Source organism: Orcinus orca, chromosome 8 (genome assembly GCF_937001465.1).
Source record: "Orcinus orca chromosome 8, mOrcOrc1.1, whole genome shotgun sequence".
Classification (NCBI taxonomy): Eukaryota; Metazoa; Chordata; class Mammalia; order Artiodactyla; family Delphinidae; genus Orcinus; species Orcinus orca.
In genome coordinates, this window is record NC_064566.1 from 27,156,254 (window position 1) to 27,300,432 (window position 144,179).

At 38.2% G+C, this 144,179-nt stretch overlaps 1 protein-coding gene across 1 annotated transcript; it reads left to right on the forward strand.

Moving 5' to 3' along the window:
- The first annotated feature begins 25,890 nt into the window (after nt 1–25,890).
- Nucleotides 25,891–103,693, forward strand: LOC101283879 (doublecortin domain-containing protein 1). The gene is made up of 18 exons (XM_033409848.2): nt 25,891–26,010; nt 36,706–36,887; nt 42,813–42,912; nt 45,726–45,861; nt 47,444–47,597; nt 50,990–51,148; nt 52,279–52,479; nt 58,439–58,532; nt 66,134–66,304; nt 71,664–71,849; nt 73,253–73,456; nt 74,639–74,840; nt 77,913–78,065; nt 78,787–78,888; nt 89,079–89,215; nt 90,490–90,669; nt 100,600–100,750; nt 103,256–103,693. The coding sequence occupies exons 1-18, from the start codon at nt 25,975–25,977 to the stop codon at nt 103,402–103,404; spliced, it is 2,697 nt and encodes an 898-aa protein (XP_033265739.2). The 5' UTR covers nt 25,891–25,974; the 3' UTR covers nt 103,405–103,693.
- Nucleotides 103,694–144,179: the final 40,486 nt, after the last annotated feature.

Consider the following 144,179-nt stretch of genomic DNA (forward strand, 5'->3'; position numbering starts at 1 on the left):
TATCATCATTCCCCCAGAAACTCCTTCTCTCAATGAATAGCGTCACCAGCCACCAGTTGTCCAAGCAGAAACCTACCCATCATCCATACTATCTCCTCATTCCCAACAGAGTTAATTTCTAAGATACTGTAAACCTCTCAACTTCTTGAAAATTTCTCTTGCCTTCAAATTGGTTACCTTCCTTTCAGTTTTAACACATTTTACACACTGCTGTTCTTTCTAAAATACAAATCTTATCCTGTCCTTCCTCTGTTTAACATCCTTGACTGGTATCACACTGCTTAGCCTAGGCTGTAAAAGTCCCATGATCCGTCCTCCTTGTCTTTCCAGATATACTTTTTTTCACTCTACACTTCACTTCTCTCATTGTCTGACACATTATGCTTGTTCATCCAGGCTTTGCCTATGACATTTCCTTACACTAGAATTTTTTCTCTTTGCCCCACTAACTCTTACTTATCCTTAAGGTCTTGGCTTAGATGTCAGCCATGGTATCATTTCCTCCTGCAAGGCTGTCCTGACAACCCCATTTCATATTAGAGGTCTCCTCTACATGCGTCTCTCTCTCTCTCTCTCTCTCTCACACACACACACACACACACAAAGTGGACACAGTGCATAAGAAAATTAAAGGAATAATTGAAAGATTATTTAAAGCAATAGAAATTGTGACATAATTTGAGAGCCAGTTTCTTCTACTTCCCCTAAAGTGAACTGTTGATCTTCTCTGCATAAAGCTTATTCTGGTTCTTTCTGGTACCCTGAATATCTGTTTGGTGCCCCTCCCTCTTCTCCTTTGGGAATAATCATTGTTGTTGGTCTTCCATCCAACAGTTGGGCTCACAGCAGGTTGTATTTGGGTTCTTTTTTGACTTCTGAAAACAGCAGTTGGTTAAAACTCACATATTTGTTTGATTTATTGTCTCTGTAACATAACATTTAAGCACCCTCAATGAACCAAATGAAAAACAAAAATGTTAAAAACAAGTATATTAAAATAATTTAGTTATGCTTTGACAAGAATCATTCAAATTCACATTCATTAACAACTAATGAGTAAAGCATTGGCATAACTATTGAATATTTCTGTATTGAATAAAATATCATTCCCTTCCAAATGATACTATTTGGGGAGAAATTTTTATTTGTATACCATTTCTGTATCCATTAATGACTAAGAATAAGTCATTAGGTGGCCTCGTAACTTCTGCCTGTATTCTAGCATGAACTTACATTTGGGAAAGTATTTTTCCTGCTAATCTTTGCTTAATAAATTTTGGGGAAGTCTAATTTATTCTATTTCTCCTTGTGAAATAAAGGCTGCTCATGACTTTAATTTTCTATTTTGACACAACATTCAGTGAACATAGAGTACTTAAGCTGTAGTATTTAGGAACCTGGAAATTCATTAGAATCAAGAGGAATACCTACAGTATCCAAATCGATGAACTGTTGCTGATTCTTTAATATCTCCAAAGGGAAACCAAGCTTATAAAATCTTGCTAACCACCTTGCATTGAGCTGTCACCTCCAATGTACTTTTGACATACTTGCTTTTTGTTAAAGGGGAGGATGGGAAACAGAAAGTGTATCATTTCATTCACACGGACTTTGTCTAGAAGTGCGGCTGTGATATGATTTCTGTCAGAAACAATCTGCTTGATATTTCTCTGTCTTTGCTTGGGAACACAGAGTGGCCTGTCTGTTTTCTATCCCTGGGTGCTGGGATATGCTGCCTTGTCAAACAGCATTTGTCTTCACTCACTACCTGCTTGTTGAGTGGAGCTCAGCCTCGCCGCGGTGGCAGAGAAAGCCTTAGGCTGCTCAGCATCTGTCTCTTCATGTAATTAACTGCAGCCCTGGATAGGGAGCAAAACAGAGATTTTGTGCTGTGAAAGAGTAATGTGTCTAGACAGGAGTTCCTAAGCAAGGAAAAGATTTGTTAGTGTTTCTGTTCAAACAAGAGGACACAATTTTTTTGCCTCAAAATGTTTTGAAGGCAAAGTGACCATTTGCTTCTAAAGCAAACTTTGGAAAACTTACCTAATGTGCCTTAAATGCTCTTTCAGGGGCCTTCACTTGACAATTTTACCATCAAAGTAAATAATGACAATGAATTACAAACCATTGAATGAAATAACTCATGAGTCACCACTGACATAAATAAATGAATAAATAAATAAAAGATGAAGATAGGCTCTTCCTCAGAGTAGAATGCCAACTAATAAATGTTGAAGGAGTGAGTTAGTTAGAAAAATTACCCTTTTACAACAGTCATATAATAATTGATTTGAGCAAGAATCATCAATGGATTCTAATACTAACGGATGAAAGTTTGATGAAGATCGGGATATATGTAGTCTCAAATTATCTCCTCACAAATTACATATATTATATATCTCTACGTAAAGGATATATGGCAGCTTTTTGTCTTCTTTTTGTAACTTTTCTGTAAGTTTGAAACTGTATCAAAATAAACAAGTACCAAAAAAATAGTATTCGCTTGTACTCTTTTGGTTTCTTTCCCAAGTAATTGGAACATGGCTCAGGCTTGGCTCTTTTTAACACAGTATTAGGGAAAATGCATTATGCTACCCAGAAGCTTCACTCACCAGCTGCCAACAAAGCTTCATTAATGTAACATGTTCCACAATCAAAAGCTGCTGTCTCTTGGGAAAAGAGTAACATTCTGAATACTTGCCTCTCACAGAGACCCACTTAGAGACTTGCAATCCAAAAGGATTTCTACGTGAAATGTGAATATCTGCATGTGTGGCTCCCTGACACATTTTATAGTACCCTTTGACCTTTACAGAAAAGGGCCCTGAAATTTAGAAAATGAGTGCTTGCTATTCTTCCTGTGTCATTCTTAATAAGCTTGCTTTCAGGAACCAGAAGGCAAAGAATCTTCCTCTTCTAAGACCTTATTGTGGAGCCATGGCAGCCCTGGTAATTGCTTAAATGAGAAAAAGAGACTAAATATTATAATAAAGGCTGCAAACAGTATTGAAGACAATTATACTAAACTCTTTCCTGGATATTTTTGGTATTCATTTAATATAGAGCGCTGTGATGCTTGAATGAATGGATTTATGATTTAACTTAAAAGTTAGAATTAAGCAATTCACTGTGTGTCTGAAGGAGTAGTCATTACTCTCAACCAGCTGATTAGGTGCCCTAACATGCTTCTTCATGCAACAATGTCCGTGGTGTTGCACTTGCAGTTGATGATGGGCGTGACCACTCCTTCACAGCCAGGACTGACAGTACCTCTTATTTGGAGCTACTGGCTTTGATGTATCTTTTCTTTCTGGTTGGTGACCAATAGAGGTAGGTTCATTTCCCTCCCATATCAGTGCTCTTTGCAATTTCATCTAGCTCACCAACACTGTCAGATGGTCTTTGCTATGCTCCTAACATCTCCAATAATTATTTAATTTATTGACATTTGTATTTTTGGTGTATATTTTACATTGAAAAAATATACTTTAACTTTTATATTTTCTTAGAACTATAAGTTCTCTCCCCTCCACCTTTTCTTTTTTTTTTTTTTTTTATGATAGAAGAGGTCTGTAAGGAGTCATATTGTCTAAAAATCCTTACTTTAAGGATTAGGAAACTCTTTATCTTAAGGATTAAGGATTGGGTGCTGGAGGTCCCCAGTTGCCTGGGGATCATGCTTGTTGGCGGGGCTGGAATTTGGACCAAAGGCTTCAGGTTCTCAGGCTAGTGTTACACTCACATGTTGCCACTCTCATAACAGCCAAGAACCTGTTCAACTTCTTGGAAATTCTCAGAAAACAAAAGCATGCTGACTTTTAAGCAGCACGTCTGATGAAATTAAATTAATACGTAATGCTTTTAAAACTTTTTTTTGAAATAATTTTAGATTTACAAAAGAATTATAAAGATAGTACAGAGTTTGTATATCCCTTTCACTCAGCTTCCCCTGGTGCTCACCATGGTACATTTATCAAAACTAAGAAGTCAGCACTGGTACAATAGTATTAACTAAACTAGACTTTATTCAGGTTTCCCTAGTTTTTCCATTAATATTCTTTTTCCTATTATTGAATCCAATACAGGATACCATATTGCCTGTAGCAGTCGTATCTCCTTAGTCTCTTAAATTTCTCAATGTTTTCTTGTCTTTCATAACCTTGACCTTTCTGAATAGTGGTCAAGTATCTTGTAGCATGTTTCTCAATTAGGGCTTGTCTGAGATTTTCTTTTGATTAGACTGAAGTTACACATTTTGGGGAAAAATATCACAGAAATGATTTGCCCTTTTCATTGCTTTATATCAGGGTGTGCATGATATCACTATTACGTATTACTGGTGATATTAACCTTGATAACTTAGTTAAGATGGTGTCTGCCATATTTCTCCACTGCAAAGTTACTCTTTTTCCCTTCTCCTACTCTATTTGTCAGAAGCAAATTGTTCAGCCCCCACTCAAGGGAAAGAGAATTAAGCTCTACCTCTGGGAGGGAAGAGTATTAAAAAATTGGTAGACACAGTTAAGACACCACAATAATTAACAACTAGTTGAGGGGCAGTATCTAGAGGCTATGCAAATATCAAGTTTCTCCTAAGTTTTGCTCACTAATTTAGTATTTATCAGTGGATCTTGCCTGTTGCAATTATTACTATCGTTGTCCTAATGGGGATTTTTTATTACCCTCATTTTTTCTACAATTATTAATTGGAATTCTTTTGTAAGAAGGTTAACCCATTCTCCCCCATTTACTTATTTATTCAGCCTCTTAATTATATTCATATGGGCCCATGGATATTTATTATATTCTTTGTATAATACAGTCCAACACTTTTATTTATTTATTTTTGCTCAAATTGTTCATTTTAGGCATTGTAAGCTCTTTCGGTTTGCCTCCTGTATCCTTTTGACATATACTATACTTTTTTCCCCTTCTTTTATACTTTTTCTTACTTTCTGACAGTATGAGATGCTCCAGAATCATCTTGTGTGTCCCCTGCCTCAACCATAGTATCAGCCATTTTCATTGGAGAAAGCTATTTAGAAACCAAGGTCTGGGCACTAAGTGTGCGTATCACTATTGGGTTGCTTTTCTCCTAAGCCCTCTTAGCAGACAGATCCAGGACATGTAGGTATATATACTATCTTTGTAAACATGTGAATTTATATTCTTCCTACGTCTTCTATCTATCTATCTATATATGGTAAAATAAACATGAGTTCACGTGGGTCTGCTTGACCCTGATCCAGCACTACAGGGTTCATTCTAACATTCCCATCTTGGTTATTTGTAAGGTTATTTGAAACTTCTTTCTTTGACAGTGAGAAACCTGGTTCCTATCATGTATAATTTTCTCATTCTTTCAACTTTAACATATATGTAAGAATGTCAGAATTGCTAAATCTTACTACCATGTGAAACAAATTTAATAAATGGAGTGCAATGTTTGTGTGCATTTCTTTTTGTCCTTAGCCTTCCAAGATATAGACAAACACTTGTTTTTCACAGTCTTTTAGGTCAATTTCTTTCTTCTCCACCCCGTCAGTGAGTTTGTGTTATACATCTGTAATACAGTTAGGTTGATTTACTACAGTCTGTATTCCACCCTGATTCCCCCCAAACCCCGGTTGGTTTTGTTTTGTAGATTCTGTTTTTTAATTTGCAAACAGTAAAAGTCACTCTTTCTGGTGTACAGTTTTTTTTGTAAAAAAAAAGGGTTTTTACAAATGCATAGAATCCTGTTCTCACCACCCCAGTACCATTAAGAAATATGATTTTCCTTATTTAGTTAATATGGCAAATTACGTTGACATTTTCAAATAATGAACAGATCCTGAATTCCTATAATGAATCTCACTTGCTTATGTGCTGTTTCATCCTTTTTTTTTTTTTAATTTGCTGGATCTGATTTGATCATAATCTGTTGAGGATTCTCTGCATCTCTGTCCATGGGAAATAAGGGTCTATAGTTTCTATTTTGGATAGATCTTCATCTGAGTTTGGTGTTGGGATAATGCTGGCCTCATAAAATGAGCTGGGAAATACTCTTTTCTGTTTCCTGGAAAAGATTTTATTGCATTCATGGTTTTATTTCTTCTTTAAATATTTGGTAGAATTCAGTATATTTGGGGAAAGTAATTTTATATAATTTCTTTACATGGAATTCCATTTCAATTTTTAAATAAATAAAGCTTGGTTAGTATTCAGAAAAGTTAAACCTACTCTGTGACTGAAAATCAAAATTAACTTAGTTGATTTAGAGTTTGTTACCAAATACGCAAACTGGTTTGAGTTCACCATGATTTTTGCATTACACTGTGGGTGAAATTCAGCACTTATTTTCTTAGAATATAATACATAAAAACAAATTTTATCTAATTTTATTTTAGATTCTTTATATCAAACTAATATTTAATATTGACAATCAGGAACTAGTAACTTTCCCTGATATATTACACACTGTCTTACAAAATACCTCGAACCAGATGTCTAACTTTCGGGCTTTTTGGTTTTGCAGGCTTCTTTGTGGTTAAAGTTTTCAGTCTTTTCTTCAGCTTTATGTCTCTCAGTACTATCATGGCCTCCCCATGTATCTAACAGTGTACCCTATAAGGCCTGCTGAAGGTGTGACTCAGCAAGTCACCGTGGTGATGGAAGCAAGAGCCAGGCTGTAGGGGCATCAGTTGTTACTGGGTAATATTTAGGAGCAGTTTCTTTCTCAGAGCATGCTGCAGCCTGCTTTGGAGTCCTGTCTTGAATAGCTTGAGTCTGAAAAGTCAGGTTGGTATCCATCTTTGGTAGGGCTGCCTCAATGAATCTGGGTTTAAAGGATTCTTTGGAGGTCAGATCTTCCACTCAGCTGCAGAGAGATTACACTGTGAGGAGCCTGTCTTGGTTTGTCTTCAGTCATTATTTGCTCATCATAAGGGTTTAACCATTAGCCAGACTGGTACCATTTCAGGGCCTTGTTCTCCTGAAAGTAACATTTAGGATTATAAGTTTAACATATGGATAAATTTTGAGTAAAAAAAAATAGAGCATTTCTTTTTAAATGACTTGATGTTCCTTATTTTATAGTTAACATATATTCAAATGATATCCTATAGAAATAAGCATAATTTGATTTGTCTTTCACATGGCAACCTTAAGAGAGAGCATTTAAATCTTTATTTGCGTAATATTTCTTTCTTAGAAAACTTGAGGCAGGGAGCAGATCCCTTTCATCTTTGTTTTCCCAACAAAGAAACAGTAGTAGGTGCCAGGTAATGCTGGTTGAATGAATAACAAGTATGTAGATGAAGTATATGGTTTTCCATCTTGTTTTATCCTTAATTTCCATTTTCAGTAAGTTTAGTTTTTCCCAAAAAGGTTTTAAGAACCTGTTCTCTTTATCTAACGCTATGTAGTACAATTTACCACCCACTTTATTTAGAAAAAAATTTACTTGTATATTTATTGGTAAAATCTTTCCTAAAGAAACCTCTTTTGGTGTCATGCATACTAGATACCTCCAGAGTATATATATATTTCAAGCCAGAGAAGACAAGGGAAATGAGAAGAAAGAAAGAAGAGATCGGGTGTGCAGGTTTGTACAACTTGTTTAGTTGGGTTTGAGTGACAGCAGATCCTAGTGATGTGGCAGGCCCTGAATGAGTATCTCATCTAAATCTTCCTAATCCAGGCATCTGACCCAGCAGCCACTAAATTTTCCTTCACATTACTTAAGAGCCTTGCTGGTTTTCACCAGTGATACTTTTCAGTCTTTAGAATTAGACGTCTAGAATTTGACATTTTGCTTATTGAGAGTGTCCACCAAGCCCAGTGGCCTTGCATGGGCTCACGTTGTCTCTGGGTTGGTTCCTTTCTGCAGCCACACTTACTCCCAGGTGTCATGCCACCCTCCTCCTTAAAGCTGCTCCCTCCTGTCTGCCCTGGAGGTCCTGGGCGCCCATTATAGCCGAGCACCTGCTGCTTCAGGCTGGCCTCCTCATGGTTTCCAGGGATGTCCCTTTGCCCTGTCTCCGCAAGCCCATCTGTCAACTGCCACACGCCCTGGCAGCACCTATTTTTATGCCAGCAATATTACAGCTTTCTCACATCAGCTTCTCTTCATAACTCTCACTTAAATGGGGCTGTATTATCCTAGGAAGCTTCCCACCCCAGAATTATTTTGAAATGGCATAATTTCAAGTCTGCTGGCCTGGAAAGTATCACAAGAATGGGAAGTTCTCACCCATGTTACTTTCTTGAACATAAGTTTGCTTCACCGCACTTGCGTGATTAGCATTAGTGAAACTATTTGTGGCATGTCTTTACTAAATAACTCTTTAAGTACAATTACACTGTGTAAATAGCTTAATACAGTTAATAAGAAGAAAGTAAACATAGAATTGTATTATAAAAACACATGTGCTTTATTATTGGTGGAGTCCAAATGTCCTCAGACCTCATTAGCCTAAGGTACAAATAAGGTCACACTGTAAATGGCTATGTTTCCTGGTAACAGCCCCACCTGCTAACTGGAGCATCTTAGCCCTTCTGGCTCTTCTTCCTTACCTCTCTCTGGTTATTCCTGAGCATCTCCACAGTGTTTCACGTATATTTATGGATAGTCCTCTTGTCTCTCATATTCTTTGGTTATAGCTTCCTTGTTAAGGACATACACCTTGCAAAGAAGGATGTTACGTGTACTACAGGTGCGTCCATGACCACATGGCTTCCACTGCATCTCAACACTACAAATAGCTCAAGATGCCAAAAAGTGCTGTGCCCCCTTTAGTCTGCACAGTGATAACACTAGGTTATGCTCCTTGGAGAGCATACATTTAAATGAGATCTCACAGGAATAAGAATGATTTTATTTTTTTCTCTATTAAAGTACCTAAGGCATCTTACACTGCGTATACATATTCGACTGCATACATAGGTTCTGCTGTAGTTGACACCCCAGCTCTAGCATGCCCTTTGTCACTAAGATTCTGAAGCAACCTTTATGGTGCCTTGTATTTTTACAACATCTCTTGAGAAAACATCTCCTCCACGTCAGCAGTTTTTTTCTTAGCAGACTTTGGGGCTGTCTGGAGTAGAGATACATCATTCTTCAGTTTTGCATTTCAAATTTCTTGGGCTCAGGCATGCATGCACACATGCACAAACACAACTGTTCACTCCCCAGCTCGCCAAACAAAGACCCAAGTCTTCCTCTGACCTCCTCTTCCCCCCATTCAAATCAACTTTTAGTAGCCTGAGAGGTTTCCAGCCCATCACTGCATAAGAGCAATCATGAATTGGTTTTATTTTGGGCGTCTCACAACACTTGCTTAAAAAATGGCTTCCTAGATAAGAACATGAGAAATATCTTGCATGTGTAATATTATATATTGTTTAAATAGGATGTTTTATCCAATACTCTATGAATACATTCTGGAATAGATTTGAGCAGAAATAATATATTTTGCCTGGTAGTGCTGTCTTAGACCCCAAAAGCACAAACATGCTTGTTTCTGATGTGTAAAGCACAGAAGAGAGCACAAACCCACTTAAATGAGCTTTAAATGCACTTATTTTGACAATTTTGATGTGAGGTTGGTGCATTTCTGTGTATTAGAGAGTGAGGATAAAGAGGACATAAGATTCTCAGGTTCATTTCCACCCCCTTTCAGGTTCATTTTTAATTTTCAAAATTCCCAAGGTCAGTGATAGGGTTCTCAGACTGAATTTGGGAGTAGAGAGAGCGGTCTGTGTTAATTTGGGTTGTCTTGGGGTTTTTTGGAATATGAGTGCTCTTGATGGAACAGTGTTTCACTCACATTAAAGTAAATATTGAAAAATAACTGCTTTCTCTGCAACACGTGACCTAGGTCTTGCCATGGTCATTTCTTTGTTCTTATATGATCTTTCAAAGCATTTGACACGTTTAACCTCATCCTTCCTACTTGTGAAACACTTTCTTGTCTTGGTCTCTCTTCCACCACACTGGACACTCCTTTTCAGTCTCTTTTGCTGCCTGCTTTTTTGTTTTTTTGTCCTAACTCTTGATATCGAGTACCCCAGGGCTTTGTCCTCTGACCTCTTCTCTTTTACCTCTATACTCCATGGATGATTTCATCTGCTCCCGAGGCTTGAAATGCCATCCGGACTCCAGTGATTCCCAAATCCATAGCTCTAGTCCCAACAACCTCTGCAGGCTCATAGATCCAATTTCATACCAGACATTTCCATTTGGCAGTGGAACCTCAAACTGAACATATCCCAATTAGAAAGGTTATTTTCCTTTCTCAAACTTGCTCCTGTTTTAGTCCTCTCCATTTATCCATGTCCTCAGGCTGAACACCTGGGCATTGCCTCACTTCTTTTTCCATCACCAGCCCCATCCCAGTACCTAATCCATCCTCAAGTTCAACTGATGAATCTGTTCCTTGATTTCCATGCCTAGATCTAGAATCTGTCCATTTATTTTGATTTCCACTAAACTCTAGTCCCGGTCACCATCATCTGTTCTATAGCAATTGACTCCTGCCTGCTGTTTCTGTTTCCATTTTTGCTCCCCTACCATCCATTCTCCATCAGCATCCAGTCTTTTATTTTTAACTGAATATTAGATAATGTTACTCTCATCCTTAACAGTCTCTATCATGTTTAGAATAAAATCCCAACTTTTTACCTTGGTTCCCCAAACCCTGCAAGTTCTGGCTCCTGCCCACCTCTATGACTGCTGTCTCCACCCCATTCTGCTCCAGCCTTCGAGCTCTCCTTCTGTTTATGGAACATACTAGGCTTTGTTCCATCTAGTGCAATCGCACCAGTTGTTCCTCTGGCCCCAATTACTCTTCCCATGAGTTTCATATGGCTCTTTCTTTGTTGTCATTCAAATCTTAGCTTTAATGTAGCCTCCTACCTTCCCTGATAACCCCACATAAATTAGTTACAGAGTCACTCCATCATGTTAACATATTTTAATTCTCTGCATAACACTTACCATTTTCACACCTTCTTTATTCGTTTGTTGGTTATAAGCTCCATGATAGCAGTAAACTTGTCTGTCCAGTTCATGGCTATATCCCAAGTGCCCAGAAGAGTTCCTGGCACTGTAGACACTCAAGAAATATTTATTTGAGTGACCCATTTTCAATTTTCTCTTCACAATTATATATATTGTTTAGAGAAATATGTATGTATATATTATATGCATTTTTTTTAATACAGTAGGAGTTATTTTCAGTAGTCACCTCATAAAGAATACCATTCTTTTTGGTAGTATTTTTCAGTACAATGAGTTCTGGTTATGAGCAGAGCTGTTTATATTCTTACAGATATTTGGAGTTTCTTAGATTTGTGTTACTCTAAATGCTTAAATGGGTCAATTTTTTTCTCTTCCTGGAAAAGAAACTACTGATTGTCTGCCAAAGTTTCTTCTTCCCTCTTCTTTAATTATTAAGGGTGGGAATGGGTCTAGACCAAATACTAAATTCACTAATCTCCACTGCAGATATAGGTGGCCCCTGATATGAAAAGTGGAAGTCATTAGGTAAAATCCTTGGAAAAACTATTTAAAAGGTTTTGGCTAAAGTATTAGACAGGTACCCTTTTACTCCAACCTTTCCTTTCTTGCTGCTTGGAAAATGGCCATGATGGCTGGAGCTGCAGCAACCATTTTGTGATCATGAGGCAACTACAAGGAAACGACATAAGAATAGTGGAGAGAAAAGAAGACAAAGTCTGGGTTTCTAATGACTGAATAACTGTCATACCAGTTGGACTTCTAATTTCTGGATTTATGCATAAGAGAAAAATAAATTTCTATCTAAAAGAAAACTTTATATATATGTGTGTGTGTGTGTGTGTGTGTGTGTGTGTATATATATATATATATATATTAGTCCACTATTATTTGAGTTTTCTGCCATATGTGGCTGACCCTAATAATAATTTATCTCCCTAAAGAAAAATATGGCATCTCTTTGAATGTTGAGTATATTGGAATATCAATTTTAGTAAATTATTTCATTAAATGATCTATTTATTAATTTTACATAAATTATTTAATTTGGGAATTTATTTCTATACATGTTGTTTTCCACGTTCTCATTTGATGGAGGCACTATGGCTTAATGAGGAGGATGTGTCTTCGGAGTCAGATGATCATGGGTTTGAAACTTAGCCTTGTCACTTACCTGACCTCTGGCAAGTTTCTTAATATTTGAGCTTCACCTTCCCCACCTCAGCTTATTAATACCTAATATAATTTTAATGAGAGTAAAGTGAAGTGAGGGAAATATTCTATCTCTTGTTTGGGGTTGTGCTTCTGCACAGGTATCTACATGTGTAAAAAGTCATTGGGCTATACATTTAAGATTTACCCATTATGTAAATTATATTTTAATTAAAAAACTGGCAGAAACAGGCATGCCATAAGTGGAAAAAAAAGAAACGCAAATACTCTAACATTTTAATATGATTATTTTATTTCTATAATAAAGAAGATAATCATTCTGGGGAGAATTTACAGGTATTTTAATTTTAAAATTCAGAAACTGAGGTGAATGCATTCTGCTGGAAGTGTTCACATATAATACAGCCTGCTGAAATTTTCACTACTAATTTCTGACTCTCCTTTTAGAGTTCTTTACCCTAATATCTATAAGATCCACAATTATTGCCAAGATGTATTGTGATTTTGTTTCCTGTGCTGAAGTTTTGAGGTTTGGGAAGCAGAATCCAGAAAAAATTGTGTTTTCATTTAAATTAGGGGGTCAGTATCCCCTTCCTTGGAATGATTACCAAGGAATGATTGTTCAGTTGGAAGGAGGGGTCATCTGATTTCTATAAAAAAGACTGTAGCCAAGGTTAAATGTGTGGGCTGTGAGACCCTTCGACCTTCACCAGGAGCTCTGGATTCCCGCTCCACTCCTTTTAGGACCAACTTTATTTCTTCCCTAAGTTTGTGAGTTGTCATCCCTAAAGATTTTCTCCTTCTCCAGTCCCTTGTCCCATTGTCCCCAAATGTACTCAAGCGACCCATGTGGAAGCGGCTCCCCCTGTCATTTGGGAGGTGCCAATTTACTTCTGTGAGAGACAGGCTGGTTTTCGCATTACACTGGCAGCCATCCTGGACTTTAAAAAAACAGCTGTGTGGTTGCCAGCTGACCTGCTTTCAACCAAGCAGCTGCTGCTTAAAGTCAGGGGTAGAGTTTGTAAATCCTTGGGGATTGAGAGCTGCTCTTCACCCACCTTTGTTTGAGAATACGAAATGTCCAGGTTACGAACTATGTGAATTTCTTCCACTTCTGATGGAACCACAGCAGAGGATGTTCTGTGCTGGTTAGTTTAAACCAAAGGTCAGACCAGACGAATGTGTGTGTGTATGAGGAGTTGTACGAATCTGGTTATTCTTCTATTTCTCATCAATTGCTCACCAGGCTAAAATTAGTGATTTTTTTGTGAGAGAAACACCTGTCTTTTCCAGGTTATTTTTGAACTAGGACACTGAGAGATAAACAGGAATCCTTTTTTTTGTGTGGAATTTGGTGTTGAGTGGCATATTTTTGTTGGTAAGGGAGAGAAGAGGCCAATGACACAGTTCCATACACACGTGGCCACACACATACACAGAGTGACTGTAACTATGGATTTAGATCTCTTTATTTCTGTCTTCGTGAAATAAACCCTAAAAACCATGGAATAAACTCCATTTATTTTTGCTCCTTTTACCTCCTCACCTGTACGCTGCACAGTAATTTAGCTCCCCAGGACAGCTTTTAAGATTCTAATCTTGTTCCTTTGTGGCACTTTTCTCACAGCAGTAAGGAAAGGACTGGCATTCCTCCACTATTGTATATAAAGGAGAATTCGTTCTTGGAAATAAGAGCATTGTTTATGTTGAAATTCCCTTAGCTTAGCTGAACCTTCGATTATATCGCCCATTCAGATAACCAGATTTTGACCCCCTGTGGTCTGTTTCCATTCTCGGAGAATTGTCAACAATTTATTTCTGCTCTGGAGATTATTTCTGTGAGTGAGAGAAAAAGAGACATCTGGGAAGATTTTGATTACTGAGTCATATATAAAAAACTCTAAGCACACTTTTAAAAGATACCATGTGAGAAAGTATAGCTTTTGCTACAAAATAGCAAATTGAACTTAGTTACTGCTGAGGTGGCATTTGTAAGCTGTGACTGTATTTATGAATCACACTGTTAACTTGATTCCAGGTAGCATGGAAAACATCTTTATTTGTAGTTCATAAATCTGGAGAATGTTATTATTTGAAAAAATCCAATACGATTTTTATAATTTTTAATGGGACCCAAATGCAAACTAAATAATTCTGTTATTTTAGTGGAAGTTTGGTGAATTTAGAAATAGATCGTATAGACCTGAAAGTGCTATGTCAATTTTATGCAACATAATACTGATGATATGAACCCCCATCACAAACTAAGATTTGTCTTTTAATTCTGTGACATTTTGTTTCCCCTTCACATTTAATCTATTTATTAGACACTTTCATCCAGAAGCAATAGAAAGTTGGCAAAGACATGTAATGGTCAGTATATTTTGCTTAATGGGAAATACTTCTGATTATGCATTCAGAAATTGGGAAAATATTGTTTCATATGCTGTCATTCCCATTGCTGAATATTACAAAGACCAGAGAATATTCAAAGCAAAGGCAATTTTTTATTTTGTTAAGTTCATGTTTATGGCATTGTGTACAAAATGCACATAAAAGACATTTTCTTATCTATTCCTATTATATTAGAGAAGTTCATGCCCTGCTCTTAGCATCTTTCAACACAGCTGTAGAGTATTTTAAAGCCTATTTTTTAAATAAGTGATGCTCAATTTGTCTTTGATGATCCGGATGATTCAGGTGAGATGGGAGCACGGTCGGGCCCTTATTTGCATAAAAATTAATCACAGAAAAATGTAAATTGATAAAATTTTGCCTGGCTTTTCCCCCCTATTTGAGAACCCGTGGATGGCTCCCAGAAGCAATCATCTCAGTATGGGGCCGCGTTGGATGCTGTACAAATGATCACATTTGTGTTGAATACTCACTCATTTAAATGTCAGCACTGATGGGGCAGTAGAAAAAATCAGTAGAAAAAATGAAAAATAAATACACAGCAGCTGAAGACTATCAAATCCATGGGCACTCTTTAGAGATATATGATCTAATGTGAAAAAATTGCAGATTAATTATCCTTTTTGCAAAATGGTAATTGTTTTAGTATCACACGCAGAAAAAAATCTGCAATTTATTTGGAATCAAACAAAAAACAGTAATATTAAATACGTCATTACATCATTGTGTTTATTAGAAGCCTGCAATTAATTCCTAAGTCTCCTTAGGTCTTTAAAGCTACATAAAATGAAACAAAAGAGTGTTGCTATTAATTTTCAAACAAATGCTTATCTATCAAATCAGTCTGATTTGTGTGAAAAAGGAGGTAATATTATAAAGTTTGGTGGGTATTGTGTGTTAATTTCATGGTGCTGCTGACGCTTCTGATAATATCTTCCCAGATCCTGTTAAAGTTGTAATGTTAAAATTTGAAGGTTTTCGTTCAGTGGCAACATTGAAGAAGTCATGAAGTGTATTCTTAAAAAAAGATGCTTTAAGAAAAACAACAGCAATACTAATAATGGGGGAAATAGAAACTATTTGTGAGATTCCCCCAAACAGAAATTCTTTGGACTACCTCTAGTGCACCATTAACATGCATGACTTTTCACGCATGTAATTTATGTGCATATTTGAATTTATATTTAGCTATTCTAAGGAAAATAATAAAACCTTAAAATTTTCTTAAATAAAAAGAGGTGTAAGTGGTGTCATTTTCACTCCAAAAGATGGGTAGAAGGCACCATAATTATTATTATTAATAGTTTTACAGTTTATACAATCCATTTATCTTTGTTTCTGGGTAGCTCTCCTTGGTGCTGCTTTGGTGGTCTCAGTGTACAGTTTACCTACAGCTTTCTAGCACAGGTGGATATGAGGTTCTTTCTTATTATTCTATAACTTTAGCATAGATTTAAGTGATTGAAACGTTGAACACATCTTCATTAGCCAGGGAAGACAAAGTTAAAACATAGCCTTTCCACCTGCTGATTTAAAAACTCCCATTGAATTAATGTTACATTAACCAAAGTCGATTGTGGCAACACACAAAAAATATTTTGAGATGGTTGAAATCTACTGTTATTACCAGAGTTGCTTTGTAGTTAGCTTAGAGAATAGCCTTTAAAATTTAAATTGACCAACATTTAGAGACCATGCCTGTTTTAGAGTTTAAATATAATTTGTCATATAGTGAGAATAGCTAACACTGTGGGTCACGTACCATTTATGTCATTTAACAGTAACATAGCATTTAACTCTGGAAGCCAGCCTTTCCAGAGTGCTGACCATGGGCCGGACACTGTTCTGTTCCTTTATAGATAATGATGTGTTTAATCTTTATAACAGCTCTCTGAAGTAGGTATCTTGTTATCCCAAGAGTGACAGGTCCGAGGTCACCCAGCTAGTCAGAGGTGAAGCCAAGATTTAATCCCAGGGGTCTGGCATCAGACTGCTTGCTCTCAATGACATTGCTCTGCTGACAAATGCCTGGTGAGCACATCTAGGTGCCAGACCTGCTGCCAGGTGGAGTCTTGGCAAGAGAAAGTGCTTTATTTTTGTGACTTTAGAACTTTCTTTTTATAATTGAAGCTTGAATCTATTTTGATATCAAAATATGTCAAGTAACACATTTAAAAATTTTATCTGGTTGAAAACTTTATCTTAAAAAGTGACAATTTATGTCATCATTCGACTAAAATTGGAGAACCTTTTTGGTCACTTTAAGATCATGAGACATGAACAGTCACTGTTTTTCTGAACAATATTGTTACTGTTGAGATGAATCCTTAAAGGCAGTAAAAGAGATCCTTGTCCAATTTGACAGACTTGAGTCTCTGGGAAAGTTCACGTGCCCCCATTCATTTCTCTGTCCCTGGTATAGTTCATTTGTTCATGTTGAGGTATTATTTTCATTCATTTACCCATCCATGCAATTATTGATGCATCTACCCATCCATCCATCTGTCCATCCATCCATCCATTTATTCAATCAAGCCTCCTCTTAAATTTTCAGGTTTGGGATAAAAGCAATCCTTTTATCCCATGATAAAATAGAGACTCCCTGCCCACAGCCTACTCATCGTCTCTTCACAGCCCCAGCTATATGTAACACTAAATGGCATCCAAAATGTATAGGTAGCCACAGCAGCTCCCATGTCCAATATCTGTTCCACCCCAAGCAGTGCAGTCCCTTGGCCACCTTTCAATACTAGGACCTGCATGCCAGCAGGAGGTTTACAATCAGGATAGAGCTTGGGTGGAGGCTGCTCCAGTCCCTGAAAGCAAGTTTGGGGCTGTTTGGTCAGGGAATCCTGAGGTCTCAGAAAACTGTCTGGAAGCGGAGAAGAGACACGTGAACTCCAGCTGGACACCTCGCCTTGGTGCTATGCACTCCTCGCCCACTGAGTGAAACAGGGGAGGGAAAAAACTGTGGTCCAGGATAGGACCACTTGTTGCCCAGGTCTACGGTTGGTACTACATTCTACAACTGTTTATTCAGTGCAAACTCTGTGCTAGATGCTGATCTAGGCACTGGGGATGCACCATTAACAAAACAGACAAAATCCCCATGAAATTGACAGTCTAGTAGAAATAGACACCATTTCTCATACACTGAATTTTATGCTGCTCGCAGTATCATACTGTGACAAACGTAGAATTGTTCCCATGTGTCTTTATTAAAAGTTTCTTCTATATAATGCACTGCATTAGAAGAAAAATATAGAAAACCATTTTTCGAAAGGTTCAGAGACTATGGGAAGTCACTGTTGCTTCTTGTCTCTCAGAGAAAACTAACTTTTTCTGTGAAAGAACAGAAGGAGGGCCATCTTACATCCTGATTTTAACAGTTCACTCAACAAAAAACACTTACTGTGTACCTCCTTTATGACAGTAATACTTGAACTGAATTGTTAGAATTACTGCATAGGCTAGGTTACTTTCTGAACAGTCAAGGTTCTTTATGTCTAAAGGTACGCTTTCCCATAGGGACTGTGATTCACTGAGACGTAGGGATCTAAGTTTACTACAAGCCCTTCCTATAACCAGCCGAGTAAGTCTTACTGGACCTCATTTCCCTCACTGAGAAATGATAGGTTAAATAAAGTAGCCCACAAATTCTTTTCAGATCCAAGAAAAGAATCATCTGGTGGCTGCTGTCATTACTTGGTTTGTAGCCTCATCACTCCAGTCTCTGCTTCCCTGGTCACGTCGTCTTCTCTTCTGTAGGGTCAGATTTCCCCCTGCCTCTCTTTTATAATGACACATGCTTACACCTACTCAGGTAATTCAGGATAATCTCCTTGTGTCAAGATCCTTCACTTAATCACATCTGCAAAGACTGTTTTTGCCTTATAGAGTAACATTCATATGTTCCAGGGATGAAGACATGGATATCTTTTTTTTTTTTTTTTTTTGTGGTACGCGGGCCTCACACTGTTGTGGCCTCTCCCGTTGCGGAGCACAGGTTCCGGATGCGCAGGCTCCGCGGCCATGGCTCACGGGCCCAGCCGCTCCGTGGCATGTGGGATCTTCCCGGACCGGGGCACGAACCCGTGTCCCCTGCATCAGCAGGCGGACTCTCAACCACTGCGCCACCAGGGAAGCCCAACATGGGTATCTTTTGAAGGGCCATTTTACAGCCTACCACAGATCGTAATGTACTGACACTTTGTTTTGCAAATCTTGCAATGGTCTTGGCCAAACAACGAAATACTTATTTGGTCATAAAGAAATTAATTGGTAATGATGGAATTTCAGGACCTAGTTTTGAGACATAATTTTGAGTAGAGGGCCATTCTATTATCTACCAAATCATATTATGCAAACGATCTCTTACTTTACTTACACGTAAGAGGAGTCTTGCGTGTTACTTATCTTCTCTCACTTCAGAGTTAAGAATTCAAGAATTTTGGTATCAATTGGTGGGGAATTGAGAACCCAGATTCACTAAGTAGATTTTAAATATAGTCCAGATTAGCTCATTCATTCATTCCTTTATTAAGTGGACAGAGCATGTCCTAAGGACCAGACTCTTGCCTGAGTTTTGGGAAATCAACTTCCCATCTCTTCCATGTTGACCCCCCTTGCCCCCACAAGAAGAATCAGTGACTCTCTGTTCAGTTCTCTGCAGTACCTTGTATAATCCCCATGAGCCCCCGTCACCTATGTCACTGGTATTTGTTTCACTGGTCCATTTTCTCACCAAACTGGGACTCCTCATGGGTAGAAACTGTCTCAGTTCCTTGGATCCCTGGCACCCAACAGCATAAATGTTGAAAATGTGTTGGATGGACCTTCCAAGGACCAACTTTAGGCAAAAGATCCTTACTGTTACTTGATGAACTTTGTGGACTTCCTATTAATATTTATTATTTTTCCAGTGCTCTTATACCTCATCACTTCTTTTCTTTAGATGACTGCTCTTGTCCTTTTCTTTTGGAGCCTCTCCTTTGTTCTTTCCCTCTCAGTTGCTTGTTCGTCTTTTTTCTCATCTGTTTTCTGGGATCTTTGTTTGATGCAGAACTAAAATGTGACTCACAGTTGGCACTCCAAAGACCTTAAAATCTGTTTGGGAAAATACTCCTGAAGAGGAAATACTTATAAAAAGTTACCACTCACTTTCTCATGACTGCCAATATCTTTGGACCATTCCTGAATAGTGATACAGTGATAACTAAAGTCCATCCCATGATTCCCTGGGAACCCACACAGCACCACCTTAGATCAGGCAAGTGGGGTCTATCTTTTTAATGCCAATATTTCTGAAGAGCTATCAGTCACTGTCTCTAAGAGCATTTCTTAAAGGAGTCAGAGAAAGTGACCATTGGACAGACCAGTGGGTGAACATCAAAGAAAGGAAAAGACAGGACAGGAATTGATGAAAGCAGCAATGAGAATTAGGAAAGAGATGAGCCATCAATGGTGGCAGCAACCCATGAAAAGTTCCTCAGAGGTAAATAGCAGAGAAAGCAGTAAAAGGTTCAGAGGAAGCACAGGAAAAAGTAAAAGACTGGAGCCATGGAAATGACCAGGATTATACTAGAAAGCATGTAGGCTAAGCTGCTCTGACAGATACTCCAAAACTTTTAGGCTTATACAGAAGCTCATTTCTCTCTGCATGATGGTTTATAGATAGGAGGTGCTAGGAGCTGGTAGGCGGCTCTTATTCTTATCATGGGGTTTCTACCTAAGGGTCTAAAGTGGCTGTTTCAGCTCTTGCCATCTCAGCCAGTGGGATGGAGAAAAGCGACCAGGGGCACACATGTCCAGTTGTTTGAAAGGTGAAGTCTGTGAGTGAAGCACACCATAACCACTCACAGCTCTTTTGGCTGGAACTTTGATGCACGGCTAAACCTAAATGCAAGGAAGTCGTGTCTTTAGCTGGGTAGCATGTGCCCATATAAAAAAAATCTATTATTACTGAAAGAAGGGAGAATTGATCTGGGGGACAACTGCTCCCTCCTGATATGAATAAATAGAGGCAATCAAGAGCCTTAAATGGTGAAGCACTTCGCTTTAAGCAAAGGAGTTGGCTAGATATAACAGACTGGGAAGTGAAAAGCTATAGACATAAATCAACTCTCTTCTAGCTAGAACTCTGTGTCTTTAAAAATCATATACATTGGAGCTATTATGTAACACCAAAAGATTGTATCCTTTTTCCATATCTTGAAATGGCATCTTTCTTCTTCCCTCTCATTATCCCAAACTCTTTATTCTCCATGTATACAGAATTCATGCATCCTTTTCAAGGATTCTTCTCCCACCCCAACCGTTTCTTTCTGTAATATGGAGCTCATATTATTTTCTTTCCATTAGGTCTACCTACTATAAGTCTTATTGAAAGTGCTATTTTTTTTCCCATTACAAACTGTCTTGTATTGTTGTCAAAAACTTTCCAGGTATGTAATTTTTGCTTCTTCCTAAAATGCTATAATTTTCTTGAAGGCAAAAGCCCTCTCTAACTTCTTTTGCATTGTCTGTAGTGCCTAGCATAGTGCAGGGGAGAGAGAGCAGGCACTCAATAGACAGCTATTAATTTGTTTTATTTGCATAAAAATTGATACAGAAACTTCAGGTAGTGGATACCCCAAAGACCTCAGATACCAAAGCTAAGCTATCAGGCCCAGATAGGTGATTAATTAAACAGATTCAAGAACTCAAAGACCACATCGGATCCCACCATAAGCAAGTATTTGAAGGGAAAATGGTTTTTTTGTTTACAAACCGAAATTTTACTGTACTTGCAAAGAGAGCTTTGCTTTTACACAAGTATAAAACTCCCTGACTATGGGAGATAATGATAGGTTTTTAGTGCTGAATATAGATTACGTCTATGTATCCAGAATCTAAATAACCAGAAAGCTCAACCAACTAGAAAAACCAAACAAAATAGAGCAGGTCAAAGACTTTTTCAGGCTCCGGACGCGCAGGCTCAGCGGCCATGGCTCACGGGCCCAGCCGCTCCATGGCATGCGGGACCTTCCCGGACCGGGGCACGAACCCGCATCCCCTGCATCGGCAGGCGGACCCTCAACCACTGCGCCACCAGGGAAGCCCTCAAAGACTTTTTTTGAAAAAAAAAAAACCGGCAAGAGATGTCAGGTGTGACTTTAGATCCATCTGTATATCCCTTTATTTTTCTAGACTAAATACATACATACTCCTGGCAATTACCATTAATGTACTTATAGGTTTCCGCTGTATTTCATAATTGATGTTTTAAAAAATTGAATTGTGTTAAGTCTTAATTGATGATTTTCAATTGATAGAATATAATATACAATTATGGAAATTGTTATGAAATAAGTATTCTTTTCAGCATAATTGTTGGAACTATTTCTCATTCTTAAAAATTCCCAGTTATGCAAGATGGAAACATGATCACTGAGTTCCCCTCTTAGCCTTTAGCTGCCATTAAAATTCATTCTCTGTTTTAAGTACTTTCCTAGTTATCAAAATAATGTGAAGAGATGGAGCAAATGGGAATATATAAAACAGAAGAACAAATTCCCTGTGTATTTATTAGTTTCTACAAGATATTCTAGGAAAAAAGTAGAATAATGTTTAATATGCAGAAATTACTTGATCTTTGTAAATTTTGGCTTGTAAATTAAAAACACTGCAGTCTTCAGTGCCTTGTTTCTATTAAAGTTATTTAAAATTTAAATCTTAAAATAATTATTTTCTTAAACTATTAAATTTAGCTTTAATATTCAGTCTAAATTGAAAGATTAATGTAGCCTAAAATATTGATACAATGATACTAGTAAAAGCCTAGAGACTGATAACGGATGGATTCAGATTTCTAGTTATGTACCTAATCTTTTAACCCTTATACAATGTTTAAGATGAGCTTGTATATGTAGTTCCTGATTTCAAATAATTTCTTCTCTCTCTAGAGGACTAGACTCTTAGAAACTTCAAAATAGTTCAAATCTATGGAAATGTGTTGGGCTATTATTAAATCCCATCAAAATAGGTAGTTATTCTACTATTCTTACCATTTTTGCAATCTGCCCATTTCTTTCTCCTATCCTTTTCTTTTTTCAGAGATGGGGCACCCAATGTTAGTCTTATAAACTGATTTCTATCAAGATCCATGTATGCAACATATAACTGTTTTGTATGAATAATGTGTTTTCACTATTTCTGAGGAGCCGTGCAATTTTAAATTAATTATAGATGAATTCTAAGTGGTCTAATCTTGCAGCTTAGATAAACTTAAAAACTGAAAAATGACCAGTAAAATAAATAAACAGGTCCTGGTGTAAAGCAAAGAGTTAGAGTTTCTTTGACAGTTGTAGGATGTGCATCTGGTCATTTTTACATGCATGTTTATTAGAGACTGCTGCTTTAAGTTGGAATTTGCCATAGTATTTATAATTTACTGTATCAGATCCAAATTATATATTGTATCATATTTTATTGCTATGTTCATTACATTGTTGGAAACAATGTAATTGTGTCCTGATGGAATATGAAAAAAGACTATTTCTCTTCAACTGGGACACATTTAGGTTTCTTTTTATATTACTATTGATTTCCAAGAGTGCAAAATAATACTTTTCTGTCACAGTGCATACAGTCCTGCATGATGTCTCAGAGCCTGTCACAATGCTGAAGTTCCAGCAAAGGCACTAGACTCTGAAAACATTATCTAAAGTGTTTTTGTTTCCCATTCCTTTATAAGATTAATTGAATAGAGCATTCTGATTAATGACTCCATTAATCAGACTAAATTGATATGATCAATTCTGGACTTAGTTTTTGAGGGAAGAGATATCTGTCAACTGAAATGCTGAGGAATGATCCTCTAAGATTTTTGTCTTTTAGGTTTATGTAAATCCAGGAAGATATTTTAACTTTGGTCATACTTCTGTCCATGAAGGTAGATACTCATGAAATATCATAAATAGAATTTTACCTTTAATGGAAAGGCAGGGCTAATAAAGATACTGTTTTAAATAAACAAACTTGCCTTTGAAACTTATTTCGCTACCTTGTAGCATGTGTGTATATATGTGTGTGTTCAAGTAAGTCTTTTCAAAACATGAGATGTTTTGTTTTATATAGTGTTTCTATTATAAATGGCAATTATTTAAGAACGCCTTCTTTCATACTGAAGAAACGAATGGAAAATATTAAATAAAAATAAGTTCTCAGAGGGGCAAGAAAAAGGCTGCCTGAAAGCATTGCACGAATCATTGTCTCCACCTAGTGCTGACTTTCAGGAATTAAGACTCCAAAGTCCTTAATGATGCTGTAAAGTTCTAATTTATGTTATGCACGTGTACAGTCATTATAGCTGGGCCTGCTAGTGCCATTATAGTTAAGAGTCTGTCAGTTTTTCATTTATAAAACATCATATTAAGAGGTCTATTGCTTTTACATAAAAGCTCACACTGTGCTGGAACTCTGCAGTCCAATGGCCTTTGCTGTATGTGAATGTTTATTAACAGTGTTATGTTGAACTTGACCAGCTCCTTTTAAAGACACCTTGATGGGGTGAAGTTACATAGGCATCTCATTCAGAAGGATGACTCTTTTCATCAATAACCTGTCCTTTACCTTATGGTAATTGCCCTACACGCATCAGACCAGTGGACATCTAAAAACTCTATTGATGTGGCAGGCCCTGGATTTTTCATAGGCTATAGTTCCCACCCTATGGCACACAAGAGGAGACTAACAATTTTGGCTACTAATGGGAGGAAAGCAGGAGAAAGTAGTTTCATGGAAGTCAAATGAAGTCAGGTCAAATCAAGAAAGTGTTTTTAAAAGGAGGGAATGATCATGTTAGACCCTGATGTTAGTTCAGTTATGTCTTGAGAAATGACCTTTGGTTTCAGTGATGTTAAAACCCTGATTGGGCATTTTCACTGGAGTTTCTGAGATCTCTAAAAAATCTAGTTGGAATTGGTTTAAGAGAAAAAAGGGAGGAGAAGAAGAGGAGATGAGTCTTTTACGGAATTTGCTGTAAGGGAACACAAAGAAATAAAGCAACAGCTGGAGGTGGACAGTGGGGTATAGAGAAAGTTCTTTTTTTTTTTAAGATATCAAGCTTTCAGACATTATGCAGATGGAATGACCAGAAAGGCAGGAAAATTAATAGTTCAGGGTGGGAACAAAATCCTAGATGAGAGAGGATAAGGATCTAGCCAACAAGCAGAAGTGCTGGCCTTAGATCGGAGCTCATTTTTTCCCCCTTGTCTGGTATAATAGTATTTTGGGAGAGAGAATGTATTTTTAAAATTGTCTTGTGGTTGAAATTGTGAAATTTAAACTTTCATTTATATCTAATTTTGTGTCATTTGTCTCAAAGTGTAACTTGTTCAATTTTTATTTTAAAACTGTATTGAAGTTTAATTTGTTAGTGTTTGGAAATATTACAATGTTTCAAGAATTATTGAGAAAGACACATTTTCTGTTAACAGATTAAAATGTCTATAAGTAAATGGTCATACTTCCATTTACTAGTTTTAGCAGTCAAGTATTTTATGTCCTTACTTGTTACTTAAAAAAAGTTACCTACATCTGTGACTCTATTTCTGTTTTGTAAATAAGTTCATTTGTACCAGATTTTTAGACTCCTCATATAAGCGGTACAAGGGGGTAAGCGGGGAAGGGGGGGATTAATTGGGAGACTGGGACATTGACATATACACACTACTATATGTAAAAAAAATAACTAATAAGGACCTACAGTATAGCACAGGGAACTCTACTCAATACTCTGAAATGGTCTATATGGGAAAAGAATCTAAAAAAGAGTGGGTATATGTATATGTATAACCGATTCACTTTGCTGTACACCTGAAACTAACACAACATTGTAAATCAACTATACTCCAATAAAAAATTTTAAAAAATTTACCAAGTAGTTCATAATCTGTTGGTGATGTAATGACGTCTCCCACAGGGATTATATATATGTTGGTTTCTCTTTAAATGTCTAAAAAGTTTTGCTTGATTTTTTTTCTGTTAGTTTTGTTATTTATGTCATTGTTATTATAAATTGACTGTTATTCTACTTTGCCTTCTGCCTCAAATTCCACTGTCTATTATCCCAATTTTTAAAAATGTATTCTTTCATTAAAAATTACTTTTATTTATGTCTCTTGTACACAGTAAATTATCAGATTTGGGTTTTTAATTCAAACTGAGTTTTTGCCTACCTAATAAGAAGTACTCAATGAATATTTTAAAGTGATATTTAACCTTGCTAAATTCCTTTTTGTCTTTTATTTTGTTTTAGGTGGGCCATAAAACATGAAGGGACTGGTAAGCCAGGCCAGTGGAAACATTCCAGAGTTGAAAATCCTCTCTGGAATAAGCTTACCTACATGTGGCCAGTCCTTCCCAGTGGCCAACTTAATGAGGTTGTACTGCTTAGTATAAGACATCGTTGTTGAGCCTTATTTTAAGTCCCAGTATGTGGTCAATGTGTGTGAAAATTTCCATGAAGTTTTTGATTTGCAGTTGTTAGGTGCAAGTGATCAATTGATGCTGTTGTTCTATCAATTAATTAGAAAGATGCATTTAAGTCATCCAATATGGAATGGGTATGGAATTTATTTCTTCTTCTAGTCTGTCATATTTTGCTTTATATATTTTGAAATTTAGTTCTAGACACACACATGTTCAGAAATATTATATCACCCTGATGAATTGAAACTTTTATCATTATGTAGACTCTCTCTAGCTCTAGTAAAATTTTCAGTTATCCAATACAAATAGAAATATATCAGCTTTTTTTGTTGTTGTTATTTGCCTTATATATCTTCTTTCTATCCTTTTACGTTTTATATTTGTATACTCTTCTGTTTTAGGGGAACTCTCCAGTAATCAGCATATAGTTAATTTTTAAAAATGGTCAGACAATCTTCATTTCTAAACCAAGGGATTTAGTCTTTTCTATCTATTGTAATGACATATATATTTGGATTATTATCTGCTTTTTTCTCTGTTTCACTTTTCACCATTCTTATATTCTTTTAGGTTAATTTTTTTCTTGTATTTTTACCATTTGCTAGATTGGAAATTATATCCTCTATTTCCATTTTTTTTTTGTTATTACTTTGAACATTTTAGCTTGCATATGTAAATGATCAAAATCTAAAGTTAACAAATATACTTACTCTTATCTTAAATAATTGAGAACATTAGAATGCTTTAACATCAGTTGTCTGATTTGTAACTTATACACTATTAGTGTCATCTATTTTATTCTTATCTTAAAAAAATTTCCACAAGATATTAACATTGTTGTATGTGGTTAATATTAATTTAGATTTACTCCTAATTTTTTCTCTTTCTTCTTTTAAGTCCTTGTTATATCTCAGTCCTTCCAGCTGGGGTTACTTTCCTTTTGCCTAGTATACCCTTCTTTTAGTTTTTGGTAGCAAAGAGTTTTTACTTATCTTAGATTACTTAAAAATTTATTTTTACTTTTACTAAGTGAACTTAGTCTTTTATTTTGCCCTCATTCACATAGGGTATTTTCACTTAGCAAACTGAAGATAACATCACTGACTTTGCTGTTTTTGAGGAGTCAGCTATAATTCTGAATATTCTTCTTTTGAAGGTAATCTGTCTTTTCTCCCTGACTGCTTTTAAAATCTTCTCTTTTCTTTGGGTCTCTTCAGTTTTTTTATTTTTCCTGCTAAAGGTTCTTGAATCTGTGGATTGATATCTTGCATCATTTCTGAAAAATTATCACCCATTATCTCTTCAAGTATTATCTCTCTTATCCCCTCTGTTCTTTATAGAAAACTCTGATTAGGTGTATGCTAGACCTTCTCATTTTGACCTTCTTGTCTCTTAACCTCTCTTTTATATTTTCCATTTCCTTGCCTCTTTATAATGTATTTTTGGATCATATTTTGAAACATTTCTTTCAGATTATTAATTTTCTCTTCATCTTTATCTAATATGCTTTAAACTGCAAGTGAGGTCAGCCCATGGTATGAATTCTCAATGAAGATTATTTTTTCTTCCACACAGAGAAAATGTTTGAGTTGGTCTATTTTACTTGCAACCACTGAGAGTTATTGTCTCTGGCTTGCCTTTTCAATGAAATTTATCCTTTTGTGGTTCTTGTTTTATGAGAGGAGAGGGTCTCCTGTTAGAATTCCCACCTTGGCTGGGCCTTGAAATTCTGGGTGAAATTCTGCACCCTTCCCCTCAAGACCATGGAAACAGAAGTTTGCTGGGTTTGGAAAACTTCCTCAAGATAAGATCCAGCTTCAGCACTCTGTTTACCGCCCTGGGTCTCTAATATGTCTTGCTTTATTGCTAGGTCAGTGATATGTTCCAAAAGATTTTTAAAAAATATTTTATCCTGGGCTTCCCTGGTGGCGCAGTGGTTGAGAGTCTGCATGCTGATGCAGGGGACACAGGTTCATGCCCCGGTCTGGGAAGATCTCACATGCCGTGGAGCGGCTGGGCCCGTGAGCCATGGCCGCTGAGTCTGCACATCTGGAAAAAAATATATATATATATATTTTATCCTGATTTTTTTAGTTGTTTTGTCAAATTTTCTGGTCTCAATCAAGTTTTTTCTTTCCCCTTAAATCACAATTCTCTATGTGTCCTCAGTGATTGAATCAATGAGTCTCATCACTTTAGGGGAAGGACAGATGGAGTCATTCCAGCTGAAACCAAGAATTCATTGTTTAGAGCCTCAAATATGCCCTAATATTTAGACTGTAGTGAAGCAACAGTCTAGAAATCTGAGGCTTTTTTATTTAGAGAGAGAAATGAGATCTTCAAAATACCAGAGGCTGTGGTTTGGGTAGCCTGAGCCAGTGGCTAGATGAATTATATGCCTAAGACTCAGGGTTTGCAGCATAGTGAGAGCCAACATAGAGCCAGGGGTGAAGAGGTGGCACAGAGACAAATAGGCCCAGCATAGGCCAAGAAAAAAGGCTGTGAGTTGTGCTAATTGTAGGCTTTTCTTCAGAGGTTTAGGAAGGCTAAAACCTAGAGAGCAGAAAGGATAACTTACTTCTCAGCTGGAGGTGAACAGGTATCAGCAGGTTGCCCAGTATCCAAAGAGGAGAAGAGCACATCCTTAGAGATCTTTGAGGGTCAAGGACAAGTACCACATATAGACCATGAACCCTTTTTCCCAGTGGCATATGGTTTATTGAACTTTCATCTATGCCCAGAAACCACATTGAGGCAGGGGAAAGGAAGGGTATATCCTTGAAAAGAAATAACAGTTCTGGTAAGAAGTTTGAACATTTAATTTGATTCAATATGTATCCAAAAGTACAGAGCTAAAAACTAGACAAAAAGGCTTTTCCAAATTGGCAGAAATGGGGACACTTCCAATTGGAATATTAAGTTTCCCACCCGCCTGGAGGTGGACAGGGATGCCTCATAAGGAAGTGTACTTTCTTATACACGGAAAGAGAACAATTTATAATTATTGTAGACTTCACAGATATTGTGCTTACATTTTTTTCAACCTCAGTATACAGGTAAAGTAATTCAGTTAACTAATTAATTGACTTAAATGATGAATGGTAATTATATTAGGAAATCTAACTTAACCATATTCCTTTTAACATTTACCTTTTAAAACAATAACATTTTTGCTAATAGTTTAGAATTTGCCAACTAAATGATCTTAGGAATGAAAATGGATTGCCCCACAGTTCTCTAGCCATTCAAACAGAACAGTAGCTTTTAGTGAAATGGTTAAGAAGTCACTGTACTCCAACAAAACCCTGGCTTTGACCTGTAAACTAAACAGAAAGGACTAAGGCACTAAATAAACTAAAGTGAGGAAAATGGACCATGTATTTCAAAATGACTCAGCCTAAGGATCCTCTTATTTCTTGAAATGTTTGAGGAAGAGAAGGAAACACTTACCAAGCAGAGAACAGAGATAGTTCTCATTCCAATTCAATGCACTCTACTTGACTTCAAGACTGGATTCATCTTATGTGAAGGAACCGTATTTTCTTCCAGCCCCACTTCCACATAATTGACTTTTTAAGCAAAAAGATGATTTTATCTATGTGTAATTAAGCACAATTAACTTTTCCTTGGAAAGACTTTACATATAAATAATCTGTAATTAGGAAATGTGATATTCATATTGTGGGATTCAGAACCCTTTGATCACTATAAGCATACATGTTAATTTTATTCCAGATTTAATCTACCAACTTTATTACTTATCTAACCACTATTTATTATATATTTAGGCAATGCAGACAAAGCAAAAATGGAGACAGACATGGTCCCTACCTTCATGGAGCTTACAGTTTAAAAAGTATAGGCTGTGTGTCAAAAAGGAAGGAACCAGAAAAGGACAAAGGCAGACTCTGTGAATAAAGGACAAAGAAGGGAGAGAAAGAAGAACTCACAGAAAAAGTTTGGTGTCCCATTTCAAGGCTGTTTGCTGAGCCAGTTTATTCAGCCAGAGAGTTAGTATGAGGAAAGTTAGCTAGAAAGTTGTCTGAATGGGCTTGAAAATTAAGTCAAACTATTGAATCTAAGAAAACTATCTAAGAAACACTATCCTGAGTGAGATTCAAAATCTTCTGCAAATTCCTTGACTAGAACTTTTCAACAAAGAATGATGACCAAGGGAAGATTTCAGGAAATATGTATAATGAGAATTTTTTTTGTGGTGACTCAGAGTACATTAATACCAAACTATTTACCTCTCTCAGTGGTGGCAACTGATTTCACCTTTTTCTCCTTGTTAAATATTATTCTTTCTAAAAGGCAATTGATGTTATGTTTTATGAGCAAATAAGATTTCATGTATCTTGGTACATCAGTATTTTTAAAATATGTTAAAACCTCCTAAAACCACAAGATGAATGAATTATTTTGGTTAATTCTGTGACTAACTTCACTGGAATAATTTCTAGAGACTCAGGTTCTCACCCTTATGGGAAAAGTCATAAATTGAGAAGTTGTACTTCTTAACATTTAATGGTAAAATGCAATGGATTTTCATATTTGAGGATGAAATCATTGCAAAAAGTAAATCTAAAGAGACTTAAAATTTTAGAATGAGCCACTGGATAGTGATTTTAATCTCTCTAAATTACTGAAGTAAAATATATCTATTTGGAGGGGCCCATGTTAAACAAAGCATGTTAAAAGTACATATTAATCTGTTAAGAGATGATGATAGCTAGCTGTCAGTATAAAGGGAGGAAAAGGAGATGTAGAAAGGCCCAAAAGAAAAAATTGAAGAATCTATTAATTTATTAGTAATAAATAGATAAGGGAGGGCCAATTTGACTAAGAAATTTAGGTCACTGGTTAAGAGCTGGACTCCCAAAAGAAGCACAAGCTGCCTCTGGTTGTGAGAGAGAGATGAAAAAGAAAAAGCAGAATTATCAATGTAAGGGAGCACCACAGCTCATCAAAGGTCTGCTGACCACGCAGCTGTGCCATGGCGTAGTGTGAACACGTAGAAAACCAAAATGAAATGAATGGGAACATTAGAATTCCAATGGAGAAAATGGAAGGAAAGGAAACAGCACTCCAGTCAGTTTAATCCATGTTTTTGTTGTCCTTCATTATCCTGACACCATATTTCTCTATTTCTATGAAAGACAATGTAAAAGTGCCTTAAACATTAGAACAAGGTTTGAGGTAGCTTGAAAGAACTGCCAGTGATAGCTCATACATTTGGAAAGTTTTGAAACCCATGATAATTGTTCATCTCTTTGGATTGAGTTTCTGTGATGTCATGGAGAAGACTCTCGGCCTTCATTCATCTAACTGGAACGCAAAGGAAGCCATTTGAAATCAGCAGTGCTGCGGTGGTGTTAAAGCCACTGTCTGCGGTGGTTACCACCTGTTATGAGACATGTTTAGTGAGTGGAAGGATCTAAAAATAACTAGGGGCTAAGATAGCACATTTCAGATAAATTCATCAGCGTTATGGCATGTTTAGGATATTGAAAAACAACCTTAGTACTGTATCTTAACTCTATGAACTCAGACTGACTTCTCACAGACTAAGCTCAAGGGAGAATTGCCTTTCCCTTCCGTGGTTCCGAAAGAAAGAAAAGGGGGAAATATTAGCTATTTTACACAAGATGTCAATGTGACAGTCATTTTTTTTTAAATAAATTTATTTATTTATTTTTGGCTGAGTTGGGTCTTTGTTGCTGCGCTTGGGCTTTCTCTAGTTGCAGCGAGCAGGGACTACTCTTCATTGTGGTGCGAGGGCTTCTCATTGCTGTGGCTTTGTTGAGGAGCATGGGCTCTAGGTGTGTGGGCTTCAGTAGCTGTGGCTTGCAGGCTCTAGAGCACAGGCTCAGTAGTTGTGGTGCACAGGCCTAGTTACTCCGCGGCATATGGGATCTTCCCAGACCAGGTCTCGAACCCGTGTCCCCAGCATTGGCAGGCGGATTCTTAACCACTGCACCATCAGGGAAGCCCTTGACAGTCATTTTTTAACGAGAAGACTGTTCTTCTCTTTCTCCTCCACCAATTCAACCCTTGCTACATGATAGTTTGTCTAAAACTAGTACAAATTTTGATTTGCTCTGAATTGCTTAATATTTTTGTTGTGGAAGAATTACAGGTCCGTCTTGAACTTACTTCTTGAAGAATTATACAACTCCACTCCTCCACCACCTCTCATATTAAGTAAAACCCTTATACCCTTATAGGAAAGTTTCAAATGAAAATATACAATGTTTGTCATAACCTTTGGTATTTCTTCTCAGTAACAATAGTAAGGGAAAGTGACCCCATGTTTCTCCATTCATAATAATAGACACATATCTAAATAAATACTACCCTCTGCAATTTAAATTCTCAGGTTCTCAGTGAAGGTCAAGAATACAGTAAAACTTCATTAATTCAAATTTCGCTTATTTAGAAGTACAATAAGTTAGACTCATGGTATGCCACTATTATGAACACATTTACTAAGCAAAATATTATACAAAAATTATAAAGGAAAAAACATTAGACTGAAAAACACTCATGAGAGTTTTAAACATTTATTTATATTGCTTTTCTCCTAATTAAATGAAATTAATGTTATTTACTGACTCATCTTGCAAACAAATTAGAGCATTAGATGCCATTTCAGAAGATTTAATCTTCACAACTTTCAGATATTTTTTATATTTATTTAAAACGCATTTCCTTGAACTATATGATTGTTGAGTATAATTGCAAGATTCTAATAGCTCTTCAAGGGAGTATAAATTAGTAAATTATTACTTGCTGTACTAGCTTTAAAAAAATGTTCTCCCCTTCCATAAACTAAAGGCCATGTGTCTTGGTCTGTACTGGTCTAACGTGCCAGCACATCTCCCCAACCCCTGTGTATCTGTATCTTGGTCATGTCAGACGGACACTGACAGGACACCAGGACCACCTCTGCAGTGATTGCCTGAACTTTTTGCCTGCTCAATATGGCTCCCCCTTTTGGGGGGTATTGGTACCTATATCCCCTTTAGGAAATTTCCTCTATTTTTAGTTCATGTGGACTATGGCATCTTTGCTTAGGGTCCTCAGAAAGAGGAGCCTGAGGCAAATGGCTTACGTGCTACTACTTAGTTAGGGAGTACAGTCCCAGGGAGAAAGAGTAAGAGACAAGCAGAGAAGGAAGAAAAGCCAATATAAGAATGTGCTATCAAGCTGTCCTCCAAGGAGCCTTTTAAACAGTATTCTTAGGAGAGTTTCTCCTGGAGAAGAAAGAGGGAAGAATTTATCCATCAGCTTCTATCTCCCTTTGGTCAAAGGTTTGCCCAAGGTTACACAACTGGAGTGGTGGGTTAAAGATTCAAATACAGGAAGTCTGGCTCTAGAGCCCTTGGCCATTCATCACATGTTCTCATAAATGTTAGTCATTGATAAGAACTAAGGAGAAAGTAGAAGCAAGGATAGTGGGCAGGGCAGGATTTGGAAATTTTCAGTTGACAAGAGATGTGGCTTCACTGAGGTGATATTTGAGTACAGACCTGAAGATCAATAAGATCTCTACGGAAAGAGCATTCCAGGAAATGCATAGAACTGAGATGCTGTGTTTGATGGATAATGAAGTAAATGTGGCAGCAGCAGTGTGAGTGAGAGGAGAGCAGCAGGACATAAGGCCAGAGAGAAGAGAGGGCTACAGATCATGCAGGGCCTTGGGCCATTGTAAGACCTTTGGCTCTTACTCCAAGATGGGAAGCCATTGACAGGTTAGGAGCAGAGAAGTGATATGCTCTGACTGAGTATTAATAGAATCATTAGGATAATAGAGAAAAAAGGGGCCAAGGTAGAAGCAGGAATAAGCAGTTATAAGGCTTTTGCAATTTCTAGGTGAGAGAAACTAGTGTCTTTGTCCGGGGTGGTGGGAGTGGAGGTGATGAAGTGTAATTGGGCCCTTGATATATTTTGAAAGTGGAAGCAGGTTCTGCTGATGGATTAAGTTAGAAATAAGTAACAAAATAAATAATTAGAAAAGGCCTTATATTGAGAAATTTGAAAAGATATTTTGACTAACTCACGGGATAATGAAGAAATCCTAATGAAAATTTTAAAAGGAAATGTTTAGAACCAAAGAAAAATATGTGAGATGCAGCTAAAGCATACTTGAAGGAAATTTACAACTTTAAATGCTTATATTAAAAGAGAAGAGAGACTAAAATTTAATAATTAAGTATCCAACTCGAGAAGTTAGGAAAATAACAGCAGAATGCACTCAAAGAATTAGAAGGAATTATCAATAGTAAATTAGAGAAATCAATATAACATATGGTAAGTATAAAACAGAACCAACAGTCAAAAAACTGGTTCTTTTAAAATATTAATAAAATGTATATACTTGGCCAAACTGATTAATTTTAAAAAAGCAGGTAAATAATATTAGGAACAAAAGAAAGATATAAGTATAGATGCTGAGAAATTAAGAAAATAATTAAAGGATATTATAAGTAAATTTATGTTAATAAATATTATAACTTAAATAAAATGGCCAAATCCTGGACAAAAGTAATTTAACAGAATAGAATCAAGAAGAAATGGAAAGCTTGTATAGTCCAATAATCATAGAAAAAAATAGAATCAGTAGTTAAAAATCTCCCCACAAAGAGAACACCATTACCAAATAGTTTTATTGGCAAATTCTACCAAACATATAAGAAACAAAATTTCAGAATATTACAAAAGAAGTAACACTTCCCACCTCATTTCATGAGGCTAGGATAAACTTGATACCAAACCTTGATGAGGATAGTTTAAGAAAATTACATGTTAATATCATTTATGAACATACAAGCAAAAATCCTAAAGAAAATATTAGCAAATTAAATACAGCAATCTGTAAAAAAGGTAATACACTGTGACCAATTTGGATTGATCCAGGAATAAAAGATTAGCTTAAAATTTTTAAAAATTAATATAACTAATATATAACCAATGAAAGGATAAATAATAATATGAGCACATCTCAATAAATGTAGGAAAAAGAACTTTACATAACTCAACATACATTTAAGAAAAAAAATCTTAACAAAATGGGATTGATAGGAAATTACTTAACCTGCTACAGAGTATTACAGTCCTAAACAGACTTTAAAAAAACTAATTGAGCTGTTTCTTAAATGTATATGACATGGTAAAGGGAGAACAAGAGCCAATTTCCAAAGAAGAATAATAAGGTGAGGGTACTTGCCCTGCCAAATATCAAGATTTACCAGATATAATCAACACAGTATGGTACTGGACAGGGAGAGAGAAATTGGCAAATTGAAGAAAACAGAACACACAGAAACAGACCCACACTTAAATGGAGGTGTCATATTTTATAAAATGGTTACTGCAGGTTAATGGGAAAGTAATTGTTGCCAGGACAAAAGAAAGAGAGAGAGAGAGAGAGAGACAGACAGAGACAGAGAGAGAGAGAGAGAGAGATGAAAGAAAGAAAGAAAGAAAGAAAGAAAGAAAGAAAGAAAGAAAGAAAGAAAGAAAGAAAGAGAAAGGAAGGAAGGAAGAAAGAAAGGAAAGAAAAAGAAAGAAAGAGAAAAAAGAAGGAAAGGAAGGAAGGAAGGAAGAGAGGGAGGGAGGGAGGGAGGAAGGAAAGAAAGACCTTGGACCTTGCCTATCATCATCTCTGATCATCCCTTCCTTCATTTAGTCTCCTTCCACAAATGTCTGTTTCTGTGAATGGCAATACCATTTACCCAGTTGTCCAAGCTACAGACCTGGGAGCCATCCTTGCCTCTTTTTACTCCCTGAACATCATGTTCTATTAATTCTCAAATCTGATACATACACTGTCCCATCCTTTTACCCCTCCTTTACCGCATTAACTCCTACTAAGACTTCCGATCTCTTACATGGCATTTCTGAGTTAGGTTCTACTCAGTGGTCCCATCACACCTTGTACCCTGTTGTTATTACACTCACGTTATTGCAATTGCCAGTTTATTTCTAGGTAAGTTTCTGAGCATCCCCTAGAAATTCCTCGACGATGAGTATCCAGTCTTGTTCATAGTTTTATTTCCAGTGTCTAGCACTGTGCCTGGAATATAGGAAACAATTATTAAATATTTGGATAATGCATGAATTAATAAATAAATAAATATGTGAATGATGGCTACAAAGTAACCAAATTCTACAGCTGAAATATTTGAAATTTGTTTAAGCTTTATCATTCACTCATCTCACTCTGTTATTTGAAGTGTTCCCCAAATAGATTTAGTTTAAGACAATATTATTTCGGGTTGTAAAACCACTTTTCATACATTCTTCCTTTCTTCACATAGATTAGAGATATTTTATACAGGAGCAAAAAACATTCCAAACTAATTCAGTTCTGTATTTCCAGAATGATGTTTCTCTGAAAGGGAATAAATCTTCCATGTTGTAACACAGCACAGGTTGTACATACATTTTAAAAATTTCTATCTTTCCTCTTCATTAAAATAAAACGTTAATTAGAATTGTCTGGAACATCTTTAGGTGCCCAATACATGTTTGATGAACGAATAAAATATTAAAGGTATAAGCAAGTGTGCTTATTTTTTTATATATAGGAATGACTCTTCCTATTCACTTATTATCAATTTTCTTGTCATTTCTTTCTGAAGGAGTTTGATTGGCCAATAGAAGGGCTGCTTCTTCCAAACGGTCCTCCCATGAAGAAACCCATCTCTAAGACACTGGAGCAATATGTCCCTGTGAGACTCAGAGTTTTGCGGAATGGAGACAAGAACAAAACCAGAGCCCTTATTATAATCAGTCCAGACATCTCACCTAGGCAGAAGATGCAGTAAGAACAACTTGTTCATATTTCACATCAAGCATACTTTCTAATTTCTACAGATTTTTGTCTTCTTGATTACAGATGTTTTTCTGGGGAAATTTTGTGTTTATTCTTTAAAAAGGGCTCCCATATTGATATTTGGAGGTAAAAATAGATACTAAAATTCATTTAGTTTCTATGTTAAGAACTTAATTTGAACACTGGTGATTTAGGCTGGCCATGAGAGAACATGAGTTAGAAATAAGTAGTTCTGATAAAAAAAAGTTTTATGATCAATATCTATTTTGAATTAGCATTATTGTTTGGGTTTATTAATGTATTTTGAAATAAATGAGCTCATAAATTCCTTCTTAAATCTAATTTTGTAATTTCTTATTTAAGTTAGTATTTACTTTGTTATTATTTACATTATTTAAGTTATTACACACAATTATTTACATTTAGATATTTGGAATATTTAATGAACAAATACAGTTCTCAAAATATAACTTTACATAATCTATATCCTTGCCTTGGAATAACATTTTAAAAGTTTACCATCCTAGAAAAGCATCGATCTGCCCTTTAGCTTACGTTATGAGGTTGGAATAAAATCTTCCCAAACACCCAGTATTTCTGCAACATTGGAGAAAGTCACCTGCTGTATTTTCATTACATTTTATGACAAAAGGAATCATAGATCAGGGCAAAACTCTGATGTAAAGAATGAATTAAACACATTGTTTCTCATATTATTAGCTGTGATATTACCTCTTGACCTTTCTTTTGAGATGTTTAGAATATTTGAGGCTGCTGATAATAGTTTAATATTACTTTCTTCACATTGATTAAATATACTTCATACATCACTGAACAATGAGTAACATTCAGATCGGCTGTCCACTGAACTGCCTATAAAGATGATAAAGTAAAATTTTAATCTTCAAAGTAAAGTCAACCCTGAAATTGAAATCTTTGACGCATACATTTCATAATTAGCTCATTCTACTAGACATAAAATGTGAGGGTAATGCCCTTAAAGTAGTATATGACTTTTTTTTTAACATGCAAAATTAACAGGTAATTTCTATCCCTTCCTATCTTTATGTGTCTCAAAATTATATAGAGATTTAATCTGATCAATTTATGTTTTAAAATGCATGATTCAATCACGTAATCCAAACGTAATTTGAGAGATTTGTTAATTTGGACAGCTATTCTAGTAGAGAGTATGTGAAACTCTCTGCTAAGTTCATGGAACAGTGTGTCCTGGTTAATCAAATGTTCATTTTGTTCTCTACATGAATTAATTATTCCCAAATAATTAAAATACAGTGGCATACATTTGACATCAAAACTCTACTGAATATAGTTTAATTTTTCTTGGCTGATTCAGAAAATTTTCTACAGGATCATCAATAGCATTCCCCACACCTTCCCCCCAATCTTTCTGTAAGTACTGGTAACAGAAGATTTAAATAGGGAGTGTTTTGGTTAACATTACATTTGAACACTTTCATTTGAACATTTGAACATTACATTTGAACACTTTCATTTAATAAAATATAAAGATTCTAAAAATACACAATTCTTTCTTACTTGAAAATTTGAATGATGTATATTGCAATTCTTTTACTGTGATCATCATTAATTTTTTATTAAAAACATTTTTAGTTTTGGATTGATAACTGAAACAGTATCTGAGTAATATATGAATAAACATATAAATATGAACAGTATATGAATAAAACTTCAAAGGCAAAATGAATGTAATCTCTGCATTTTCTTCAAACTTGATAAATTCACATCTCAGAGTGTTCAACATTATTGGAAAAGGATTCAGATATTGAAAATTTATTTTCTTGTATAAATTTTTCATAGTATAAATGTGAAGTTTAATATTTAATTGTGGTAGTATTTGAAATCCTATTTTTTTAAGAAAGGCATTTTTTTTAGAGTAAATAATGATAAATTAAAACCTCACTATTTATTCACATACTTAAACAAGCTGAATGATAATTGACAATGTATACTGCCATATCAATCAAATCTTGGATCATTTTTTTCAGAAATGTTGACACTGAAAGGAAAGGGAATGGGAAAAATTATGTCACTAAATATTCTGAAACAGAAACAAACCAGACTGGATTTCACCAACTTTTGGAGAGGTAAATACTACCCTAAATGCAAAGATATATTCCATTCAAGTGCCTGAATGATTATAACACAAAATACCTATGTACCTATATAAGAAAACAATTGTTAATATAGTGATTCTGGAGTTTTTAATCTGTGAAATATGTAAGCTATAAGTACATGATACCAATGCTAATTAATATGTTTTTCCCCAAAATTTCTAGGTCTGGTGGTTTCCCCTAGCTTCTGAACTACAAACTCTGTAAATGTAAATTATCCCCATTAAAAAATATATATTTTACAGCACTTTGGTTTGAATTTGTTTGAACTGAGGGCAGGATATTTACCTACTTTAAATCAATTTTTAAATGTCACTAATCTATACCATATTTTTATTATACATTATAATAATAAAAATTTTATTATACATTATTATAATAAAAATTATTTATAATTTATAATTACATTATAATTTTTCTTTTCATCAATATTTTCCTACCCAAACAAGATTTATTCCCATAGAATTTGATAGCTGTTCAAAAGTAGAGCACCTGCTATAAACTTTTTCACAAAATATGTCTTGCTGAATATGAGAGTGTAGTTTTATAGAATTTAAGGAAAATTATGCTATCCTTTAGTAATTTAATAATTCACTTTAGACGGTTTCGAGGATCTTTTGTTGTTGTTGATTCTTCCATCTGCAAAGCTGAAGGGAGACCTAACAGCATAACAAGACCCATTTAAAAATAATAGATATAGACCGTTTTTGTTGATATTTAAATTTGCAGGAAACATGGAGCATTGGAAAAACCAGTCCTGAGAGAACAAAGTCAGAGATAAGACTCTGCTTTTCTGGATACTCTGTAAATCCAAGCCACATGGTTATCAGTCCTAACTCTTGGTGTGAGGGTCAAAGGACTTCATGTCTAGGACCCTTGCCCCCATGTATTGGGTTGGCCAAAAAGTTTGTCTGGATTTTTCTGTAACATCTTAAGGAAAGACCCGAATGAACTTTTTTGGCCAACTCAGTAACAGAGAAATCCTGAACTGCTCACTCAGTATCTCAGCCTCAGTTTCTTCCCTGTTATTCTATGATGATGCCCTCTCAGGAGGCCATATGATGTAGTAAAAGACCCAGAGAGTTTTAGGTTTGAATTTCAGCTTTTGTACTCACTAGCTTTGTGACCTTGGGCAAGGAACTTAATCTCCAGGCTCAGTTTCCTTATCTGTAAAATAGGCTTCTCAGAAAGGGTGTGAGAATTAAACGCGAGAGTAGACATGAAGTGCTTGCAGTGCGTGATCCATTTTAATAATGTGTTGCTGACTTATATGTGTCAGGTGCTTTACAGGTATTCACACATTTAATCTGTAAGATATCCCTATGAGATAAGTACTGTTACATCTCCCTTTTACTGATGGGGAAAATGAGGCTCAGAGAAGTTAAGTAACTTCTCCAAGGTTACACAGCCAATACATGAGAGGGCTAGAGTTTGAACCCAGGCAATTGGACCACAGAGTACACATTCCTTATTAGGCACTTAAGAGCCAGTTCTTTTCTTCTCTCTCCATTGATGTTGGCTGGCACATGAACTAGTTAGAGGAATTCAATACAGAGGAAACAGCTTATCCCGTTCTCTCCAACCCACCTACATGGGCCAGTTGAATTCAGCACTATTAAAATAGGGTTTCCACAGAACTTGTTGGAAAGTTCCTGATACGAGTCTACTATTTGTACCCTGAAAATACTGTGCAATATTAAGGGTCTGGGCTAGTAAAAGGTAACAACTTAGTAAACTACTTCCTATATATAAAATTTGAAGTTTTAAGAGTTACTGAAGACAGGGTGATTCTGTAGATGAAGTTAAGGAATATATGCCCGGTGGTAGCTACATCAAACTAAAGATGTGTTCTTCAGTGGTTGCTTATGTTTTGCCAGTGTAGCCAGTGCAAAGATAACTCTTCTAAAGCACAGTAGTGAATTTAGATCTGAATTTTAGCATCTACTGTTGGATTTGCATTTCAGAAAAGAAGTATAAAAAAATAAAATAAATAAAAAATAAAACAGGTTTCCAAAAAAAGAAAGAAAAATCCACCAGCTTCCCCTTCACTTTACTCTCCCACTTGTCCTAAAACTGGTTACTCCCACAGTCCAAAATTCTCCGAGGAAAATGTGAGTGGGATCAGATTATCATGATTGTAACTCTCCGTAGGTCATGCTTGGATTTGGGGTGAGTAGCAGGAATTGGGTTGGGTCTTTGGGCAGCATCCTGAGAGAATGAAGCCAATCTTCTGGTTGGGGCTCAGTTCTCTTACAGTTCTCCCTCCCACCCGCCCCGCAATACCTCCACCCGACAATTCCTATGCATGAGAAACCCAGTCCAGTTCTCACCAGCCCATCAGCTTCCAGAGTTGTGACAGGAGAGGGAGAGACTTAATTCCCACTGGCTTATTTCCTTCTAAGACCTCTCAGAAAAATGGAGGGCCTAATTACCTGCTCGATTGCTTTTGGCCAGCTAAGGTAATAAAATTGAGAAATATTTTTCATACAGCTGAGTCTTCTTGATGAGCATAAAGTCACTTCTAACTCATTTACTCTAGACAGTACATTCTAATATAAAACAGCATTCTTTAGGACACGACCCATCACTCTGTTTAGCTCTACTTCCTCTTCCCCAGAATTCCACCTCTTTACCTCTACCCTAAACTGACTATATAGATTCCAGCCTCGCCACCTCCAGCCCATCTTGCACTTTTCTGACAGTTAACTTTCTAAAAAGCAGATCTGCCAACACCATACCTCTACTATAATTCCTTCAATGACTTCCTGATACTTAACGGGATAAAGGCCACGTTCATTAGTCTGGCATCCTAAGTGCTTTCAGTTGGTTTCCATCTTTTTTACCAGCTTCATCTGGCTCTACCTCTTGTCCACAAACTCAGCTCCAGCCATATAAAACTTCTCTAAGTCCTGACCCTACTTGGTTAACTCTGGTTTATTCATCAAGGCCCACCCCGAATGTTACTTCCTTACCTGAGGCTTCCCTGGAAGAATTCATTGGTTTTCCCCTGTGTCCTCACCTCCCTGGCCAGGTGCCTGTGACAGCACCCACTAGTTCATATCACACTTCAGTTGCTGACTGGTCTCTCCCCACTACTAGAGAAGGAGCCCTTCAGGAAACAAGGAAACTGTATCGTTCATCTCAATATCCACAGGGCTGGCCCAGAGCTTGTTTGAGGGGAAAAAAATCACTGTTTAATGTTTAACCTGGCAAAAATTTCCTATTTGAAAGGGAGTTAAAGAGCTATATATAGGGATCACTTCTGGTGGAGAGAGATGAGGAACTGCTGGGTGATGGATGTAACTTTGGAGAGAGTAGAACTTCAACAGCAAAAGCTGAGGAAGGTGTTTAATGTAGAAGGGAGAACAAGAGAAAAGGCACACAAATAGGAAAGTAGGGGCATACTGAGGAGTGAAAAATAAATAATGATGTGGGGTTTTTTGTTTTTTTGATTTGTTGATCATGCTTGGTACTGTGCTAAGCATGTTTCATAATCAACCCTTAATCTTCACAGCAACCTTGAAAGGTAAGAAATTTAGGCTTAGAGAGCTTAAATAATTTGCCCAGTCTTAACTTGGAGAGGGAGAATGAGACTCAAAAGGGGGCTGCTGGTTTCCAGAGCCAAGCTCTTGACTATCCCACAGTCCTGCTGAGCTAGTTGTTGTTAATGATCCAGGCCCGTGATTTCTTTTATTTCCTCTCTTCTCTGCTGGAAACTTTGCATGTGCAAGGTCAATTTTTGTGTCTCTTATTACAGGTGCACTGAAATTTTAAATTTACCTTCTGCAGCTCGGAGATTGTTCAGTGAAAAGGGGAAGGAAATCTTTGCCCTAAAAGACCTTCAAAGAGATGAACTGGTAAAGACATGAGCGTGAAACTGGAAATATTAATATATTGATACTATTAAAAGGAAAGCGTTTTTAAATATAAGACTTCAAGCACCATTTTTTTCCTGTTATTTTTTCTCAGAATTATCCTAATTCAGCAACCATCAGAAAGTAATAAGAATAGCTGATTGTTGAGCACTTACTATGTGTCAGGCATGATTTTCAGGGCTGTATGTAATAGAACTCATTTAATGCTCATCACAACCTCTGTTATAAATGAGGGCAGAAACTGGAGAGGACCACATTATTAACCACTTGTGGTTTCTGCCCTATTCTTTTTTTTTTTTTTTTTTTTTTTTGCGGTACACGGGCCTCTCACCGTTGTGGCCTCTCCCGTTTTAGAGCACAGGCTCCGGACGCGCAGGCTCAGCGGCCATGGCTCACGGGCCCAGCCGCTCCGCGGCATGTGGGATCTTCCCGGACCGGGGCACGAACCCGTGTCCCCTGCATCGGCAGGCGGACTCTCAACCACTGTGCCACCAGGGAAGCCCCTTAACTTTTTTCTTTTTTGCCCTACTCTTTTAAGGGGGTAGATTCTGTATTCTTTTCGAGGCCTTCAAAATGTAGTTATTTAATGATTTCTTACTAAATGATTATTTTACCTTTTCAGAAAAAAATAATCATATCTAGTTTTTCACACACTCTATTTGGGAGGCTGGAGAAGGCTGAGAAGTGGAAGGACTTTAGCTGCCCAGCCTTTCCCCCGACTTACGGAATTTACGGTATCAGCTTGAGAAGAAAACCTGCCTTGATTGATGCCTGAAATTCTTTGAACAGAGAACCAAGCTTGTACCAAATTATCAGAACTTGACTCAGACTCTGAATGTAAAGACCCCTTGAAAGAGTCTTAAACCCAAGTACCAGTGACTAATAGCAGAGGCAGCATGGCAGAGTGGAGACCCTCTGTTCTTGGAGTCTGGTAGACAGTGTTGTTGTTTTTCTAAAATTTATTTATTTTTATTTATTTATTTTTATTTTTGACTGCATTGGGTCTTTGTTGCTCCACTTGGGCTTTCTCTAGTTGTGGTGAGTGGGGGCTACTCTTCATTAGGTTGCGCGGGCTTCTTATTGCAGTGGCTTCTCTTGTTGCGAAGCATGGGCTCCAGGCGCGCGGGCTTCAGTAATTGTGGTTCATGGGCTCAGTAGTTGTGGCTTGTGGGCTCTAGAGCACAGGCTCAGTAGTTGTGACCCACGGGCTTAGTTGCTCCATGGCATGTGGACTCTTCCCGGACCAGGGCTTGAACCTGTGTCCCCTGCATTGGCAGGTGGATCCTTAACCACTGCACCACCAGGGAAGCTCTAGACGGTGTTTTGAATTCTAATTCTATCACTGCCAAGTTTTCTGTTTGTTTGATTTTAATATTTTTGTTTTTCCTGCTGTGCTTATTCACTGTGTTATTTTAGAAAGAATTTAAGGTAGATGCATTAAAACATATGACACAAAAAGGTAAATTCAACTTAAAGATAAGTCAATGAGGTCACCAGGGCTAAGCGAGTATGTGTGAAAGGAGGATGAGATGGACCCAGGAGTGATTGTTATACGGACCAACATATTTGCTAGAAATGAATCTGTCAACTGTTCTGAGCCACCAGCATGAGGATTGAAACATGAACAGTTACATGATTAAGTATGTCCATGAGAGAAAAATAACCCTCTTGATCAGAAAGAAGATATTTTTGAGAACGTTTTCCCTGGGTCCACATACAAAGTATGTATGTAATGATCAGTCAGTGGCCTTAAAAAAACGCAACATTGAGTTTCTTTTTCTTTTTACCGAGTCTTTCTCAATATATTACTCTACTTTTTCCTCACTTCAAAGAAATAGGTATTTATTTAAGGACATTTAGGAAGTACCTATAAGCAAAATCAAGAAGAAAAAGTATCATCCATAATTTCAGCATCTAGAAATATCCACATTAACCTTTTGGTGCATATACTGCAAGTTCATTTATACCAGTGGTTGTCAGAGTTTTCTGTAAAGTGTCAGATAGTTAATATTTACAGACCATATGTGATCTATTGAAACATCAGCTCTGCCATTGTAGCACGAAAACATTCACAGATAACATGCAAATGAGTGGGCATAGCTGTATTCCAATAAAACTTTATTTACAAGAACTGGCAATCGGCGAGATTTGATCCTCAGCCATAGTTTACGAACCCCCAATTTTTTTCAGTGTTTAACTTTTAATTTTTAAATTTTTTAACATCTTTATTGGAGTATAATTGCTTTACAATGTTGTGTTAGTTTCTGCTGTATAAAAAAGTGAATCAGCTATATGTATACATATATCCCCGTATCCCCTCCCTCTTGCATCTCCCTCCCACCCTCCCTATCCCACCCCTCTAGCTGGTCACAAAGCACCAAGCTGATCTCCCCGTGTGATGCAGCTGCTTCCCACTAGCTATTTCACATTTAAACCCCTGATTTATACCCACTTACCTTCCCCCCATCCCTCCCTTCCTTCTTTCCTTCCTTCTTTCCTTTCTTTAAAAAATTATTTTTTCTACAACTTTTTATTTTGAAATAATTAAAGATTATAGGAAGTTGCAAAGATAGTATGGAGAAGTGCTTTTTCAGTACAAAACCCTGTAGATCCATCAAACTTGTTGCTTTTATCAATAGTTTGTGCCTTTTATCACTGAGTATGGTGCCAGTTTGTTTAACCATTCACCTGTTGTATTCACCTGTTGTAGGGTGTTTTGATTGTTTCCACTTTGGGCTATAACAATGCTGCTGTGAGCCGTTGTATCTGGGATTAGAGACTCATTTCTTTGGTAGGTGTATGTTTCATGTGGAGAACACTGGATCAATCCTGATCTGTCCATTGCTCAGCAGAAGAAGCAGATCTTCCTGAGGAACTTAGCATCAGATATTTCTAAAATTCAAACTTTCTGCAGTACACGTAAGATAGAGGGTAAGCATTGGAATTATTTACTTTATATATGTACAGCCAAAAAAAAAAAAAAACTTGATGATATTGCTTTTTTCTTAAAAAATCCAACTTTGTTTAAACAGGTCATATTTCACCCCTGCGTCTTGCTGTTTAGCTTTAGACTAATTTTTATGTTTAACAGAGTTGCATATTTTAATTCACACTGTACTTTGGACGTGCAGAGAAAACATACTTTCTTTATTTTGTCTTTAATAAATTGGGCCTTCTTTGTGAGCCCCAGCTACCCCCATCAAGGAAAACTTTAAATGTACAGTCAGGTTTAAACTTGTCCCATCCATTAATTTAAATAGTCCCTTTCGGGAAGGTTTTCAGGTTTCTCAGTTTCCAGACTCTCACTTTAGTTCTTCTCTAGGATGGAAGGAAAGAACTCGGGGTGCAGATCCTCTTGCTTTCTGAGCCCTGCTGGCTGAAGTCCATGGCTGGGTGACAGTGTTCCATTCTTTTGGCCCAGATAATGCTTTGGGTGGGTGCTACTTCCTGCCTGCCTCAGCCTCCCCTCTGCTCCCTCTGGCCCTCTGCAGCCTGGCTGTGGTTGGGTAGCCATCTCTACAAATCCTTGCTACAGAACCTCTTGACCCCTGCTTGGCAGCCACTTCTGGAAAACTCCCCTGCACGGCTCTTAGTAAATCCTGGGTCATGGCTGCACTTCCCGGAAACCAGACCCAGGTTCCTGTGGCTATGCCCCAGATTGACGTGGTGAGGACAGCTCAAGAGGTAACTCATCACCGCGTCCTGAACCATAGGCAATGTCCTCAGTGTTTCCTTGTCTAGCTAAGATTCCTGCAGCAAAGCCTGTAGGCAGAATCATGACACCCAGTGCTGGTTTTCTGCCTGCCTTTGTGTTCTGCCACAGATCCCCTCAGGCCCAGAAATGGTAGGTTTCCTCCAGGTCAACACTGAGATAAGCTAAATGGGAGCTAAAGGCTTTTGGAAAAAACCCTAAATCATGACAGTGTCATCTGACTTACATGGCCATTGTTTTGTGCCTGAATGTCAAAACTGTATTTGTACTTTCGCTTTCCTTTTGTAACAATTCTCATTCCTAATGGTCTACCACCTTCCCTTAAGGCTACCCCAGGATCAGGACAAAGGTCCTACATATAGAAGAGAAAAATCATTAATATAATTTAAAACATTATCTTATTGCATATCTTGAACACTGTACATTAAGCTTTGCATGTGTCTTTTAAGGCATTGGGAACTTTCACTGAGGAGTTTGGATGCCAGAGAATGACCTAGAGGCATACATCTAAATAATGGAACCCATTTGAATAGTTAGAATTTATAACTAACTTATTTTTGGAAAGACCTATTTTTTAGCACTTTTGACTGAGAATGTCTTGAGAGGAATTTACAAAAAATTAAATTAAGTGAAATCCAATTTATTAGTTTAAAGAGCAACTATCAATTATACTTAGAATGTATTCTCTTAGACCAAATAGCTGGAAATTTTCTGCATTTTTATTTTAACACGTGTTTTCAAAATCCTAGTGCTCTGAGGTCATAACTACTATGTCCATGCAATTTGTGCATTTCTCCTCAGCTCTTGTTTTAGAAGTCCAAAGTGACATTGTGTTGGGAGCCAAGCTTGCTGTGCGGAAACCAATTTTTGGAGAAGAGAAGCAAATTATAGAACCAGAGGAAAAGCAAGTGCAAAAAAATGCTTTAACATCGGGAAATGCTTCCAGTGAAATTCTGTAAGTAATCAGTGTGGCCAGAAAAGTTACCTGGTTCCTATTTGAACTCAGCTCATTAGCTCAGTAACACCACAGAGCCCATGCAAGGAACCCACGCCAAGTTTGTGAAACTAATAGAAGTTGAAGAGCTAGTATTTAATTAGTTTCCTGGCAAAAGGATAGAGCTGGAGCTTCAGTGTTCAACAAGCACAATAATCTACTTTCAGTAATTTTGATATGATGCTGCTATTTTTAAAAGACTGGAATCTTAGAACTGGAGACATTTATTTGAGGAATTCATCATGTTTTTGTTTCCATAAACATGGACTTCAGGAACAATTATGCTTCTTCCTTAATGTAGGTTCAAGTTGAATGCATGTTAATATAAGTTATCATCCTGGATTGCTGAAATAGCTTTCTGATTGGTTTCTATCTCCATAATCTCCTCCTGCCAATTCACCTTGAAGTTTCATCTATGGACAATCTTTCTAAAACACAATCCTCTTTATACAGTTCTTCAATGGCTACCTATTGCAGACAGAAGACAATGTTTAGTCTGGAATCCCAAGCCCTCCTGACCCTGGTCCAGGCCTGTCATTAACCCTTATTTGTACCCCCATGCCCACCTCCACTCCACACTTTTTCTTTGTGCCACATGAACTCCAAGCTCCAGCTCGGCAGCTACAAGCTGTCTCTGGGCTGCGGCCTACTCCACTGATGCACTGCTGCAGGCCTCTCACCACATATTCATTTCTCTCCAGCTGACTTGCCCCGTCCTCGGTCTGTGGAAGGATTCTTTATCATTGAAATCAATCATGACAATGTCTGTACTAGCAATGTACTTATCAGTTCCCTCCCCTCTACTCCACCAACCACCACCAATTTGGGAATTCCTTGAGGGCAAAAACTCTATCACACGTGTTGTGTGAAGACCAGGATAACTGACTTTTGTCATCATTTACAGAATAAATGAAGGAATCATTGAATTAGTTTCCAAATTATAAAACCAAAAATAGCAAGTCAATTACCATTGCAATAACTGAAAATTAATTTGTATACAAATTAATTTTCATTAATCATTGGTATACAAGCTGTTTTAAATAACTGTTTCTATCCTTAATTACAAGAATATTAACTTTTATGTTAGGAATCAAACTTCCTCATTTTGATGGGTAGTTCATCTGGTCCTACATCCTGACACTAACAAAGGCACCAGAAAGCCTTTTTCAGAAAGAGTGATTTGACCTATATTGTATCTTCCTCAATTGTTAGAGAATTGGCCATAAACTTTTCTAACATTCCCTTTTGTTCTTCTTCTAAAGAATGTATCTAGCCTCTGAGTTATTATACTGCACTTGGAAAAAAATAAATAGAAAGTAAAAAAAAAAAGAGCATCTTTGAGAGCAAAGATTCTTGTTCTGATTCATAGATTTCATCAAGGCCTGAAATCTTTGAGCTAAAATTCTTTGAGTCCACTCAAAACATAATGCAGGAGCATGGTGACTTAATAATACTGCACTTCATATTTGAAAGTTTCTAAGAGAGCAGATCTTAAAAGTCTTCATTACAAGAAAACAATTTTTGGAACTATCTGCAGGGATAGATGTTAACCAGACATATTGTGGGGATCATTTTGCAATATATACAAATATCAAATCATTATGCTATATACCCAAAGCTAATATAGTGTTATATGTCAATTATACCTCAATTAAAAAAAAAACATAATGCAGGAATCTCCTGCACATTCTAGGCAAGCTCGTTTGATCCAGCCTCTTCTTGAATACTCCTAGGAACAGGGAGATCACTATTTCACAAAGCGGCCCATTTTAATGTTGAAATAATAATTCAGAATACCTCTATCCTTCTATAACTCCATTGGTAAAGTAGACCCTACCCCACCTCACCCAGTTTCCATCACAATTTCCTGTTTTATTCCACTTGTGATATCCATTGTTTGTTTATTCATTTACTTATCTACTGTCTCTCTTCTTCCCACTAGAATGTAAGCTCCGTGAATCCTAAGAACTTAACTGTTTTGTTCACCACTATTATCCCCAATACTTAGAACTCTGTGCCTACAATATAGTAGATGTTTAAGAAATATTAGTTAAAGGAATGAATGATTAAATAATGACTAGTTATATGAATGAATGAATGGACATGAATCAATAAAGCAAGATGTATTTTTAAATGGCTGTTCTAAAACTAACTTGACTGTCCTTCATTTGCTTGGGAGCCGAGGAGTATATGGATATCCCAAGTTAGAAAATCCCATCTGGATTTGGAGGAAGAATCTTGTTATGTCTAAGAATGACTTTTTTTTTTTGTCTGTTTCCCTCAAAGAAATTGAGTTGGTAGGAAAGCTGTGCTTTTTATTTTCAACACAAGATGGCACTGTTGTTTCTTTAACTGTTAATGAGTTTTTTGTCTTCAGAAGCTGCTTGTGCTGCAGCTCTGAATAAGGCTGTTGTTACCCACCAATTTCATATCCACATGTAATACTTTTGTTACATTTGAAAAGTGTATGGTCTGCTCTGCTAACGCAGGAATTGTCCCTGGAGATTTGGGTAATTCGATATTGCTTGCAGTTACATCAAATTACCGCAAGCACCTTGGTGACCACAGCCTCCCCCAGAGAACTTTATTTACACATATGCACATTTAGAGTGCTGAAGTATGCTTGCCTGTATATTTATCCTGCCTTCAGCAGAGCAGTCCTCAGTTGTGTCATGATCCCACGGAAGCAAGTGTACCCTAAACAGTGCCTGGGGATTTGATATATTCAGATCTGCATGGTGGTTATGTTTCCATTCACGATTTCATCTTAATAAGAGGCCACAAGGCTGACTCAGTTATTCAAACTATGACTCTTTACTCTAAGTGTTTTTGTGTATTATTCTCTATCAAAACCTGGCACGTTTGTGCTGGTGCTATTTGAGTCTCTCTAGATTTTTCTATTGAGAGGAAAAGTTATTAAGATTCCTTAACATTGTCTATTGAGTAAATTTTATGAAACCTAGTAATCTAGGCTGTCTGTTCCAGACAGAATTATGACACATTTATGGAGTAGGCAAGAGTCTCATTACACGTTTGTTATGAATTTCCAAAACTACTGAGTAGTCTTAATCTTAGTTTTGAAATATAATACATGACCCCATTTTCTTCCTGAGTAAATATAACAAAGATGAATGCTGCTATTATGTGATTGAGGATTCATTTGCAGCTTTATATTAAAAAATCTAAATTGTGTATTAGTAGGATGTGAATTTGCAGTGTTAGGCACCATTATGGAAGTATGACTTCCAGATCCACCAGCATCATTCAGGATATTATCAGACCACACCTCAGAGAAAATTCTGTGAGTATAAATCAGATTTCTTAGACTTCTGTTTCCTTCTGAACCTTGATAGAGATTCACATGCAAGAGCCCATCTCCGAATGAAGGCTTGTCACACACTTCTCAGGTATGCCTGGCAGGAAACTTCTCATAACTTTGATGAAGATGACAGTCTTCCAAAGAAAATGGAAGAAGAGCTCTTTGAAAATGTGGAACCAGAGAAGAAATACAGGTAAAAAGTTGCAAGGGATTCCTGTTAGAGATTTCTACCTGGTCTTAGATTCACTCACTTTAGGGCAAAAATATTACTGAAGATTTACATTACTGTTAGTTGCTCTTTACATCAACACACACATTTTTGTGTTTCTTGTGGTTTTGACTGAAGTATTTACAAGTACTGGTGGCAAGTACCTTCTCACTTTAGCTGTGTAATGTCATTTCTCGTTCACTGGTGTCTTTTCTATTAAAAGGGAAGCTCATCCGTCTTTGCCTCCTGAGAACTTAGGACAGAGCCTGTATATTAGTTGAATGAATGTGTAAATGAACTTATGAATAAGCATGTAAAATGCCTTGATGTCTTTAAGAAATTAGTAAAATGCAATTTCTTCCTTTTTAACTTTATTTTTTCTCTGGTCAATGTCCAATGAAATGACAGGAATCTATAGTACTTGGTATTATTCCATAATCTTTATACATTTACTTAATGTTATAGCAGTTTACATGAATTAAACAGTTTTAGCACTTCAACACTTAGCATTAGTCCATGCACATAGTAGAGACTTAATAGACATTTACAAATTAATTGCCAATGCATTGTGATTTTTAATAAGGTTTAATAAGTCTGCTTAATGCCTTAAGAGATATTTAAGTATGAGATTCCTTTGAATTAACTTATTAGTGTATCATTATTTTGGTTTATGATATTTTATGAGTTGTTAGGGAAGATTCAAAAACTTGGAGAATGGGATTCTGTCTGCCAGGGATTCTGTAGATAGAGGATAGAAATGATCATGATTTGAACAGAACTCCTTTATTTCTCTCTGTTCTGATTCATTGCCCTGTTCCTACTCCTACCTCTTTTTCCCTTTAAATTATCTCAAGTGGATTTTTTCTTTGCTGATGAATTTCTCATGTTCTCTTGGATAAATATTTATTTCTAATATAAAATAAACTCAGAATTCTACTTTTTACATCAGCTTGACAGTGCAAAGCAAGTAACATTGCTGCTGTCCTGATGATAGTGCTTCCGCATTATAAGTGAATTTGGTTCATGGCGGGTCTCTTGTCCACAGAACTTGCTATCTCCAGCACATCAGTGCACAGGACATTTTTCTGCCACTAATGGGATTTTCTTTATCTCAGCCATTCTCCAAAACAGAGTAAACTGCAGAAGGTGTGCCACCAGCAGTTTGAATACAGAGATGGGCAAATTATAAGCTATGCTTCTCCTCAGCTAGTCTTGGGGGTGCAAGGCCCCAGCCTGCGTTCAGGCATGGAGGTTGTTTTGGTGGAGAAAAAAGCAGATGATAGTCATCAACACTGGAGGTACAAGGAAGACAGCAGGTAAACCCATTATATTTGGGCCTCAATATATCAAAGGGTGAATAGGAGCCTAAGAGATCCAGCATGGTCCCCACAGACCAGGCAGGGGTATATTTGAGGACTTTGGATTTTCTATTTAATGTGGCCAATCATATTTTTAACCTACTCAAGGAAGAGAAAGATTGTGAAGTCAAACGTAAGTGCTCAGTAGTCTACACACAACTCATCCGCTACAGCTTCAGGTAAGAAACGTGAAATCTAGCCTACTAGGTTCATAGTTGGTTTTTTTTGTTTTTTTTTTTTAAAGAAGATGTTGGGGGTAGGAGTTTATTAATTAATTAATTTATTTTTTCTGTGTTGGGTCTTCGTTTCTGTGCGAGGGCTTTCTCTAGTTGTGGCAAATGGGGGCCACTCTTCATCACGGTGCACGGGCCTCTCACTATCGCGGCCTCTCTTGTTGCGGAGCATAGGCTCCAGACGCACAGGCTCAGTAGTGGCTCACGGGCCTAGTTGCTCCGCAGCATGTGGGATCCTCACAGACCAGGGCTCGAACCCGTGTCCCCTGCATTAGCAGGCAGATCCTCAACCACTGCGCCACCAGGGAAGCCCCAGGTTCATAGTTTTAATGGGCCGTTGAGGTCAAGAGAGAGCTAGACTCTCATCTAACTTATTTGTGTGATTTGAAAACATCATAAAATCAAGTAAGAATTCTAAAAAGTCCCATTTTAAAAAATTTGCAGTACTTTTCATTAACACAGTCTTCTGCGCCGCCCCACATGCATGCCTTCCCTCTCTCCCCTACTTCCATCATATAACCAACTGATGTGGCTTCCACTCACACAGTGAAATCGAATTGAATTCTTACCCTAATCAGATAAATCAACCCAGTGCAATGGCTGGCCTTTGTTTGGATCTAGCTTGAAGCCCACCACTGTCAAAAAGGTTAATTCTGAGACAATCAGAAGAAATTTAAAATAGTCTGGGTACCAGATGACATGAAGGAAGTCTTGTTAATTTTGTTGGGTGTCATAATGGTTTAATGGCTATGTTTAAAAAAAGTCCTGATCACTTGGATGTATATTGTAGTATTTACAGATAAAATTAAGAGAGATCTCAGCTTTGTTTTAAAATATTCTAGCAAAGCAAAAAAGTTTTTAATGGGGACAGAGGGAGGGGATGAAACAAGCATGGCAGAATGTTGATAACTGTTGTGTCTGTGGCGGTTTCTTATACATTTCTCTCTGGTTTTGTGCATACTTGAAATTTCTTTAACAAGAGAGATGACAACTCCTTGGTTTTCAGATGGTTTGCTTCAAAGTCTACCATTAGTGTTATATGGTGGGGCTCCAGGGCCCTCTTCAGTCTCTTGAAATACTACAGAAAATGTGTTTGTGTATCTGTGTAATACATTTTTTTTTCTTTTTCTGGGAAAGAGCTGTGAAGATGTATGATGCAAAAGGCTTAGGGGATCGCTGCTTTGAGAGAGACTGTATAATCTTCAGCAGGCGGCAGCAGAGGGCCCAGCATGGACAGGAAAGGAGCTAGCCTTCCTCTGCTCACTGTCTGAGATTCAGAGCTGCCAGCAAGGAACACATGCAGCCTTGTTTCAGAGACAGCTGAAAAGCCAACCTGTAGACAGACCTGGTGAACGTGTTCTTTTGCCCCATTTATCCTAGCTAAGCTGACTTTGCGACAGGGGAGCTAAGAAGCAGGCTTTCGGCCCTGCAAATGGTTTGCTTTGTGGAACCAGAATTCATTCATTTAGCTGCAGAAGATTATCAAGGGCAGTGGTTTAGGTGCCGGTGCTTTAGCAAAGAACAAAACATAAAAATTCCTGCCCACGAAGCTAGTGCTACCCCATCTCTACATTTCTGGAATTTAGAGCTACATCTTACTGCCTTGGCTTTCTGTATTATAGTAGAGGTCCCGCTTGAGCCTAAGTTGGAATTCGAGTATGGCTGAAGGGCTATAGGGTGGACACGCATGGGGAATGAGAGGAGTGACCCCAGGCACTAGACAGCCACACTTGATGAGTTTAACTCAGGAACACTTGGTCATCAGAAGAGAGAGCAAGTTCTGAGTCCCGCTCAGTGTCTGTACTGCTTTTGGTTTTCACCCTAAGTGCTGTGGGGAAATCAGGAAGACAGGAAGGCTGTTTAAGTAAAAACAAAGGGAAGCTCGCCTAAAACTCTAGGCACTCCCTTACTGCTTTGGAAAATCTAACCACATGTAACACCAAAGAGGATGGTCTCTTCCGATTTCCTTCCACTTTCCAGAACGCTCTGCAATGTTGTCGTATTGAGGCCTTCCCATGTCAAGCCGTAGAAGAGAGGGACAGTTGGAGGGAGATGGTGGTATTGACTGATCGCTGGCTGGAAACTGTAGGGTCCAGAGAGAAGAGGTGGAGCCGTGAGGGGGAGGGGCAGTGGGACAGGGTTCGCTCCTGAACACATGCGTCACCGTTTAGGGACTCCCACAGACACGTGGGCAGGAGAGGTTTTGCAGAAGTCTTGATGATTAGATGTGGGCATTATTCAGAGGAACTTATGTCCCATGGCAGAAATGTCTGTATAGTGACAGTAATTCTGAGCTTTCTTCTACATTTTCCCTTGACATTTTTCTTTTTCGTGTAATTGGGTGTTGAAACCCATTTGTTCTGATAAGCTGGTGAGGCCTGGAGAACCTTGGGTTACACTACGTAGCAGAAACCTGTAGAAAATTCCATTTATGTGAACCATAGTCTTTTGATCTTCCATATTTTTCCCAGGCAGTAAATTAGCATTTATTGAGGCAACTTACCAATCAGAATTTGTGTCAATAGAGCAGAAGCCCAGTAGCTCACTGCCAGCATGATGGGAGGTGCCAAGTGCTATCACTGCGCCTAGAATTTTCTACCATTAGTCCTTTCATTCAGTCCTTTGGGTCTTGAATTACTTTTTCATTTTGGCCTTCTATTTAAAATAGAGAATAAGTAGAAAATCTGATATCTTAAGCAATTATAAGCAAAACCTCGTAAGGGAAAGTTTGACTATGAGAACAAGGCCTAGCTGGGAGAGCACATGGTCTAGGAGAGTAGTATAAGAAAGCAGTATAAGAGCAAGGGGGCACTGGCGGGCAGTAGGAGCTTACCAAAGACACACTTACTTGGTTTCTAACCACACAGAAAAATGGTCCAGGTCAACTTTTGAGATAAACTGGTATCTTTCTCCTATTTTCAACCCTGGCACAATCTGAATTAATCATTTGGTCTCAAAAGGGAAATATGAAAAAATGCTCAGGGAAAAAAATCCCCTTCAACAAGTTTCAAAATTATAAAAGGGAAAATACAGTGTCGTGGAATTCAGAGCTGAAAGAGATTTTGAAATTTTTCTAGTCTTAGTCACCTGATTCTAAAGCTAGGTAAACTGAGGCTCAAGAAGATGAAGTGACTTGTATGCACTCGCACTGTGGGTTAGTAGAAGAGGCTGTGCTGTCGTGCTGGGATATTTCTGGGACACAGAGTCAGTTCTCACACTGCCGTTTGGCACGTAGTGGGCTTTATGTAGAAGTCTAAAAGCTCAGGCTTCCTGCAGAATGTAAGCACTCCTGCGATGGGCAAGTGACAATTGACAGTCCAAAAAGGAAAAGAAAAGTCAACACTATCATGGCTGAGCATGGCACTGAAGCATGGGAGAAGTTGCTACATCTATTCTAGGCAGCAAAAACAGAGAAAGCTAGGCAACTAATCTAGGCACCTCAGTAAGTTGTTGCAGGAAATATACAATCATTCATTCATCTGACTACTACTGAGTGCCAGTAAAAATGCAAGATGCAAACTATGCCACATGCTGAGGCTACGGAGATGAACAATATTGAATACCAGCTCTCATGCTGTGCACAGACTTGATAAATGCTAAAAAGGTATTTGATAAAATTGAATACCCACTTTGGATTTAAACTGACACTTCGTTAACTAACACTAGAAGGAAGAAACACATTGTAAGATTAATAGTGATTGTCTTAGGAATATAAACGATGTTTCAAATTCTGTTTTAATTTTTACTATATTTTCTAGTATTTTGTAAATGCTTTACAATGAGGATATTTTGTTTTATGTTCAGAGATTTAAATTAGATATCTAGAATTTTTTGTCTTGAAAGGAAAAATACGTTACTCTTATCACAGATCTCCCCCACCCCCGCTTTCTCCCCTTTCCTCCACTCCCACATCATTAAATTTTATATTCGGGACTAGTTATATTTTCCACAGCAGGAATGCCACTGCTGGTCTGTAATGTAACTATGTTGACAGACATAAAGAACTGGCTTTTTCTATGCAGACAATATCCTTGAATGTTCGGTCTGTTCTTGCTTTTAAGTGATGTACGGGAAAGAACTTGAGGGTTTTAGCTCTGTACTTTGCTTTCTTTTTTTTTCAGTCAAAAATTATTATTTTAGTTCCAATATTATTATATTATTTTAGTTCCAATATAAGATAATTTAGTTCCAATATTAATATATTATTTTAGTTCCAATATAAGATAACTTAGTTATCTTATAGATAGATATATCTATACATATAGATATATCTATATCTATATAGATAGTTATCTATATATAGATAATTTAGTTCCAATATTAATATATTATTTTTATAGATATATCTATATATATATATATAGATAGATATATCTGTATAGATATAAATAGTTATCTATATAGATAATTTAGTTCCAATATTAATATATTATTTTTATAGATATAGATATATCTATATATATAGATCTATATATAGATATAGATATAGAGAGATAGTTATTTATATAGATATAGATAATTTAGTTCCAATATTAATATATTATTTTAGTTCCAATATAAGATAACTTAAAACATTCAATATATATCTTGGACTTTTAGGGAATACTCATTTAGAAAAGAAGAATTTGAGGGAAAGCTATAAAAAAAATCACAACAATCGATAATAGTAGCTCATACTAAGTGCCATGAGCCAGACAGTATTCCACACATTTTTTATGCATTAGCTCATATTCTCAGGCTGAAAGTCCTATGCGGTATGCACCATTATCCTATTTTACAGATGAGGAAACTGAGGCTGAGAGTTGTTAAGCAGGTCTTGAGATATACTCAAGATTTAAACTCAGGCATTGTGGCTCCAGCATCCATGCCCCTAATCACTCAGCCACACTGCCTCTCACAACAGCAAAACAGGTGAGGAGAGTGTCTGGGTACAATCTGGAGACAGAAAACAGGCAGTCATTTAAACAAGGGATGTTTAACATAAAGAATTATTAAGCTATGCTAAACGAGTAACTATCAGATTTTTTTAATAAAAACCTCTATACGGTACTCTAGGGCTGAGGGGGTTGAGGACAAACTTGAGATTGTGTCCCTTCCCTAAGGCTGGAGTTCAGAGCTCATTGGAAGAAGTATGGGTGCTGTCCACTGGATGGCAGGGAAATGTGTTGGTTTGCATGGCCAGATCTGTTCTGTGGTTGCTGGGCAAGCAGGAAGTAACCCTCTGGAACGTACGTGGGTGTGCAGCTATTGCTGGGCACGTGGAGATGCAAAGATATGGGGCTGCTGGTACAGCAGAAGGTCTGGAGCACGTGGTGTCCATGTTGGGAGGGCCATAAGCAGTTGATCACCAGGCCAGGCCTGGGCTGTGAGGGTATTAAAGGACCACGTGCATTCTGGGCACGTGGCTGGGACAGAGCATCCCTGGACACCCTCACTCCCAAACACTGACCCCAGGCAGCAGCGAGAAAGAACAGGAGTGCCTCTTTCTCCTTCAGTGTTCTTCCAGCACTCTGCACTGAGGAACCTCAACATTGTGCTTATGGTTGGGAGAAATGCCCAAAGGATTTCACATCCATTAGCACAGAGTATGTATGGAGACAAGAGGCAACACACAGATAAGGGGCACAGAGGGAGCTCTAAGTTGTCATGCTGCTTTGTAATGGGCCTAATCCTGTTTTCCCAAGGACCTTTCACCTGGTGAGTAACCCAGACCTGGTGCTGGCAGTGTCTATGACCAAGGCTGGAGATGAAGTCTGTGGCTATCCGGTTATTGCTCAGGTAAGATATGTAGAGGCTAAAGAGTAATTATAGCCCTTTATTTAGTTAAATTTAAGGAAAGCTCCTTGCTTCCTTGTTGTAGAGAAAGAAAATGGCTGTCATAGAAACCTATCTAGAATGCCATTGTTAAAATATTTACAATAGTCTGCCTAGATTTCAAATTGAACATGTTCCTGTAGCTCTGAATTTAGTTTAATCCAACAGATGGTGATTGTGGGCTTGCTGCATGTCAGGAGCTATGCTAGTTACTTAAATCAAATCCAATGGCAAGCGTGAGAAATTATCCCAATAGCATTCATAGCGTCTCAGTGGTGGGTGCAGTCAGGTGAATGGCTGTTAGATGCGTGCATTTTAACTTCAGTGATTTGGAGACATAAGCAAGTCCCCTCTCACCTGGCAACGGGTGGGAAAGACCGTGGTCAGAGGAGTCTTTCTGGAGGGTGTGAGCTCTTCAATGCTAATTCTGCTGAGACTCATTTGAAATATAGTTTCACCATACTTTTGCAAATGCTTATAGCAGCCAAACAATTTTTGGAGACTCCAGAGAAGGCTGGCTTCATTTGAATTTTGGGTAAAGACCTATGGGGTTTGTTTTTTCTTTCCCACTTTTGTCTGTTATCCTTACTTACCAAAGACACTCCTAGACGGGTATATATTTTTCCTTGTTAGGAGGAGAAAAAGTTTAGGAGTGTCCCTGCTCTGCATTTACTTTCTGTATCCTCCACAGTATTTGCCATCTTTGTGTTGAACAGAATATACTGTCTCCAAATAACATTTGTTTTGTTCCATATTTTAATAACAATGAGGCAACTTGTTTTGCAGGTCCTGAATCCAAAATTGGGATACAGCAATCTGGACAAATACCAAAGCTTAATTAAGCCTTCTATCCTGATGATAAATATGGACTAAAATTTTATTCTAGGAGACACAGTATATATAACATCAAATTTTTCCCTGTCAGGTGCCTCTTTGGCATGGACCACAGTGAGATAAAACCTTATGCAGATGCAAATTTTGTACCTTAATCTGTTACATAAAATTATAGATATGGATGTTTTCCCCTAAGGTTCCCATTTTATAAGAAATGAGTTTGATCCCAAAGTTATTTGTATTACCTTTCAAGAATTTTTTCTTTGCTTGGTGTTTCGTTTTTATTTCTTGACGCAATCAGTTTGTGAGAATATATTAAAGTTCATGTAAAATAATAAAAATGAGACATGTTAAGTTAATGTTACTAAACCCCCTCCCTGTTCCTTGAAATATAATCTTTGTTTCCATACCTCTGAGGGATGCTCTGTTGTTTGACTTATTAAATCAATTCCTGAGATCATTTATTTTCCTCTTCACTATCAATCTCTCCCTGGTAAAGTAGGTGTTATTCATTATAAAGTTCCTTGAGGTGTCATGATATGTTTAGTTGGAACTAATCTAGTGGTTTAAATTCCTTGAAATTGAAACTACTCATTTTTTTAACTTATGCTCAAACCAAGTTTTATAATTACAATAAAGATGCTGTTTCTAATATATAAAATGGAGTGTACTCACATTTTTGAAAAAAACCTTCTTGATAACCAGTGAAATGTAAATTAAAATATCAACAAGGTACTATTTTTCATTCATTAAATTGATGATGCTTTGGCAAGAATGTGAGGAAAAGAAGCAATTTCGTATAATATTGGTAGAATGGTAAACTAGAATAACCTTTCTAGAAAGCATTTGATATGATAAAGCTTTATATTATACATCACAATTTTTTTAATGATCCTGTTCTGGTTTTTTTGAATTTTACTTTATTTATTTTTTTATACAGCAGGTCCTTATTAGTCATCAATTTTATCCACATCAGTGTACACATGTCAACCCAAATTGCCCAATTCATCACACCCCCACCCCCACCCCCACACTGCTTTCCCCCCTTGGTGTCCATACATTTGTTCTCTACATCTGTGTCTCTATTTCTGCCCTGCAAACTGGTTCATCTGTACCATTTTTCTAGGTTCCACATATATGCATTAATATACGATATTTGTTTTTCTCTTTCTGACTTACTTCACTCTGTATGACAGTTGCTAGATCCATCCACGTCTCAACAAATGACCCAACTTTGTTCCTTTTTATGGCTGAGTAATATTCCATTGTATATATGTACCACATCAGCTTTATCCATTCGTCTGTCGATGGGCATTTAGGTTGCTTCCATGACCTGGCTATTGTAAATAGTGCTGCAGTGAACATTGGGGTACATGTGTCTTTTTGAATTATGGTTTTCTCTGGGTATATGCCCAGTAGTGGGATTGCTGGATCATATGGTAATTCTATTGTTAGTTTTTTAAGGAACCTCCATACTGTTCTCCATAGTGGCTGTATCAATTTACATTCCCACCAACAGTGCAAGAGGGTTCCCTTTTCTCCACACCCTCTCCAGCATTTTTTGTTTGTAGATTTTCTCATGATGCCCATTCTAACTGGTGTGAGGTGATTCTAACTGGTGTGAGGTGATGCCTCAATGTAGTTTTGATTTGCATTTCTCTAATAATTAGGGATGTTGAGCAGCTTTTCATGTGCTTCTTGGCCATCTGTGTGTCTTCTTTGGAGAAATGTCTATTTAGGTCTTCTGCCCATTTTTGGACTGGGTTGTTTTTTTCTCCCAATCTGAGGGTTGTCTTTTCGTCTTGTTTTTGGTTTCCTTTGCTGTGCAAAAGCTTTTAAGTTTCATTAGGTCCATTTGTTTATTTTTGTTTTTATTTCCATTACTCTAGGAGGTGGGTCAAAAAAGATCTTGCTGTGATTTGTCCCAAAAAGTGTTCTTCCTAGATTTTCCTCTAAGAGTTTTATAGTGTCCAGTCTTACATTTAGGTCTTTAATCCATTTTGAGTTTATTTTTGTGTTTGGTGTTAGGGAGTGTTCTAATTTCATTCTTTTACATGTAGCTGTCCAGTTTTCCCAGCAACACTTATTGAAGAGACTGTCTTTTCTCCATTGTATATCCTTGCCTCCTTTGTCATAGATTAGTTGACCATAGGTGCGTGGGATTATCTCTGTGCTTTCTATCTTGTTCCATTGATCTATATTTCTGTTTTTGTGCCAGTACCTTATTGTCTTGATTACTGTAGCTTTGTAGTATAGTCTGAAGTCAGGGAGTCTGATTCCTCCAGCTCCGTTTTTTTCCCTCAAAACTGCTTTGGCTATTCTGTGTCTTTTGTGTCTCCATACAAATTTTAAGATTTTTGTTCTAGTTCCATAAAAAATGCCATTGGTAATTTGACAGGGATTGCATTGAATCTGTAGATTGCTTTGGGTAGTATAGTCATTTTCACAATATTGATTCTTCCAATCCAAGAGCATGGTATATCTCTCCAGCTGTTGGTATCATCTTTAATTTCTTTCATCAGTGTCTTATAGTTTTCTGCATACAGGTCTTTTGTCTCCCTAGGTAGGTTTATTCCTAGGTATTTTATTCTTTTTGTTGCAGTGGTAAATGGGAGTGTTTGCTTAATCTCTCTTTCAGATTTTTCATCATTAGTGTATAGGAATGAAAGAGATTCCTGTGCATTAATTTTGTATCCTGCAACTTTACCAAGATCATTGATTAGCTCTAGTAGTTTTCTGGTGGCATCTTTAGGATTCTCTATGTATAGTATCATGTCATCTGCAAAGAGTGACAGTTTTACTTTTTCTTTTCCAATTAATATTCCTTTTATAAATTTATTTATTTAGTTAGTTTTCGCTGTGTTGGGTCTTCGTTGCTGCACACGGGTTTTCTCTAGTTGCGGCAAGTGTGGGGTACTCTTGATTGCGGTGCGCGGGCTTCTCATTGCAGTGGCTTCTCTTGTTGCAGAGCACAGGCTCTAGGCGTGCGGACTTCAGTAGTTATGGCGCACGGGCTTCAGTAGTTGTGGCACACAGGCCTAGTTGCTCCGTGGCATGTGGGATCTTCCTGGACCAGGGCTCGAACCCGGGTCCTCTGCATTGGCAGGCAGGTTCTTAACCACGTGCCACCAGGGAAGTCCTGTATTCCTTTTATTTCTTTTTCTTATCTGATTGCCGTGGCTAGGACTTCCAAAAGCGTGTTGAATAATAGTGGTGTGAGTGGACATCCTTGTCTTGTTCCTGATCTTAGAGGAAATGCTTTCAGTTTTTCATCATTGAGAATGGTGTTTGCTGTGGGTTTGTCATATATGGCCTTTATTATGTTGATGTAGTTTCCCTCTATGCCCACTTTCTGGAGAGTTTTTTTCATAAATGGGTGTTGAATTTTGTCAAAAGCTTTTTCTGCATCTATTGAGATGATCATATGGTTTTTATTCTTCAATTCGTTAATATGGTTTATCACATTGATTGATTTGCATATATTGAAGAATACTTGCATCCCTGGGATAAATCCCACTTGATCATGGTGTATGATCCTTTTAATGTGCTGTTGGATTCTGTTTGCTAGTATTTTGTTGAGGATTTTTGCATCTATATTCATCAGTGATACTGGTCTGTGGTTTTCTTTTTTTGTGACATCTTTGTCTGGTTTTGGTATCAGGGTGATGGTGGCCTCATAGAATGTGTTTGGGAGTGTTCCTTCCTCTGCAATTTTTTGGAAGAGTTTGAGAAGGATAGGTGTTAGCTCTTCTCTAAATGTTTGATAGAATTCATCTGTGAAGCCATCTGGTCCTAGGCTTTTGTTTGTTGGAAGATTTTGAATCACAGTTTCAATTTCATTACTTGTGATTGGTCTGTTCATATTTCCTATTTCTTCCTCATTTAGTCTTAGAAGCTTATATCTTTCTAAGAATTTGTCCATTTCTTCCAGGTTGTCCATTTATTGGCAAAGAGTTGCTTGTAGTAGTCTCTTAGGATGCTTTGTATTTCTGCGGTGTCTGTTGTAACTTCTTTTTCATTTCTAATTTTATTGATTTGAGTCCTCTCCCTCTTTTCCTTGATGAGTCTGGCTAATGGTTCCTCAATTTTGTTTATCTTCTCAAAGAACCAGCTTTTAGTGTTATTGATCATTGCTATTGTTTTCTTTGTTTCTATTTCATTTATTTCTGCTCTGTCTTTATGATTTCTTTCCTTGTGCTAACTTTGGGTTTTGTTTGTTCTTCTTTCTCTAGCTCCTTTAGGTGTAAGGTTAGATTGTTTATTTGAGATTTTTCTTGTTTCTTGAGGTAGGCTTGTATAGCTATAAACTTCCCTCTTAGAACTGCTTTTGCTGCATCCCATAGGTTTAGGATCATCATGTTTTCATTGTCATTTTTCTCTAGGTATTTTTTGATTTCCTCTTTGATTTCTTCAGTGATCTCTTCGTTATTTAGTAATGTAGTGTTTAGCCTCCATGTGTTTGTGTTTTTTACATTTTTTCCCCCTGTAATTCATTTCTAATCTCATAGCGTTGTGGTCAGAAAAGATGCTTGATAGGATTTCAATTTTCTTAAATTTACTGTGGCTTGATTTGTGACCCAAGATGTGATCTTTCCTGGAGAATGTTCCGTGCGCACTTGAGAAGAAAGTGTAATCTGCTGTTTTTGGATGGAATGTCCTATAAATATCAATTAAATCTATCTGGTCTATTGTGTCATTTAAAGCTTCTGTTTCCTTATTTATTTTCATTTTGGATGATCTGTCCAGTGGTGTAAGTGAGGTGTTAAAGCCCCCCAATATTATTGTGTTACTGTCGATTTCCTCTTTTACAGCTGTTAGCAGTTGCCTTATGTATTGAGGTGCTCCTATGTTGGGTGCATATATTTTTTAAATTGTTATATCTTCTTGGATTGATCCCTTGATCATTATGTAGTGTCCTTCCTTGTCTCTTGTAACACTCTTTATTTTAAAGTCTATTTTATCTGATTTGAGTATTGCTACTCCAGCTTTCTTTTGATTTCCGTTTGCATGGAATATCTTTTTCCATCCCCTCACTTTCAGTCTGTATGTGTCCCTAGGTCTGAAGTGAGTCTCTTGTAGACAGCATATAGATGGGTCTTGTTTTTGTATCCATACAGCAAGCCTGTGTCTTTTGGTTGGAGCATTTAATACATTCACATATAAGGTAACTATTGATATGTATGTTCCTATGACCATTTTCTTAATTCTTTTGGGTTTATTTTTGTAGATCCTTTTCTTCTCTTGTGTTTCCCACTTGGAGAAGTTCCTTTAGCATTTGTTGTAGGGCTGGTTTGGTGGTGCTGAATTCTCTAGCTTTTGCTTGTCTGTAAAGCTTTTGATTTCTCCATCGAATCTGAATGAGATAATTGCCAGGTAGAGTAATCTTGGTTGTACGTTCTTCCCTTTCATCACTTTAAGTATATCATGCCACTCCCCACTGGCTTGTAAAGTTTCTGCTGAGAAATCAGCTGTTAACCTTATGGGAGTTCCCTTGTATGTTATTTGTCATTTTTCCCTTGCTGCTTTCAATAATTTTTCTTTGTCTTTAATTTTTGCCAGTTTGATTACTATGTATCTCAGCATGTTTCTCTTTGGGTTTATCCTGTATGGGACTCTCTGTGCTTCCTGGACTTGGGTGGCTATTTCCTTTCCCATGTTAGGGAAGTTTTCAACTATAATCTCTTCAGGTATTTTCTCGGGTCCTTTCTCTCTCTCTTCTCCTTCTGGGACCCCTATAATGCGAATGTTGTTGTGTTTAATGTTGTCCCAGAGGTCTCTTAGGCTGTCTTCATTTCTTTTCATTCTTTTTTCTTTATTCTGTTCCACAGCAGTGAATTCCACCATTCTGTCATCCAGATCACTTATCCGTTCTTCTGCCTCAGTTATTCTGCTTTTGATCCCTTCTAGTATAGTTTTCATTTCAGTTATTGTATTGTTCATCTCTGTTTGTTTGTTCTTTAATTCTTCTAGGTCTTTGTTAAACATTTCTTGCATTTTCTTGATCTTTACCTCCATTGTTTTTCCGAGGTCCTGAATCATCTTCACTATCATTATTCTGAGTTCTTTCTCTGGAAGGTTGCCTATCTCTACTTCATTTAGTTGTTTTTCTGGGATTTTATCTTGTTCCTTCATCTGGTACATAGCCCTCTGCCTTTTCATCTTATCTATCTTTCTGTGAATGTGGTTTTCATTCCACAGGCTGCAGGATTGTAGTTCTTCTTGCTCCTGCTGTCTGCCCTCTGGTGGATGAGGCTATCTAAGAGGCTTGTGCAAGTTTCCTGATGGGAGGGTGATCCTGTTCCTTTATTAGCAATTCTACTTGAGTTTGTTCTCAAGAAGTTATGGATTTACACAAACATTTATTTTATGATTGTTGATTGCCCTTTTGCTTATACTAAGGAAAACCTGAGAAACGATCTACATGTTTAACTATTGGATATTGGTAAATTAAAATAACCTAAGATCAAATAGTATATATCCTTTAAAAAAAAAAAAAACAAGCAAAACTAATGCCATTACCAAATTGTGTGCATTTTGTGAATACATTTTTGTAAATCCAAGAATTCATATATATATGTATAATCATCAAATATCAATAGTAGTTATCACTACATAGTAGAGTTTTGAGTAATTATCTGTACTTTCTGACTTTATGCAATGAAAACTAGGACTGCTATAAACAAATCATAACCTCTCCTATTTGACTCCATATTTTGTCTCATTTTTTTCAGAAATACAAACCACATAACAATGGGACTTCTAATCAAAAGTGGAATTACATGACAAATATGAAAGCTTTTATGGCCTTTCATAGCACTACACTGGATAAGGAAGTCACAGCAGCAAATTATGCTGGTATTTGTACATCCTCTGTGATTAAAGAGAAATACATTGATCAACCAGTAAGTGATTCCTTCCTACTGAGGACAAAAAAGAGGGGTGGGGGAATGGATAAGTCTAATAAAGCAAGAAACTTTTTTCCAGAAAACCTTAAGTTCACACAAATTAAACACTGACTTGTGAGTGAAATCACTTAGACTCTGTGATTCTGGTTAGGAAAGAATGAAGGAATATTGATATTACCCTCTTCTTATATTGTCTGATGGCTCCCTATCACCGTCACCATCTCTGGCTCATCATCAGCTCACCAGAACAGGCATGAAGCAGGATAATCACACATACGTCACTCCCACAGGTGTGCTGGCCACACTCGATGTCACTCCCCTCCAGAAAGCATATTAAAATGCCAATGATTGTAAGTTGCTTTATATTACATTATACCAAGCATAGGGCTAAGTATGATATACTCTAATTTTAAAAGAAATAATTTCTCAAGTTTGGTCCTTTAATTTTTATTAGTAAGGAATTATTTGCACCATACTTTACAGATACCCGAGATATTTGTGGGTCAGTGGATCAAGGCACCTTGCTATTGTTGATAACCGTTGGCCTACAGAAAACTGAAATCTCATAATGTATGCACATTACAAGACTGCCCAAGGCCCTCTTTACTGTTCCCCTCAGTCATCTCTAAACCACTGCTGCTTCTTCACTCGTCATTCCCTGGCTCTACTGAATAAGAGATGTCAAATGTACCGTACCATTCTGCATGTCTCTGGTTTCAACTATGCTCTCCCCCCCGCCTTTTTCTCCTTTGTCTGATGCCAAAGACTGCTGAAGTCATCTTAAAAAGAATCGAGTCAACTTGAAAAGACTCCAAAGATGAGACAATTTAAGCATCAATATGACTATTGAATGCAGTGGATTGACATACATTAGATATGTTTAAATCCATATGCTCATAGAGATATTAAACAACAGCAACAACAACAACTCAATTTGTCACAATTAGATGATGGTAAGGAGCAAATTTGCTACTTTGAAAACCAGTAAATAAAGAATCAAGCATTTATTTTTCCCTTCCTTTATGAACCGTACCTCAAGATAACAAGACAGTTGACAAGAAGAAACTTCACTTCGTAGAAATACCCCAGCTAATACATGAGTAAAGTATGAGGAAATCAGAATATCATTATACTGTGAACTTTCATAAATTAATGGATCTAGGCAATGATCATCAGTAGCTACTAACGTAACAAAAAGAGACAAAAGAGTTGCTCCTTGATAGAAATACACTGTACCATTTATGATGGGGTCTTGCCCCCCCAAATCTAACTGGAGAAAATGTACAATGAATAATTACAACAAAAGAAAAAAGAAATAAGGAATGTGAAGATTCAGAGAGACTTAGAGGTATTTAAACTTATTATAAGGTATTGGCCTTATTGTGATTCTCTTTCAAATAAATTGTAAGGGAGTGAGAGAATTGTAGAAATTTGAATACTGACTGAATATTTGATTATATTAGGGTATTATTAATTTTAGGTATGATGTTATAGTTATGATAAAAGAGTTCTTATTTGAAATTTGGGAAGGATAAAATTTCCCAATTTTCAACAATATTTCTTCTAAAACATTATAACTTTCCTTTCCTACTAGTTAAATGATAACCTATCTGATAGAAATTAATATGGTTAATCTGAAGAGTACAATAATATATCAATTCTAGGATTCACAAATTTAAAAAAATGCTTATCTCTCTTGGACCTGGGAAAACCAACTCTCTACACAAAGGCTCTAAATCAGTAATTAATTCTTAACCTTTTCAGAGATGCAGACCTCGTTGAGAGTCTCGTGAAAATTATGGATATTCTTTCCCCCGAAAATGCACATGTGTACACAGCACTTTTTGTATAAAATTTTAGGGAGTTTGTAGACTCCCTTGAAATCCAATTTGGACATAGGGTAAGAACTTCTTCTCTAGGCCACATTTGCTTGGCAAGCTTAGAAAAGAAAACTAATACGAAGTAACCATTATATGCTAGAAAGCTACTGTATGTCAGATCCTGATGCAGTATTAGTTATTTTTACATAGATTATCTTATAATAAATAATATAACATAAATAATAAATATAAACTGTATCAATAATTCATTAAATTAAGATTGATGAAGCAACTGAATAATTTATTCACAGTCACACTAGCTATTATATATACAGTAAGTGTCATTGTTGATCAAACAAACTCCATGTTATAGACCATATTTCTATAAGGTCAAATGAACAGAGCAAGTTAGTCATTTCAATAAATCAAGGAAATTTTATAGAGGAAAATAATCAGTCAAACCAATCGCTTGGTATTCTGTGTATAGAGCCAGCAGCTGACTTGCTGAACTTTTAAACTCTGTTTGCATTCTGTAGACATAGCCTAACCTAGGGAGCTACCCCAGTGTATTGCATTTTCCTTACCAGCAGCAGTTTAAATGTTGTGTTAAGGGTGAATGAATTAACCAAAAATTCAGTTTGCATTGTATACGTGTACCATTGCCAAAATAAAACAATTTGGGAACCATCAAAATAGTAGCACCACAGTCATAGGGATTGATGTCTTAATGAATGAAAATACATTTTCTAGATACTGTCATAGGCTTCTTTTTTTTTTTTTTTTTTTTTTTTTTGGTGGTACGCAGGCCTCCCACTGTTGTGGCCTCTCCCATTGCGGAGCACAGGCTCCGGACGCGCAGGCTCAGCGGCCATGGCGCACAGACCTAGCCGCTCCGCGGCATGTGGGATCTTCCGAGACCGGGACACGGACCCGTGTCCCCTGCATCGGCAGGCGGACTCTCAACCACTGCGCCACCAGGCAAGCCCTCAATAGGCTTCTTTAGTGTAATAAGAAATACCATTGGCACACGATTCATCATGAAGTCCGTGTTTTTCTGTACAAATTATTCTGTATGTAGTATTCATTCAGTTCCATCTGAGAGGAGATGTTTTAATTTTCTGTCTCCCAGTAATTTTTAGGAAAATGGACATCAGATGTGCATATAGAGAAATCCATAGTGGAACTTAAGAATTACATCTTCAAAAGTATCATCTAAATGTTGGCTTTGAATTGAGGTAGCTTTAAGTATTTAAATGGAATAGTTGAAGGAATATGACAAAGGCAAAAAAACAAGAACTTGGAATCAGAAGTCACAGCTTTGTACTTCAGCTCTGCCACATACTACTTGGATATCCTTGGATTAAAAACTTCCCTCTCTTAGCTTTTGTTTTCTCATCTGTAAATTGAGAATGGTGATGTTAACTCTGGCTGTACTTAACTTTTAGCCTTGTGAGGAACAAAGCAAATCAGAGTCTATATAAAAGTGCTTTAAAATGTTCATGCATATTCAAGAGTAGAGAGACTAGTTCAGTGAATTCTCATATACCTATCATCCAGATTCAACTATTATCAAAGTTTTTCAATATTTACAAATCCTAGACATGATACCATTTCACCTCAAACTTAAGCACATGCACCTGTAAAAATTTGACCATTTTCTTACATTACCATTATGCCATTATCACCTAATAAAATTAACAGTAATTTTTGGCCATCTACTACCCTGTTCATAATAAAAATTCCCAGGTTTCCTAAAAAATTCTTCTTATGGTTGGTTGGTTTGAGTCAGGATTCAAACAAGGTCCCTATGGGACACTGGTCGCAGAATCCATCCTATAGAATGCCTCTTGTTTGGATTTTTCTGTTTGCTTCCTATGACATCCTTTAACCTGTTTCTCTGGCTCCCATAATGCCTATAAAAGAAATTTAGCACTGGAGTTTAATTATATTTATGTTCAGCATTTTTTGGACAAGAATCTTCATAGGTTTTACTGTGTATTTCATATTTATCACTTATGCAGGGATACAGTGTGGATTTTCCATGGGCTCAGGTGATTACAACCTAATCTCACATCAAAAAACAATTCCCAATGACTTTTCATTTAGTGTTGCCTTTTTTGTGATCTTTGCCTAAATCAATAATTTCATTAGAAGTTTCAAAAGGGTCAATTTTTAAAAGTTCTATTATGTTCCCTGACGTATATTAGCTGAACTTTTAGTGTAAGGAAGAACTTTACCTCTTCAACTAGGTATTTGACTGCCCAGAAATATGATTTGTAAAGGATGGTAGGATAAATGCTTAAATTGTTCTATCTAAATTATCTATTGTAGTATAGCAAATCACCTGAAAATTTAGTGGCTTAAGCCAACAACCATCTTTATGCTCTGAGTCAACAATTTGGGCTAGGCTGAACTGGGCAGTTCTGCTGGTCTTGCCCAGGGTCACTAATGTGGCTGTAGTTATCTGGTGGCACACCAGTAGTTTGGTGGTGCTATGGTGTCTGAATGGTCAAATCACATGTCTGATGGGGCCTTAGTTCTCCTCAAGGCTTCTTAAGTAGGCTAGCTCAAGTGAGCTCACATTATGGTCTCTGGCTTCCAAATGCAGCCAAAAAAGAACAAGCTGAAATGTGCAAGCACTTCTTATGCATCTGCTTGCATCACATTTGCTAATGCTACATTGGCCACAGCAAGTCACATGGCCTTGCCCAGATTCAAGGAAAGGAGGAAAGGAGCAAGAAACTCTTATTTCTTGATTGGAGGAGCAGCAAAATGACATTTCAAAAGGGCATGCAAACAAGAATGGGATGGTTTTACTATGGCCATCTTTGCAAATAATCTGCCACAATTTCTAATGGCCGATTTCAGAGTTGTAAATTGGTACCAGTTTACTTCTAATGGACTCCAGTAAGTAGTGGTTTTGTTTTTGTTTGTTTGTTGGCTTTTTTGTTGCTTTTTTTTTTTTTTTACTTATATTTTTAACATGATTATGAACTCACGGGACTTTACCTATTCAAACATATTTGAAGTGTTTTGGTTATAATTTTATTTTACTCCCAAATTGTCCCACTTTCGGCCAGTGGAATGTCCTTCATGTTGGCGCCTGTGTCTTTTTTGACATAATGCCTTTACTTTTGGATGGATTCTTTTTTTCTGGGCACGCAAGAGATCCTTGCTTCTCTTGTATATTTCTTGCCCCAAATGTGGAATTGGCCATTCCTCCAAGAAACTCTGATTCTGGATACAAGTTATACTCATTGATGTTGAATTGTCATTGCCTCTAGGCTTTTTCAGTCAACAACGTTTGGAAATATTTTGCTCTATAATATAATAGTTATAATTATAATATAATTATAATATAATTATATTATATAATAATTAATAATTAGAGAGCAAAATAATGCATTCATGTTGAGATTTCAAATTTAGCATTTGGGGATCGTAAGAGTGCTTTATTTGTATGGCAAAATATTCTACAAAAGTGCTATCATAATTTAGATGCAACCAAATAAAAGCATCTTTACCTCCATTTTCAGGGATACTATTATCTCTCACCCTGTGGAAAGAAAAAAACAATGCTCTGTTTGGCATGTGGGCGATCCATGAGAGCAGAGAAGAGACTGAAACAGTTGCTTCCAGGGCTGCCATTCCTCTGTGCCTCAGGCTCCGAGACCCAGAAGCCCTTCTCACAAGCACCTTTCAAGGTCATCGATGTGGCCAGAGTATGTAATGATCTGAGCTCTGCTAACACATGTGTGGCATCAGTTTGGAAACTTTGATACATTCATTACTTGCCTTGCACTCAAGTTCATCTCCACTCATCCAATTCATCTTTCATTGAGGCACCTTTACCATTCCACCTGCATTGATTTCCTTTTCCCCACTGTAACTTAAAATACATTATCTGTTAATAGTTCGATATACTCTTTGAAGTTAATTGGGCTCTTCTGCAGCTTTAATCATCTCCTGACACCTTGCACTACTCCCTGTGTTGCTTTTAGATGAGGAAGTAACTGCAAATCTTTACTTAGTGGAGTAGCTTTTTGCCTATATCCACAGGGTAAACTCCTTTTTTCCTAGTATTTTCAGGGCTAATTTGATCTGTTGTTAATGACTCTTCATGTTGGGTGCCTGAATTCATGCATTCATGTCTAATACTATTTGTTTTTAATAGCTCATGGAGAAAATAATCTCTGCTGCTTTCTTGTGATCTTAATTTAAAATGGCACCATTTAAAAAATCCTTTCCTTCAAGTTTAGAAGTGAGAAGAGCTAAGAGGAACTTACACAACTGTATAAAAAGGAGCAATTCCTTAGGGGTGGGAACCTTCCACCTGGTGTGCTCTTCAGGGCTTGCCGGTCTTATTCCCAGGTTACTGTCCTCCCCTAAACCTGATACACATTGCAGAAGAGCAGGGTCGTAACAGTTGCAATAAACATCAACTGAAACAATCACTGAAGGAAAAGGGGAGTCAGTCCTCTGGGAAAGCCTAAAGGCATTTGGCTTTGCTTTGGTGACAGTAGGGTTGTGTTAAGGAGGTGGGGGTGAGCTGATCGGAAAGAATCCCCAGTGTTACAGCATCTTGGACACAACTTCTCCCTCAGGGCAGCTTCCTGAGTAGCCATGAAAAGGAAAAGGTGAAGTGTGGCGTTCACCACCCTCATTACCATGTGGTTAAGGCTTCACTCATTCCCCTCCTCATTCATCAATGTCTGGCACCATAGGATGGCATCATCCTAAAGTCAAAGAATAAGAGAATATCTTTACTACTAGCGTCCGTTACTTCAACCCCAGGCTCTCTCTGGCCCTGGCATCCTTCTTCCCCATCTCCTGTCCAGGGGAAGGCAAAGTAGAAAGCAGGAGGAGGCCAGAAACACAAGCCAGAGGCCCAAAGTCACCTAGAGACTCAGTGACAGGGCTGGGAAGAGAACTGAGGAGTTCGGACCCAATGTCCTTCCCACTACAGCACCTAATACTTTTAGCGTATGAAGTGAACATTTCAAAATGTAGATGCCACACCCATGTACACGCACAAATCAAGAGGCTGAAGTATAACAACATAATAAAACTAAAAGAAAAAAAGTTTGAGTTGATCTATGTTGTTGTTCTTTTAAAAAAAAATCAGGCTGATTTATCTTCTTATGAGGCTGAAAACACTTTAAGTTATTATGAAGAACGTCTGTTATCTTTACGGATGAAGACCTGCACGCAAGTTGTATCTCATAGTGGCATGGCAGTTACTCACCAGAAGGCAGTGAAAATAATTGCATACAAAAATGGAGATGGATATCGAAATGGGAAGTTAATTGTGGCTGGAACATTCCCCATGGTGAGTGGCTATCACTTAAATGCTTCTCGAATCATCAGAGGTAATGATAATGGTGATTTCTCTGACAAGAAAAAAAGCAGTGAGATTGAGTGACAGATATCCCTGGCCAGTTTTACCAATTTAAGCTGCTGAGATCCAGATCTCTGTTTTCTTAAAGATGTTATTTTTGATGGTATTTCTTCGGATATAGACTTAGAAAAATGAGAAACAGAAAGCCTTTTTTGCCTTCCTTCCCCTTCCAGCTTCAAGTTGTATGTCAGCTCAGTATCCTAAGAGACGCCACCTCCTTTATCATCTGGAGAATCGGAGCACTAATTTGTTGATAGGGGGTTTCATTTCATTTTCAAATTGGAGAGGCAGGAGTTGTGCTAGGAGGGAACATGTGATTTCTGTCTTAGAGGCTGCTCCCCACAGCCATGGGAAGGGAGGAGAGTCCCCAGGACCCAAACCCAGCCTTGTCCTTCCATTGCATGATGGTTGTCTTGTGTCTGTACATTCTGGCCAATACCTTTAACAACATATTTTACAAGCAATGTTAAATATGATATGGAGTTACCCTGGAGACTTCCTTGCAAATACACACACACATAATCATTCACTCACCCCTCTGAATACGAACAGATTTTTTATTAAGATATTGTTGTTCAATGGACTAAGCAAAGGACAAAAGTTAGCAACTCCAGAATTCACCCTGGGACCCTGGCTTTTGTGGTCTTGGGCAAAAATATTAACCTTTCAGCCTGATTTCCCATCTGCCAAATGGAAGTAATAATGTGTCAGTTCTTGGTTTGAAAGTCAAGTATTCATTTATTTTAAAGCAGTTCATCTGAAGTGTTAAAATAATTTTATTCATTCTTAAGCACACAATTGAAAGTGGATTTCTAGGTTTACACTTCTTAGGAAATAAATACTCTGATGATAAAATGTATTAACATACAATAGCTGCTGTGTTAAATTTTTGGAGCTAAGAATTTTCACAGATGGATTGGACTAATTTGTGAGATTATGTAGGACAATACAATATCAAAAATCATCTCTAATCAAAGATCAAGTTGGTAGCTATTGCTTTCTGTTTTCTCAAATTAAAGGATTTTCTCAGAGTTCTAAATTAACACGCTCATCATGATTATTCTCAGTTCTACCACTATTTCTTCTCAGTTCCTTATAGTCTGTGTTTTTTAGCTGCTTGCAGAATGCACGGAACAACTTGGTCTTGCCAGAGCAGCCTCCAAAGTATACACCAAAGATGGAACCACCATCCTTTCCTTGTGGGATTTGGTTTTATGGGCTCTTGATAAATCTTTTATCCAGAGAGACTCTGAGGGACAAAAGGAAGAGGCAGCCTCTGTTGGAACAAAAGAGACACCTGTTAAAAGTATGGAAGGTTGGTTACATTCTACAGGATTTAGCTGATTCTACTTATGTTTGATCATATGAAAGTTAAATGTAATTCTTTCATTCAGTCACCCCTTCGAGAGTTAAAAAAAAACACAGGAAGCTACTCATACGAAATTCTCATAATGTTTTTACCTTGCAGAATAATAAGAAAAAAATTTTTTAATGTAAATTTGATTTCAGCCCCAAAACAATAAATAAATTGCCTAGAATTTATAAAACATGTTTGACAGTTTAGCTACTTTATGCAACATGAGCAGGTTCTGTTCTTAAATTCAGAACCAAAACCAACTGGAGACTGCTTAAGAAAGTGGGACTAGATCAATGCAAATCTCTTCCTACTATTAGAAGAGAAGGTGTCCTCTCTACACCTCCTGTCCTCCAACTCCCCTCCCCCGTCTTCACTGCTCCTATGAACTCCCAGAAGCTACAGCAAATGCACCCCTATCACAGCTCCTAGCACATTGTGTTATAATTATCTGTCTACATCTTTGTGCGTTTCATTAGACTAGGTACAACTTGAGGGCAGGGCCTGTGCCCCCAACAACAATTTGGTAAATGAAAAAGAGTCTTGCTAGCAGTGATTCGGCGGTTGTCTCAGGTTTCCGTTGTTGTGTTGAGAGGCATGGTTTAGAGGTTAAGAATGTGGATTTTGGAGCTGAAAATACCAGGGTTCAGCTCCTACCTGTCACTTGTTAGATGAATGATCGTGGGTACTCTCTGTACCTCAGTTCCCTCATTTGTAAAATGAGGACACTAACAGTCACATGAATATATACTAGTTCAGTCTTCATAAATATGAATGTGTATTCATAAGAATATATATGCATATGAATATATATCACTTAGATTAATGCCTGGTTGATACTTAGCAATTTAATAATATTAGTTATCATTATTGTGTGTAGGATTAAGGAGGAAAAACCCACTCCTTCCTGTGTGTCTCTCCTTCATTCTCATACTAGTATCCCATTCCCAATGCTTCTGACACCAGACCTGTGGGGTTTTTTCCCACACCAACCCCCACACCATCTAGCTGGATGTCCTACAATTTAACTCAATTCTGACACTACCTACCTGGAGATAAGGTCAGATCCCACAGGTTAAGGGCCCAGTCTCACAACACTGCTTCCCACTCACCCCATTTCAGAGGTCCAGACCTGTGCTTCTGACTGAGTAGCTATAAATTGGCTCCCTCCTCAGGTTCAATTAATTTGCTAGAGCAGCTCACAGAACTCAAGAAAACTGTTTACTTACTGTTTACCCATTTATTATAAAAGGATATGGTAAAGGATACAGATGAAAATCCAGATGAAAGAGGAGCATAGGGTAAGGTACGTGGGAAAGGGCACGAAGATTCCGTGTTTTCTCTGACACTCCACTCTCCCAGCATCTCCATGTGTTCACCAAACCAGCTTTCTGAACCGTGTACTTTTGGGATTTTTATGGGGACTTCATCATGTAGGCATGATTGATCATCAACTCCATTTCTAGTCCCTCTCTGGAGAATGGGGAGTAGGGTTGAAAATTCCAAGTTTCTAATCATGGCTTGGACTTTCTGGTGACCAGCCCCCATCCAGGAGCCCACCAAGATTCATCTCATTAGAACAAAAGACACTGCTAGCACCCAGGAAATTCCAAAGTATTTAGGAGCTCTGTGTCAGGAACTGGGGGCAGAGACCAATATTTTTTTCTATTATTTTATAATGATATTATTTGTTTGGTTTTCTAATGAGTTTTAAAAAATAATTATGTGAATATTTGATGCCTAGCTGATCACTAAAGCATATAGTTCTGCCTTTATTTGGCATGTGGAATATCTGATCTCCACGTTCTGGAAGATTTAAAATTTCAAACATTCTTCTTTCAAATTCTTATTTAAAACCTGCTTGGAGGTAATGTTATTCATACAGGTCTACCAAGAGGGTATGGCCATCCCTTCCCCTCATATTCTAAAGGTTATCCTTGAATCAGGCAGGGGCATTAGCTGGCTGTCCCCTTTACTGAATCATGACTTGGAGTTATGACATCGGTTTGCATTGAGGAAATTAAAAGAAACAGGCATCAATCTAAAATTCAGTGTCATGCTTACTATAAAGGCGGTGGTTAAAGGCACTGGCTCTGGAAGCAGATGGCCTTGATTCTAATTCTGGCTCTGCCCCCGCCTGGCTATGTGACTAAATCTCAGTTACTGTACAAAAGAGGAGTGGACCTACCTCAGAGTATCATTTTGAGAATTATATGCGATAATGTATATAGAGGTCTTAGTAAAATGCCCAGCACGTAGTAAGTTCTCAATATGTATTAATTATATATTAGGATACTGTTTGCTGTATCACAAATAACCCCTTTATGAAGACCCTGAAATAAATTTCTCTAAGATCTCAGGACCAAGAAAGTTGTATCTTGAGGAATTTATCTCTCTCTGTCAGCCATGTGTATCTTGAAATGGTGTTTTCCTCTTTGCTGTAGCCACAAGGATTCTCAGCGCCCAAATAGTGCTTTATCTCCAGCAAATAAAAACAGTGTGGTATTCATGTCTAGTATCATAATGATGATAAATATATTATCTAGCATTTTTTGGATGCTTGCACAATTAACTAGACCAAATATTATTCTAAACACTTTCCTTTTTATAATCATCCCAACAGCAGAATGAGATAGATACTATTAATCATTTAATTGATGAGTTCTCTGAAGCACCTTATCTCTGTCTTTGGTCTATTCCTATACTCCTTTCTCCCCTTCCTTGCTTTTTTTTCTCTTTATTTTATCCCTTTTCAGAGTAGATATTTTGGTAAGCTATCTCATATTTTTTTCATAACTAGATAAAGTGTAAGAAAGGAATTAAAATATGTATTTATGATAAGATTTGTTTAAATTATTTAGTTGCATATGAAGTTTCTGATCAAATTTATGTATTTGCATCTGGTTTGGGCATTAACCTGTTTAAATCAAGTCATTAATGAAGAATAAAATATTTTGAATAAACAAGTGAATTCAGCAAGCAAATTTATTCATTATTCATTGAACAATAGTATATGTGTCATTTGTTTCCCAGGAACAACAAGAATGAAAGTGAAAACCAAATTATTTCCAAAGTCTGTGACATCTGATAGTTTGGATGATATAGATAAGTCTTTGCTCACCCTCATCCTCAGAAATCCTATTGCCATCTGGGTATCTTGCGGTGAACCATTTCTAAGTCCGAATGGTAAGTGTTTTGTTTTTGCTTTCTTTCAAGCAAGTGCATAAAGAGAGAGAGAAATAGATTTTTTGTCACCATAAGAAAATCAGTTAAACGTGTATAATGTCAACATAATAACATCACATTTATGCAAAGAACGGGAGGTTCATCAATTAACATGTGCACAAGGATAGCTATACTCCTATATTTGCACAATTGCCTGTTTTTTTCTTACTGGAATGGAGTATTCTGCATGGAAAGTGTCTAATTTCATTGATAAAGAGATCCTTGGTCTATAAGACTGAGAATAATGATATACATTAGAAAATAACAAATGAGTTTAATTCACACTGAAGACGACCTGTCTGCACATTTTCATTTTTAAGAATTGCACCCTTTAGGCAGTAGGTGGATGTTTAAAAAAATGAATGGTTCCAAGGAAGACTTTCATCACCTCCAAATAGTTTGTGGAAATAGAAAATGAAATATGGCTATTACATATGGTAAATCTATATAATAAAACAGCACTGTTCTTCTTTTTTCCCCCTCCATTCCATAAAGAAATGCCTTAAGCCCTGTCATCTTTCAAATGAAGTTTCTTTTAATGACCCTTACCTTTTAATTACTTGTTTCTAATTGAATTTGTTTCTTGGAGCAGAAAGTTCTTTATAAATTATTGGCTTGCATGATAAATTACTGTTGATAAGAAGAATGCAAGATAAAATATCATGTAGTTTTTTAATTCTAGCTTTGAAGAAAGCAGAAAAAATAAAAAAACAGAACTGGCTAAAAAAGGACAAAATTTTGGCTGATCTAGACACTATGAAACACAAACTGAGACAGTTAAAAGGTCAGTATGAACTAAATCAAGTATCACCATGTTTCATTCTAAACCTTTAATTCTTAACCTTAATTTGCTGGTAGTTTTTTTTTGACCTTTAGATACCAGATGTTTAACTGAATATTATATATTGTGTTACAAAAGTCACTTGAGCAAGTCTAAAACCTATTAATATATCTTTTCAGTACTGATTTTGTATTTGTAAATTTTATAGTAAAATGAATATCACATGATTTATATATACATTTTTAAAATTTGGAGGATGTGTGGATCATATAACCACCCTATTGGTTTTGAAACAATTCCTGAACTGACATTTTATGGACTTTGGAATTAGTCATTAAACAAAACATTCTGTTATTTCTTAGGTATTGCTTGGGAAGAAGTTTTGTTAAATAATCTGAGTGAGGAAGTACTAAATTCTTCAAAGATTAGTGTCTTTATCACAGAAGGGAGGTTATCTTGTTATGCGGCATAAGATATGTTATTCATAGACAAAGTGATTGATTGACAATATTTGTCCTCTTCTTCCATTCTCTTTGTCACAAAATCTTAAGTTCCTGATCTTATATTATTCCCAGCACTTCAGACACCAAATGATTCTTTGGGGAATAAGTATGTTACGGACTTTAGTCTGGGAAGGAATACATTTCAGGCTCTGTAACTGCCATAGCAGGATTTCAGCTCCTGAGTATCTGTACCGTCTGGTGTCAGAAACATGTGAATCTTACTTCAATAAATAAGACAATTAGTCCTAAGTGCACTAGACAGCACTCTGGGTTGAAATGGCTATTTTTCAGTTTTTACCAAAAGAATTATTGGGTCTCACTGAAGAGCATCTATTACTATTGCTAACCTCTACTACTCCAACTACTTGACACTTGCACTTGAATGTCCCATAGGCATGTCCAAAACTGAAGTTAACACGTCACCATATAGTGACCATACCACCATTTCATTTCATATCTTACCACACCAATGCCTCCTTCATTTCTTCTGTGGGCATTACCACAACCAGGTGTTCCATCTCAAGGAGCTGGGAGTCATCCTTGGCATCTCCCACTCTCGCTATCTCTAAGCAAATATCAGTAAGTCTTGTTGCTTTGAATCTGTTTTTCAAATGAATTCTAAGGATCTTGATTCCTACTGTCATTATCCAAGTTCAAGCTATCGTCATCTAATCTTTGGGTTACTGGGTCAGCTTTCTGTTCAGTTCCCTCTGCCTCAAACTGTTCTCTCTCCTGTTCTCTTGGATTGCTTCTCATTATTTACTTTTCAGCTTACTCGTTATTTCTCCTAAAAGTCTTCACTAACATTCTAAGTCAGGAATAGAGTGGTTTGTCATACCCTTAACTTCCCCCGATAGCCCTTATCACTTTATTATACATACCTGATCATATGACTGTCTCTCCTATGTTACATTATAAATTCTATACCCTTCTAATTTGTTCTCTGAATAGTTGTAGAATTATTTAATTAAAGAATAAATGGAATTTCAACCATCCACTCCAATGAGCTTTCTAAGCTCTATTTCTTTATCAAATTAAATCAATAGAAAGTAACATATTAAAAATAGCACCCGGCAGAGCTGCTTTTACTGAATTCTGATTTTATGTCTTTAGCTTTTATTATAATTAAGTATTAAAAAGGTATTTAAAGTTCAGTTGGCATCATCCACAATATCACTGTAGAAAACAGTCTTTTTAGTCAGATGGTGTCCATTATGGAGAAATCCATTAATGCAGTTTCTCTTAAAATTTAGTACTAAGATAAATCTTGTCTCTACTGCTAAACTGTTATGTTCTCTGCTATTAAATGTAAATTCATTGCTAACTTATAAAATACCTACTTGTGAGGATGGTCTTTTCTAGTTGCTGGGATTAGGAGGAGAAATAATAGCAAGTTTAAATTCAGTAAACTGCAGTCCCTGTTGGATTGTGAGCTTCTGTTTTTTTCCTTTTTTAAAAATTCAATCATTTTATCATTTTTTTAACATCTTTATTGGAGTATAATTGCTTTACAATGGTGTGTTAGTTCCTGCTGTATAACAAAGTGAATCAGCTACACGTATATATGTATCCCCATATCCCCTCCCTCTTGTGTCTCCCTCCCACCCTCCCTATCCCACCCCTCTAGGTGGTCACAAAGCACCGAGCTGATCTCCCTGTGCTATGCAGCTGCTTCCCACTAGCTATCTAGTTTACGTTTGGTAATGTGTATATGTCCATGCCACTCTCTCACTTCGTCCCAGCTTACCCTTCCCCCTCCCCGTGTCCTCAAGTCCATTCTCTACGTCTGCGTCTTTATTCCTGTCCTGCCCCTAAGTTCTTCAGAACCTTTTTTTTTAAGATTCCATATATATGTGTTAGCATACGGTATTTGTTTTTCTCTTTCTGACTTAACTTCACTCTGTATGACAGACTCTAGGTCCATCCACTCACTACAAATAACTCATTTTCGTTTCTTTTTATGGCTGGGTAATATTCCATTGTATATATGTGCCACATCTTCTTTATCCATTCATCTGTCCATGGACACTTAGGTAGCTTCCATGTCCTGGCTATTGTAAATAGAGCTGCAATGAACATTTTGGTACATGACTCTTTTTGAATTATGGTTTTCTCAGGGTATATGCCCAGTAGTGGGATTGCTGGGTTGTATGGTAGTTCTATTTTTAGTTTTTTAAGGAACCTCCATCCTGTTCTCCATAGTGGCTGTATCAATTTACATTCCCACCAACAGTGCAAGAGGGTTCCCTTTTCTCCACACCCTCTCCAGCATTTATTATTTGTAGATTTCTGATGATGGCCATTCTGACTGGTGTTAGGTGATACCTCATGGTAGCTTTGATTTGCATTTCTTTAATGATTAGTGATGTTGAGCATTCTTTCATGTGTTTGTTGGCAATCTGTATATCTTCTTTGGAGAAATGTCTATTTAGGTCTTCTGCCCATTTTTGGATTGGGTTGTTTATTTTTTTGATATTGAGCTGCATCAGCTGCTTGTAAATTTTGCAGATTAATCCTTTGTCAGTTGCTTCATTTGAAAATATTTTCTCCCATTATGAGGGTGGTCTTTTCATCTTGTTTATGGTTTCCTTTGCTGTGCAAAAGCTTTGAAGTTTCATTAGGTCCCATTTGTTTATTTTTGTTTTTATTTCCATTTCTTTAGGACGTGGGTGAAAAAGGATCTTGCTGTGATTTATGTCATAGAGTGATCTTCCTATGTTTTCCTCTAAGAGACCTATAGTGTCTGGTCTTACATTTAGGTCTTTAATCCATTTTGAGTTTATTTTTGTGTATGGTGTTAGGAGTGTTCTAATTTCATTCTTTTACATTTAGCTGTCCAGTTTTCCCAGCACCACTTATTGAAGAGGCTGTCTTTTCTCCATTGTATATTCTTGCCTCCTTTATCAAAGATAAGGTGACCATATGTGTGTGGGTTTATCTCTGGGCTTTCTATCCTGTTCCATTGATATATATATTTCTGGTTTTGTGCCAGTAGCATACTGTCTTGATTACTGTAGCTTTGTAGTATAGTCTGAACTCAGGGAGACTGATTCCTCCCGCTCCATTTTTCTTCCTCAAGATTGCTTTGGCTATTCAGAGTCTTTTGTGTCTCCCAACAAATTTTAAGATTTTTTGTTCTAGTTTGTGAAAAATGCCATTGGTAGTTTGATAAGGATTGTATTGAATCTGTAGACTACTTTGAGTAGTATAGTCATTTTCACAATGTTGATTCTTCCAATCCAAGAACATGGTATATCTCTCCATCTGTTGGTATCATCTTTAATTTCTTTCATCAGTGACTTATAGTTTTCTGCATACAGGCCTTTTGTCTCCTTAGGTAGGTTTATTCCTAGGTATTTTATTCTTTTTGTTGCAATGCTAAATGGGAGTGTTTCCTTAATTTCTCTTTCAGAGTTTTCATCATTAGTGTATAGGAATGCAAGAGATTTCTGTGCATTAATTTTGTATCCTGCTACTTTATCAAATTCATTGATTAGCTCTAGTAGTTTTCTGGTAGCATCTTTAGGATTCTCTATGTATAGTCACGTCATCTGCAAACACTGACACTTTTACTTCTTTTCCAATTTGGATTCCTTTTATTTCTTTTTCTTCTCTGATTGGTATCGCTAAAACTCACAAAACTATGTTAAATAATAGTGGTGAGAGTGGGCAACCTTGTCTTGTTCCTGATCTTGTTCCAGTGGAAATGGTTTCAGTTTTTCACCATTGAGAATGATGTTTGCTGTGGGTTTGTCATATATAGCCTTTATTATGTTGAGGTTAAGTTCCCTCTATGTCTGCTTTCTGGAGGGTTTTTATCGTGGGTGTTGAATTTTGTCAAAAGCTTTTTCTGCATCTATTGACATTATCATATGGTTTTTATCGTTCAATTTGTTAATATGCTGTATCACATTGATTGATTTGAATATACTGAAGAAGCCTTGCATTCCTGGGGTAAACTCCACTTGATCGTGGTGTATGATCCTTTTCATGTGCTGTTGGATTCTGTTTGCTAGTGTTATGTTGAGGATTTTTGCATCTATGTTCATCAGTGATATTGGCCTGTAGTTTTCTTTTTTTTGTGACATCTTTGTCTGGTTTTGGTATCGGGTGATGGCGGCCTCGTAGAATGAGTTTGGGAGTGTTCCTCCCCCTGCTATATTTTGGAAGAGTTTGAGAAGGATAGGTGTTAGTTCTTTTGTAAATGGTTGATAGAATTTGCCTGTGAATCCATCTGGTCCTGGGCTTTTGTTTGTTGGAAGACTTTTATTCACACTTTCAATTTCAGTGCTTGTGTTGGTCTGTTTATATTTTCTATTTCTTCCTGGTTCAGGCTCGGAAGGTTGTGCTCTTCTAAGAATTTTTCCATTTCTTCTAGCTTGTCCATTTTATTGGCATATAGTTGCTTGTAGTAATATCTCATGATCCTTTGTATTTCTGCAGTGTCAGTTGTTACTTCTCCTTCTTCATTTCTAATTCTGTTGATTTGAGTCTTTTTCCTCGTATTCTTGATGAGTCTGGCTAATGGTTTATCAATTTTGTTTATCTTCTCAAAGAACCAGCTTTTAGTTTTATTGATCTTTGCTATTGTTTCCTTTATTTCTTTTTCATTTATTTCTGATCTGATATTTATGATTTTTCCTTCTGCTAACTTTTGGGTTTTTTGGTTCTTCTTCTCTGACTGCTTTAGGTGTAAGGTTAGGTTGTCTATTTGAGTTTTTCTTGTTTCTTGAGGTAGGATTGTATTGCTATAAACTTCCCTCTTAGAACTGCTTTTGCTGCATCCCATAGGTTTTGGGTCATTGTGGTTTCATTGTCATTTGTTTCTAAATATTTTTTGAATTCCTCTTTGATTTCATCAGTGATCTCATGGTTATTTAGTAATGTATTGTTTGGCCTCCATGTGTTTGTAATTTTTACAGTTTTTTTTTCCTGTAATTGATATCTAGTCTCATAGTGTTGTGTTGTGAAAGGATACTTGATACGATTTCAATTTTCTTAACTTTACCAAGGCTTGATTTGTTAACCAAGATATGATCTATCCTGGAGAATGTTCCATGAGCAGTTGAGAAGAAAGTGTATTCTGTTGTTTTGGATGGAATGTCCAATAAATATCAATTAAGTCCATCTTGTTTAATGTGTCATTTAAAGCCTGTGTTTCCTTATTCATTTTCATTTTGGATGATCTGTCCGTTGGTGAAAGTGGGGTGTTAAAGTCCCCTATTATTATTGTGTTACTGTTGATTTCCCCTTTTATGGCCGTTAGCATTTGCTTTATGTATTGAGGTGCTCCTATGTTGGGTGCATAAATATTTACGATTGTTATATCTTCTTCTTGGTTTGATCCCTTGATCATTATGTAGTGTCCTTTGTGTCTTGTAATAGTCTTTATCTTAAAGTCTTTGTCTGATATGAGAATTGCTACTCCAGCTTTCTTCTGATTTCCATTTGCATGGAATACCTTTTTTCATCCCCACTTTCAGTCTGTATGTGTCCCTAGGTCTGAAATGAGTCTCTTATAGACAGCATATATATAGGTCTTGTTTTTGTATCCATTCAGCCAATCTATGTCTTTTGGTTGGAACATTTAATCCATTTATATTTAAGGTAATTATCAATATGTATGTTCCTATTACCATTTTCTTAATTGTTTTGGGTTTGTTATTGTAGGTCTTTTCCTCCTCTTGTGTTTCCTGCCTAGAGAAGTTCCTTTAGCATTTGTTGTAAAGCTGGTTTGGTGGTGCTGAGCTCTCATAGCTTTTGCTTGTCTGTAAAGGTTTTAATTTCTCCACTGAATCTGAATGAGATCTTTGATGGGTAGAGTAATCTTGGTTGTAGGTTTTTCCCTTTCATCACTTTAAATATATCCTGCCACTCCATTCCGGCTTGCAGAGTTTCTGCTAAAAGATCAGCTGTTAACTTTATGGGGATTCCCTTGTGTGTTATTTGTTGCTTTTCCCTTGCTGTTGTTAATATTTTTTCTTTGTATTTAATTTTTGATAGTTTGATTAGTATGTGTCTTGGGTGCTTTTCCTTGGCTTTATCCCCTATGGGACTCTCTGCACTTCCTGGACCTGACTGACACTTTCCTTTCCCATAGTAGGGAAGTTTTCAACTATAATCTCTTCAAGTATTTTCTCAGTCCTTTTCTTTTTCTCTTCTTCTTCTGGGACCCCTACAATTCAAATGTTGGTGCATTTAATGTTGTCCCAGAAGTCTCTGAGACTGTCCTTTCTTTTCACTCTTTTTTCTTTACTCTGCTCAATGGTAGTTATTTCCACTATTTTATCTTCCAGGTTACTTATCCATTCTTCTGCCTCAGTTATTCTGCTATTGATTCCTTCTAGAGAATTTTTAATTTCATTTATTGTGTTGTTCATCATTGTTTGTTTGCTCTTTAGTTCTTCTAGGTCCTTGTTAAACATTTCTTATATCTTCTCCATTCTATTTCTAAGATTTGGGATCATCTTTACTATCATTACTCTGAATTCTTTTTCAGGTAGACTGCCTATTTCCTCTTCATTTGTTTGGTCTGGTGGGTTTTTACTTTGCTTCTTCATCTGCTGCATATTTCTCTGTCTTCTCATTTTACTTAACCTACGGTGTTTGGGGTCTCCTTTTTGCAGGCTGCAGGTTCATAGTTCCCATTGTTTTTGGTGTGCCCCCATGGCTAAGTTTGGTTCAGTGGGTGTGTAAGCTTCCTGGTAGAGGGGACTGTTGCCTGTGTTCTGGTGGATGAGGATGGATCTTGTCTTTCTGGTGGGCAGGACCACATCTGGTGGTGTGTTTTGGGGTGTCTGTGGACTTATTATGATTTTAGGCAGCCTCTCTGCCAGTGGGTGGTGTTGTGTTCCTGTCTTGCTAGTTGTTTGCCATGGGGTGTCCAGCACGTAGCTTGCTGGTCATTGAGTGGAGCTGGGTCTTAGGGTTGAGACAGAGATCTCTGGGAGAGCTCTCGGCGACTGGTATTACGTGGGGCCGGGAGGTCTCTGGTGGTCCAATGTCCTGAACTTGGCTCTCCCACCTCAGAGGCTCAGGCCTGACACCTGGCCAGTGCACCAAGACCCTGTTATCCACATGGCTGAATGATGGGCAAGTCAGAAAGGAATCAGGTTTCCGGCCCTTGGATTGTGGCTGACTCAGGATTGGGGCTCCACAGGTCTGCCTCTGGATTGTGAGCTTCTTGAGCATTGGATGAAAGAGGAGGTTTGGGAGGTATGAACAGTGACCAAATCAATTATATCGTATTATTATAAGGATTGGTAAATACAGCAAATTTTTATTGAGCATATACTGTGTACAAAGTACTATGGTAAGCTGATTTTACATTTCATTTGTAAGCATGATCATTGCTAATATTAATGAAATTGTAGTAATAACTTTGTGGGGTTTTTTTGATTAAGTTACAAATGCCAGATATTTACTACATGCTTAGTACAGAATGAATATTCACTAAACATTAGAACAGGGATTCCTGAGAAGGCAGTCCATTTTCCCAGTTGGGATCTTAAAAACAGGTAAACAGAACTGAAGGATGGCAGATCAGGCCAAAGTATCACCTTTGTTACAAATAAAGGCAATGCTGGAACATTTTATTTAGTGTGAGAGCTAAATGGATCTGCTGACTGAAACCCCAAATGAGGTGGACTAATCCTTTCGGGCACATATGGTGCTGAACCAGGATGGGCCCTCCCAATAAAGGAGAGGTATGAGGAGAGCTGTCCAGGTGAGATTTATAGTCTGAAAGAACAGCAAAGTACCCATGTTCTCTAGCTTTCCGCATTAATAGTTAGATATTATCTTCCCCCCTCCCCCACCAATCACATGTGAAATAAAACAGAATATATGGAAAATGTAATAAGAAAATAAAAAGTAATTTATTCAATACATTTTTGTTTTGTTTCTATTTGTTATTCTTACCTACATAAAGGCTAGTTTATTATGAAAATCTTTTGTGATGATATTATGTCCCTTTATAAAAGTTAGAGTGCAAATGCTTTCATTTTCTTAAGACCATTAGAAACAAGTTGACAAAAAACAATAATGCATGTGTTTTTTGCTCTTTCTTATATTCAAATCCTGGCTCTTAACAGTGTAAATGATAAACTATTGGAGAACTGTCTTTAGTTGAGCAAAATTTTAGTGTTCAAAATGCATTATAAATAAAATATTTATGGAGATGTTATCCCCAAGAATTTATGCAGATAAATTAATGTTGTCTGTACATTATGAATAGAGTCAGCTGAAAACTATATTTGGCATAAATTTCTGTTATGTATTTTTCTGGTGCCACTGTGCTCTTCTCCAAAACATGTTGCCTAACGGCATTGTCACTGTAACTCATTGGCTGTTAATTCAATTATGTTTTCTCCATAACCATAAATTGCATATGAATGCTTATTAGGTACATAGAGTTCTGATTTCCCTGAAAAGTCATTTCTGCCACCTATTTTTATTGCTGGATCTATTTACACAAACTTGAGCTATAAGAGCACAAATGTGTTATCCTCTACAAATACTGAGTTATTTTCAAAATGTTTTGTTCATAGTCACGGTATGAAAACCTGCACATTATAAGTCTCCTGGCAACAAAATTAGGACTTAACGTCATTTCAGTATTTCTATTATTTTATCCACCTAAGTGTTACTTTCTCAAAAAAGCCTTTTCTGACACTTCAGACTAGGTCAGCAACCTGTTTTACATGCTTTTACACACCCTGTACTTCCATGGTGCAACACAGTTACGATCAGTTATTGGTGTAATCATTTCCTTGACATTTGCCTTCCTTACCAAAGTGTAAGCCTTTGAGGCAAGGACTTAGTCTCGAACATGTTTTGTATGTGCACCACCCAGCACAATGCCTGACTCATACCTGATGTTCAACATAGGTTTCTAGAAGGAACATCCAAGAGAAAGCATTATTTGTACTTAAGAAGTTTCGAGATCAGTCTGAGACTCAGTGCTCAGTATATCTTCAACCCAGAAAAAGAAAACAATTTAATAAGTGTGACCTTTAAACCTCTTTTATAATGATTTAAAGTGGTCTAGCTGAAAGAATGCATAAATTCAAATCACCACACTTATTAACGTATGCCTGTGATTCTTTAGAATACACCATTCCGATAAATATTTTCTCTTACCACAGCTTCTTAAGAGCCCAGAGGACACAGCAGAGGTGTCAGAAACTAATCGTGTTCGCAGGGTATTATTAGATAGAAAAAAAAAAAAAAGGCCTCCTGTCTCTTGGGTTAATATTATTTTAGAAATACTTAATCCCCAGGCTGCTAAACTAATTGTGGGGGAAAGGCTTATTATTAGTGAAGAGAACAAAACATATGTTCCATGACTGGAAGAGATGATGGGCTATATAGGTCATGGATTCTATTTGACTAAATTACCGCTGAACCATATCGTGGATGAGAGGTTGGGGCCAGTGTGGAAGTCAGCGTGTTATCTTTCTTTTCCATCTGTACACTGAGTATGCATATCCTGGCTATTTAAAGCCTCAAGCTCCCGTATGAAGAGACATTGTTAGATCTTATTACCTTAGGCATCTTTGCTTTTATGATATATTTAGTATTTTACCCTCTGCTCCCAAGTGAAATGATTTATGCATAGAAAGCCAAACCAATTTATTTGAAATCTGAAAGCCTATCATCAGAAACATTTCCAGAGACTTCTTTCCCCAGGGCGGCGGGTAGCAGCATGTCAGCCAGCCACCATGGTTCCCAACAAAAGCCCTGTGCAGCCGGTGGTAGTGGAAGGAGGCTGGACTAAGCAGACTCAAGAGGAAATTAAACTCATGGACCTTATAAGACATACAGAGGTATGATCTTTAGGACTCCAGACATTAAAGACTCAGGCTCTTTTATAAGCTTTTAAAAGTACAGTATTGAATTTTTAAATTATGCTATTAATATATTCTCGGCATCTGGTCAGTAATGACCACATAAGCATATGCCAAGCATTGAGTTGGCATTTGGAGAGTAACTGTCTAAGCCACAGCCAGCTCATATGAAAGTCTGTTTTGTTTGAATGGAGACCAGAAATTATGACCTTAGCAAAGAAGAGAAAAAGGCCCAGTGGATATGTACAAAGGTAATTATAATAAATGTAGTCAAGTTGAGCCTTATGGCTTCATTGCTCATCACTCCTAAGGGTATGTCTCAATATGTAAAAAGAGGAAGGAGCAAAATACTAATTTCAATGGAGACATTCAGAAGTGAGGAATTCAAAAAGCAGTTTCAATCCAATTGATTAATCAGACAGGATTGCCAGACATAAAAAAGACGAGAAGAGAAAGGTCAGCTGTTGAGAGAGGATTGGGGATAGAGAGACCTGGGAAAACTTTTTGCGTTGTGAAGTTTTTCATCAAAATGATGTGTTCTTATTTAATAGGGTTTCTCAAATCATGAAATGTGTTCAATCTAAATCTTAGGCGTGTACCCAAGTCAAGGTTACTAGAAAAAAGAAATTGACATCGCTAGAAATATGACTTCTTGCCAAGCTAAGAAGGATAAATCACTGACCAGGGAATGAATGCAAAGCATTGAACTAGGACATGCTTGAAGTAGGATGAAAAGCTGCCTGGCAGGGATCTGGCAGAATATAAAGGTGGCTGCCGTATTTTAAAAGACAGAGAGTAAAGATTTAAACAATAGTCATGTACATTCCCTTATGCATGTCTTGGTTAAAGGAAATGATGCTGTGATTCTAATCAAAAACTCATTTGTTAGATGCAGAGAAATCACTCAGTAGGAGAAACGCCATGCAAAAATCCAAAAACATATCTCTATTTATTTCTCCAAATTATAAATGAAAGTTAAGTGCTTTGCCAAAATAAGTGCCTTATTATTACTACTCTAATGATTATTATTGCTTACAGTGATGCATTGAAGCAAGGGGAATTTACAGAAGAGTCAGTGATAGGAGAGGGTAATGTAATTCCTAAATCTTTTTTCCGTATGATGTACAATTATAAGATATTTCTTTCAGCATATTCTACACGCACATGCACACACAGACACACACAGACACACACGCATACACACTAAACAGACAATTCTCTAACCACGGCATTCTCTGGGCTTTTCTTAACAGGCACAGCTTTCTGAAGTCCAAGAACTGCAATCCAAGGGAAATTCTCCAACTGCACCTAAATGTATATCATTCAAGAGGAGCAGCTTGTATAAGCAACCCGATGCAAAACGAGCGTGGATTTACCTAAATGGAGGCAGACCTGAAGATGGCACTTATGCCCGGGGCAGAACTATTTCAGAGGTAAACCTAGTGTGAAAGGAGAGTGTTTTATAGGCCTGTTTTCAAATTCCAGCGCTGACATTTATAGATTGTTAGGTCAGGCAAATTATTTTACCTCTCTAAATCTCATTTTCTCATCTCTAAAATGGGAGTAATACTTTCCTCACAGGGTGGAGTCCAATGCTGTCTGACATAATGTGTGCATCAGAATATGACACTTGGCCAGCAGAGAACAATGACAATTAAACTCATTGCACCCAAGTTTAGAGTAAATCTAAACTTTAAGATAATTTAAAATAGTTTTCCTGTTCCATTTTAAACCTAGTTCACAAAAGAGTGATTATTCACTGGATATGTTCCCCGTGGGGAAAACAACAGGATTCACTAGAGGAAATCTATCATATTCTTGTCACACAGATTCTTGGAACTATGGCAAACTTTCCACTTTCCAGAATTAAAACATTGACTAAAGAAAAGATGAGTAGCAGTTCATTTATTGTTTGCAATATCAATGATACAATTCTAAAAGTTGACATTTTGTCTTAGTCTTTAAATGAAAACTTTAGGTACCTAATAAATGGATTTTGGTAGAATTTTTAAAAGTCTTATTTGTTGCAGTGATATCTTATAATAGTTGTTGGGCTTTATTATTTGTGAAATGTTTTTATAATTTTTTCTGGGACAAGAGGAAGTCATATAAAGGTGAGATGTTAGTGGGAGATGGAAGGAAAGGCAAGACAGTGCAACAGGCAGGCCTGGAGGAGTTCATGGGGGCACCTAGAGTGGCAGGGGCACCTCAGAGGAGTTGTGCCCCTGAAGGTTGGTGATTTCAAAGTGTGATGGAGACCACTTCTCTTTGACAAGGACTTTGGATAAGAACTGTGAAAGCAATTGCATCTCAGAAGTTGACAGCCGATTTGCTGTATTTGAGAAAGAAGAAAGAAAAATGCAGACAATAAATTCAAAACTAGGAATACAAGTAAAGGAACTTCATACACATGGGGAAGAAAAAGGAAAGTGATTTTTTAAAATGAGTGAAACTTTTTCAGGAGAGAACACCCTAGAAGAGTTTCTATAACAAACCTGAAATGTTTCTTCCTTGCTGGTTTCTTTGAAAATCACAGAGTTTGTATTGCAGATGTTAAGTCTTAAGATGCACGTAACCATTGCAACTAGAACTGATACATTAGTGAGGGAATATGAAATGATTAATAAATAAAAAGTAGAGCAGGGACGAGGATTAAAGATAGCCTGTCAGGCTCAGGATAGCAAAAACTTACCATAACTTTTACAAAAATTACATATACCTGGTGAAAGAATGACTTTTTGATTTATGTGACTCTCATGTAACATATAAAAGCCATGCCATACATATTATTCCATGATCATATAATTTTTTATGAACTTTGTACATAAAGGGCACTGTGCTAGATGCTGTAAAGTATTATCCTAATTTATATGTGTGAAAAGGGTTTGAAAACTTTATAGTGCAGTATAATTGACAGGTTAACCTATAGCAATAGGAGGAATAAAATGACACATGATCTATGTTCTCATTAAATGCATACTTCCAACTGGCAAAACATTTGAAAATATATCAAGCTTTACTTAGGTTTATAGAGAAATGGGCACTCTCATGTCGATGGAAGTAAAACTTTTTGGAGGACCATGTGGCTATACAAATCATAAGAAAATGCACTTCTAGAACCTTATCCCAAGGATATTTTCATGAATTTATGCAAAGTTTGTTTGGTAAGAATAATTATCATGGGGCTATTTATAACATATATAGATTAGAAATAAACACTTATCAATAGGGAGTTGGTTAAATGAATTATAGTGTATAGGATGGAATATTACCACAATTAAAATCAACTTTAGAAAGAATGGCAATAAAGATGTTCAAGATATACTAAATGAAAGAAGCATACGATAAAGCACGTAGAGTTAGATTCTATATAAAAGAAAAAGACTGGAAGGATTTTATTTTTGGAAGTGTTTATTGGATGGTCTTATTACTGGTGGCCTAATAAAAGTGGTATTTCTTTATTATGTGTTTTTCTTTGTGTTCCATATTTGGTTATGATGAACACAGATTGTAAGAAAAATTTGCTAAGGGAGCTGACCTTCCTCTTAGAGAAATACTAACAGCATGTGATGAAGGTCAGGTCAGTAGTACATACAGGAAGTTCAGTAGTTCAGAGGAGGGAACACTGGGCCCACCTGGGGTGAAGGAGAAAGGCTCCCCAGAGGACGCAACCAGGAGCTCTGATGGAACTTGAGAAATGGGTAAGATTCAACATTTAGGCAGAGAAAAGCATTAACAAGCATGAGGGGCATCACACACAGAGGTATGGGTGTTAGAATTCATAAACATACAAGTAGATGGTACCTGGACTGAGAATTAGGGAGAGATACAGACAACTGGAGAGACTGTTCAAAAGCATGTAGGGTAGGCTTCCCTGGTGGCGCAGTGGTTGAGAGTCCGCCTGCTGATGCAGGGGACACGGGTTCGTGCCCCGGTCCAGGAAGATCCCACATGCCGTGGAGCGGCTGGGCCCGTGAGCCATGGCCACTGGGCCTGCGTGTCCAGAGCCTGTGCTCCGCAACGGGAGAGGCCACAGCGGTGAGAGGGCCGTGTACCGCAAAAAAAAAAAAAAAGCATATAGGGTGGACACCACATACTCTCTGTATAGTCTACTTGGGCTGCTATAACAAAATACCACAGACTGGGTGGCTCAGACAACAGAAATTTATTGCTCACACTTCTGGAGGCTGGAAAGTCCAAGATCGAGATGCCAGCAGGGTTGGCTTCTGATGTGGACTCTTTTTCTGGGTGGCAGATGGCTGACTTCTCACCACTGTGTCCTCTCAGAGCCTTTCCTCTGAGCACATGTGGAGAGAGAGCTCTAGTGTCTTTTCAGCCTATGAGTTTGGGGAAGGACACAGTTCAGTCCATTACACTACCCCAGACTAAAGTGCATGAATTACTAGTTTGTCTCTGAATAAGGTCATGGCATAGTAAAACCAATGTTTTGGGGAGACTAATGTGGCCTGTGTGTAGAAAGCTACTTAGGCAATGTCTAGAAAGTTTTCTGCATATTATTTCTTCTTTTGCTTTATTTAAAAAATATTCTTTCTAATCTCTTTCTTTCCCTTTTCTGTTTTGATTTTGATTTTAGGGATCTGAATGAGATTCTTTGTCATCAGTTAGAAATGTATCCTTTCAGGCTCTCAGGCTGTAAAGAAAAGTTCAGGAGAATGGACTGTGTGTGTGAAACAAATAAACAACAGGAAGAGTAGGGTTCAGATTTTACTAGGGGAATCTGGCTAACAACACCAATTCCAGAGAAGCTCAGAGTTTCAATGGTTGGTACTTTTACCAGAAGAATGAGGAACAGAACGCATTTCAAGGTGCTTCTCTCTACTTTCTGTAATGAAACCCCCAGAAGGTATTTGAATCCCATCTAATGCAGGCTTTCCCTCAACTTCGTTCACTGCTGTGGCTATTCTGGGTGATTGAACCACATTCTTCCTACCCAGTCTTTGAACATGGCTGGAGCAAACTCTCATCTCCAACTGGTGTAGGCTCATCTGTCATCAGTGCACCAAGGTGACACCCTCTCTAGGGTTAGTGGCTCTTTCTTCAGGGCCATCATCTTTCTCTGATTTATGACTATCCTATGGTCCTAAAGCATCTGTCTCCTCTCATCCCAGCAACCTCTCTCTGATTCTACAGAATCTCAAAAGCAATGTGTTCTCTCACAGCCAAGCAGAGTTCTGAATGCGAGAGTGGAAGCTGAAAGAATGAGAAACAGATTTTTTTGATTTGGAGAGGCAAGTACCTCATGTCCTCAGGGAATATGAAATAGTTCTGTGATGCCCACGTGAGCCACTCTGAGAGGACCTGGCCTATGAAAGCTCACGAAAGAGATTGTGGGTGAAGAATTATGTATAGAACATTGTTCTTTTATTATGAGTTTTTGTTATTGCAAAAATTACAAACATTTATATTACCCACTTTAAAGAAGGTACTTGAGTAAATTTGGATATATTTGAAAAACTGAGAATTAAGAGTGTCATTAAAGGTCATAAGCTAACTAGATATTTTAGAACCTAATTGTACTGAAAATGCCTTTTGTTTTCAAATTTACTTTTAAAAGATTTTTGTAAACTCATTAACTGAGTCTCATGTAAATAGATCTTTGTGAACACCGAGTGAAATAGCTACAGATTTAAGTCATATTTTGTATTTGGTATTTGCTGTTATTAAATTATATTTATTTTTCTGATTATAAACAGAAACACAATCTCTATAGACGAGTGACATTTTAGTGGTAAAGTGGGGGAAAGTATAAGAATTATCCTTATGTAGGATCTTTTCAAGCTACAGGAATTTCTCCCAGAGACATATCCACACAATTCTAGGACAGCTCCCCACTGCTCCCAGTCCAGATAGAAACTCAGTTAATCATACTCTCTGGCTGCCTTGGAGCAGAAAAATATATAACTGCTATGGGCTGAATTGTGTGTCTCCACCTCCCACCCCCCCGAATTCTTATGTTAAAGCCCTAACCCCCAATGTGATTGTATTTGGGGATAGAGCTTTTAGGAGGCGATTAAGGTTAAATGACCTTAAGGGTGGGGCCCTAACCTGATAACATTTGTGGGTTTATAAGAAGAGAAAAAGAGCGATCTCTCTCTCTTCTCCCATCACATGAGGAAGGCAGCTAGCTGTCTGTAAGCCAGGAGGAGCTCTCACCAGAAACCAAATCAAACCACAGCTTGATCTTGACTTGCCAGCCTCCAGAGCGATGAGAAATAAATTTCCTTTGTTTAAGCCACTCAGTCAATGGTATTTGTTTTGGCAGCCCAAGCAGACTAAGATAGTGACTATTGTTATGGAAAATTTAGAAAAACTGCAAAACCATATGAAACATACGAATCTATTGTAATCACTATGAATTTTCTGATTATTTGAATAACATTTGTTCTGTTTTCTAATTATAAAACAACATACAGCCAGTGCATTAATATTAGAAAAAGGAAAAGCACCAAGAAGGAAATGAAAATTCTATCACCCACAAATAACCACAGTTATTAAAATTTTAGTAGATATATTCCTATGGTTTCTACATGGTTATTTATATATTTGTTTGTCATTGTGATCATAGTAGATCACATGGTATATATATAATTTTGCAACCTGTGTTATTCGCCTAACAAACTGTTGTGACTTTTTGCCCACATAATTTAATATTCTTTAACAAAACATTATTTTCAATGGCATCATCATCTTCTATCAACTGGATGGATTATTACTTACTCATCCAGTTTTCTATTGTTTGCCATTTAGATTGTTTTTAATTTTTTGCTATCATAAAGCATGCTCCAGTGAACATATCTATATATAAATCTTTATTTAATTTTCTGATTATTTCCCCCAGATAAATTCCTAGAAGAATTGCTAGGTCAAATTATGTAAATGTGCTTGAGAATTTTGATAGCTATCGCCAGCTTGTTTTCTAGGACCATTTCAGGAGTCAATGCTCCCACAAGTGGTGAATGAGAGTTCCCACTTACCTGCTGTTTACATGAGTTGTCAACAATGCTAATTGCCATCACTTAGAAACATGCATTTGCAGGTTGACAGGAGAGAATGTTATACCCATGCTTTAATTTATATGTCTTTAATTATTTGTAAAAGTGATTTTGACTTGTTTTGCTTTGTTTTACCATTTATTAGTAATCTGTGAATTCCTGACAAATTCTTTGCTATTTTTCTGCTGGAAGTATTTTTCACACTGATATGAATCTTCTTTTTTTAAAGTAACAAGCCTACTATGTGTAACTTTGTCAGATTTATTTTAACAATGATCCAATTTGCCATTGTGTCTAGGAGATTTTTTAAGGTACAGAAATTAATATATTTTAAAAGTTTGTTCTTTGCTTTTCATGTTCCAATAGTATTTTACTATCCTTATGTCATATAAAGATTCATCTTAAGATTTTTATAATTGTGTCTTTCCCGTTTACTTTTTAAACTGTGTGAAACTTCCTTCTGGTGTAAAATTTGAGTGAAGCTATTTTGTCTGTTTTATTTATTGGCTTAAAATTATTATCTCAGCCCTACTTGCTGAATAATCTTTTTTGTTCTCCCCATTGAGCAGGAATACAAACTTTATGATATACTAAATTCTTACTAACTTCTGCTTTTAGGCTATTTAATACTTTTAGAATTACTATAGCTTTTTAATATATTCTAATATCTGATAGAAGTTGCCTAATGTTGTACTTTGTTTTCAGACTTTACTTGATTATCCTTGCCTGTTGATTTTTATAGATGAAGTTTGGAATTACATTTCAACACCCTAAAATCATCCTACAGGAGTTTTGACTGTAGTTATGTTAGGCTATTAATTACTTTCATAAGAATTGACACCTTTTACAATATTCAATCTTTGCAGCCAGATTGAATTCTCTGGCATTGTTTTATATACCTATACATCTTTTTTTTGTCCTTCAGTAAAATTTTATAATTTTTTATAAGGAAGGGCCTCACATTTTAAAATAATTGACATTCTGAGTTGGTTTGATGTTGGGATGAATTTACCCCCACTGTATTTTTTTAAATACATTTTTTTGGTGAACAACATAAAACTACTGATGTTTTATAATTTATTTTGTGCTTGGCCACTTTACTAAGCATTCTTTTTGTTATTAATTTCTCATTCAATTTACATAAATTTTCTAAGAATGAAATCATATAAAGTTCACATGGTGATGATTTTGCCTACTCCTTTAGAAGAACTGTTTCTCTTATTCTGATTTTTTGTTTTATTGCATTGATTATAATCATAAAAGTAAATATTCCTAACTATGGAAAAAAAGAAGAAACAGCATCTTTTTCCCCCATGAATAGCTAGAAAGTTTGAATGCTTTGGTTTCTCTTTTCCTTGCCCATGTCCCTTTTTGGTGATGTCTTACATTTTTACTTTATTTTTTCTCTATGGAGACTTACCTTAAAATTTTAAATTCATTTATTTTCTGACCATTTTTATAACAGCTGTATCATGTTCTAGTGGTCTTACTGCTTAATATTAGTCACTTTATATTATGACTTTTCCATGGTGATGGAATTTCATTCATTTTTTAATAATCCGAAATGTATCTGAGTGATATGTTTTCTGAGTTTTTGTACACATAAGGATATCTTTTGTTTCCTGTAACCTAAGTAATAATTTAGCTGGATACTGAGTTCTTATACTGAAACCTTTTCCCCTAAAAACTTCAGAGATTTTCTTTCATTTTTTTTTTTTTTTTGGTATTCATTGTTGCAGAAAACAGGTCTAAACATAACTGAATTTTTCCCCCATGTCTGAAAGCCATACTTTTTGCCCAGTTCTATTTAAATACTAGTCATTTTTTTCATTAACTGTGCCTTATCCTAGGTTAGCCTATTTGATCTGAAGACATGGGTCTTTGAAACACGAACGTTTTCTTCTGTGTTTTGAATAATTGCTTAAGTTTAATTTATTCTGGATTCTTCTCCAGTAACACCAATAATGTATAGGTTTAATATCTGATGTCTTGACATTCCAAATGTTTTACATTTTTCTCATAAATTTTGTCTTATCCTTTCTCTGTATCCTATGAGATTTTCTCAACTTAGCCCTCCCTAATACTGATTTGATTTTCTACAAAATTGAGTCTGCTTTTTCCTGCTTTTAAGACAGAGTGTAATTCTGCTCTTGAGTCTTTTATTTCCTTACCTCTCATTCGGCTGTCTATTCATCCCAATTTAAACCTCTGTTTCTTCTCTTACCAGCTGTGTGACCTTGGTTATGATATTAATGTCTTTGTTCTCCATTTTTCTCATCAACAAAAGGGGGATAATAATTGTTTCCACAGAAAAAATATTAGATTGTCCTTAGAAACTTTTAGAAAAGTTTCTAGCCCACAGGAATGTGCTAGTAAATTTTAACTGCTATTGTTGTTACCATCGTCATTATCACCATCATTATCTCTGCCTGCATCTCAGCAATGCTCCTTTCCTTTGAGCTGTTGTCATCTCATTTCTGTGTGTGTGTGGGAGTGTGTGTGTGTGTGTGTTTATGGAAGTCATATTTTACCAAATTTGGGGGGAGCACAATATAGGTACTCTCTAAAATGAATTTGTGCTCTAAATCTTTTTGTTAAATCTTCACCTTGTGTACAGATACCATTTTTATGTCGTAGAATATTTTCATAAGCCTCATATAGTTGCTGATGTTCATTTTTCTATTTATATCTCCTCGTTCAAGGAGAGATCTCTTGACAGAAGACATTAGTTCTCCTTTGTTCTCCTAAATTTTGACTTGGGAGCTGTTAGGATCCACCCCTAGATCCTGAATCAGAATCAAATGGCTGCTGACTGGCTGTCATTTAGCAAGAGGTGTAGGACTGCATTTAAGTCCATTCTCCCACTGCTCTTCTCTAACTATCCCACTCTACAGATGGGAATGTATTCTGGGATAATTTCCATTACTGTTCAATTCAGTGCATTCATCTCTTGCTCACAATAGTGAGTGAAAACTTCACTCTCTGAATTGCATTATCTCACCACTTCTTTCATGTCTTCCTTCATATTACTGATTCATTTTCCAAATGCAAGATGCCATTACTTGCCCAGCTCTGCCCACTGCCACCCTGCATTGCTGTGAGTTGTAGCTCCTAATTCGATATATAAAAAGAAGTACTGCAGTCGCAGAAGTCACAGAAGTGACTGCAGTAGCCCTGAGAGAGATTCTTGGGGTGATGGGAATGTTCTAAAATTGTATTGTGGGATGGTTGCACAACTTTATCAGTTTACTACAAATCACTGATTGTTTCGTACTTGAAATTAATGAATTTTATGGCATGTAAATTAAACCTCAATAAAGCTGTTAAAAATTTTTTTAAAAAGTATAGAAGGTGAGTTGGAACACATGTGGACCTGGCTCCTTCATTTTGGGAGAGCAGGTGTTTGACCTGCATGATAGGTAAAAGCCATACAGGCAGGTGTGTGGAAACCTCTTACTTTCCTCCTGCTTGCTTGCATTGTTTTGTCTTAAAGTCTTATTCAGACTAATGGAACCACCCTTAGGGGTCTGGTGACAGGTTAGCCAGTCTTTTTAGTACTCTTGACACTTCGTATCTGTACATGTGTTTTTATGAATATTTCAAGGAAAATTGAGAGAAATTGAATTAGGCCCCTAAACATAGTTTTTAAATTTACCAATTGAAAAGAATAAGACTTTTGATAATAGAATCATAGAGTCAAAGAGGTGTTAGACCAAAAATTTGATTTTATAGTGAAAGAGACTCTTTCATAGGGAGGTTGCCTGACTTGTCTGAGTCATACAGAGGCCAGAGCCAGGTCAGTGCTTCTGTCCTTCTAGCTTCTTGCTCATTGAAAAAAAAAATGAGCTATTCTAACAAGTCTAGATTCTTCAAGCCAAGGTCTTTCATATTTAGTCATTTCTTAAACAGCAAGAGGCCTCTTCTACATGGAAAAATAGAGACCTACAAGGACAAATCCACTGACAAGCACTGAAGTTCCTTACCGTTTAACACATTAGGGAACATTTGTAAGCCCTTCTTCTCATCTCCTTCTATACCTCTTCCTTTTTTTTGTTTAACTTTTATTGGGGTTTAGTTGATTTACAAGTTGTGTTACTTTCTGCTATACAGCAAAGTGAATCAGTTATACATATGCATATATCCACTCTTTCTTTAGATTCTTTTCCATATAGGTCATTACAGAGTATTGAGTAGAGTTCCCTGTGCTATACAGTGTACCTCTTTCTAACAATTCTAAGTAAAATGAATATTTATATCATGATAATAGTTCTCTTAAAGGAGTTGATTCTTTAATATGTAATTATGGTGTGACATTCCACATCCCAGTATGTGTGTCCCTTTGTGTTTCAGCTGCTGAGTGACTGCTCCTCTCGTCTCAAACTGGCCCACCCAGCCAGAACACTGTACACCCCTGACGGAGAGCCAATTCACTCGTGGGACGACATAGAGCGAGACATGGTCATCTGTGTGTCCACAGGGCATGGCTTTAGAACCCAAAGAGGTATGGGTGACGTTTTCTTTTCCATCAAGTGTTTGAAGAATTAAAGCATTCACTTGTTTCTTCAAAGAGCTTGTTTACTGAATTTTACATCCCATCATGATGATTTTTAATAATTATCCTCCTCCACGCTTTTCTACTCCATGTTACTAAAGTTAAATTCAAGTATTTATTTGTTGGAACCTCACTTTTGACACTGTGTGCTCTAAAGAATTCAAGTTCTGTTAGTCTTGAATTTTATCCAAGGGGCTTTATTTGTAGAAATTCTAAAGGGCCTCCTTTGAAGGTATTCATTCTTTAGCATGAACCGTGAGGAAAGTGAGGCTTCCTTGACTTCCCACTCTGCAAGGTATTTAAAGCTTAATGTTTCGTTAATAGCAAATATACAGTTTACAGATTTTTTTCTTTAGTAAAAGTAAATATATGCTTGTTTTATTATCTTGTCTATCCTTTGATTATTTTCTTTGATAAATGTTAGAAATGGAAAAGAACATACGTTTGTTATTAAACTAACTCTTGTCCTTTATCCTATTTATCCTGAGGAATTTAAAACCCTTTTCTGGAGTAGGTATACATTAGCAATGACATAATTTTCAGGATATTCTGAAGAACACTGATATCATTTTAAAGGAAGTTAAAAGATTCAGAAGTGAATTACCTGGGGTCCTTAAAATAACTAATGCTAGATTATCTCTTTTAAAAGTCACCATAGGATTATTATTACTATGTTGTATATAAGGTATATAAACCAAAAACTTTTTAAAAAGTTGCAATCATATCTTTACACTTAGCCCAGAAAGGATAAAAGTATGGGAACGGAAACTAAAAAGTAGGAAGACAAGGATTTACTGGGATGCCTAGCACTGTTGTGAGGATGCCACACATATTCCCCCAGCACCATCTTACATCAAGGAAGAGGTGCCAATCTTTGTATTCTTTGTATTCTGTTGTCCCATCATTCACCAGTACCCCTCACTCCAGCTCTTGGTGATCCCCACTATGTGATTACTTAGAAGAACACATCAATGATGGGGTTCCTATCATGAATAAGTATTAGTTGACAGCTTTCTGTGTTCCTAAAGTACATAGCCTATAAAAGAAATATAAGCCAGGGTTCCTTTGCTGAAAGAGTTTTCGATCTAATTGAGTATATGAACACACTTGAAGTAATTGAATAGTAAGCAAATAAGTGGTGCAGTAGAAGGTACTTGCCCAGTCCCTTCATTATTTATGCTTAATCTTTCGTACTCTTGGGATGACTTTCTGTTACCTGGACCCCACCCTCCTGGCCTCACTGTATTCATTAGGCCTTTCTGATAAATAAAGCTAAGTGTGCTTCAGGCAACCTAGCCAAAAGGGTATCCAAAACACGAAGAGATATGTAGGCTGCCTTCCCAGAAGCACGCTTGTTACCAAGAAAAACTGCAAAGAGAAAAGAGAAAACTAGAAACGCACATATTACTCTCCTTACCATTTTCCTCCTTGTTAGCTCTGTGGACCTTTGACAAGGCTATGTAGACAAATGTTCATTTCTGCGTCTTCAGTTCTTTAACCACATGAATTACTATGACGTGAAAGAGTTGTTTCTTCTCTGAAAATGGGTCCCCATATTACCTTAATGGTGAAAGTGTTGGTGGTTTCCCCAGTTGTCTCAGGTCTTTTCGGTGGGTGATATATGTTCTAGAAAATCTGATTGATAGCAGAGAGTCTAATTTAGTTGCTCTTTAGAAAGTTCTTTTATTGTATGAGCTGTCATTTTATTATTTTTCCTGAAATAATTGAGAAATAATCATTTAGTAGAAATCTAAATACTCAGAATGCTTTAAAACAAGAGAGAAATGTTACTAGCATTTATATATATTATACATACATATATATATAACATATATATACTTGTGAAGGGACATTTAATTAATCATTCTACTCATAATTTTTCTGTGACCTACTGGCTTAACTATGTAGTAGAAAATAAGGCAGCCTGGGAATTTCAAAACTAAACACCTTATAAAAACTTATTTTATGTGCTATAATGTAAAAACATTTAGCATGTGAAAGTTAGCCATCAAAGAATCACACTGGGTCTTTGAAAAATGGATTTGTTTTGGCAAAACAAATCAGATGCTGTTAGAATAGTTTCTTTCACACAAACCCCCAACAAAATCAAAAGAGTGCTTTATGCTGTTTGTCATCAAATCTGAACACTGTTCTCAATGCTGTGTTTACCATCTTTTCAGTGGGCTCAGTTTTTAGACCACTCCTAGGTTAGCTTCCAATTCAGGCTTTATAAAAAGCTTGGAAGGAAGCCCTCTCTAGAAACTGCCATTCTGTAGAAATCCAAAGGATGTTAACACGTATCTGATGTGATAAGCAAGTCAAGTGTGTAATGAGAGAGGCCGACGTGGGAGTCGAGGATTTCTGAAGGATCTTCAAGATTTTCGTCATCCTGAACTTTTAATTATTTTCTATAAATACATTGACTTGTCTCTCAAAATAATTTTTTTTTAACAGAGTTAAAGCAACTGGTGGAGGTCAGAGCAAATTATGCCCGAATCCGAAGGCAGCAGGGCCCTCAAGCCACAGACGCTGTGTTGTCACCATCCACAAAGCTTCAATCTCTGGTACCTCTACACAGTGAATTCCTGTCAGACCCATCATAGTTTGTGCTGTGTTTCGCTGGGGCAGCCTGTGCGGACATACTCATATGCTTGCCAGGATGTTATATGATGATTAGTCATTGTTTTCATAATTCCATGCAGTCTCTTTTAAAAGTTATACCCTCTACCTTTTACACAGGGTGGCATTTGGTGCCTCAAATCTGTTCTTACAAAGACAACAGAACTAGACAAAGCAATGTCAGTAAAATAACTATCTTAGGTGTATTTTCTTCCAGGAAAAGAAAAAGGAAAATACTAGCTATTATTGAAAAATAATTTAGTGGGGTCAAGTAGTATATATTATTATATATACTTTTTAAATTATATAATATATATATATTTATATAATATATATAATTTGATAATAAATAGACTGACAATTTGAGTGTATATATATAGTTATATACTTAAATTTAGTGGGGTCAAGTAGTATGTATGTTCTATATATAAATAACTTTGTATTATTTACTTTATATCTATATGAGTTATATATACATATATAATTTGACAATAAAAAAGACTCTTTGACTACCTAATACTAAATTTGACTCAAACTGACAGTTTTCTGGCTCAGCCACTATATTTTTCAGACTTGCATGTTAAAATCCTACATTTACTAAATGGAATGGCTGGTGGCCACCAAACACCACATGAATTGATCTTTCCTCCTCCCACTTTCCTTCAGTTTGGCTTGTGGTTACAGCACAGGACTCCTGATGGGGCACAGCTAGATGTTGTTCACAAGAGTGAAGCTGGATAATTCCTGACATAAGCTCAGTAACCGAAAGTCGTAGACTGTGTCCTCAATACAGAAACTTAGGGAAAGGATATATGCACTACTTGTAAGAAAAGTTATGTAAGGATTTTTCTTAAGGGGCCAAGGGAGATCCTTAGCAATCTTAAGTATCAATCTTACAGGGAAAGAAGAACTTACCTTTTAATTTCTTTCTGTGATGAAGAAAGAATTTTTTTTTTTTTTTAATAACAGTGACAAATCAGAGTTTGGCTTCTGGTTCTGGTGAAAATTTTCCTGAGAAATGCTCTTCTCTCTCTGTCTCTGAGAGCCATTCACACCTCTGTCTGAATATAAATTGCAGCCTGGCTAGGTGTGTACAGAATGGCTCGGCTGGGCTCACTCTTCCATCCACCACTTTAATGTGATGTAGGAAGGCAGTAGATCATTTCTACTGAAGGGGGCTCTTGGTAATCGCTGCAAAAGGCCTAGTATTTACTCCCAGTCTGCAAATCAGTAAGGCCGCATGAATAAATTCCTGCTGCTTCCCACACCACTAAAAGCAGAGACCATTGAGGCAAAATTTCACATTACATACACGACAATTTGCCCTTTCGCAGACATCTTCTCTATGTGTTGTGCACTGTTAGAGATGTGAAGTCATTCCACAACACCTTTGTGATACGTATGAGAGAAAAATTGCACGTGTCCCCACCTTGCTTTTCGAGAAGTGTTAAGGAACATGCCCCGGTCAGAAAGTGGGCCAGTAAGATTCTTACCTGTTGGGCCTCTTCTTACAATAACTGGATTACAATCCCCAGAGACACGGAACTTGTTATTTCTTTTCAAAATTCCTTGAAAACAAAGGCATTTCTCTAGGTGCAAAAGTACCTATCATTCTGCTGCCAAGGAAAAGTTGATTTGCTATGAAAATGGCATAATTTCACCATAGATCAAATGTGCAGATTCTTGTGAAGTCTTCACTGTTGCGTGTGAACATGCCTGAAGTGAAAATTGGTAATATCACACAACATTGTATCAAGCACCAGGAGACGTAAGGCAAAACTCTTAACTGAACTTTTCTATTACTAGTAAATGGGATTTTAGATGTAATATAACAGTCATCAACACATCACATCTTACCAGCAAGGCAGCGGCACTTACTTTGTCGACGACGGCTTGCTGGGGATATCTTGGCGGTTCATAGCCACTTTTAACTTAAGACTAAGAACAGCCCTGCTCTTTCCTTATTATTGACCTTCCTCTGTGGTTGGCTGGAAGGTGGACTGGGGAGCAGTTACTCCACCTTCAGCAAGGACTATAGGATAAGACTGTTGGCAATTCTGTTCAGCCCTCCAAGGATTTTAATAAACCCAGTAATTTCCTTTGGGGAATGAATCAGCCTCATATATATAAGTCACATTTCAATATTTTTCTATCAACTGGAAATCATTTATTATTAAATACTAAAGCAACCATCCTCAAGTCCATGGCCTTCTCCAGAAATTTATTTCCTGCTGGTTCACAAACACCCTTAAGTTGATCCAGATGTTAATCAACAGTGTACCAGCATTTGTGATTGTCCTCAGGAGAAAGAAGTTTCTGGATGTTTCTGCCCCACCTCTAGCTTTTGTTGCCTGATTAAGTGTTGGGATGAAGTGGCATGTTTCTAAGCAAACTGACAAACTGTCAAACTGTCTGAAAGTTTGACAAGCATTTTGAGATTATGACAGCATTTATACATAAGAAGCACTTTATCTGGGTGCTTATGTCAGGTTTATAAAACAGGACACATTAGAAATGATTCAAAATCCAAATGCAGCTTTGTGGCGTGATAACCCTGAATTTCCATTTTGTTTTTGATTGTTCATAATGACTAAATATTTTTTTGTGGATCAAGAAAACAAAGCAACAAACAAGCCAGCAGATAATAACAGAAAGGTAAAGATAAATTTGTTCTCTTTTGCAAGAGAATCACTTAGAAGTTGTGGCCACTGGCTGTTGCAGCATTTGTGAGCCAACCTTTACTAATAGCCCAGGTGCGCTGCTGAGCATTGTTGAGATCTGTGATTCACCAAGACAGCAGTGCTTTTTCTGACATCATTTGGAAGGGAGCGATCAGAATCCACAGGGCTGTGTTATTCTGGATTGTCGTAAAATGAGATGCAAACGTCCTCAGGTAAATGGAATTTGGACCCAGTGGTGATCCTCAGTTGCTTTTATTAAATCAGTTACCTCCTGCCTCTGAAAAGATCTCAACCCCTCCTAAGGCTAGGTTAAGCAGAAAGAAAGAGCAGCAGTTTTTTGTTCTTAACACAATAAGCTAGAATGCTAAGTAAAAGACATGGTTTGGGGCTGCTTGGCCATAAGCAAATGCAAAGCAGGATCAACAAAGACCACTCAGGCGAGCGCTGATGAAAGTAAATGGACCAACCCGAGTAACGGCAGACATTCAGTGGGTGCCTGCCGCCAGCTGTAGCATTTCCTAATTCTGCAAGTCTGTCATATGAAACTGCTATCGGTAGGCTGCCACCCTGTGCCATATGTGCAAATAGAAATATATGAGGGGAGAGGAAGTGCTTATGCCCATGGTGCAACTGGGTTGGGGGAGGGAGAAAGAAGGAGACAGGAAATTATATTTATATGGCAAGTACAGTGGTGATTCTGAATTGGATGTGCTATCATTCATTGTCTGCTGTATTCCTGTGCTGGTTTAGGGGTAGATAGAGCATTCAGTCAACCGCTGGATCCATTAGGTCCTGACTTATCATTTCTAGAAGTTTTGAACTTGGGGTTTTAACTCCAGGTGTGGTTGCCCAAGAACATCAGTTCTGGCAGACCAGCTAAGACAGTTGTGGGGGTGAATGTCTAGATGCCACCACCAGCAGCTCTTCTTAAATGGCCCTGCAAACTGTGCTGGACAGGAACGGAGGAGAGGAGGGCACCTCCCACAACTGCTAGGGTTAGTGCCCCCAAAGCACAAGATTTGATTGTCTTCATTTCCACCACCCTTTTTCCTTTTCCTTCTGTTCTTCTCTCTCCTTGCCTTTTGGTCGTAGCTCCTCTGTCTTCCTTGCTTTTTGTCTTCGAAGGGCCTTTAAATTCTGTCTTTCATTTTAAAAGCTGTCCTCCCTGGAGCAGTCTGCGGATCGGCAAGGGATGATTTCCTAATATGATTCTCAAAGTTTCCTGTGCACAGGAGTCACCGGGGAGCTTGATAAAATACCGAGTACCAGGCTTAATGGCAGAGATTCTTCTGTACACCTGAGGTGGGGCAGGGAGTATGCAGGAACAGGCCCCAGCCACGGAGGCTGGTAGCTGACCACATGCTGGGGAACTCAGCTGAGGTTCTGTTCCTGTGAGCTGGGTGTGGCTCAAGCGCTACCTAAGAGTTCTAAGAGCACTGTGGTCCCTTTTACCTTTGTGTTAAGGGCTACGAAAGCAGCGAAGCACTTGCTGCCTATCTGAGGGCTTGAGTCTAAATGTCCTCATGTTTTCCCCTCACTATTTCCTTGAGAAAGAATGGAAATGTTCTTGAGTAGGGACTGACCACCCAGAGATTGTAACCAGGACACTGGAAGCAAAACAAGGAAGTTTGAGGTGCTGAAGCTTCCCATGTTAATTAAGCTGCCTTCAGTGCTGATAAAATCTTGCTATTTTAAAGGTCACAGGAATAATGTCAGGGCTATGGTACATACATCAAGGAGCAGAGTCATTTTGAGGGGGAGGAAATAGCCAGCTTCCTGGAGTTTTCTTATGCCTTTTTGTATGTACCAAGAGAGAGAGGGTTTTGGAACAGGGACAGGGGTCTTTTTTGTGAAGTAACCCTTTCTCCAGTGAAGGAGCTGCTTGCTAGGGGGAAGGCTGAGCCTCTCTGTTCCACGTAGGCTCTAAGTCTAGTTGATACAGAAGCCTGAGCCACCCGCATCCCTGGCAGGCTCATCTAAGAGTGTGAAATTCCACAGGATATTATTTCGGTTCACTAACAAGTGCTCTCAGAAAAATTAATGTTCAAGGTAGTTCTCTCGTCCCATAAATGAAATCCATATAGGTTGGGAGACAGCCATGTTCCTTAGAAGACAGAAACTGTAAAGAAAATTAGCTTTTCAAAGAACTAATTCCTATGTATGCATCTCCAGGCACTTACTGTTCTGGGTACCGGGCATGCAAAGGTGAGTGCAGTAGATGTGTGGCTACTTGGAGAGTACAGAGGCCGGAATGTTGGGGTAACAGGCATGAAGTAAGGTGGGAGAGGTGGCCACCAGCCAGACTGGAGGGCCTTGTAGGTCATGCTGAGGTGTCTGGGTTTTTCTTTTTAATTTTTTTTTTTTTTTTTTTTTTTTTTGCGGTACGTGGGCCTCTCACTGTTGTGGCGTCTCCCGTTGCGGAGCACAGGCTCTGGACGCGCAGGCTCCGCGGCACGTGGGATCTTCCCGGACCGGGGCACGAACCCGTGTCCCCTGTGTCAGCAGGCGGATTCTCAACCACTGCGCCACCAGGGGAGCCCTGGGTTTTTCTTTTTTAAGTGTAGTGAGAAGTGGTTAAAGGGAACTAATATGAAAGCTGGACTAGACGTCGTATATTAAGCTTGTTCAGGCTTCAAGTTACAGAGATACACTCGACTTACCTCCGGAGGTGGAGGTTTGTTAGGAGGGTTAACAAAGAAGGGGGAAAGCAAAGGAGAGCCCAGCACACAGGCTTCACTGTGGTCTCTGTTCCAGACGCACAGCCTGACTGTCCAAATGATCACCCAGTAGTCTGCCCTTCCTGCTCTTGACTTCCCTGTTTCTCTGTGCTTCTTGCTTCTGTGAATTTCCTACTTTTTCATGAGCTCTCCTGCTTTAGGCTAAAATGCTGACTTGCCTTCTCATGGCTTCTGCTGCTTCATGGCTTCTGTTTGCTGCCTTCCCTTTGCATTTCTTTTGGCTCTAGGGCCACTCTACCATCTGAATTACTTTCTTTGTGTCTTCTGATGGAAGACTGAATGGCCGCAGGCCAGCCAATAGCTGCCTTTTACTCATCCCTTTACATTAGGATGTCAGGGATCACATGATACAAAGTACAGCTTGCCTGTGTAGGCAACGTTGGTGTGGGTTGTTCCTTCCTTAGGAAGCTGTGGATCTGGCTGGCATTAGGGGCTCCGTGGCATTTTCAGTATAAACCCATAATTCTGCTGTTGTTATGATTATTTTCTCCCTTCACCACTGAGGGATGACATTAGCCATGGAATCAGCTAGCCTATCTCTAGTCCTCTTCGGTCAGTAAGAGGCTTGTCCTTGGGTGTATCCTCCAAACTCACCTTAATGGAGTAACCTTGGTGGTCCTTGCTATACGAGCAGCATGACCTTGAGGACACAATCAGTTACAATATCAGGACTTTGGTTACAATAGCAGGATGGATACCAGTTGGACTCTTAAGTTACACTTCCGAATACAAGTAAGTCTGTTTGAGGAAGTGGATCTTGCAGAGACATCCTGGCAAAACTGAAGACACTCTGGCATCCAGGGAATTTTTCCAAATCAATTCAGAATGTCAAACCCTTTTTATCAGACTTTCCCTTGCCTCTTGTTTAATGCAGTCATTTTGATAGGCTGAATTCCATTGTGGATTTTGATTTTTGTTACCATCTCTCTCTCTCCCGGCACTCTGCGAGGCCAGCCTGCCTACCAACTTTCCCAATGTTGAAACGTGTGTTCTACTCTTTGGACTTGACCATCATCAACTGTGTTTGAACTTTCAATCCTTGTTATGTTCCAGGACACCCAAGGAGTAGTATTCTCTGTTACATAAAGTCCAGTTCCCATGAAAAAGTTGATGTGGGCCATAACGATGTATTGAACTAAAGCTGTTTAGTGTTTAAGAGGCTTCCTAGGGAGGAGTTCTCAACAGCGGTGGGGGCAAAGTGCAGCAACAGCACAAGACAGCATGAGGAGCACTCTGCACCCCTATCCTCCGGCTCATTCAGGAAATGACAACAAAAACCACGTTGGGGCTTCCCTGGTGGTGCAGTGGTTGAGAGTCCGCCTGCCGATGCAGGGGACACAGGTTCGTGCCCCGGTCCGGGAAGATCCCACATGCCGCGGAGCGGCTGAGCCCGTGAGCCATGGCCGCTGAGCCTGCACGTCCAGAGCCTGTGCTCCACAACGGGAGAGGCCACAGCAGTGAGAGGCCCGTGTACCGCAAAAAAAAAAAAAAAGCCACTTTTCATTTCAGCAGCTTACAACAGTAATTATGGAAAAAAATGCGATTTATTTGTGGGATTTTTTAAGTACTTCAGAGGCGTTTATTTACACTGTCTTACTTCAGGCCACTGTCATTGCTCCCGCAGATAATACTAACGGTTTTCTAACTAGTCATGGTGCACCCCCAGCCTCACTCCTCTCCAATTCTTTATCCAAGTAGTAGCCAGAATGATCTTTCTAGAATGAAAATCAAATCGTGTTACTCTCTTGCTTAAAAACCTTCAGTGGCCCCTGACTGTCATCTAAATGAAGGACACACTCCTCCCCGTGGTACCCCACACCCTTGGGAAGACTGTGCCCCCCTCGCCCTGCAGTCTCGGTTTTCTCACCCCTTTGCTCCCAGAGATCTGCACTCCACTTGTCCTAAAAGTTCCCTAAATTCCCCCAAATCGTGTGTTCTCTCGAACTTCCTTACCTTTGCACATTCTCCTCCTACAGCCTTCTGGGGGATTGTCCCTGACCCCTCCCCAAGCCAACTCTGTTGGGAACTGCCTTCCATATGCTTCCCCCGCTGCCCCCTTTGCTTATCTTAACTGTAGAACTTACCACTGTTGACATATTCTTTCTCCCACTGATCTGTAAACTCCTTGAAAGTAAGGCCAGGCTTTTTCACACCTGTATTCCCAGTGCCTGAATATTCCTTACTGTGTAGTAGGCATTAATGGATATTTGTTGAATGAATGTAAGTTTTGGAGTAACTAGTTGGCTAAAAAAGGTACCTGCTTTTTAATATAAGCATTGAATCAGAGTTTGATTTTCTTGTAGAACTTTCTTCTCCTCACATGCACTGTTATGGACTGAATATGTGTCCCCAGCAAATTTGTATGTTGAAACGCTGTGCCCCAATGTGATGGTATTAGGAGGTGGGGTCTTTGGGGGGTGATTAGAAATAGATGAGATCCTAAGGATGGAGCCCTCAGGAATGGAATTAGTGCCCTTATAAGAGTCATGAGAGAGCTTCCTTCTTTCCTCTGCTCTCTGCCGTGGGAGGATACAATGAGAAGTCAGCAGTCTGCAGCACAGAAGACGGCTCTTACCAGAACTGGACCACAGTGGCACTCTGATCTCAGACTTCCAGGATGCAGACCTGTGAGAAATAAATTTCTGTTGTTTATAAGCCTATGGTACTTTGCTACAGCAATCTGAGTGAAGACACACATTGTCACATCAACCCATAGAATATCACATAACCTTCTTATAAAACGAGTCTTGTACTTGACGAGACAGTATAGACTGATTATGTTTCCTTTATCAGAAGGCAAACCAAAGCAATGTTGATTATGATCCCTTCTTTGCCCATTGTAACTTTCAAAACACTCCTAAGGCTTGATAGAGTGGAAAACACTGTTCTCCCATCAGTGCCCAGATGGACCCTTAACTGGTTGCCTGACTGCTGCAGGCAGCCTGGCTTGGAAGAGAAGACGTGTCACCCCCTTGCACAAGTGTGATGATTTGTGGCTGAGAAGGGAGAGCCTGCTCTCTGAACCACATGCCCCCTGGTGCAGGCAGGCTAAGGAAAGATGAATGGCATTATAAGACAGACATCTGAATGTTTCGTATTAAATTAGTCCCACAGAGCGCCCAGAATTCTCATTCCATAAATCACAAAGTAAACTCGCTCCCAGGTTAGACTGTTGTGACTTTGGCCTGTGGTGTCATAGATAATCTGAGAATAGTTAAACATTTGTCTGAAATAGTAATAATTTTCAGCATATTTACTCAGTGGCAGAGAGGTGACCCAGACTGATCTCTGTTGCCAGAAACAGCATGTAAATGGGAGTCAGCCAATTCAGGAGATTTCCAAACAAGAGTCACTGCTCTTCGGCCCCTCTGCCTGCTCTGAAACTGCCATGAGCTCCTCCAGGAGCCGTGAGGTGCTGGGGGCTAAGATGAGCAAGCATCACCCCCACCAGAGAGCAGGTGTGAAAGAGCACTCACTGATGCCCCCACCCCTTTTACTGAATATATGGCAGTCCCAGCACCATTTTGAAGTCCACTTTCACCTTAACTTGGTCTAAGCATCATAGAGCTAGGAAGGACCCTAATTTCACTAAAGCCGCATTGCTCTTCAGGCCAAGGTTTATTCTGAGAATATTTTACATATATTTGGATCTATTTTGGTTCTTCCATTTCTGGGCTGACTTTGTGACTACTGGGGGCACAATAAAATTGGAGGAACATTAGCCTGTGGTTCATAAGACCATTTAACTAGATGTCAACTGGCTGAGGACCCATCTGACCTGCTGCTTCCTCTTCTTAAAAATAAGGAAAGTAGACTCTTCCATCTCTAAAGTCCCACCCAACTTTAAAGGTCTGATTCTGGGGCTTCCCTGGTGGCGCAGTGGATAAGAATCCGCCTGCTAATGCAGGGGACACGGGTTCGATCCCTGGTATGGGAGGATCCCACATGTCGTGGAGCAGCTAAGCCCGTGTGCCACAATTGCTGAGCCTGCGCTCTAGAGCCTGCGTGCCACAACTCCTGAAGCCCGCACACCTAGAGCCTGTGCTCCACAACAAGAGAAACCACTGCAATGAGAAGTCTGCACACCGCAATGAAGAGTAGCCCCCGCTCGCCGCAACTAGAGAAAGCCCACACACAGCGACGTAAACCCACCCAACACAGCCAAAAATAAATAAATTTAAAAAAAAAAAAAAAAGGTCTGATTCTGATTCAGTAGCGAGATGCAATTGGGCAACAAGAGTTGTGACAGCCAGAATTCCGGGAGCCTATCCTTCTGCTTGGTAGAGCCTTTCTATAGGTGTTTACTAGGACCTGCATGCAGATCGTCTTCAGCCTCAGAATTCCAATCCAAATTTCACCAGAGTGACAGAGGGAGGCCAGGACACAGCTTAGGGATGGCCAAGGACTGGAAGTGGTTCCTCCTATGGAAAGATCTCTGGACTTGGTGTCAAAGGCCTAAGTGGTGTCTTGCCTTCTGCACTGTTGGGCAAGTCCATTGGTATAAGGATCAAATAAGATCAATTATAAACATGGACAGAGAAGGGCACTAACACTGTCAGAGTGTGTACACATGCCAGGCACCCTGTTGGACTTTTACACTGTTGTTGTCTGTTTCATTCCATACTCTTGACCACCCTTGGAAATAGATGGGTTTTTCCTACTTCTCCTTTTACTTTTTAAAAATGGGGGGGGGGGGCTTCCCTGGTGGCACAGTGGTTGAAAATCTGCCTGCAGATGCAGGGGACAGGGGTTCGAGCCCTGGTCTGGGAAGATCCCACATGCCACGGCGCAACTAGGCCCGTGAGCCACAACTTCTGAGCCTGCGCGTCTGGAGCCTATGCTCTGCAACAAGAGAGGCCACGATAGTGAGAGGCCCGTGCACCACGATGAAGAGTGGCCCCCGCTTGCCGCAACTGGAGAAAGCCCTCGCACAGAAACGAAGACCCAACACAGCCAAAAATAAATAAATAATAAATTTTAAAAGAAGAAATGGGGAAGTTGAGTTTCTGAGAGGTGAAACATCTTGCCAAAGCCATCAGCTGATAAGTGGCAGAGCTGATATTTGTACCCAGATCTGTCTAACCTCAAAGCCTGTAGAAATTTCAGGTATGGTTATCGGCAATTCTAAAACTGAATGGGATGCCTTCATTGGAGGATGCCTTCAAGGAATAATTTTATGGTTTACTCACTGCCTGCTTAGAAAATTTCTCTGATGACAGCTGAGTTAGGCAAAGTGAGCTACATTTGGATGCCCAGCCCAAGGTGGTGGGTGGGAGAGCACTGCCACATGCGTCAGAGAGGAGCCTCACTGGCTCATCAGGACATAGCAAGCAACTAAGGGGTCTCACTTCTCTACCCGAATGGCTGTATTCATCCATGTATTAGTTGTTAGGCCTAGTACCATAGGCTGGGTGGCTTAAACAACCGAAATTTATTTTCTCACAGTTCTGGAGGCTGAATTCCAAGATCAAAATGCCAGGAGGACAGGTTCCTTCTAAAGGGTGTGAGGGAAGAATTTGTCCCATGCCTCTGCCCTAGCTTCTGGTGGTTTGTAGACAATCTAGCATTCCTTGTCTTGTTGAATCATCACCCCAATCTCTGCCTCATCTTCATGGGGGACATTCTCCCCATGTACCTGTCTGTGTCCAAATTTTCTAGTCATTTTGGATTAGGGGACAACCCACTCTAGTATGACCTCATCTTAACTAATTACATCTGCAACGACCCTATTTCCAAATAAGAGCACATTCTAAGATGCTGGGGGTTAGGACTTTGACATGTGAATTTTTGTTGGGGGGAACACAGTTCAACCCATAACAATCAGTAATGAAAGTCTGAACCCTCACTCACACAAGCACTTCATCTGAGCACAAGTGCTCTACCATTAAAGATCGCAACATTCTCTCGTGATGGCATGTCTCTCTCCCTTTTATGTCTTTCTTGTTTCTTACCAACACTAAAGTCTGATATTAATGGAAAAACCATGAATAAAAAAACTATTATCCTATGAGGTAAAGTGACTGCACTCAACTGTCAAAGGAAGACTTATCGATCAATTTCAGTTAAACCTTGCTTGTCTGACACTTTGCAGCTAAGGAATGTGTTTTTATTGCCTGGACAGATAGTTCAGATTTCCAGTCAGTCTTAGTAAAGACCCCTTTTATAACACTGATAAAATTTTATCACAGAGCTATGAAAACAAAATTAGATTTCATAACTCACATCAGGCCTTGAAGGAGATGCCTTTATAAATTTTACAAACCTTATCAAGTTTTAATGCACCTATTCTGATAAACATTTTTAAAATAGCAACTTCTACTGAACTTCATATGTATGTATGTATGTGTATAAGAAACTGTATATATGTGTGTGTATGATATATTTATTTCCCCTCTCTCTCTTTCTCTTTCTCTCTCTCTCTCCCATACAGGAAAGAAAACTTTCTTCACCTACTTGGAAACATGACTGTGACAGAAAGTCCAATTTAGATTGCTGAAGACTCTGAACTTAGGAAAATACGAAAGAAATCTGTGTAGATTATTTAAAAATGTAGTCCTAGAATTTGTCCTTCAAAATAACTGGAGTTTTCATGGGCAGATTTTGAAGAATTAGCAACACTGATAGATTATCTGTAAATTCATAATAAGACATATTACAATCCAGGGCAGCGTTAGCCACAGGGATTTTGTATTCTAGTGAAAACCTACATACATTCTCTATTTTTCCATTCTATAGCATGGCCTGTTGGGAAAAAAATTGCATAGGTATTGAGCACATGTTCTGTCTCCCCAGCTAGACAGTAATTGCTTAGAGGGCAGAGACCCTTATTTTTATTTACTTGGGACATTATCACTCAGTGATAATGCCCAGCAGTCCCACTGCCAGAGCAGCGTGACGGGAAGACAAGGTTCAGCCGTCTTCCACTGTTGTGCTGAACCACAAACCAAAATTACAGCAGTTCAATGGGAATAGAGGGTCTGCTTTCTAGAATTTTATTTCAGTCAGCTGTTCAGGAACTACCGTCCTCAGAGTCAAATTACATCGAGTTATAGCTGGATAGTCCTTTCTGCTTTTCAGAGGCAAGACACACTTCTCAAAATTGGGGAAATGGAGTCAATGTCATGGTGCAAACTAGGCATCACACATTCTTAAAATCTATCAATGATGATTATATATTTTGTTCTCAAATGCCGAGTCTGAAGAAACATCCAAAAATTATGTGAAATTACTTATGAATGTATTGACAACACTCAAAGCCTCAATAGACTATTGTAAAGGAATTCTCATACTGTTTTGTTTCATATACTCCTTTGAAAATCTTCTGAAAAGCCATAAACTTACAAAATGACATACGAAAATATTTTTCTCATACCATTTCGTGGGGTTCACAGGCCTACCTGAAAAACATTAGAGAACTTCCAGACAAAGAACTCTTGATATAAGAGAAGATACTTCTGATTTCCATAATCTTTAAGGTTTGGGAGGACATAGGAGCCACACCTCTCAAAGGAAGATTTCAAAATGTCAGCGGATGCAGATTCTGACTTCCACTGTGGTAACGTTATCTACAAAAACAATAAACCATCATCATCTTTGAGTGTGATTTTTGCATCTGTGGATCTTAAGTGGGAAGAGATAAGGAAATAAAAACTTCTTCATAGAGTGTTGTTAATTTTGGGCATTCCTTGGAGAAAACACTTATTACCTGGAAGAAAAAAGCTAATTAAGTCGACATCTCTTACAATCACAAAGCCATTTTTACTTGCTACTCTTTCAGACAGAAGGGAATACTTGCTGTTTCCCTTTTGTCTGTCAGGAGAATAATAGGGAACACTGACAACCCTGGTAGTTGGGAGCTGAAACTCAGCAGAAGAGAGGCCGCAGGTGTCCAGAACCTGCCCGGAATTCACTGCTACCTGGCCACAGAGAAACAGAATATCTTGAGAACACCCAGCTCTCTCCAGTGCTGTTCTGGTCGTGCACTTACCTTTTTTATAAGATGGTGACATTTCCAAACGTTTAGATACTTGAATTATTTTATTCCAAGTCATGTTTCAACTCTACTTCACTTAATTTAGTCAAAGTGTTCTGTGCAGTCAGTCAGAAACGATGTTAAAATGCTGTTTAACTCCCTTTAAGGTTTTGTTTAGAAACCTCCTTAAAACTGTTAAATCTTTATATGAAAATATATTGGATTATGATTTAACTTTACTGTCCTTGGCTGGAGTTCTCAGATTAGAAAAGGACACTGGACCTGGAGCCGAAGATGCCCTGCAGAGCTGCTCTGTCTGCTCTCTGCTTTGTTCCCAGAGCCCAGCACAGAGCCTGCAACACAGGAGGTGCTCCTTAAATCTTTGTTAAATATCAAATGAGCACCTGAGTTTCAACTCTACCTGTGCTTCTTACTACCATGGGACATATCTATTTTCTCATCTGTGAAATGAGAATAATAACATTTCCTTCTACCCTCTAAAAGTTGTTTTTAGCGTCCAATGAGATAAAGCATGGAAAAGCATTTTTCCTTTTGACCTGAAGAAAGGAATAGTCTTCAAAATTAGGCATACATCTCATACAGATATAAAAGAAGTAAACACCATTGTATTATTGTAGGGGAAAGAAAGAGATCACAGACTAATAATCCAAAATAGTATAATTTTTATTTTATAGAATTTTAATGCTGAAACGAAGAAGGGGACTGCTCTGTCGCCAGAAGTGAAGGACCACCACACCCCAGGATTTAAGGCATCAAAATTATGGGCTTTCTTTCATTTATGGGTACAACCTAAGACATCTCAGAGCTGCCCTGTGGCCAGTAGGGGAAGGATTATGTGACACTCATGTAAGTTAGGAGAAGGGAACTTCTGATCCTCAATAGGGGAGGTGGGGGGCAAATGCTGTAGTTGAAAGTTAGCAAAATTTATTTTAAAGGGGTATCGATGACATATATTTATAGGATTCTGGTTTACTCAAGTATCTGAGCAGCAAGGAATACCCTAAACTCAGGAAATTGGCATTGTTTATTCACATAACATATATTTATGGAATTCCTGTGATATGCTAGCACTGCTCTGGGGGCTGGGCTACAGTGCTGAACAGGGCAGAGTCTTCTTTCTCGTGGACCCTACTGGCCTAGTGAAAGCACACAGCCAATAAAAAAAAAAGGAAGCAGGGCTTCCCTGGTGGCGCAGTCGCTGAGAGTCCGCCTGCCAATGCAGGGGACACGGGTTCGTGCCCCGGTCCAGGAAGATCCCACATGCCGCGGAGCGGCTGGGCCCGTGAGCCATGGCCACTGGGCCTGCGCGTCCAGAGCCTGTGCTCTGCAACGGGAAAGGCCACAACAGTGTGAGGCCCGCGTACCGCAAGAAAAAAAAAGAAAAAGGAAGCAAATTAAGAGGTAAGAAAACAACCAATGATAAACGCTATGAAGGAATGAACATTGGATAAAGGGATAGAAAGTTATAAAAATATCATTATAAAAATTTTATGACTTTTTTTTTTTTTTGCGCTACACGGGCCTCTCACTGTTGTGGCCTCTCCCGTTGCAGAACACAGGCTCTGGACGCGCAGGCTCAGCTGCCATGGCTCATGGGCCCAGCCGCTCCGGGGCATGTGGGATCTTCCTGGACCGGGGCACGAACCCGTGTCCCCTGCATCGGCAGGCGGACTCTCAACCGCTGCGCCGCCAGGGAAGCCCGAGAAGTATTAATTTTTTGAGCACCTATTATGTGCTAAGTACTTCTTTGATCAAGTTCAGTTTGGCATCAAGTGATAACCCTCCTTTGTGTCGAGAATAAAAAGTGCACAGAGGAGAAAGGAAAGGAAGAGGTGAATACAAAGTATACTCTACTTGTTCCTTTGATTGAACTCAGGAGAAACAACATTTTTTTTGCTACCACTCTCTGAGCTTCTGGAATCCCTCTGACTGCTCTCTGTTTGAACTTGGGCAAATATAAAACTTACATTTTCTCTGTTCCCGGAGCCTTCAGAATCCCAAAGCATTTGGTTTAGATTAAATCCGTTGACCGAGGCATTATAATTCAGCTTCAACACAGATGATCCCATCACCCGTCGCCTTATCTAACCTAACTGCTTATTACAGTAACAGAGTACACTAGTCTGGGGGGCAGGGGCAGGGCCGGTGGGGGGGGAGAAGGTCACGCAGGTTTAGCTGCCACATGTACACAGCAGGGTGGTGTCCTTTTAGAATCGAGAGGAGTAGATTCATAAAATCCAATCAGGAGCATGTGTGTGCATTTATATAGGCTTTTTTTTTTTTTTTGCCTGAATCTAAATTATAGAGGTTTTAATAGCTCCAGTAATTAGACAAGTATGCAGTCAACCCCATTATGTTCCTGTGTAATATCACACTCCTCAGGGCCCACCTTCCCTGCTTGCTGGGCTCCCTGCATGGGCCCCCTGCCCCTATTTTCTACCATAGGGAAGCAGTTTTCTTTTCAAAGAGCTCACTGTTCACATTGTTTTTGTTCCTTCAATCTGGAGGTTGGATTTGCTTTCTCAGCGGTTTCCCCATTGCATTGCCCAGTGGGTAAGAAAAGGACAGAGTGGGGCCTGGTCACGGTCGCTGGTTTGCATTCCTCACCGCGCCCAGCACACGTGTGAGGCTGCATGGTGGGTGCTATCACGGTCGACAAGGCACTTAGCACGATGACTGGCACAGCCTAGACCCTTCACAATTGCTTACAGCTAACTCTGCTTCAAAACCTCTTCCTGGCTCAGTTATTGACCTTAAAGAAAGCAGAACAAAAATGCCCAGACTCACTATCTTAAATCAGGATTTCTTTCATAGAAAACTGCTTTTCTAGCTTCCTGATTGCCTCTTATTATTTTTTTTTCTCTTGTGTTCTGTAACTTTCTATTATCCACAGTAATATTTCACTTCATCAGCATAGATAATCTCCCTGCAGGTGCCAAGAGCTGTATCTTGATATATATTGGATATCTTGGATGTTTCTTATTGCTGTTTCCTCTAGAACTATAAAAAAAAAATCTTTCAGTTATTTAAAATTAAAGACAGGATGTGCTGTATTACTAAAATAATGCAGTTTATCTAATCAAGAGATTGACTTTTTCCATATGCATACACATATTTTCCTCGGGGCTGTCAGAAAACAGTTTTCATCACCATTTGTTTTGGGGTTGTTGTTTTTTTTTTTTTCCGTGAAGATATTTCCAAAGAAAGACGTCTGGAGGTTTAGCATCCTGAGGTCGCCTTTTCCTATCCAGTCCCCACCAAGCAAGGAAGGAAGGAAGGGAGGGAGAGAGGGAGGGAGGAAGGACGAAGGGAAGGAAGAAAGAAAGAAAGGAGGGAGGGAGGAAGGAAGGAAGGAAGGAAGGAAGGAAAAAAGAAAAATTCTAATTAAATTCCTTTCTTCACAAGGATCTGAAAATTATCACCTGAAAGCAATTCTAGAAGTCTATGATGTTGGCCTCCAGGCTGCTTAGAAAAGGAAAAAAAAAATAGCGTAAAATCAAAATCCTGTAATTGACTTCATTGTAATTGGCAAACTGGTACTCTCTTTTCTCTCCTGAGTATCAAACAGACAGAGACAGTGGTGTGGGCAGCGGTAGGAGGCTTGAAAGTCAGCGATGTTTTCTGAGACTATCTAAAATCTTTTCTACAGAGACAGATAAAAGGATAATGAGCTGGGGTATTTTTAAAGGATTCCCACAATTTGCAACTCAAATAAATCTAGTTTTAAAGTATGTGTGTTTTTAGGCTGTAATGACTGAAAATGTTAAACTAAATATTTTGCTTAAACAAGTAAAGACGAAGGGGGTAAATGAGCAAATTAAAATGCATGAGAGCTGCCACAGCAGCTTCCTCTAGAAGAGAATGGCTAATTCAGCCGCAACATATTCTTGTCACTCCTCTGGAGAAAGGCTGCCCCAGGAGGAGCCCAACCATTCAGCACTTTGCTTCTGGTCAGGATTGATTCCAGATGTGGGAGGTAAATGCTAGCAAGGGTTTGGATAATGGAGTGGAAATGAAAAATCCCGCAGGCCATTTGAGTGTTGATGACAGATGAGGTAGGTATTTTCAGGTAACTAATGAACTTGCTGGGAGCTTGAAGAGCACTCAGTCCAGTGGGTATTTAACAGGCAGGAAAGACCCAGCTGAGATAGCTGGGCTGCCCCCACGCACCAAGAATGGGGGAGCGTGGACTCCTGACCGGAACATGTTGAAAGCAAAAGCTGAAATGTAAATGAGCTGAATGTAAGTCTTTTCCTAAAGCTAGTTCATAATTTGTAAATACATGGTTTTTTTCCCAACTTCCTATTATTTGATTTATTGTGACTGTTTCACTATATGAGGAAATAATGAATGTGTTCACTATATATGTCAGTAAGGGGAAATAAGAGGCAGAATATTAGAGTGGTTATAAAAACAGGTCTTGAAGGGGCCTGGACTTGGGTTTAAATATTGACTCTGCCACTTCTTAACTCGATATTGAGTAAATTATTCGAAGCCACAGTTTCCTTATCTTTAAAATGAGTATAATATTGGTATTTATTTTAAAAGAGTTGTGGTGAGAATTAAATGAGGCGATGTATATAACACCCTTAACCTAACACTCAATCAATGCTCAATCAATATAAAGTTAACATGATAATTATTGTTATTCTAGGAATGGAGTTTGGACTAGTAGGTGATACGTAATTCCAGCATGGAAAGAGTTTAATCTTTAGCAGTGGGGATTTTAACTCACAAGACTTTCCTATTATTAGTAGTTGCCGGCTATTTTCAACTTTAATATCGGTATTTTAGTTAGTGTTCTTGGCTGCAAGCTACAGAAATTTACTATTGACAACATAAGCAACCAGGATATCACTGGAAGGTTAACCGGGAGGCTTACAGGATGGAAGGATGCCAGCCTTGGAAACAGACAGGAAGCCCAAGAGGCAGAAAGCAGGAAGCAGAGCAGGGGACACAGAAACCCTCCGGCATCCGGGACAGCCAGGCATGTGAATGACTTCCTGTCATTCCCAGGTCACTAAGTCTCAAGAGGGGAGATGGTACTTGTTTGGCTAAGCTCAGTTTACATGCCCAATCCCTGGCTAGGCAAGGGGGGCGGGAAAAAGAAAATCTGTGGAAGATCCGGCCCTGAAATTATACTCCTACCTCAGTCACGGACACAGGGGAAATTAGGATTATAAGAAAGGAAAATGTACTCTGGCAGCTAAAACCCATAAACATCCATCATTACTGATCTAACTGTCTACAATACATTCCACAGAATTCTCACTGTAAGCCGTGTGCTCTTGGGTATAATGATTGTGTTGCTGGAGTCGCATTCCTAGGTTCTCAGGGCTGAAGAAGACTTGAAGGCAACTGCCAGTTTGCCTTGAGTGAAAGGACCAGAAGGTTAGAGCTCAGCTGGCTGCGCACAGTGGTGCAGGTTGTCCACTGCACAGGAGTGCCCAGCTGAGAAGGCAAGTGGGGCTGAAATTCATCTTCATTCCTCTCATCACACGTCTGCCCAGAGGAAGAGGCTCCTTCTTGTAATTTTCATGAAGACACTGCCATCTCGCTGACCCCGGCAACTGTGGTATTGCATCAGCCCAGAGCAGATACCATTTTCTATTTGGGACCAAGGTGTTTTAGGGGCTAGCGGTGGCTGTCACTAAATCCCACACCACCCAGGAGTAAAGGAGAAAAGGAACCAGGGATGGCTGCCTTCCTCCATCTCTTGCCTCTATCACTTCTTTCTCATCTTTTTCTTCTTCTTCATTATCCTAGAATGAGAGAATCTCAGGATTGAATGAGATCTGGACAATTTCCTAAGCCAGCTATTATCCAGTGCTTGAAATGCAGCCCTCTCTCCCTCCCCCACCACATAGTATCTATGACAACTAGTCATTCCGATTTAAGCACCTCCATGGACAGGAAATTTACCACCTTCCCAGACAGCCCATTCTAAGAATTCTTCCTTATCTACCTGAAATACATATGCTTCTGACTTCTAGTCACTCTGATTAATTCTATGTCTGGGGCTACAAGAAACAAACCTAACCCTTCTTCCATATGAGAGGCCTTTCAGTAGTTAAAGTCTAAAGTGATGCTTTTCCAGCATAACTTTCTCATGTAGACTTTGGGCAACAGAATTTCATGATAAAGCTAGTCAAAAGCTCTTTGAATTCTCTCTCATTTTTCACTGTAGCCCTCTTACAATGCGTCATCTAGAATTGAATGCAGTAGCCAAGCATCGTCCAAATAAAGCCCATGATAGCGCTAAGTATTAATGATCATAAGTCATAATAATAATAATAACTAGCTGAGCTAAATTTACATTCACCATATACCAGGCACCGTGATGGGCACTTTACTTACGATACTTAATTTAATCCATACAACTCTTTCAGAGATTCTATTATCCCCTTTTACAGATGAGGAAACTGAGGTTCTGAGAAGTTAAGTCGCTCACCCCAAATTCCCACCACTAGTAAGTGGTAGTAATGAGATTCAAATCTGGGTGTCCCTGAGACCAGAGCTCACACACTATCCACTTCACTATACTTCTCTTAATATCACTGAAACTCTGTTAGCTTTTTTTCCATTCTTCCTGACCTGTTCTCACCAAGATTTCACCAACCTTTAACAACCTGTCTGCTGACCTGCAGAGCTAGGGCTCTCATTACTGGTACATTTTGCTTGCATGATACATCTTTAATAGAGATTGTACTGCTGGATCCTAGGACTGAAAGTATATCAAAAGTAGGGGAAGGTTGTCGGAGAGGAGGAAGTATCTTGCCTACACTCTCATTAACTCTTTTTTACTCTTTTAAGCCTCAGATTGCTCTTTAGATTTTGATTTCTTGGGAGTTTTGATGTTGTTTTCCATACAGTGGTTTGGGGAGCCAAAGGGGAGTTGAAAGCAATTACTGCTTCCACCAAGGTGATAGAAAAGCAAGACAGACATTCAGCTCAGCCCCTTAACTTCTCCCCCTTCGCTCACGTAATCCTGGGGAATGATCTGAATTAAGGTATGCACTGAATTTTCAGTTTGGTGGACATTGGTCTTTTCCATTGTCCCAAGCCCTTTTAACCCAGTCCTTATGGAAGTGGTTTGAGCACTCCATGAAAGGTGAACAACTTACAGCCAACCCCAGGTGAGTACGAAGAATTCTCCCAAAGCCCGTGGTAGCAAATGGTAAGATTGATCTTAAGTCAAAGGAAAGATCAAACTGCTTCAACAAGCTTCCTGCTGTAGATGCTACAATTCTCCAAAGACTCCTGGAATTCTGGAAAGTCGTTGAGCTCATGTCATCTTAGCAGGCTAAAGGCTCTTTGGCCTTTAGTAACAGACCTATCAATTCCCTTAGGATGACACCAAAGAAAACATGGGTGAAAGAGTGACATAATGCTGTAAATTAAGCGCCAAAATCCAGAATGTTCTGCAGTAGTAACTCTCTGCTTCCTCTTCAGTTTTGCTCATTATTCTCAGTCCCTATCTTTGTGCTCAGCACATAGTAGATAGTCAATAAACGTTCTTTGAACATCAGCCCTCACTGAATACAGAGATGCATTAAAGATGCCTAATCCTGTAAGAAGTTGTGAATCGTTATATATCTTTAATTGTTATCTACTTCAAATTCTGAAGCCTGGTTTTTCTATTTGCTCCAAATCTTAATCACCTTAGATAAAACAGGCTACTTTTATTTTGCATCAGCTTCTCTTCCCACTACCACTAATGATAACTCAAAACCAATCCCTTTGATGCAGATATTTTCTGATACTCTCCTTTTAAATCTTCCTTGGTAGAATGTTTAAAGGGAATTCCAAATTTGGTCCCTTTCAAGCTGAACCTATGCTGAATATATGATGTTACATTTTAAAATTTAGAGCTTTCAAATCTAGCTAAGAAGATTTGTCACTCGGACCTCAAATTTTAGGAAGAAAATGCTAGCTGCAATTCATACAGGAATAGTTTTACTTTTTGTATGTAATACAGTCCACTAGGTGGCATCTCAACACACAGAAAGCTGGATCTATGCATTGGAGGTGAATCCACTCTACTGTTTCACAAATACGTTTTAAATTGCACTGAGCTATATGGTTGTAATATCATTGAAACACTCAGCGTTTGTGAACTGGAAGATTCCGCGGTGAAGGAACTATGTTTCTGTATTACATAGATGTTCTGGTAGAATCCAGCTGCTCTTTCTGATGGAGCACTGTTCTGAAATTGCATCCAAGGATGGAAAAGTTGGTACGGAGGTACTACTATCAGGTAACTCCAGTTGCTGTCATGTGTGATTAAAAGCTATATACACCAGCAGAAAATGTGACACAAAAGGCATTTAAATAAGCAATTAAGAGGCTACCTGTTGTCATTTAGGCCAGATTTAGAAAGACAATAAGGCCCTCTTCCAACATTCAGCATTTCTGAACTCAGGAAACATCCCTTTGGAGGAGGAAGAGAATGCCTCTTGTACAATCCCTCCTCAGGTGGTGACCCTTCTATGGATGTGACCCTCCAAGAGGTGACCTTTATCCTACCTGGATAACTAGCCTGGATAACATTTTAAAGACCTTCTGCCATCTTTCAAACTTAACAAAAGTATCTTTAATTTAATAGTCATATGTTTTATGAAGTAATATTTCATTTTCATCTAAAAAAATTTCAGTTCTTCAAAACATTTACTGGAAGATCCTAGAATTTGTGAAGTCTTCCTTGGCTTCCTAGGCCTGGGTAAGTTACCCCCACGTGCTCCCATTGCACCCTATTTCTGCCATCATTGCCCCTGTTACACAGGACTACAACTGTCTGTTTTTTAATACTTGTCTCCCCCTCTAGACTGTAAGCTCAGTGAGGACAGAGAACCTGACTGTATTGCTCACCACTGTGTCCCCGGGGGTGCATAACAGTGCCTGGTACTCACAAAATATTTGCTGAATAAACAAATGAAATTCTAGGCAAGAATAAAAGAATGCATTGACTTCTAAACTAAAAGCCTTGAAATGTTTTCAAGGGCCACTCTATAAGACACAGTTCAGAGTTATTCCTTCTTTCCCTGTTCTCAAACCGATTCCAATCTCTATTATGATGATGACTCAGGCCTTTTGCTTTAAATCATTATGAGGAGCAAATGGCATCCAAGGGCTGCCATCCAGAAATAACTCTTGGCTGTTCAAGAAAATCGAATGCATTCAATTAAATTAACATCCACTGACCACTAGTAGATATGAAAAACCAAATTTTACATGAAATATTTGGTATTCTACCCTCACCAAGGTGTCCCCGTTAAAATCTCTGCTCATCTTTCTTTAATTAGATAGAGATGGATATACATGAAACAATACACTGTAAAACAAAACAGTATACATTGCATAACAAAACTTTTTCATAATTTTTGTCACAAAAGACAACCTTGCAAGCAGGACTAGAGCTTGTGGCTGTCTCTGGCAAGGAAATTTTACGAATGAGTCTTTGTAGCAGAGGTCACGAGCTTAGGCTCTGGTGCTGTACCAACTGAGTTGGAATTCTACCTCCACCAGTTCCTGTCTTGAGACCGTCAATATTTTACTTAACATCTCATGAAGCTATATTTTAAAGATGTCATCTATCTTACAGGGTTTTGGGGAGGATTAAATTAAATGATGTATATAAACTCTTAGTATAGTGGCTGGGAGCAAAAGATCAATAAACATTACCTATTATTATAATCATTATTATTGTTGTTATTATTATTAATATGAATGGCTTTTCTTAGAAGTCCTTTGTAGTCAGTGACAGCCAAAATGAATATTCCATAGATTCCCTCATACATCTTTAGGTTCTGTCCATTAGATTGTGACATTGTGGCTGTAAATAATTATAAATGAGCCCCAGGTGTAACTTAACATCATGTATTTAAATCAAGAGCCAAAGAATGATGATCCATCCCCCTTTTTTACTTTTGGACTAGGTTTTCCTCTCTATTATTTCCAAGATTAGGTGTCTAGCCACTGCTCCCTCCCCCCCATCTATTCATCATTTAATATGCATTTATAACGGAGTACTAGGTATTGTTCATCCATGGATTCTACCTCAGAAAGTTTACAGTTTAGAAGGAAAGATGAAATAAGCACGTACACATAACTGTAAGTAGACTTAGAAAGTGATGAGGGTCAGAAGGGATAGATATCGCACAGCGGAATGCAGAGGAAGTATAGGATCACAGCTATTTTGGCACTCACACTATGTCCATATAGATAGAGTGTCGCTAGTGAGGATACAAGAAAAGTGAAAGTCACCATTCTTGTGCTTAAGGAATCTGGAAACTTGGAGAGAGGCAAAACTAAAGCCATGAATGAGTTTGGGCTGTATCCCAGCATCAGCACCGTGCCTGGCCCTCAGCAGACCTCCAGCTGAAGAAAGAAATATCCGGAAGGATATCTGTAAACACACACACACACACACACACACACACACACACACACACACACGTACCTCCATGCGTGGATAAAGATCCTTTGAAGGAAGAAAGTGAAAATAGCTCATACTGCCTTATGGCTGAGAGCTGGAAAGGCTTATAAAGACAGGCACAGGATGCTTTTACTGGTCCCTGTAACACTTGACTTCTATATTGGTTTGCTAGGGCTGCCATAACAAAGTACCACACAGTGGGCTGCTTAAACAACAGAAATTTGTCTCACAGATCTAGATGTCAGAAGTCCCAAATCAAGTTCCTTCTGAGGGCTATGAAGGAAGGATCTGTTCCAGGTCTCTCTGCTTGGCTTGTGGATGGCCATCTTCTCCCTATGTCTTCAGATCATCTTTCTTCTATGTGTGTATCCAAATATCACCTTCTTACAAGGACATCAGTCATACTGGATTAAGGCTCATCCTAATGACCTCATTTTAACTTGGTTACCTCTGTAAAGACCCTAGCTCCAAATAAGGTCAGATTCTGAGGTACTGGGGGTTAGAACTGCCACATATCTTTTTTGAGGGGGACATAATTAAACCATGAAAGTTTTCAAGAACTAAAGATGGTGTTTACCAATCAGGTTACCAAACTCGTTGCTGAAAGTGATACCCAATTATCAATATCAGTTAAGTTCAAATCAGCACATATCAAGTGCCTGGCATGATCAGAACATAAATAGTAGATGCTGAGGTAATGCACAGATGTTATGGAAATATGGACATGATCTCTTTCTGCCCAACCCTAGGATAGACCATCAGAGTCGAGTGGGAGAGAAGAGACAAGAAGAGCACAAATAGCCGTGCCAGAAGGATTTTTTTTTTTAACATCTCTATTGGAGTATAATTGCTTTTCAATGGTGTGTTACTTTCTGCTTTATAAAAAAGTGAATCAGTTATACATATACATATATCCCCATATCCCCTCCCTCTTGCGTCTCCCTCCCACCCTCCCTATCCCACCCCTCTAGGTGGACACAAAGCACCAAGCTGGTCTCCCTGTGCTATCGCGCCACAAGGTTTGATGTGGCGAGCTCCACAGGAGTAGTGTAGTCACGGAGCTATGGACGTACATCAAGGACGTGGAGACAGTGATATCCCAAGCAAACCCTGAAGGATTTGTAAGATATTGAAAGGCAGTGTTGGAAGGGAGAGCGGTTCAAGAGAAGGGTGAACTTGAGCAGAGATGTACAGTACGGAGATTCATTCATCCAGGTGAATGATCTGGGGTGTAGTGGGGTTAGAGAAGTACTTTTCAAACTTTGTAAAACTTCTGAATCCTTCTTGAAGTAAGACTCTATGGAGACCCACAAAATGTTAAAAGCAGAGCTGCCCTGGTCTAAGATCCTGGCGGCTCTAGAGATTCACAGAGCAGAGTTGAAACCCCAGGGCTGGCGACTAGAGCAGTAGGAAGTCAGCCTGGGAAGGCAAGGTGTGGCCAGCTTTGGACACCCAAGCGTGGCCATGAGCCTGGGGATAATCAGGAGGCATTGGGAGGTTTCCAAGCAGAGAAGTGACTAGACCAGACTCCTCTGGTGATGATACAGGGGACAGGCCAGAACAGGGAGAAATAACTTTGTCTTGAAACAGTATACGTTTATAGAACTTTAACAAGAGAATTATGTATCGTTATTATCCAAAGAACTATAAAAAGTGACCAAATCCTTTGCCTCTGTTCTTCTAAGACTCTTTGTGTAGCCTCAGCTGCTGAAAAACCACTCCAAGCTGCAGCAGAGAGGACAGATTTTATATTTCGAGAAACCGAGATTGATAGCAATGTGGTTGGAAGCATGGGATTTGGACTCTCCCAAGCCTGTGTTTGAATTCCAGCTTCTACCAAAATTCCTTAAGCCTAAGTGTGAATTTTCTCATCTGCAAAATAGACACAACTATATCAACCTCATATGGTTACTGCGAGCATTAAATGAAGTCATATATTTAAAATATTGAGCACAATGCTTGGCAATTGTTGCTTTCACAATGTGATTATTCCCCAAGACAAATTAACCAACCACATTAAAGGGGGGCAGGGTACCGAGTACACCCAGCAGAGTCATTCATATTGATGTGATTGCTGGGTTTCCCTGATATGGACACATCCTTCCCTGGAGCAGAGTATCTGCTAGCCAAAACTCATTACAGGGGCCCTGTCCACATTTCTCCATTTCCCCTCGCATCCTCTTTTAGTAGAGACCACTCAAGCTTCTCCCACATGCTCATCTGCATAGCTCATTTAGAGAATTGAGCCTATAAAAGGATTCCTAGGCAACAAAAGAGAGAAATTACTTTGTCCACACTATCAAGATGCCTGCTTTGTGGATACTATCAAGACAGATTGTGCAGCAAATTGGTGAAGGCCTCACAGAGTGTCAGAATGTATGTACAGTAATTGAAAAGTATTGCTTACATACTTTCAGTATCCGGGCAGTCTCCCAGCAGACAATGGCATCAAGGGATAAAATGCACCATAAAGGATGGATTCCAGCTGCATCCAGGACAAATGTCATGCATTTGCCCTGAGGAGTGTAGGAAGGGCATCAACTACACTAATGGCTTCCAAGGGAGCTGATATTCCTATTTTCCATGAGGCAGAGACAAGAAAGGAACTTTGTCAGAAACACCCTCTGTGCTCACAACTGGCACAGTGTTTTAAGCTTCCTCAGATGCCTACCTAGAGATACATGGCTGCTGTCATTCTGGTATTTCCTGAGGGTGTCCAGGGTTTCCATCTAGCTTTCCTGCTAACCTGTAGTCCCCACCTCCAAGATTTGAATCACCAATTTCCCCCAATGTCTCCCACCTGGCTGCTGGCTGCACCGTGTTTCCACAACCACCAAAGGGATGGTGAACTTACTTTTCAGAAGGCTGAGAGCTTTGTTTTGCCTTGTGAATTTGTTCATTTTGTGTCTTAGTTTGGGCTTGTATGGATGGGCTTTGATTGGATTTGAGATTTGAGATTGAGTTCCTGTGAACTCCATTGGGAGCCAGAAAAAGAATGGAGTGACAGAGGGACGGCTGATCTTTGACCCCAGCCTGTTGATGGCTGTTGTCATCACTGTTGGTGGTTGCTCTGAACAAGACTGCATTGTCTCTCCGTCTATTGTGGACTTGCCTTCATAGTCAGTCTTTGCGGGATGCCCCCTTTAATCAGGGAATATGTCCTTCCACCTAGGGCAAAGGGGGGATGAGGAAGGTAGAGCAGGCAAGTGTAGCAATACTCCAGAGAGTGAGGACTTGAGAAGGAAACATTAGGGGGAAATGATAATGTTAATAAGAGTTTAAAGTTAATATTTATTGAATAGTTACTGTATATTATCCCTTTGCATTGGTTGTTTCATTTACTCCTCTCAAGAACACTGTAAAGTAAGTACTCTCCTGATTTTCAGATTAAAAAAATCTGAGGTTTCATCTTTATTTATGTATTTATTTTTTACATAGGCAATTAGCCAGGTAGACCTATGATGCTATGATCTGATCCCAGGCAATGTATCCAGAGTCTGAGAATATAAGTACTGCTTGGTGTTTCTTCCATGAATTAGGATAAAAGTTGAAATCCAAAGTGGCTTTAGGAGCTTTGCTAATCCCTCTGGAATCAAGAAGCTGAATGCATCTATGTGAGAAGTTTCTTAGGTTTTTTTTCCTGAATATTTCCAAATATTCACCATTTTTCAAGGCTCTGGTCAGAGCCCACTTCTCTACAACTGCTTCCTTGAAAGATTCTCTGAACCTCCATACTCCTTTCTATAGTAATCACTTCACCCAAATTAGCGTAGGAACTCCTCATAGCAAAGCCATTGCTATTTTTTCTGTTTTATAGATTAAAAATGGAGCTTAGATAGGGTACGCCTAAGATCATATTTCTTGCAAGTAACTGAGTTTGGATTTGAAACCAGAAGACCTGATTCATAGTCAGTGTGCTTTCTCTCTGTGTTATATTGTCTCCTCTCAATGGAAAGTTATATGATATACTTTATCAATCAATCAAGTACCTATATTTTTTGTTTTTCTCTCTAGAACCAGGAGGTATTATTCTTGCTCTCAAAGAACTTACAATCTACTTGGCAACAACTTTTGTTTAAGTCTTCTTTGTGTAAATAAATCATCAACACACTTGGAATTTGGGAGAAATTGCAAAAGGGAATATAATAGCTACTGATGGCTTTGGGGGAAATACTCTGTCATCACCTGCTCTCTTATACTAGATGTCTTGTCTCCCTAGTTTATTATTCTGTTGTTGTTGTTTTCTTTAGATTCTTTGATTCGCATTGCTATAGAAGATCAAAGCAAAGGAAACCACCTCATGTTGAAAGTGAGGAAACTCATAGTTTTCTTGATTAGTGCCTAGGGCAGTATTTTGTTTGCTTTAAATCAAATCAAGTCTGAATTCCAGATCCTACCATGCTAGAGTAGTGAAAAATTTGGGCTTGGTATTTACCGGGCTCCTTTTCCTTCTCAAAGTAATATCCTATTATATATGGGAGGCCTCCTGGCCGGGAAAATGGGAGGAGAATGGGAAGAGAAGTGTTTGAAGGACTTCTGACTCTTATACAAATCCAACAGAAACCCTGTAGGATAATACCCCCAGGATGTGAACTTGAAAAATAAAAGTAAAATAAAAATAATAATTAATAAAGAGATATTGTAGGAGTATATACATTGCTGGATCTTGGCTCTGGGTAGAAGTGGGAGAAATGTCTCTCCTAAGGATCTATAACCATAAACCCACACTCTACCAGATTTGGGCCTGAAAAACCACAAGGTGAAATGTAGTTTAAAAGGTCTTAGATAACAGTACCCTCAGGGGTCTGGCAGAAACAATGGAGATACTGTTTGGAAGACTAGACTTTAAAGAATTCAGAAGAATTACCATAGATAAATTGTTCTAAGGAATGTGTGTCAATGATGAAAAATGACTAAATATATGAGTGAATAAGCCACCATGATTGAAAGTCAATAGAAACGACAAACTGTAGAATCTGACCTACAAAGACTACAGATGTTGGAGTTATCTGACATACCTGACATAGGCTATAACATGATATTATTTAATATGTTTAAAAATAAAAACAGTATTGGAATTTTGAGTGATGCAAAATTTGAAAATTGTGAAAGATAAATGCCTATTGGAGTTCCACAGTTGCTAACAGAGATGGGGAGAGACAGTTTTCTAAAATTTATGAAAGATACCAATCATCAGATTCAGAAAGTCCAATGGACTTTGTAGTGAAACTGTAGAGTAACAAAGACAAAGTGAAAACCTTAAAGCTATCCAGAAAGAAAAGACAGCTTAAGTACAAAGACACAACCATTAGAATGACATCTTCTTTAAAGCAACAGTAGACACCAGAAGACAGAGAAATAATATCTTCAACATGATGAAAGAAAATCATTGTCCCTCTAAAATTATATAACCTGCAAAGCTACATTTCAAGAATGAGGGTTGTGTACAGATATTTTCAGATAAACAAAAAGATATGTATGCTACCAACAGATGGTCTCTTACTAAAAGAGGTCCTGAAGGACTTTGTTCTGAGAGAATGAAAATAATCTCAGAAGGAAGGTCTGTGGTGTCAGAAGTAATTGGTAGCAAAGAAAATATAAGCATATGAGAAAATCTAAAGAGACCTTGATGTATAAAGTAATGATAATGTTTAATCCATTGGACTAAAAAAATATAATGAGAAGCCTGCACAGTAGTATTTAAATCAAAAAGGAGATGAATGGAGTTAGCGATTTAAGCTCTCTCAAAATGATTCAAGGAAGGGTAAAAATATCAATTACCTTTAAACAAAATTTTATGTTCAAATTTACAGAAGAGTTGTAAGGGTGCTACAAATAACATTCTCCCCTGAGTAAGTAGCAGGCCAGATACCCCACTAACCCTGAATTAAGTGTGTGATTCGTACGAACAAGAACATACTCCTACATAGCCACAATTACCCATCAGAATCAGTAAAGTAATATCTAATCCTCAAACCTATTCAGATCATGCCAACTGTCCTAATATCCTTTATAGTGAAAGGATTCTGTTCAGAATCATGGGTTGCCTTTGGTGGTTATGTCGCTTTAGTCTAATTCAATCATTTTCCCCCTTGACTTTCATGACCTTGACACTTAAAAATTACAGACAATTTATTTTAAAGAATATCCCTCATTTGGAATTGTCTGATGGTTCCTCATGATCCGATTTAAGTTAATGCATCTTTGGCAGAAATAGCATAGAAGGATGCTGTGCTCTCTCTGCACTCTGTCCTGTGGCTGTCCTTTTCTGGAAATGCTAAATCTGATCACTGGATTAAAGTGATATCTGCCAAGCTTTTCCACAGTGAGTGTTTGTTTCCCTTGGTGGTTAATAAGTACCTGATGGAAGGTGTAATAAAGTTATTAAATAACCCATTCCTCATCAAATTTTCAATGTAATCATTTATTTATGTATGTCCTATGGACCCATGCTTTCTTATTTTATTAAATGGCTGATAATCCATGATTTTTATTATTTATTTTGTTGCTCAAATTATCCTCAATTTTATCAATGAGAAACCCTTGAAGCCGACTTCTGTGTTGTTTTGAAATATCCCTAGCATTCCTGAACACTTCCTTACTTTATGGCACAAAAAGACATTCCAGGTTCATCTTGTTCTTTTTCTGCAGCCCCTACAAAAAGATCTTCCACCCTCCACCCCCCCTCACGCCCCCCCCCACCCCGGCTCAGGCTCTGACACCTTATGCAGAGCCCCCATCCTGGCGGGAAGCCCTCTTTAACAGCTGGGATTTTGACACCCCGGCAGGCTGCTTTCCCACATAAATGAATACCCTTTTTACCCCCCACCACCTCTGCCCCCTACATGGATACTTCTTTTCCCTGCTTAGGCTCCTTCTGGAGGGTATAGCCAACCCACCCACTCAAGCTCCAATAGCCCTCGACAAACTTCCTTTCCATGGGGTTACCCTACTCATTCTGAGCAGGCTGTAAGACTTGTTCCAGGAACCCCTCCTACAGGACACCCTCCCCCCACATAGGCTGTCACAGCACATGGGGCCACCCCTGCACACCCATGGAGATGCTGCCTTTATCCCCTTGAGCTCTTCCACCTCCACCCCAGTGGAACACCTACCTTGTTAGGGCCACCTTATACATTTAGAACCAAATTGCTTGAGAAGGGAAGGGAAAGGAAAGGCAGGAAAAGAGAGGAAGCAGGAAGTGAAGAGGAGAGAAGAGAGAGAAGAGGAGGGAAAATGGAAAAAGAAGTGGAAAAGGAAAAATTTTATTTTTAAATTTGTTAAACATTCGAGGGTAATCCCTAAAAGGATAGAAATATAATATTTAACATCGAAACTAGCAGAAAGGGAAAAAAAATGGAATAAGGGAAAGGAGGAAACACCAGTTCAATGTAAGAAAAGGCAAGAAAGGAACAAAACAAATAAGAAACAAACTTAAAAAAATGGTGGGTGGGGGGACAAATAGAAAGCACTAAGTTGGTAGAATTTAATCTAAATGTATTAATGATCAAAATCAATAAAAAAGAACTAAACTTTCCAGTTAAAAGATATAAATGATCAGATTGGACTCAAAAACAGAATCCACCTGCTCAGTTCACAGGAGCCAGACCTAGAAGGTTGGGATAAAGTTTGAAAAGGTCCCAAGCTGTTTCCCTCAGACTCATGGCCTCACTCTGCTGCTCTGGGGAAGCAAGAGATATTGGGTCCAAGCGGGTAAGGAGAGCTCTTCTCAGGATGGGCGCCCTGCATAATGTGTCGGAGCCAGAGCAGGCTGAGGAAGATCTCCCTGGAGGGCAGCAGGGAAAGAACAAGATGAGCCTGGAATATCTTTTGTGTCATAAAGCAAGGCAGTGCTCAAAGAACACTTGGAGCATGTCAAGAAGACACAGAAACCAGTGTAAAGGTGCTCCCACTGGTCAAATCAAAGTGATACTGATGCCCAGTAACTGCTTTCCCAAGGCTGGCTGGTTTCTGTCTGTGTTTGGTCAACGAGAAGCTGAGTTTGGACTGACAGTGAAAGTCATTGGCCAGGGGCTTCTTCCCTACTCTCTCCTTAAGACAGCCTCCAGCACTGGGGGAGCTCTCCTCTGCTGCTACAGCACCGTCTTGGTCACTGCGGTTCCACTTCTACTCAGTGGCCATGAACTCTGGGCTCTGATATCACTGTATCCCCCCTTGGCTTCCCCACCCCATGTGTGGTAGCAGTTTTTTGTTGTTGCTAATCTCCAAGTTGTCTCATCATCTCTGTTGGGTTTTTCAGATTTTCTACTATGTGTATAACCCATTTCCTGAACTAAATTCCCTCTGTTTAGATATTTAAGAAGGTTTCTGTTTTCCTAATCAAACGCTGACTGATACTCCAGGCAAATACTGGCAAAAAGAAAGATGGTGTCATTATATTAACATTATACAGAATAGACTTTAAGGCAAAAAGCAACAGCGAGATGGGAATATAACATAATTCTAAATTGTATGCACCTAATAACCTATCAGATGTATGTAGTAAATATCAACAAAACGGAAAAGAGAAATGGACAAATCACCATCAGACTAGGAGATATTTAGCACATCTCTCTCAGTAATTGATAGCTCACACGGTCAAGGAATAAAGTATGGAAGATTTGTACAATACAATTAAGAAATTTGATCTAGCAGACATTATGGAACACCACACCAATAACTAGAGAACACACATTTTTTTCCCAAGCACACATGGGGCCCAGATTACATTTTAGGCCATAACGGAGGGCTTAGCAAATTTCAAAGAGTATCATACAGACCACATTCTTAACAATAACACAATACACTAGAAATAAATAACAAACAGATAATTAAAATAATCTTATGCATTGGGGGAATGCACATGGGCAAAAGAAATTACAATAGGAATTAAAAAATACTTATAACTGAAAAATAATGGAAAAGTAAAATAGTACATAGAGGGAAATTTAATACCTTATAAATGTCTATATAAGAAAAGAAGGAAGGCTGAAAATTAAAACCTTTGAATTAGAACAGGAAAAAAACCCAAGAAAGTGGAGGGAAAATGTTAAAAAATAAGAGCAGATATTAAAAATAAAGGAAAAGATTGACAAATTCAATTACATTAAAATTAAGAAATTCTGTTCATCAAAACATACCATACAGGGCTTCCCTGGTGGCACAGTGGTTGAGAGTCCACCTGCCGATGCAGGGGACATGGGTTCGTGCCCCGGTCCAGGAGGATCCCACATGCCGCGGAGCGGCTGGGCCCGTGAGCCATGGCCGCTGAGCCTGCACGTCCGGAGCCTGTGCTCCGCGTCGGGAGAGGCCACAACAGTGAGAGGCCCGCGTACCGCAAAAAAAAAAAAACAAAATAAACATACCATACAGTGAAAAAACAAACACATGCTGGAAATGGCATTTGTAGCAGGTATTAGCCGCAGAAGACTAGTATTCAGAACATAAAGAATCCCTCCCAACCATTAAGACAAACTACTCAACTAAAAATAGGCAAAAGAAATAAACTTTTTACAGATGAGGAGCTTGCATTTGCATAAACGTATGAAAAGATGCTCCATTTTATTAATAGTCAACTAATGGTGAATTAAATCCACACTGAATTGCCATATGACGTCCAGAAGAATGGGAAACTTTAACATATGACAGAAAGATGAGGACGTAGAGCGATGGGAACTCACACACAGCTGCTGGCAGTGTACAATGAGACAATTATTTTGGTGAATAACTTGGCGTTGCTTAATAAACGTGGACATGCAAGTACCATACAACGAATCAGTTCATTTTCTAGGCTTTTCCTAAATTTTCCTAAACAACTGTTGTTGTTCTTTAATAGGCTTTACTTTTGAGAGTAGTTTGAGGTTCACAACAAAACTGAGTGGAAGGTGTAGAGGTCCCATATGCTCTTTGCCCACATACAGACACACGCACAACCTCCCCTGCTATCAACATCCTGCAACATTTGTTTCAATCCATGAACCTACATTAACACATCATTATCACCCAAAGTCCATTGCTTACAGTAGGGCTCACTTTTGGTGTACATCCTCTGGGTTTGGACCCATGTACAATGTCCTGTATCCACCACTGTAGCATTACATGGAATATTTTCTCTGCCCTAAGATTCCCCTGTGCTCTGCCTAATTATCCATCCCTCCCTTAGCAACCACTGATCTTTCTACTGTTTCCATAGTTTTGCTTTTTCCAAAATGCCATATAGGTTGAATCATATAGAATATAACTTTTTCTAGATTGACTTATTTCACTTAGTAATATGCATTTAAGTTTCTCCATGTCTTTTCATGGCATAATATTCTCATAATATCCTTTCAGTCTTGAATAATATTCCACTGATGTATCACAGTTTATTTATCTATTCACCTACTAAAGCATATCTTGGTTGCTTCCAAGTTTTGGCAATTATGAATAAGGTTGCTATAAACATCTCTGGGCTGGTTTGTTTGGACATAAGTTTTCAACTTATTTGGATAAATACCAAGTGATTGGTGATTGCTGGGGGGTATGGTAAGAGTACCTTTAGTTTTGTAATAAACTGCCAAACTGTCTTTCAAGATGACCACACCATTTTGCATTTCCACAAGCAACATAGCAGAGGACCTGTTGTTCCACATCCCCCCCAGCCTTTGGTGTTACCAGTGTTCTGGATTTTGGCCATTCTAATAGGTGTGTAGTAGTATCTCATTGTTGTTGTTGTTTTGCGGTACGCGGGCCTCTCACTGCTGTGGCCTCTCCCATTGCGGAGCACAGGCTCTGGATGCTCAGGCTCAGCGGCCATGGCTCACGGGCCCAGCCGCTCTGCGGCATGTGGGATCTTCCCGGATCGGGGCGCAAACCCGCGTCCCCTGCATCGGCAGGCGGACTCTCAAACACTGCGCCACCAGGGAAGCCCTCTCGTTGTTTTGATTTGCGGTTCCCTGCAGACATGATGTGGAGCATCATTTCATATGCTTATGAAATGCTATCTGTGTATCTTCTTTGGTGAGAAGTCTTTGGCCCATTTTTTATTTAGGTTGTTGGTTTTCTTCTTGTTGAGTTTTAAGAGTTCTTGTACATTTTGAATACTCATCCTTTACCTTATTGCATTAGCTAGTACTTCCAGTATGTAGTTGAAAAGCGGTAGTGAAAAGAGAGATCCTTGCTTTGTTTCTGATCTTAGTGGGAAATCTTCAAGTTTCTCATCATTAAGAAAATTTTAGCGGTAGGTTTTTTATAGATGTTCTTTATGGCTACAAAAGTTGAGGCAGTTCCCCCTCTATTTCTAGTTTGCTGAAAGTATTTTTCATGAATGCATGTGGGGTTTTGTCAAATGCTTTTTCTTTATCTACTGATATGATCATGTGATTTTTTTCTTCTTTAGTCTGTTGATGTCATGAATTGCATTAATTGATTTTCTAATGTTCAACCAGTCTTACATAGCTGGGATAAATCACACTTGGCTGTGGTGCATGATTCTCTTACACATTGTTGGATCTGACTTTTTAATTTTGTTGAGAATTACCAAATGCTGGTAGTGCTGGCCTCATAGAATAAGTTAGGAAGTATTCCCCCTGCTTCTATCTTCTGGAAGAGATTATAGATAATTGGTATAATTTCTTCCTTGAATGTTTGGTATAATTCATCAGTGAACCCATCTGGGCCTGGTGTCTTCTGTTTTGAAAGATTATTAATAATTGATTCAATTTATTTAATAGATATAGGCCTATTCAGATTGTCTATTTCATCTTGTGTGAGTTTTAGCAGATTGTGTCTTTTAAGGAATCGGGCCATTTCATCTAGGTTATCAAATTTGTGGGCACAACACTTAATTTTTAAAAATGGAAACAACCCATATATATCCATCAACATTAAAATAGATAGATAAATTGTGGTCTAATCATCTAATGTAATACTAACAGCAATGAAAATATATGACTCACAGACTGTTTCTCAATGTTTTTTCATTATCACACCCCCTAAGAAGTGTTTTTAGACTTTTTTTCCTAATAGCCCTATAACATTTTAATACCACAGACAAACTATATTTATATACTCTATGTATATATTTGCTTTATACATTAAAAGAGTATGAGTTTTCTGTACTCCAAGAACCAATTTTCACCCCATTAAGAATGCAAGATTCATTCATCAAACTTGATGAATCCTAAAAACATATATAATTCTCCTTATATTCGTTTCAGAACAGGCAATGCTCAACAATATGTTGTTTAAGGATATATACATATGTGATAAAATTAGAAAGAAAAGCAAAGTTAGGACAAATATAAAATTTCTTTAGTAATTACCTCTGCAGTGTAAGTTGGCAGAGGGATGAGTGAGTCATGAAAGAAGTTTTAAGTTATCAGCAATATTCTCTTTCTTAAGCTGTTTGGTTAGTACATATGTGTTTTAAGTTATTATTATTAAAAATGTACATATATGCTACATGCATTCTTTTGTTATCAAATAATTGCAACACAATGTGGTAAGTGTAACCACAGAGGTAGATTTACGTAAGTGACACAAAATTCAGAGACATTTCAGAGAGAAAAGGATATGAGGGGACACAGGAGATTACCAGGTAGGAGTAGAGAGGGGCATTTTATGCAGAGGGTTCAGACACATAAAATACCAATAGCTTGAGCTTTGGAAGAATTATATGACATTCAATATGCTTTGGGGCACCGAGCGTGGGGGAAAAGTGAGCTATTGATTCTTGATAAATGCAAAAGGATTAAAACGACACAAAGAGAAACATCATTTCTCTAAGTTTCTTCATGGTAAATTCGATCTCATGCCTAAAGCAGAAGAAAGTGGTCTGAACTTTTCTTTTAAATAAAACTACCGCCCCGCCTTAGAGTTTAGAGTTCTAATCCTTGGCTAAACAAGCTGAGAGCTCTGCACTGCCATTTGTATCCACTCAGCCTTCCTCCCATTTGGCCTGCAAAATTGTTCTTTCTCAAAGTTCAAGATTTTTAATCCCTCTGGGCAAGGCTTCACTAATTAAAGCCCAAACAACCTTAAAAGCAAATGAGCATTTGGGGCCACTGGGCACCATTCCATGGCTCTGGATCCATTGTTTTTGTTTCTTAATACTCAAAAAGACTTCTTTGTTAATTCCGAGCTTCCAGAAGTGCCTTTTTCTCACTTTGAGTACCTTGCCTCCCTTCTGCCTGGAGTTTAGCCCCTCACAATCAGTCTAACAAAATACCACCTAAAAGAAGCTCGTCTTTTTTGAGGTCACATGATGTGAGTCTCTGTAAATACTCCCTACATATGCCAGTCACTCAGGACAGTCGCCCCTTGTAGTTGCTTCACGTGTATAATTTCCAAGAAAGAAAATGTGGATGCAAAGTGTATGCTAAGTGCAAAAGCAATGCACTCCTGATAAAAGAAAAAGGGATTTGGAAAGTAATTCTTGATGCTCGGCGTGGGGATATTACAAGGAAGTCATCATTCATGGGTGAGCGTTCTTTCCCCTCCACTTTCCACTGTCATATCTGAGAAAAAAAAAAAAAAAGCAGAAGCAGGAGATAAAAAAGGACACTGTTTCTATGCTGGTAACCTTGATAAGGGGTCATCAGTAAAATATAAGCTTTTGACACTTGCTTGGTGGATTATTAGCAAAAAAAAGGGAAGAATGTTAGAGATGACACATCCTGGGATCACCTGATCTCTTTAAGGATTAAATGCTTTGCATTTTGATCGTGCCTGTCTCCTTTTCCCCTGTGACAAGCCTCAACTATTTTACCTTTGATGGATAGCATTTTCATTCCAAGATTTTTTTCCATTGTAAGTTAAATCGTTTCTTAAAGGTAATTGCAATGCCCCATGCTTAGCAAATCAATAAGGAAAAGAAGTGTCCATCATGCAGATCTTCGTTTCCTTAAGAGCATAAGTAGTATGTTTTACACAAATTAACAAAGTTCAAAACAATGTAATAGTTTTGTCTCTCTTTTCCCCCAAGACCAGATAAAATCAAAGCCTCCCTAATGATTGCTCCACCATTTTCTCCTTTTAGATCTAGGTATTAGTTGTGTCTTTGAAAGCAATTGCTAGGCCTCTGCTTAACAACATGATCTCTTCCCCTCCGCATTCAGAACATCCTCTAAACTAAGTCTCCTCTGATGTGTAGGAGGTGTCTGTGGTGTTAGTACCTTCTCCTCACACTTGGGGAAGCAGTTATCACTACTTGAGTGCACTACCTGGATATATTAATGACCCATCAGCACAGGGCAAGTGGTCAAGGACAAGGTTTACATCTGAACTCACTTAGAATGATAAACTTTAGTCACTTGCATATTTTGAGTCTTGAAAATGAAAAGGTGTCACCCAAAGATGAGCCCAAGCTGGGTCACTTTGTTTTAATGTTTTTATTAAAATGGTTCAAGCCCCCACCTCACAGATCAGTGGAAAACCAGTGAGAAGTGACCCACTTCCTGATCCTCCCAATGTCCCTGGAGATTCTCAGGGGGGGTTACATGTCTCTTATCCACTTTTACTCTTGCTGTCTCCTTGCTTTGTAATCCTCATTTCACAAGTATCTTCTCTCCTGCTGTTGGGCTCTTCTTTCAGGATAATATAGAGGTTAAGATCATAGACTCTGGAGTCACTTGTAGCTGGGTAGCTTTGGGCAATCCACTTATCCACTCTGCCTCAGTTTTCCCATCTGTAAAAATGGGCCAATAGAACACCTCCTCAGAGGTTCTTGTTGGCATTAAATGAGCAGAAAGCACTTGTAAGTGTTAGTTATTACTCTCCCTGCTCCTTACCTACCCAAAGGGACACAGCCCATTTCCCTCTGCTTCCCTGAAGCAGCTTTTGCAAGTGCAAGTGTTTGATTCAAGTCTCAGCAGTCACAGAGGTGAATGTGTTTCTGGTCTGATTTTCCAGGGATTGCAGGTCCCCCACCTGTCCTGCTGAGAGCAAGCTCACTGGCTGTCTCCTCAGTCTTCCCATCTCTGGCCAGGGGGCTTGAGCTCCTCTTCTTCTGTGTCCTCCTCTCTCCTTCCTCCTCCTTCCTTCTTCCTGGCCCCTAATTCCCTCCACTCAGGCTCCTCTGGACCCTCCAAAGCTTCCCACTATTTTGCAGAACGGTTCAGCATCACTCTTTGCCTGGGTGCATCCTTCAAGTCAATCCTCAGAAGCTTCAGCATTTAGACCCTAAGACTTCCCAGCATTTTCCTAAATAAAGAGCCCTTTCAAGAAAGGAAGCATGCCACACCCTTAGGAGCAACTGCCAGTAGTTGTGATTTCTAAAAGCCACTTTTTCTCTCCATCATACTACTAATAAACATATCAATAATAACGGATGAAGGTGGCCAAAGGTACAAACTTCCAGTTATAAGACAAATAAGTTCTGGGGATATAATGTACAGCATGGAGACCATAATTAAGAACATCATTTTATATATTTGAAAGTTGCTAAGAGTGTAGCAGATCTTAAAAGTTCTCTTTACAAGAAAAAAAATTGTATTGTAACTGTGAGGTGATGGATGTTAACTAAACTTACTGTGGTAACAATTTTCTAATATATACACATATCAAATCATTTTGCAAAGATAAATTAATACAATGTGTCACTTATATCTCAATAAAACTAGGAAAAAGGGTGAAAAATAATTGGTATCTATAAATGTGTTTTGCAAACATCACAACTGCTTCACATCTATTTTTATCATGGTCCAGGGAAATATTACTTACACTTTCTGTGTCTCAGTCTTCTCACCTGAAAAAATGAAGAAAATAATAGCAACTACCCCACTGGATTATTGTGAGAATGAAATAATGTAAATAATACAAGTACAGCCATTAAAACAGTGCCTGGCATTGAGTAAGTGCTAAGTTAATGTGCTATATCCTTATTAGCTCCATTTCCTCAGGTAATGAAATGGCAGCTGCTTGCTGTTGGATCTCCTGCTCATGATTACGGAGGGAAAGGCCAGGTTTTATCCTAGTCTGTCTGTTTCAGATCTTATCTTCTGCTTCCCTTGAATCAAGGGCTAGACCCAATATTAGGCACTAAACCCACGTGTGCAGTTTCTGAGCTGAGGGATCTGAATGGAGGATTCAACTAATTTTGAAAAATAAATTAGACATGACCATTTAAACATTTGGAAATTTTACATACAACTCTAGACAGAGGATTTCTCTTTAAAATTTTGAAGTAGTTAGCCCATATTTAGGGATGGAAACTGTCAGTAAAAGCTAAGTAACTGCTGCTTTTCTGGAACATGGCCTCCCTCTCTCCATAGTAAATCCACAGTCTCCACCATGCTTTGCTTTGTTGTTTTACCAGCTTGGACCATGCCGACATTGAATTTGTACTCCATGCCCTTACCGTGGCTGACCTAAGTATACATCCTACGCTTACATGAGTTAAACTGCATAATTAACAAATCTTCCCTTTACATGATTCAGTGGAAACTTCAGGAGATCTTATTAAGCCAACTCTGTGTGCCACAATTAAAAAATGCACCAAATTCCTTCCATACCAGCATCTTTAACAGCTGCTCCAGACTTGCCTTGCTCCTTGCCCTGGCCACTGCCAAGAAAACCGAATTGAAGGACCCTCCACCATCGCTCAGGTCGTTTCCTTTGATGGCTCTGAGGAGGTTCTGAAACTTCTCTAAATATATCCACGGCACAGGTTTGGACACAGCTAAGGAGTCTGTGGTCATACTCATGACAGGTCTGCTTAAGACATTTTCCAGAACGCGTTTCCTTGACTCACTGCAGCAGGACGCTAAGCAGCCTCCCCACCGCCAATTCCCACGGCTTCAATTCATCCTGGATTCAACTGACAGAATAATCTGCCTCAAACATCAATCTTATTACAACCTCACCTGCCCAAGACCCTACAGAGCCTCCCTACTGCTGCCTGCATCCAATCCCCCCCACTTCAGCCTAGCATTCA

Coding starts and splice junctions, on each gene's coding strand:
- LOC101283879 (XM_033409848.2), top strand. CDS start 25,975: ATGTGGCCAGTCCTTCCCAGTGGCCAACTTAATGAG. Junction 45,862..47,443: donor CAGTACACGTAAGATAGAGG/GTAAGCATTGGA, acceptor ATTTCTCCTCAG/CTCTTGTTTTAGAAGTCCAA. Junction 66,305..71,663: donor AGAAATACATTGATCAACCA/GTAAGTGATTCC, acceptor CTCCATTTTCAG/GGATACTATTATCTCTCACC.